The sequence below is a fragment of the Polyodon spathula genome, chromosome 1 (genome assembly GCF_017654505.1).
Source record: "Polyodon spathula isolate WHYD16114869_AA chromosome 1, ASM1765450v1, whole genome shotgun sequence".
Classification (NCBI taxonomy): domain Eukaryota; kingdom Metazoa; phylum Chordata; class Actinopteri; order Acipenseriformes; family Polyodontidae; genus Polyodon; species Polyodon spathula.
Window position 1 is genome coordinate 24,197,635 of NC_054534.1, and position 121,896 is coordinate 24,319,530.

Genomic DNA, 121,896 nt, shown 5'->3' on the forward strand with positions numbered 1-121,896 from the left:
AACTGTACATATAAGGCTTGAATTCAAGCATACGGTCTCGTAATTTATATGTCACCAGAAACCCTTGATAGAATTACAGTCTTATTGTGCACAGTTGGGTGTACATTATTATTATTATTATTATTATTATTATTATTATTATTATTATTATTATTATTATTATTATTATTATTTATGTATGTATTTAATTCAGTGCTCATGAAAGTTGCTAAATTGATGTCTAGTTTATTTATCAACACAGCAGGGGCAGCACAACCCTTGACATCTTGAGCTTTCCCAGTTGCCATGTGTCACTCCTCCAACAAGCTCCAGAGGGACCACCCTCTTTGAAAGCAGTTTTGTCTCCATGCTCACTAATTCTTTGGCCCTCTTTCCAGCCTGTAAATGTACCCAGTACTAGTTGTGCCAAATGTTGACTTAAACTGGGTTTGAATCCAGGCTTCCACATGTGAATGTACTGAATATACACATAAGTACTTTCCTACTGTTGTCACTAACAAAGTTAGTGTTGCCTGCTAATGAAAGCAATGGGCTTTTAGGTGAGGTATTGTTCCCTAAGGTTTCCCGTAGTAAAACCTGGTATGGGTAAACATTTATTTCCTAACACAGCCTATATCTTTAAACAATCCACCCTAAAGGATTCTAATCTTGTCTGCAATAGTTTTTAATCAAATCTTATCGATTGTCTTGTCTCTTTGATTGTATTTACTTAGTCTTTTTTGTTGTAAGATGTGTGAAGCTGCTGCTGACAGGATGACCCTGTAAGCACTGTTGCTTGAAATCACAGAGGGTCCACATGTATAAATACATGAAATACAATTGGAAATGCCTATAATCTCTATACAAAGAATTATAAACTTAACAGAAAGGTCGGCCTAAGTTTAACATGCGTTTTTCCATGTTTCACTTTCTTCCATATTATAATGTTTTTGTGTTTTTTTTTTTTTTTTTTTGTGATTAGAATCATTGCACTGTAAATTTTAAGAGATGCACTGTAAGTCAAACATGCGATACAGTGATACATTGTTTTCAATTAATGCATACTGATAAACTGACAGTATTGACCACAAACTATTATATGTCAGATTTATGAAGGCCCTTTACACCAAATGCAAAACGAATGCCCAGCTCGTAAGGTTAATTCAAGGACTAAAAGGTGTTTAAAAAAAAAGTTTCACTAAAAATGGAGCAAATTGTGTTTAGGTTTAAAGACCTTGTTAAACATATTCTTTTAGCTCTTTTTTGTCAATATAAACACTAACAGCAAAAAGCAAAAAAAAAATGCTGTAAAGTTATTTTTTTATTAACGATATTTATTATTTTATAAAGCAATTAAATGATAGTCTCTGATGCTATTGATGTAATAAACCATGTATATTAAAGTGTCACACATTCTGAAGACAAGTTGTGTACAAAAATACTGAAAGTGTTTTAACTAAACAACTTGCCTTCAGAATGTGTGACACTCTAATATACATGGTTTATTACATCAAGAGCATCAGAGACTATCATTTAATTGCTTTTTTAAAAGGCTGGATTTACATATATTTTCATATATAAAGATTGCACTGTCTTGAGCAGGAATCCATACATGGAGTTAAATTTAAATTTTAGATTTTTAAAATGCTTTAATTCTAGTGAGGCACTCACATATTTAAATCAAATACCAAAAAAATATGGTAATTAATGGTTTTCCATGGGTTAGTTAAAAAAAAAAAAGCATAAGTTGGATGAGCAAGCCTGCTATACACTGAATTAATTACAAGAGAATATAGTTAGAAGTAGCACAACATTGAATTATCAAAGGTACTTTAAGGCTTTGATATCACTGCCTTTATATTATTTCTTACAAATAATTACTCTTATACTTCAAGGTACAAGGTACTTCAAGGTTTTAGTTTTTAATGTACAATTGATAGTTCAGGAAGTGTAGGCTGTGATTCCTGTGTGAGCCAGTGTGTATTTCTTTATTTGCAGCCAGTACAGTACAACAATACTTTCCATCTGTCCATCCATCTGTACTTCACATTCTGTATCTTAAAAACTGCATAAGTGATAGAGGTCATCATGATATTGCTTGCTTAAGGCTTTGGCTGCAGATAACAGAATACATGATTCTAGTTCTGTGAGCTTAATGACCCTTTTTATCAAGTACAAGGATAAAGGTACACTTTCTGAAACAAATAAAACTATTTTAATGCTCTAAACTAGAAAGAAACTATACCTAACAATACAGTTTAACTTGTACTTGAAATTACCTTGTTTCTTGTGGTGCTCTACCATCAAAATGATTGTATTCTATTCAGAACACAGGCCTTTGCCCTTGCAGCAATGTCTAATGCAGCTCACAGTACAAGTTGGCATTGTCCAAAAGTTTATATTAGTCCATTCCCAATAATACCTGTAGCGACACAAACTGTAAAACTAGAAGACACTTAGGGGTTGATTTGATTAACCTATAGCCCTACAAGGGAATTCCTCTGGATAGCACAAACTACTTACCTTTCTTTAGTGGCAACCAAGGAGAGGATGTTGATGCAATCCATTGTGATTCCCCAGGGTTCTAAAATGATGTGGTTTAACCTGATAGCATCCATAATTGTATAATATTTTGTTAGTTTGTGTTGCTGTAATTGTTTTATTGTGCCCTGTTTTGTGATGACTCTCGTGACAGGCGACCGGGATATCGCTGCAAAGTGCAGCACCTTTTCTTTGTAGTTTTGTTACTGTTTTATTTTCCCTGTTTCTTTGTGCCTTCTGTTTTGAATTATTGTTTCGAAGCACCTGCAAGGGCGCCGGTATTGTGTACCATCGCTTGGTATGCCCGTGGTTCTGTTTACCATCGTTGGTAAATCAGACCACAGACCCACTGCGCCATTTGCGGGATTAAAGAAAAAATAGCACCCTGAAATAAAACTGGGCACCTGTGCGGTGTTGCCAAATTCACCTGTCGGTCTCCTGTGTCAGTGAATTACCCACCATCCTTCAACAGCCATATATACACATATCTAGTAATTTCATTTGTAAGCATGTTTTTTTGCCAGAGTAATGCATACCTGTTCTTATTCCAGATGTTAAAGGGACCTCTGCCTGGGAGGTTTGAAACCCTATTTGATCCACATAGCTCAGAGTATTAACACCACTCATATTTCACTCCAGCTTCATTGATTAGAGGCACTACAAAACACAAGTTCTGAAATACACAATAGCATTTGCTCCAAAGTATTTGCCTGACAATAAACTGACTGAAGCGATAAAAAAGTTGCAACTTTCAGAATCTCGAATAAAAAAATAAGGTACTCTATAAAATAAAATACAAATACTCCATTCTGTATACCATTCCCCATTCACCCACACCCAAAAAGGCAAGAAACCTACCAGATACTAAAATACCAGAGCACTGTTGAAAATGGTTTTGTTGAACATTTGTTTACCTAACTCATTTTCATGTGTGTTTGAATTTATGACATAGTTAGCACAGTTCAGTAGTTGTGGTTTTTATACCATCAAGTCCTTGGGTTGCTGAAGTGCAACATGAAATAATCATGTGAGTAAATATATGGGGGCATTTACAGGGGCAGCATTATAACAATAGCTTTATCTAGTGCCTTTCATAGTAGACCACCATCACAAAGTGCTTTACAGAGGTACTGAACTGTGCATTATATACAGAGTCACTCACACTAGGACATTGATTTAACATCTCATCCACAGGATGGAGCACAAGGTGGTTAAGTGACTTGCTTAGGGTCACATAGTGAGTCAGTCCAAGGTGGGATTTGAACTGGTGGCCTTGTTGTTACAAGCCCTGGACTTTAACCACTGGACTGCACTCCCTCCTATAAACTGTGGAGTAAAATATACTTAAAGATGCTCTTCGAGTGACATTCAACTTTTTTTTTTTTTTTTTTTTTTTAATATAAATGTTAATCTGATGAACCTAAACCACTCAAGATAATGGAAATGGAAAGTCCTGACCTTTTCCTCTGCTTTCAGCCCAAACATTGTGTAATTAAAACCCTTCTGCACATTTTCAAAACCAGATGTTTTTAACCCTTAGTTCATACTATTTTTCAATCCTCTTTTTTAACTGGAGCACAAAATGTGCTTTGTTCCCTTTGTAATTCTTTTTGTTTTCTAGCTAAGATTTTGTCTTCCTTCTCTTCCCAGATTTTTTTTTCTCCTGACACACAACACTGCCACCTAGTGTAATGCGACAGTGGTTTTTTAAAATTATTTTATGTATTATTTTTTAATAAAAAACTAAAAGGCAAAATGATTATTAAATACAGTACCGGTCCCAGTCACCATTACACAAACAGCTGTTCTGTGCTTATTCATCTTCTGTCCTAATACATGTTGGGGGTAGTGTGTGTTTGTGTAATATTACCAGATTTTTCAACACAAAATAGAAATCAAGGCATTTGTCTCAAACCCACAGGTCATACCTGGCAGGGGGACCATACAATTCTGGCCTGCATATCCCTATTAAACAAAAGGCTTTAATTTCCCAATCCCAGTAGGATGTTCTGAGCATGTTGCAAGCAATCCTATTAAAAACATCTTCTAAAAGTAATAATAGCATAGATAGAACAGAAACATGCACAATAAATATTCGATAGATATCATGAATAATGTTAAACAGGTGTGTTGATAATTTATACTATGTTCAGCCCCTTTGCAAGATTTTTCACTCCTTTGTTTATTGTGTGTTCACCATACTGCAGTACAATGTTAATCCTACTGTGCTAATGTTGCTAGTTGTCACCTCAAGGGTTTCATGTTTATTTTTATTAAGCAATAAAAAAATACATCAGACATTCTTCGCCTCCTGTGTTTTTATAGGCTAATATTTCTGTAATCTCTATATCCTGCTGTGTTTTCATTGCCATTCTGGCTCTTTTGTAATATTTATTTTGTTCTTTTTTCAAACATGTCCTTTTCCCCAGAGGTCTCTTTCCATCGCAGCATGTTTGCTACAATAGGCACTGGCAGTGATGCCCTGCGACCATCAATGGCATGACTCACAAGCCCTACAACAGTCAGTGGAGTACGCTCGGATAGGTCTCTGCTATGCAGGTAGGGAATGCCAATTTAGTTTCTCCTGCAAATTTGGTCGTTTTTAAAAAATAGTTTGAAGCCATTTGTGTTTATTATGTGACCCAAAGCAATGAAATGTTTCCTGAGAAAGAGTCTTCATTTCTGGTTGCTAACATTTACTGATGCAAATTTGCTGAGCCTGGGGTTCACAGTGAAATGCTCTGCTTACAAAGCTGTGGCCTTCACAAATCCAGTTGACATTGTATGCCCTAACAAAAATCTTACCATTGGTACTTTACAATTGTATTGCTTTTATAGAATATAGCTACCATTTTTCCTTATAATATATCTTATATGATCTATACAGTACTTTATAAAACACTATTATATGAATAGTACATTGTCATTGTCTTTATTCTCATATAATATCTCTTTGTTTGCAGGGAATATATGTTACCATTCCTGCTGAAGTCTATAAGAGACCTGGGACTTGGGAGAAGATTCATCTTCCAACAGGACAATGACCACAAACATACAGCCAAAGCCACATTGGAGTGGCTTAAAAACAATATCAATGTCCTGGAGTCGCCCAGTCAAAGCCCAGACCTCAATCCAGTTGAGAATATGTGTAAAGAGTTGAAAATTGCTGTTCACCAAAGGTCTCCATCCAACTTGACGAAGCTCGAGCAATTTTTCAAAGAAGAATGGGCAAAAATTGTAGTGTCCAGATGTGCAAAGCTGGTAGAGACTTATCCAAATAGATTCATGGCTGTAATTGCTGCCAAAGGTGCCTCTACCAAATATTTACTCAAGGGGGAGATTAATTATGCAATCAATTATTTTCTGTTTTGTATTTGTAATTAGTTTAGAACAATTTGTAGATTTTATTTTTCAATTTAACATTCTGGACTTTTTTTGTGTTGATCAGTGGCAATTAAATCCATTTTTATTCCATGTTGTAACACAATAAAACATGGAAAAATCCAAGGGGGTGAATACTTTTGAGAGCCACTGTAGCAAGTCATAACAGTTGTAGATATCTCTATGGGTGTTTAAATGATCTATGTATTAGCTAGTCTATTGTCAGTAAAACACATTACATACATTTGCTAGTGTTTTTATACTTTGCTGTCATCCAGTGACACAAATCCTTGTGGTAGTGATTGAATACAGTATAACTCCTTCATTCACTGTGCATTTCAATGGAAAGAAACTGAATGAATAATGTGACTACTTGAAAACATATCATTTTAAGACTAGACTGCTCTTCATCTCTGGTATTGTTCTCATATCTCAAAATATGCACTATGTGGAATAGAAGACACGTTACTTTGAAGGAGTTAGCTGGCTCTAGATTTGTGTGAATAGAATAAATAGCAAGACTAAATAAAATTTAAATCCACAAGCCATCTACAGTCTGTAATTGCCCAGTTTGATTGTTCAGCTTGAATGTAAATACAACAAATCCAGCTATCATTAACAGTGTATTCCATTATTAACATAACAATGGTCATATTACTAGTGAGACATTGTAGGTCAAGACTGCAGAATGGTGACCACATTGAAAGCCAAAGGGGTAAATACAATAGGGTTTAGCTTAGAAACTGAAACAAATTCTCATTAATTAAAATGGAGAGCATTAATATGTGAATTTGCAAAGATTATCATTCCAGTTTCGTGTAGCTAGAGTAACATATCCAATGTGTTTGAGGAGTAACCATAATCAAAGTTCTTGTGAGGATTTGCATCAGTACTAAATCTTTAGTTAATCGCTTGTCATCTTTAATGCATCTCAAAGTGTTTCAAGGAGAAACTTATTTTAACAACAAGTGCTATGTCAATCTCCAACTGTTTCTTTACTGTTCAAAATTTATAACTCTGTAAAAAACTAAAAGAATGATCATCAGATCCATCTAACAAATCATTCAGAACTTATAAGCCTTTACTAAAAACAAACACACATCAGATCAAGAAAAAGTATAAATTACTGTGCTTGCAGCTCATGCACAAAAAATAAGAGGTAGGTAAATAAACATAGTGGGCATTCAGCATCTTTTAGTTGTTAATGTAATTGCATTTCTCTATTGATTAAATGTGTTTCTACAGCATCCAACTAATTTAATGCTAGGTCCCCAACAACACTGCTCACTGAAGATAAACATACAAGCTTTGTGATGGAGGTCTGTTCTTTTGTATTGCTTATAACTATAGATACAGTGGTTTGCAGACATATTCACCCCATACCAATAATGTCACATTTTATTGAATTACAAATAATATATGCACAGTTTTTCAAACAAACTTTTTTTATTCAAAGCTGTAGTGGTTAAACTGAACAGTGTTATATGAGGACGAGGTTAAATGTCAGCAGAACTTGCAAAGAAAATGTACAAAATGACATTTATGGATTGCATAGGTATTCAGCCTCTTAAGTCAGTACTTGGTAGAAGCACCCTTTGCAGCAATTACTAGTAAGAGTCTTTTTGGATAGGTCTCTACTAGCTTTGCACAGTAGAATGGTGACATTTTTGCCCATTTTTCACGGGAAAATTGCTCCAGTTCTGATAAGTTTGTTGGGGATCGTCGATGGACTGCAATCATCAAGTCTCGCCATAAATTTTTGATTGGACAAGTCAGGACTTTGACTGGGCCACCCAAGAACATTAATTCTCTTCTTGTTCAACCACTCCAGTGTAGCTTTGGCTTTGTGCTTCAGGTCATTGTCCTGCTGAAATGTAAATTTTCTCCCCAGTTTCAGAGTCTTCGTTGATTCAAACAAGTTTTCCTCAAGGATTCTCCCCTCTATCCTGACAAACTTCCCAGTCCCTGCTGAAGAGAAACAACCCCATAACAGGATGCGTCACCACCATGATTGACTGTTGGGATGGTGTTGACTGGGTAATGTGCAGTGTTAGGCTTGCGCCAGACATAACGCTTGGAATTTAGACTGAAAAGTTCAATTTTTCTTTCATCTGACCACAAAAACTTTTTTGACATGTCTGCAGTATCATCTACATGCTTTTTTACAAACTTCATACGGGCTTTAAGATGAGGCTTTTTGAGTAATGGCTTCTTTCTTTCCACCCGTCCATACAGGCCAGCTTTGTGTAGGGACCGGCTTATTGTTGGTGTGAACACTAACTCCCATCTCAGACACAGAACTTTGCAGATCTTCCAAGGTCATTGTTGGCATCTTCCATTTCTTAATGATGGACTTTACTGTCCTGAAAGGTATAATCAGTACCTAAATTTCTTGGACCCTCCTGCTCTGTGCCTCTTTATCACTTTATCCCTGACGTTTCAAAAGCTCCTTGGTGTTCCTGGTTGCTTTGTTGGATCACTGTGTGAGTTGCAGCTTGAAAGTCTTTATATACCTGAGGAAAATTATCTACACGTTAAACCACTTTGAGTACACACAGGCTGAAACCATTTCACAAATTTTGTGACCTTTCAAACAAATCATTTGCACCTGAGCTGCAATAGCAAAGGGGTTGAATACTTATGCAACTGAGATTAATCTATTTTTCTCTGTAAATCTTACTTATTTATATTCTATATGCATTGTTTACTTTATCAATGTGGAGTAGTTTGTGTAGATTCTACATGTAACGTCTAATTTGAAAGTGTCGTGGAGTACGCTCAGGTGCCAACAAAATGTGAAAACTTTGCAGGAAGGTGATTTAAATAAATAATAATAATAATAATAATGTGATATGGGAAAAACTTTAATAAAATCACATGTACAGTTTAATCCATCATACCAAATTTAATTATTTCACATAAATGTCAAACGGTAAAACTTTATTTTCTGTGATATTGTAGTAAATGTAATGTTTTTTAACCCCTTAAAGTGCACTATACTCACAACAAGTTTGTCAAAGAAGACTTTTGTTCTGACTCACTGCGTTCCGTGAGAGTGACGCACTGGCAAAGCTACTCGCAAGGAAACTGACCATTTAGATCATGGGATAATCCAACCTGTGGAGGCATGTTTATTCTTATACCCTAGTAAAATAAACACCCGTGTTGTAAAAATTACCAATCTGAAAGTCTCAACGAAAAATATTTATATTTTGTCAAACTAACAGTCTTTTTGTAAGGAGACCAGATACTTTCAATTCAATGAATAAATGGTTTATGGTGTTTGGGTTTTGTAATGACACTCTCTGATGTTGATTTTCGATTGAAAAGTTGTTGATCGAGGTCTGGAGGACCACAACACCAAGGATTTACTTTCTTAGACGACGATACAAGTTAATGTTCATCTACTAATGAAGACCTCCTAAAACGTCCCCAAAAAAAAAAAAATTATTTCAAACAATCATATTTATTGATATAAAAACCAGTTTTTTTTTTTTTTTAATATAGTTTGTAGTATAATAATATAGTTTTTTTGGTCAAATGCTTTGAAAATCAACAAAAATCTACAAACTGTTTCTTATTTGGATAAAAGATGTGCAAACTGTAACAAATAACCTATTTTCTAACACGTTTTACCTATTGTTTATATTTATAACATCGTAAATAACAGAACTCCTTTATGACAACTCACGAATGTAATTTTTTTATTGTCTTGAGTCAAAATTATCGATTACTACGTTATCCGTGTAAAAATTTTACCACTCCGTCAGTCATAATAGTTCAATTCGTTAACTAGGGCTAATTTTCGATAATTGTCTAATAATGGATGTACTAGAGATTATGTGAATGTCGAAAGTAATTAAAGGGGTTTACGGATTAAAGGTTTCGTTGATCCTAATGTTTAGTAAAAAGAAGTATTAATTGTACTTTTTTTCAAGAATGAAACACTTAAATAACACTTAAATAAACATACAAAACAAGTAATTCCTGTTTGACAGATGTCAAATTAATAACTTATGTACACTAAGGTGCTCAACGTATTGATCCAGTAATAAATGAAACGACATAGTCATGACATGTCAAAGTTAAACAAGTGGCTAAAGATAATGTTTACCGATACCTGGAACAGAGAAATAAAAAACCCTATTCTGCCAACAACAGATGTCACGACAAGTGCACGTGGTTTTTTTTTTAAATCATTCAGTTACTTAGTTAGTTAAATAAATATAGCACCTTTCATAAGATCACTTTGTGGTAAAGCATGTTCTATCACTCCTACGGATTGCCTAAATTATGTCACTTTATGTTCCGTATCAAGTCAAATACATGTTGTCAATTATTATTAATTATATAATAAAATTATTTTGACCTCCAACTGGAGAATGGATTCATCAGTGCAAGGCTTTTTAATGTGATAGCCCTTGAACTGTGTGAACTCCACAGTCAAACATGTCTTTCAAGCACAGCAGATGGTTAGTCTGTATTTTTCTTTTGTATTTCAAGGTGACAAAGTCTCAAACTGACCAATTTATGAAGCCACGATTAACTATGATACCAGACCACCAGACCCTTCTTATTATCAAGGCAACACTACCACAGATTTACATTTAGCAAAAAATGTTCTGTGTTCCTACCAGCTGAGTTTTACATAGAACCCAAATTACCATGCAGGTACTGTAAGATAGGACCCTTCTTTACACATTATACTGTTGCAGCTTCACACATCCTTTATTCTGTAAGCAGCAAGAAATTGTACATTTGTTTGCACAGATGGCACCTCTGTAAGTAAAGCCTGCTATAGATCATATAAATGCATCAATACATCTGTAAGAAAAATGACTTTGGAATGTTTGTGTAAAAGATTGAAAGATCCGCTATGATTTATCTACTAAGTTGTTTGTTTATTATAAAACCTCTTGATAGTTTGTAGCCTACTGACAAGGCTTGCTGGAATAACCTATAACATCCAATTCAGACAAGTGTAATGAGCTCCCTGCTGTCAAATGAAGAGGAATTTATCTCAGATAAGAGGGCAAAATGTGATAAACACTTGCAAGGAAATTACCTTGAAGTAAGGACAAGATGATTCAGAAATTACCTAACTTAGCCCATGCATCAGTTCCTTGTTGTTAATTAATGTTGTTAAAGCAATGTTGCCTATGGTATTGAAAAGTTGCTGCCAAATATGTGTTGACAAAGCAAAGATGCCTACAATGGTTACCTAGCATCCAGGGAGACCTTGACTCTTCAATTTTTCCAATAATGAAGTACTTGAATCCAAAAAGATTTTTCCAAAGGTAAGAAAGTAATTTGAAATGTTTACAGTATTTATTAAAATAGAAAAAAAGGCTTTCCTCAGTGCACTCTGGTGGATAAAACTTTAGGCGTACTTTAAGCTTTTGTAAAATACAAATCAAGCAAAGCTCTACTATATAGGTCTCTGTCTAACCCTATTTTCAGCTAATGAAATTGTACTCCAGTGAGACTCCTCTCTTTTAAGAATTGTATTGCCAATCAGCAGTGTAGCTCCTGAGTGTCTGGCGAATGAAATGACGTGTTTACTTCTCATTTTAGATCCAAAGGGTTGCAAGCATGTTTCTAGTTGGCTGTGAAGTAGACATTAACCAGTTGCACCTAAAACTGTAATAATGTCAAATCGAGCTTGTGTCTGTTATTTAGCAAAATTCTAATATTTTCCTAAGCTTTTCAGTGCACCTTTAATTTACAGTGGCAGAGTTATATTCTGTTAAAGGTTTTTGGCTTAAGATATAATAATATAAACAATAAACTTGCCATCATAGACCTTCAGCTTCTAGTTGTTGTTAATCTATGACTGAGCATCTGTTCCGATAATTGGTTTCAACATCAGTATATCAAAATGTTTACATGTGAGTAGAAGTAGCAGAAAAATGGGTGATTAATAAACTAGTCACATCAAAGATACATGGAAAAATAAAACATTTTACATTGCATTAAGTGTGATGCTCATCTAATTGAACTTTGACCAGCTTCAATCATTCAACCCTCCCCAGATCCCATTAGCGTTGTTTGTATATCTGTACCACATATCAGTATTGCTAATTTTGCAGATACCAATATGCACAGCAAAGCAAGTTTGAGTAATAAAGTGAAGAACAACACACATTTAGATATTTGTCTCAATGCAAATCAATTTGGGGTTGTATCATCATCAAAACCGAGCCACTGTTTCAAATACTACAGTATCCCATACAAAATACCCTAAAAACAGCTCAAAGGACCTGCTGAAGGGCAAATGCACTGTAAGAATACAGAGATCTCCTGTTTGAAATCCCTGGCCAGCATATATTAAGTTAAAGCACGTATAGTGAGTTTGCTCAACAAAATGCTTACAACGGACAAGAGGGACAGTTTCAATGTTGAAGAGATGTAAGAATATTAATATTTTATCAATAGAAATTGAACAAAAGCACAGAGTAAAGAGTGGCAAGAGAAAGGATGAAAACATATTCTTGGGGATTGAAGTAAGCAAACCTGTCAGAGATTATGAGAATACGAGGGTAAAGGAAAATAAATGAAAGGCTTTGCTTTCTTTGCACAGTGTTGTTTTAATAAGAAGCATACAGCAGGGAAAAAAATGACGTCTTTACTGGAACAAACAGATGGCCAAAATTAAATCAGAGTGCAGAAATTTCACGTGACTGTCATTAAAAACAGTGCTTTAGAAAACGACAGGGTTATATACGATGCTTCAGGGCAGATTCTGATGCTTTTCATTTCAGTAACACCAGTGCCTCTGCCGAGAGTTTTCATTGACATTCCAACACCCCTGCTTTGGAGGACTCCACACTGGCTTATTGAGCCTGCAGTCATACCCCCTTGAATTCTCATCTTTTACAATCTCATTATCTGAGCAGGCGTAGAGTCTTGATGGATTACACATTGGTCCAGGAAGTAGTGGTAGAGTACTTTTCCTCTTTAAAAGGATCAGTTCCCCAGCGTGGATTAATGGGACAGTGAAGTGAAAGAGATGCCTTATTTTAACATTTTATTATATTTCTCAAATATTTTGAGAAGTTGTGCCTCAAATTTACTAAATACATTTAAATAGAGCAGAGATCTTAATCTAAGTCCTAATAATGGATAAAGATAACCTGATTAAACAAATGACACTTTTGTAGATCTACTTGTATGTTTAGGATCATTGTCTTGCTGCATGACCCACTTTCAGTTCAGCTTAAGCACACGGAGGGATGGCCCTACATTAGAATCTTCTGATACAATGCAGAATTCATGGTCGTGTGAATGATGGTAAGCTGTCCAGGCCCTGAGGCAGCAAAGCAGCCTCAAACCATCACACTCCCACCATCATGCTTGACGATTGGGATGAGGTTCTTTTGTTCGAACGCAGTGTTTGGTTTTCGCCAAACATAACGTTTATCACTGAGGCCAAAAAGTTCTACCTTTGACTCGTCTGTCCACTTCAGACAGGCAGCAATGTTCTTTTTAGGGAGCAGTGGTTTCCTCCTGGCTATCCTTCCATGAACACCATTCTTGTTCAGTCTGTTTCTAGACTGATGAGCATCAATAACTGTTTTTCTGAGGTCCTCAGAGATTTCTTTTGATCGTGGCATGACGTGTTTCCACAACCTGTATGGTGAACACCAGATTCTAATTATCCCCTTAATTGAGCTGATAAAACCAGAGGTTCGCTAACTTTTTCACATACCCTGAATCTTAATTACTCATTGTTTGTTTAATTCATACATCCTTTTGTTTCAAAAGATATGGAATTGGTTAATATAAACCCTACTGGATATTTAAGAAAAGACTGGTTTTGATTCACGAAGGCTATCATGGTAAAACTATGGAATTTCCATAATTATCATTGGGGTTCACTGCTGCATGTAGTAGCACCAGCTTACCTTTTTAGCAGTGTGGGGCAACTGAAATATAAACAAACTGGCATGCTAACATATTCTAGTTTCTGATGAAATAGCTAGAGCAGAAGAGTAAACTGTGGAAAATGTATAACAGTCACCCAGTAATAATACTTAACGTTAACTGCATCCATAACTCATATCTGAAACTTCAAATAAATAATGCCAAATAAGTATTTGTGTAATACCATGATACATGTTCATGTTTTAATATTGTTAAATAAAGTTAAATCAGTGCATACAATTAGTTACATATGACAGCATTTACAGTACTTGTGTGTGCTGCTTGATCAGTAAAGATATGCAACAGGGTTACAAATCTACTGAAACAGTAGAGCCATGGATACAGCAAGGCTAAGAAACAAAGCCATAACTCAGTTTTGAAGGAATCCGAGACATGTACAGTACAACATGCTTCCCTATTGAAGGCCTTTAAATCAATCAAATTCTGCCAAGACACTACTGCTGAACACAAAGTATTCCCTAACCTAATGGCTGTGATAAAAAAAGGACATAACCTCCAACCATTTTTAGTATGGTTGCTTTTTCAGAACCAAGCAACAGCAATAACGTTTCATTAATCTGCAAAACTTCAAGCACCACATTGTGCACGAGAACAACTGTGCACAGTAGTTACTGTTTATTGCTTTACAGAAAACAGCCCTGCAAAAGTATTTGGGTCTCAAAGGATGAAAACCAATCAAAGGAAACAACTTCTTTTGAAGTACCTGATGAACAGAAAACCACTAGCTTTAAATTAAGTAATAATGAAGTACAAAATTATTTGGACTTGGAAATTTCGCAATTAAAAAAAAAAAAATTAAAAAAAGACTATAAAAATATGTATCATGTGTCCAAAGATTGAATACCTCTGTCAAGACAATAGAGGATTACCCAACATTAGCAAACTATAATCTACAGATATCCTCTCTGTCGACAAATAATTCATAACGTCAGCTCTGTTTCCAGAACATAATACTGTCTAAAGCTAAAAAAAACATTCCAACTGCAACCCATCCGAATGTCACCCCCACCCCCCCAAATGAGAACATTTACGATAAGCAGGGAGTAGATTACTCAAATGCTATCCATATTACACAAGCATTAACATTTCAAAAGCCACAAATAGCGACAACGCTTTTAAATCAGTTGTATGCTGTTGATTATATAGCCTTTTCTGGCAGAAAGAAATAGCAGGGTAATTGCCAGTTCACTTTATACATACCATGGTTATGGTTAAACATGCTGAACCTTGTTTATCCAATGCGCAATTTGCAAGATTTTTTTTCTTAGGCACCAATTTTTGAGAATCCAAACCCGGGGATAGTAAGAGGTCTCATGGTGATCTACTTTTATGATACTGAAAGCTATTTGCAATCGTACAGTGGGTGTGTGTGTATATATGTATGTATGTATGTATGTGTGTGTATATATATATATATATATATATATATATATATATATATATATATATATATATATATATATATATATACAGTGCCTTGCAAAAGTATTCAGACCCCTGACCAATTCTCTCATATTACTGAATTACAAATGGTACATTGAAATTTCGTTCTGTTCGATATTTTATTTTAAAACACTTCAACTCAAAATCAATTATTGTAAGGTGACATTGGTTTTATGTTGGGAAATATTTTTAAGAAAAATAGAAAACTGAAATATCTTGCTTGCATAAGTATTCAACCCCCACACATTAATATTTGGTAGAGCCACCTTTCGCTGCAATAACAGCTTTAAGTCTTTTGGGGTAAGTATGTACCAGCTTTGCACACAGTGTCGGAGTGATTTTGGCCCATTCTTCTTGGCAGATTTGCTCCAGGTTGTTCAGGTTGGTTGGACGACGCTTGTGGACCGCAATTTTCAAATAGTGCCACAGATTCTCAATGGGATTGAGATCAGGACTTTGACTGGGCCACTGTAGGACATTCACCTTTTTGTTCTTGTGCCACTCCAGTGTTGCTTTGGCCTTGTGCTTTGGATCATTGTCCTGCTGAAAGGTGAATTTCCTCCCAAGCTTCAGTTTTTTAGTGAACTGAAGCAGATTCTCTTGCAGTATTTTCCTGTATTTTGCTCCATCCATTCTTCCTTCAATCGTAACAAGATGCCCAGTCCCTGCTGATGAGAAGCATCCCCACAGCATGATGCTCCCACCACCATACTTCACTGTAGGGATGGTGTGTCTTGAGGCATGGGCAGTGTTAGATTTGCGCCACACATAGCACTTTGAGTTTTGGCCACAAAGCTCTATCTTGGTCTCATCTGACCATAAAATCTTTTACCACATCACAGCTGGGTCACTCTCATGCTTTCTGGCAAACTCCAGACGTGCTTTCAGATGGTACTTTTTGAGTAACGGCTTCTTTCTTGCCACCCTCCCATACAGGCCAGTGTTATGCAGAGCTCTTGATATGGTTGACTGGTGCACCATTACTCCACTCCCAGCCACTGAACTCTGTAGCTCCTTCAAAGTGATTGTTGGCCTCTCTGTGGCTTCTCTCACAAGTCTCTTTCTTGTTTGAGCACTGAGTTTTGAGGGACAGACTTTTCTTGGCAGTGCCTGGGTGGTATGGTGCAGCTTCCACTTCCGAATTATTGATCCAAATGTGCTCACTGGGATATCCAAACACATATTATTTTGTACCCTTTCCCTAATCTATGCATTTGTATTACTTTATCTCTAGCTTCTGTAGAATGCTCTTTGGTCTTCATTTTCCTTCAGATTCACAGCCTTACCAATGATCCTTCAACAGTGGGGGTTTTTATCCAGAAAATGTGACAGCAACTTTAATGGTTTATTTTTCTTAAAAATATTTCCCAACTTAAAACCAATGTCACTTTACAATAATTGATTCTGAGTTTCAGTGTTTAAAAATAAAATATCAAACAGAACGAAATTTCAATGTACCATTTGTAATTCGATAATATGAGAGAATTGGTCAGGGGTCTGAATACTTTTGCAAGGCACTGTATATATACAGTGTAACGTCAAAAAGTGATAATTCCTCTAGAGGAAAATATACTTGAACCCATTCGACTCCTCGAGACCTTCACACTCAATTCAAACACAAAATGTCAAGTTTTCAATCACTCAACAACACCCACAGTACAGAAATGTTCATTAATGATCAACAAAATGAGAACATGTTAAAAAATAAAAAATAAAAAATGATGTAAAGCTGCTACATGCGTATCTTCGAGAAACTGGAGAGGAACAGGAAATTAAAACAAGGTAAAGGCAATCATCGAAATAAAGCTGAAGTACAAAGGAATAACGACATAAAAAGTCTGTACAACCCTGAAACACTACATAAAAACCAAACTGTACTGCTGAACCTCATCTTCTTTAATGTTAGCATCACAAGGGTATCTATGTAGTATACAAAAATATATATATATATATATATATATATATATATATATATATATATATATATATATATATATATATATATATATATATATGATTGCTTTGTGAAAATAGCATGTGATTGCAAATGAAGTGAACTACAATCCCATTATTATTTAGTGAATAAGGTATAAATCTTACCCTAACTGAGGCCAACCATTTCAATATTTTTGTAGGGGAAGGGAAAGTATTACTATTTATTCTTTTATTTTAAAACCTTAATTTGTAAATGACATGTAAAAATCTGTCGATCGATTGTGTGCTAGCATGTCATTGGTTATATAGGTCGCAACAAGAATGCATGTAAAGGAAGAAAGAAGTGCTGGAAGCAGTAAGACAGAGTGACCCAGAATAGGAATAAAGGGCTTAGCAAAGACTCATGTAGGCTACATGGTCAGTTTTATGTTACATTTCTTACTGAGGCACATGCATTGTTGTACATAATACCAACTATAAGCTCAACTTAAAGAGTGCAGCTTTTGTGATCCTATTTTGTGGATGCATGGCAGCAGATGCTATCAACTGGTCATCACTGTTCATTCTAAGAGCCAGAAGAATTTAAAGAGTGATCAGAGCAAAAGTGTTACGAATTTTTGAAGAAGAGCCCAGTTTAATTATTGGATTCTAAGATCCTGGAACTGAGCCTACAATGCAATTTCAGAAGAAAAAAAAATGCTTGTCGTTCATTCCAGCTTTTGTTCATTCAGTACAGCCTTGACCTACCATAGCACAGCACATCAATTACATAGATGTTTGATGTGACCATTCCTTAACAATTACTACCTCTATTCCATCAGTGAAGCAGAGGGTGGATATCAGCTGTAAACTATGTTCTCTGGAATTGCTCGTGAAGTCACTTTTTCATGAAGCAGCAGTAATTTGTACAATCATGCATGTTGAATCAAAAATTCTGCCAATCTTGTCTTACCTATCAGGGCTGAAAGTGACTTTCAGAAGGGTGACGGAGATGTGCGTATGAGAGGATATATTTGTCAAACACATGAATCGGTCATGTGAGGGACAGTCCATTTATAATAACTTCTCCAAAGTGTTTACATTCCTGAAAGGCCATTTTAATTGGAGGTATACGTACAAGCACGTCCCCCTTTGAAACCTTTATACCACTACTGCATGTCACTTTTTGAAAACATATACCAATAACCTTTGAACAGCGTGTTCAGATATTGAATATGTTTAATTAAAGTGATGGATAATGATTTTGTATTGCCAGCACACCACCTGTTGTGTTTGGGGACTTGAAATGAACCTTATGAAGTATGGATTATGTTCTAAACAACTTGTGGTTTTCAGGTTGTTTGAAGGAGACTGGGTTGTGGACGGTATGCACCCAATACAGTGTTTTTGCACCTCCAGGAAAATTGCCCTAAAATAAACCACTCATTTGTGGAGGATCTATATCTTTCATGCAAGACCTTTTCAAACTGGCTCCCGCCACAGCTATATTGCTCAAAGGCGCATGCATTATTGTGAATTGCTCTGCACAAAGTAGCAGGTTGCAAAAATGTTGCTGTGAAAATTACTGTTGGATTGGAGGAAATACTGTAGTTTCTATTATTCTTTTTTTCCAGCTTGCTCACTGGCATTCCACTGCAGTTTGGTCTAAAAATCTATATATCTTAAAATGGCCAGTGGTGAAAAGAGATCAATCCTGAAAAGATACACATCACTGCCTTGGATATCCACACATTTCAAAAAGTAAGGAATGAGATTTTGAAAAAAAAGGTAAGCTGAACTAACCCAGGGCAAATTCCCTGTACCGTACTCTGGGTAGTTTGCCTGCATTTTTACCAGTGGAAAATCAAGATGCCACGCTTTGCTAGAATACTGATAACAATCAAAGCAGTTGATAAACAATAGTATGCAAAATAAACTAATGCATAAAAAAACTGAAAAACACATGTAATCCTTGCTTGAATCTCAACGTGAAGTCCATTGTCTATTTGGTAGGTCTACCATACACTGAAAAATACTTGAAGCCAAATTTAACAATACATTTAGTGCTATGACTATCTAAAGACTACGTTTAATTGAATTGAATCATTAGTGTGTTTTATAGCAGGCATCTGGGGCCATGGGAACATAATAAATACCCAAGAGAAGTATACATTCCACAGTTACTACAACACATGCAAGTTTATAACAAAAGCCATAAGCACCTTACTGTAGCAATAATCCCTGTAACATTTGGTCTGCAGGTCCAAGGTTATCCTTAGATTTAGTATCTCAGAAAAAAAAAAAAAAACTGATACATACATCAGTTGTTTTGTACAGTAACCTGATCCAGAACTATTAGCTGAGGCTTGGCTCAGCCTTGCTTTTAATTCCTTCTCTGGAATCAACTCTGAGTTTCAGGAAGACCCGTGCAAATCAGAATTAAAACGGCTGTTCTGTGCTTATGGAAGCCATGCAGAAAGAGCTGTGCCAAGTTCTTATTGGTTAGAAATAAAAGCCCTTCTGCCACCTGCCGACAGATATTATAGCATACTTGTGTGGCTTCCTGAGCTTACTGCCTTTAATGTAACCATACATAGTACACTTCAAAATTAATGGAATGATATTGGTTCTCTGCTTCTCTTTAACAAAGGCTGGATGAGGTGGAGACCCTATGTCACCAGATCACAAATAAGCAGCACCAATCAGCGCTCATACTCATCGCTCATGTGCAACGCTGCTGTACCCGAGGACTATAAATCAAAACACATCACAACTTTTAAAGAAAATCCTGCTTTCACAGAAAGATGATTGGTCTTCTAACCAGAATAAAGACATTCAGTGCTTTTATTTATATATATATATATATATATATATATATATATATATATATATATATAATATATATATATATATATATATATATATTATATATATATATATATATATATATATATATATATAATCATTGCTGTATGACTAGAGTTTTATATGTTTTATAGTCTCATTAAACAGCCCAAAGACCACTTGCCAACAGAACAATGATCATTCATTAGCAATGATCTGCTCTTTTAGTATCTCTAGAGTTGATTAGCAGTTACTGTTTATGAATGGGTTTTATGTCTATTGCATTACTTTTTACACAACAAAGTTATGTGCTTTCCAAGCAGAAACTGAACCTTAATTGCAATTTCTAATATGGAAAATAATATTGTTCTCAAGGTCTGAACAATTGTAATACCATTTGTGCCTTTTTTATTATTGGTAGGTTTTGCCATACTCAATTTACTCAGTTAAATATTCAGGAGTCAATGTGTTTCTTCATTGGAAATCTATTTCAATGGAAAATGTGCTTCAAGGTCAAATTATAATAAATATTGACTACTGTAACTTTTTAGAAAATCCAACAAGTAAAATAGGGAAATTGGTAGGTTTTCTAAAGTGCCAAATACATGCAAAACATGTAGTAGGTTACTTTAATTGCAAGAATGACAAATAAATATTTTGCACATTTGTGTTGAACACAAATTAAAACAGAATGTGTTCCATTGTTGGACAACTGAGCTCATAATCAGTAATAAAACACAAATCTTTATTTTTCTTCTTAGAAAATGAATATAAATATGTATCGTCGTGAGGTGCTGGTTCACGATAAAAATTTAATAAAAAACTTCTGGGAACAAAAAATTGACAGTCAGTACCAACTGACTGAGAGTGAAGATGTAAGAATGAAGAAGAGTGCCTTAAAAAAGTAAGTCCTCATGCATTCAGATGCCTAATGTTACGACAATATGCTCCAAATTACTTTTTTTATTATTATTTGGGTTATAGTAGTTAATTTGGTACCTACTGCCTGCTTGTATTTAATCCCAGGACCTCCTTACTTTGAGTGATAGCTCAGAGAACTAATTCAGTTACACAACCCTTTAAACTAACAGATTTGTTATTTGTTGCAGATTTGTTAGACTAACTCAGCTGAAAGTGCCTGGATATTGACTTATATGTAAAGAAAAATTACTTTGTAAAATAAAAAAGGGGGTTACAAATATTTGGAAGGGGGGGCCAATATATTCCATGAAATTGTGACTGAATAGGCTTCCTCATTCCATTTAAATTATGTGACAATGTCTAGATTTACAATGATGTCACCTTTGGCATCCAAAATGGAATGTTATCATGCCATCACCATGCTGGGTTTAGAAATGCACGTTTAAAGTGTGGTACGCCAGGGGGAGTAGGCCGTGACATTTGGCTCAGCTAAACATTGTATCATAAAAATGCATCAATTTTCAGAGCCAAAAATAATAATAATCTATATAATAAATGCTAAAGACAATACTCTGCTTTATATTGCTGTAGCAAAGAGATCAATAAGGAATACAATGTTATCGTTTCTTTATTTGCATTAGTGCAGTATCACATTTATTAGTTTTAAATTTTTTAGGGAGCGAGTCAGTCGACTTGAAAAGGGAGAACGCAAGAGTCTGAGAAAGGAACATTTACAGAAAACAAAGAAAACGCAACAGCCTAGTAGTGAGAGGAGAGTCAGGTAGTAGCCAACTACATCGAGAGTAGCAACTTCCCAAACTATAATATTATTCATGTTTTTTAAGACTGCGAAAAAGATATTGTTGGATTTTGTTCAGGTGGAAAATAAAGAAAGCCATATGTACAGACATACAGCATTTATTTCAAGTACTCATGGCCTCAAGGTAACTTTGCATTTTACTCACTCAAAATACATTTTACTCACATGGTGTCTAAATTGGAGAGTACATTACTCAGTGACCCAAAACCTGATCTGGAGAGCTGGCTACAGTTACATCATTAGTAAACCTAGTCACGATTAATATCATTCTAAAATCTGTTTATAAAGTTGTTGTAAACACTCCTTTTAAAGCAATGTACATTGCATTAATAGTATGTTTCTTATTATGCATGATATAGGTGCATTCGTTGCACAGAATATGTCATGCAGAATATTATTTAAACCAAATAACAGACCACACACCACATTTTAGTGCGGTCTGCTTTTTTTTTAAAAGAAATATGTAATTATGTTCAAACTAACACCCTTCCCTTGGCATGTTAAAAAATGCTTTTAAAGGCCACTTGAATAGCATCATAATAAAGTCCATTAACATTATAGTTTAAAAAAAAATCAATTTCTGTTAATAATTGCTTACACTGTAATTGTCTTACAAACAGGATCATTAATGCTGTATATTATTTGTTTTTAAATGCAATACATATTTTAACACAACTTTTGTTACTGACAGAAGGACCAAATGAAATGAAAGTATACTGTAACAATACATGTGTCAAACAGTGTGGGGGTGGGGGGTGGGGCGCTTCACATTGGGCATGACACTACTACTAAAAACACTATGTGCAGTGAGGACAAGCAACATTCTCCTCCCATCTAGGAATGATTCTAGAACTGAATGGCAACAGACTTGTCACATTTAGAACATCATTACTAGCAGGTTAAAACTTCCAGTTTAAAAATCCCAGTACTTTGGAAGGAACAGCTGAGGCTGGGAGGTGTCCTTTAAGGAAATCTAGATCAATGTGTATTTAATTAACAGCTGCTCTTATTTGTATGTGTTTAGAAAGTCTAGCTACCAGGACAACTGATTCGGGGCCAACCAATTAACGTTTTTTTTTTTGTTTTTTTTTTAATTAAACTTGTGCTGTCACTGCATATTAAGATGAATGTGTCTCCTGCGTGCACTAATGCTGAACACTTTTATTTTATAAAAAGGTCAGAGGTTATCAGATACTTCTGTAAATAATACCAACTTGGAACAAGCCTTCTCATGGCTGTGGGCTTAAAGGTCAACTGAAAGCTTTGAAGCAGTACGAAACAATAAACAGCATGGGCTTGTTCTGTAACCAATGAATATATATTTACAGTGAAGGCTTATTTACAGAAGTAATATATATATATATATATATATATATATATATATATATATATATATATATATATATATATATATATATATATATATATATATGGAATTGTTTTCCTGTAACTCACTGAAGAGGCCCATCTATTTTTTTTTTTATAATACATGGATACCCTTGTGATGCTAATATTAAAGAAGACGAGGTTCAGCAGTACAGTTGGGTTTTTAAACGTAGTGTTTCAGTGCTGTACAGACGTTCTATGTCGTTATCCTTTAGTGCTTCAGCTTTATTTGGATGATTGCCTTTACCTTGTTTTAATTATATATATAGTATATATATATATATATATATATATATATATATATATATATATATATATATATATATATATATATATATATATATATAGTGTAATCACTGCAGGCTAACACAGTGGACTGGGTTCACAAGTGTTCTTAGGGCAAGTACACGATGTTGTTTTTCATATCTAGGAAATACATTTGTTGAGAGAGTAGCATCATAAAATAAATTAGAAAAAGCATGAGAATGATTCTAATCATTGTTACCTTTTGCAAATGTATTTTCTTGTTACAGGCTACGGAACGGGTGGCTGGAACAACTGGAAAGCAGAACAAAGCATCTTCAGAAATTTAATGAGGCTCGTCACAAACAGATGCAAGCATCCCTGCTGGCAACTGAGCCAACGCTCTGTAAAGCAGAATCAGTTGCCTAAAGTAATTGGTAGTTTGATGTTTTGAATTCCAATCAGAACTACTATCCTATTCCATGATGCTCTGTGTTACCCTCAGTTAAACTATATCGCTTTCTTCTCTGTGCACATTATTTTATAAATGCATCATTCTTTTCTTAGAGGATAGATTATTAATGTGTACATTCAGAAGTTTTGTCTACATCAGTCCATGTTACCATCAACTAACTTGTAACATATATACGCAAACTGTAAAGAATGAGTTACCTTTTGATTTTTAAATTGCAAAACCCATGCCAGCAAAGTGCTGGCCGGGAGCTCTTGTGATGAATGTGTCTGTAATGTATTTGTGCAATCTGATTACCCCTCATGATTCCATTACAGGCACTGCTGGTGGTACAAATGATGTAGCCCATGTGGCTTATATTGCTGTATACTGTAATGTATCTAAAAAGAAACATATTATTTATAATCATTGATAAAGATCATTACTAATATACTGAATGTTTGAATTACTTCATAGTGCTGTAAAAAATGACACTTTATCACACTTTAAGTAAATACACCTGATTAAAATTGTAGTTTTACTGTTAAACTAGTTGTTATAATATATGCCCCTCACTGGGGTAGATAACTTAAATGAAATAATACTTATCAACACAGCTTAAAACAGGAAAGTGGAAAATTAAGGCTGTTAAGAGGATGAGTTAAGAGTTGTTAGAAGCTATAGTAGGTTTATGAACTGAAATTCTGTCAAAAGTTAATTTTCAGATTTTCAAGGGCTGGTTTGGTAAGGTTTTGAGGCTTTGGTCTGTAAAAGTATGAAGCTGAACTCAACTGGCTTGAGGTGTTGTAGGAGGATTGGGTTCGCTAGTGAATATGTTAAGAATGAAATTGGGAATGGACCATATTGTGTTTCCAGCTGTACATTCATTTGTAGCAGACTAACTGTTTTTATCACTGCTGTTACTTTGGTTCTTTTAATGGACTGTTTCATGCATTTATTTGATTGACTTGATTGACAAACATTAATAGATTTGGAGTGACAGTAACAGTGAGGTTGTCACAAAGATTCAAAATACTATATTTGATAGACATGAGCATCCAAGCACCTTGTGTGAGGATGTGCATTTCATCCTTGACAGTGAGCTGGTTGGGTCTCATCTATAATTATAAATATAATATATTCTTTATTGCATTACAGTTTTTCTTCTGTAATGTGTAAGTTAGCTATCTGTTGTAATAAGGGAACTGCTAATGTGGGATTAACAACTGTATTACTTCAATTTGGCGCCGCCCTCGTATTAAAGACGCCCTCGTTTTGACACCGCAGTCATATATCAGCTTTATAATAGAGGCCGCCCTCGAATAAACGCCGCTATCAATAAAGAAACATTAAGGTATTTTTTTTCTCCCCCCACTAAAAAAACACACACAGTAAAGAAATAAGCATGCAACTGACTATGTACATGTAACACCCCCGAAGAGACAGGAGCCTCAATCTAGCATGTAAATTACAAACTAATGTACACACACATAGTAAGCACATTTTTTTTTTTATGGTAGTACAGTTCTGAAAGAAAATACACGACAAACTATGTGCAGAACAGCAGTCCTTCTGAAGTTCTTATAGGTGGTTTTGTTGTTTTTTTTTTAGTTCAATCATAATTCCTGTACTCAATCGCATACAAATAAAAACAATGTGCTTACTATCTATGAGAAGATTTAGTTTCGGTTTCTCTTTCAGAGAAATTACAAACATGCAAGTTACAGTGAGAAAAAAATAACTGAGTAGGATATATTACAGAAATCAAGCTGACATTGGTGCAGAAAAACATTAGGGTAACACTCTTGTACTTAACTGCCTCACCAGCATTGTCCCGCCCCTTAACAACCAATACACACTCCTGATTCGCTGGTACAGTACTCCCCTTACCTTCCAACTCCCACTTAATAGGCTCTCAGTAACTGTCACCCATAAATGTACTGTAATCAAAGTAGGTTAACCACACACGCTGCTACATAGAGGTAGGCTACCGTATTGTAGAAAATAAACAACTGCGATACATTTAAAATTTCATAAATCATGTAATAAAATATTGCAGTGTTTGAAAATCATAGTATTATTAAAAAAGGTCGCCCTTGTATAAAGGCCGCCCTCTTTTAAGCACTGCGGTCATTTTGATCAATTTAAAATAAACGCCGCGGCGCCAAATTGAAGTAATACGGTATTTTACGAAGCGCAGTGACATTAGAGAAATTATTCGGAAACAGAAGATACAAATGTTTGTTCTTTTAATTGGCTACAAATGTTAATATCAGTACCCACAAGAAGAATTACTATAATTTGTCTACCTGTGCTACTGCGGCAGTTAAGTAGTACACACATGTAAACATTTTTTATATTTCTTATTGTTAAGGAATTTTCCACAAAACAAATATTGTGCTGGAATGAGTTTAAATATATGAAATAATAACTACTATTTGGTATACCATAAATACCACTAAAGCTTCTCCAAAGTATTTTATTGAAATGTGTTATTAGAAATATAAAAACCTGGTGGTGAAACAGCTAGTTCTGTTTTCATGAGACAAGATTCAGAAACTGATGTCTAGCTAAAGTATACTTGAATGACCTTTAGTACATTTTAGCATATTTCTTTAAATGAATACTCAGGTGTAATTTACTCGAAATATTTGATGTATTTAGAAGGTTTGTATTTGTTTTATTTGCATTCAGTAACTGTATTGACTGAAGCTGTTGCTTAGTTTCATTGACATGTTTGTGACAAACCATTTTTTGTTTATCAGGATTTATAACTCACAATAATTTCCTGCAGCATCCCGCAAATGAAGTTATCTAGCAGGCAATAAACACCACAGATTGCAGTGGGGACAGGCTGGAAGAAAGTACCAGCAGACCAGCTTTAAGGCTGTCCTTGTTTCAATTTCTTTGTTGTCTGACCAACTCCACCCACTGAAAAACTCGGTAACACTTTACATTTACATAGTAGTTAAATAGTAAATACATGTGTAATTACACATAATTACAATTTTATTATGCAGTGTACTTTACATGTAAATGTTGTTGCAATATATATGTAAGTACAAATTGTATCAGAAAGTTAAGGTTAGGGTTAGAGTAAGGGTTAGTGGGGTTTAAATTAGGGTTAGCGAAGGGGTTAAGGTTAGGATTATGTAAAAATGTACACATTAAGTACATTGTAACTTTACATAATAACATTCTAATCATGTATAAGTACACATGTCTTTACTAAGTAACTATGTAAATACATAGCAATTAGAGACACTTAACGTAAAGTGTTACCAAAAACTCAAGTATACAGTAAGTAATACCCACCCACCAATATCATGATATGACAATACCACAAGATGTTTAATTGGCTTCTAAACACACAGAAGTTTAGTGAAAAATATTACTGGTGTCAGGTGCCTTCATTAGTCCAGTAAAGAGGTAGCCAAGCTCATGAATGGATTTTCTTACTATAATAATATCTTTATATAGCGCCTTTCATAGTGGACCACCATCACAAAACACTTTAGAGAGGTAAGCTGTGAACTGTGCATTAAATGCAGAGTCACTTACAATAGGACATTGATTTAACATCTTGTCCACAGGATGGAGCACTAGGAGGTCAAATGATTTGCTTAGGGTCACACAATGAGTCAGTCAGTGGTAGAGGTGGGATTTGAACCAGTGACCTTCTGCTTAAAAGCTCTAGACTGTAACCACTGGAGCACACTGCCTCCTGTAAAATTTAAGAAGCATTTTAGACAAATGTTTATTATTGAATCAATTAGGTTTAGTATTTCTAACTGCATATGTACGGGTGTCTTCACATCGACTAATGTCCCTTTTGCTTCTTAAATGTCCTTTATTTCCAAAGTGAAGCATTGTTAGCCTGCTTGATCCAACAGGGTTAAAAAGTGACTTCAAGTACTATACCTGTTGATTTTCATTGGCCTTTAGTATTTCTAACTGTGTATATGTACGGGTGTCTTCACATCGGCTAATGTCCCTTTAGCTTCTTGAAAGTCCTTTATTTCCAAAGTGAAGCATTGTTAGCCTGCTTGATCCAACAGGGTTAAAAAGTGATTTCAAGTACTATACCTGTTGATTTTCATTGGCCTACAGCGCAACTTTACAAAATAAATTTCTCACTAATAGGATTCTGAATGATCAACATTATGAGTCCTTCCATGCAATGACATGCTTAAAGTCAAGGGATTGGAGGCCGGTGGATGCTTCATGGCATCCAGTTAAACAGAAGTTAAATGCAAAACAAAAACGTCTTATAGACCTGTTGAAATATGTATTATTATTATTATTATTATTATTATTATTAAATAACACAGATGATTTTTCAGTCTCTAGTGCATTTTCATTTTAAACATTCAAAATTAGTTATCTGAAATGGTGAAATAAAACAAAACACAACACACACACACACATTAGAAACTTATTGTAAAAAGCAATTAATAAGTGAAAATTAGACTCGGGATTATCTCTTTTGATATTATACGCAAAGTATAAAAAAGAACAATATTTATTCTGAAATACTGAAAGGAAACAATGAAGAAAATAACTCCAGTGAATGCAAGTGAATGATAAAGGAGTATAGGTCAAATTTGTCAGCAGTGTGACAGTGTCCCTTGTGACCATATTTGGAAAGCTTCACACATAAACAATCTGGTGTGGGGGGGAGGGGGTCGCATGGCTTCACAATATGTATTCCTATACAATATTACAGGGCTATATCTCTACAACGGTGTAGTAAAACATAGTAGAAGCATTGTAAAAGCACAAAGAAGCATGGTAAATCACAGATAAGTGAGATCCTGCTAGGAAGAGCTAAAGAAACATCTTCGAATACATTTGTACATCAAGGTTCTGTATTATATCATCAGTACCGATATGTTCATATTGAAATTTCTGCATATTAACAAGTCAGTATGACAGGCCAAAGGCTGCGTGCAAACCGGCGACCACACACACTGTAAACGAGCATCTTAACCACTGTGCAAAACAGCTGGGCTCATCTGCATTCATGGTTTTAGGCTTTTCACCTCTTCTCATCTCGTCTCACACAACGTTGCCTGTCACATAAGCAAGTGTCTTGAGCAAACTTCTTTAAAATCCTGTGCCACAAGGTGAGAAAGCCTCCTGTTTAAAACTTTGTTGCAGGTAGTTTTGGAGTTGAATAACCTTCCTGTATCTGATTTAATAATAACGTAATACATTACCAACACCTGACAGAAGAATTTCTGGGGCTTAATTCTAATTTACTCTCAGCCCTATATTAGCAGCTGAATGATTTACTGTGTGACAAATACTGTTGTAGGGAGCGTTGACTTTGCTGAGTTGTTATTTTTCTCTTTTTTCTTTTTGTTATAAAAATCACAAAGGCAATCCATCACAAAAAAAATGTTTCACTTTCTTATGAGGTAAGAAAAGAAGCAAACAATTCTTTAATGAACTCCAACATTAAATCAATGGTGACACGGGCCACTACAGCACATGCATAGCTACAAGCACACAATATTCTCTTCTCTATTTCAAATTGGTCTTTCTTTATTAAGTAGCATATTTATTATTAATCTGCCTCTTCAATGTTTTTATTACTATTATTATTAAAATGTAAAGCTTTCACATCTGCTTGTGCACTGGTTAACAAGTTTCAAACCAAAACCTTGTTCCAAACAGGCCTGCAATTACTTAATTGAACCCAATTAAACAATGAAAAACGTGGGTTGGAACACAGCTCCAGACTGCTCAATTTAATAATTAAGGACCTAGTTGGAATAAAGTCATGGACTGGAATAAACTGAAAGAGCCACAAGTGAGTATCAAGGCTCTAACCCATGGGTGGCCAAAGTTGGTCCTTCCACTCCTGGTCTTCGTTCCAACCCTGTTCTAAATTGTTTAATAGAGCCAATTAAACCTCCATACAGACCCTGAAGTATGTCAGTTATATCATGTTACCTGTTAAACCTGGAGGAGAATGACCCTTCAGGACCATGATTGGACACCCCTGCTCTAACCACTCACTCCACAATGGAATCTGTTTTATAGCCTCTTTGAGAGCAGAGGGATGAGAAGACCCCAGTCTGACATAATGCACATGTCGTTCTTCTAAGAATGTCAGGTGCTAACAAATAGTACAGTGTACGTTCTTTAATCCTGAATTCATGCAGGTACTGCAGACAAAAGACAGATGTTTGGCATCATGAAGGTGTACTATGGGTGTACTACATTATTCCTTTCTACATTTAGGTATTTGCATTAGTGTCTTTAAATTGTAAAAAAGTAAAAATTTAAATCACGCAGAAAACTAGCAATATGTTTGCAACATTTTTTTGCTTTTGTCAGTTAGAATCTCTAATGGGATAGCACCCCTACCAAAAAAAATAAAAAATAGAAACTTCAGCAACAAATGACCATTGCAGACCACTGATAATTCGCCTGATTGAACACTTTGATATGAAATATGTTTGAAAAGACATTTCTTCCCTGTGACATGACAGTTTCAAGTCAAAAGAGTTCATTTCCACTAAACATTACAAAGTATTATTATGTTTGAGGCTGGAAGCTGTGGATACAAAAAAATAATTACAAATCATTAATTTGAATTGAAAATGCATTTATAAAATGCCAACCATCATCTGAAGTAAGCCTAACAAAACTTTTGTTCAGAGGTTTCCATGACTACACCTGAACAAGTCAATCTCATTAGTTTTGACAGTTCCATTGTTTTAAATTGAAAATCCATAGATAATTAAAAAAAAAATAAGAAGCGAGAGTTCAAAACCATGAAGCTGAGTTTTCTATTAATCTGATGTAATATTTTAATATATTCAGTACTGGTTTATCGACATGCTGTGGCTTATGTAGCAGACTTTTTGAGAGAATGATAATACTAGCACAGAACAAGCCATGTGGAACATAGTGACACAGACAGATTGTAGCCTACACTATATGTCAATTTACCATAGTATGTGCATACATGGGATTCAACAACACTCTACTGTGTGAGTATTTTATATTGCATCATTGTGTTCCCCTTGGCTCCTTCTGTGCCAGTAGAAAAATCAACACTTTACAGCTAGGTAAGCCACAGCATGGGTGGATATACAACAAACCAAGTGACTTGATACCAGCCCTGTGTATTTCAAAAGAAGGCTTATTTCAGACAGCTAGAGTAGCTCTAAATGTGTGGTTCACATAACCAACATAGAGGGCTGGGGAATACAGGGGTCTAAATGGTGTTCAATCTGTATAGTCAGAGAGACTTAAAAAAAACACCAACTGAGTGGCGCTTCGTGGAACATGGCACCCATCGTAGCTAACCAAAATCAAATATATCTTTGGCCTTTGGAATCATGGTGAGCTTTTTTCAAAAGACACTCTCTGAGTTTTCATTGTTGCTACAGTATCTAAGTTACCAGTCAAGGTGGTGTTATAGGTATTCACCAGCTCATCTACTGATGAGGACTCAGAGAGCAGTAATGAGCTCAAGACATCAGAAAGCTTAACAGCAGTTGAATTAATTACTCAGGATTTAAATGTATGGTCCGCAGTCTTTGTAGATACTGGCAGATTCACCTCAGAATGGATGTCTCGAGGGGACGCCAGCCACCTCGCTCCCCTTCTCCACGCAGCTGCAGGCCACAGTCACCTCAAAGGCGCCCCTCGGCTGAGTGGCCCTTGCCTGGCAGAGACTGTAAGGGCTCAGCAGACAATGCCCCATCTCCTTTGCCTAGACCCCCGAGCCCAGGTGAGCTGTCCTTGTCGGCGTCCAGATTGGATGTCTCGGACCCAGCCACCTCCATCTGGCAGGCCACAGTGGGAGGCTCCTTACCACCCTTGCCACGTGTGTGACAGAGGGAAGAGTTCCAGGCCTTAATGTAGTGTGCAGCTGCAGCCACGGACATTCCCTAGCCAGCAGAACAAGAGGGAAAAGGGAACCACTTCCTCCAACAGAAAGGGCACCAACAGCATGCCCTCCCTTTATGCCAGGACTTCCTGGAATTGGTGCGCTCCTTCTGGAGCAAGTCACCGTCTGCACCCTCAGCCTCCAGAACAGCAAAGTCTTTGCTACATACAGCAGGAGCCCAAGAAGCGGGTCTAGGCACATTCCCCACTATCAGGGACATGGTCACAGTTTTGGTGCAAGGTTCCACCTTCACCAAGGGGAATAAGGACCCAACCTCTCCATCCAAGCCTTGCAGGACAACGGATGCAATGCTCAAAAAAGCTTTATCGGCAGCATCCGAGAGGCAAATGCCATGGCCATACTGGTGCTCTACCAGGACCAGTTGACAGAGACGCTGCAGGAAAGAGCTACAGAAGTGGACACGGGGGAGCTCCTGGTGGTAGCTAAGGCGATGACTGACCTAATAGGGGAGTTAGGTCAGGCATCAGGGAGGTAGCTGGCGGCGATGGTGGCCGCCTGCTGGCATTTATGGCTGACACAAGCCAAGGTCGTGGAGACCGAGAAGGTGGCGCTACTGGATGCCCATTACATTGGGGTAGACTTTTGGAGCGACCATTGATGTGAGCCTTGAGAGGTCCCACAAGGCCGTGGAGGTAGATTCCAAGTTTTCACACCTTCTGGCTTACCGTCAGCACCCAAGGTGGCATGCGTAGCCTGCTAGGCTGAAAGGGTCTGAACATCGCCCTCCACCCCAGAGTAGACAAGCAGGCGGAGGCAGAGGCAGAGCCAGCGGCAGGGGACCACCGTAGGTCAGGGGTAACTGGTTCTCTGGCTGGAGACCAAGGCCGGAACCTAAAAAAGACCCGCCCTGCTACATGGACAGGTAGTCAGACATTTGTGCGTGGTTTTACCGCCTTGATGTTACAAATCGAACAAGACCCTTTGTGGTCTCTAGAATTTTGCAGGCAGCATGCCCTTAGGCGTCATGTGGGCGCTGATGCTATCACCATGGGGCTGTACTGTCTGGAATCTGGACCCACGACAGCTTTGGTACAACTTTCCCATTCGATAATGGTTGTCATTCGAATTGAAAGGGAACGTTAGGTTATTAGCATAACCCTGGTTCCCTGAAAGAGAATGACAACCATTACCCTTCGAGGTCGTGTCCCCAGCTGACCTCTGTTTTCGAAAGAAAATGATGATGTGCTACTGTGAGGACCTCCCTCTTTAACAGGAGGTGGGAGGGACTTCTCCCTCACAGCAGGGCCCTGATAGGGCAGCTTTTTTATATATGCTCAGTGATTGATGGTCAGAGAGGCTCTTCCCATTCTGTAATGGTTGTCATTCTTTTTCAGGGAACCAGGGTTATGGTAATAACCTAACGTTATCCTGTCTCCATTACTCATCTACAATATGTGGCTTTGAACTGGAATATCTATATTTCATGCAGGAAGTTTGAGGCCAATTTCCCAGAGTTTTAGGCATTCATCATTACAGGTCAAAGTAAAGGGTGCAGCTAGGATTTTGCCACAGCAGTTCCCATAACTGTAAAAATGAAGTCTTAAATGGTTCATGAGAACCAAGCAATTGACTGGAATCATAATCACTAAAGCATATCTATGCCCATTTATATAACTTTTATACGGTGATAGAATGTACAGATAACCTCACTGGTGTAATTTCTGGAGAGTCCTGAAAGGACACAATAGTCATGGCCACAAATAAAAATAAAAATTATAATCTTAGCTGTCTGTTCAGTCTTCAGTGGCTCAGTGAAGGGTTTCTGCTGCTTGTCAAATGGCACCAAACAAACAAGGACAAATCAAGGCAGAAAGAGAGAAGGTCAGCAGGAAATGACACCTGACTGAGAGGACCACTATATTGTAGTAACCAGCGTGCAATTTGTCAAAGCTCTAGGTATTCGTGACACTCAATTGACAGCCACCATAGCGGTACAGCTGAATGCCTCAGAGAACATTGGTGTCCATAAACATTGAAAAAAGAGAGGCCACTTTGTGTAGCTGGGCTAAATGAAAGACTGACAGCCAACAAGACATGTAGTACCATGTGACACAGAGCGGACACCTATTAATACAACACCACAGGGGACAGGAAAAAATGAGTGTGAGTGATGACATAGTTTTAAACATTGGGTTGAATATGAAGGGTCAACATGTGCCAACATGTTGGATAACAAATGCTTCAGCAGTGTGCTGTCATTACAGATGAGTGTGAAGGGGGCAAGGTTTGGGGTTGTATTTGTGACTTATCAAGCAAGTGATTGGCTCATAGTGACTATAAACTAAGCAAGCTGTCACTGTATGCCGTCATGACAAGCTTTGCTTGTTGATTATGCTGCAGTATAGTGATCCAAAGCACATATTCACACTTGAAAAATACATAACCACAAATTGTGTTGTAATCACAAAATGGCCACACCAGATATTTCAGTGAAATTGTTTGAGGTGAGCAGGACAGATCCAAATGACTGTGAATAGCAGAATCCCTGTGTTCCAGTTATGCATGTGGTTCAAATGACTATTTTAGAAGTTCTGCTAAATACTTTTGTTCATGAAGGAATCAATTTGTTTTAAAGGAAAATACAATTAGAAACTAGTAACTCAATTGTGCCTACATTTTGTTTTACTGGTTTTAAAGTCATTAAACATTTCTAAATTTCATATAAATGTCTCTTCAAGAGAAAAAAGTTACCTGAAAGTTGATGTGTGCTTTATAGCTCATACATTTTCCATTCTAAACTGTTGCAAACTGCACAGGAGACCTTGAATATCACAATGGTTTAGATACAGTTTAAACATTGTCATATTGGGACAGATTTTTTTTTTGTAAAAGTTAAATAACAATGCTAATATTACGAAATTTGCTCCAAACATTCCAGACAGCAACTTTTTAATTTAATTATGCATTTTTTGTGTAAAAGCCTTGATATGTCTCACCCTTGTTCTCTAAAACAATTTTTTCTGATAAAGGACAGAAAATAACATGTTGAGTCTGACAGTGATTTCTGCAAATATGCCAATCATTGCTTATTCATGTAATTGTATTATTCCTGTAATTAGTTATTTCAGACCAAGGATTTAGATTTTACTTCAGATCAAAGTGTTAGATTTACAAAGAACATGTCTGGGTTCTTTGTTGCTACTGAAAATTACAGTGCTGTTTTTACAACAGCCAATTTAGAGAAGACAAATCGATTCTTAAGAGTTAGCATTTTGTTTCAATGCATTTTGATTCGGCTCAAATTATGGGCATAAAACAAACCAATCAATAACACACAGTCCTTGAGTCCAAATTGAATCAAAATTGAATTGAATCCAAAGTTTCAAAGCAAGTTTGTTAAATTTCATGTTCAAGAAATTAGACTGATTGACCATACGTTTTTGGAAGCATATTAAATACATTTCTGATAAGTTAGTTATAAGACTGAGTATTTTATGTGCTTGAGAGAAATACATTATTTTGACAGAAACGGTTAGACTTTTAGACTTTGTAGAATTGATACATATACATAAAAAGAATTGGGAATGCATGAATTATCCAGCTAATATTAAGATTAACAATGCATATCAAAAACTGTGGACTTTCATCTGCTAGATTAAGGCTGAAACCATGAGAATGAGGTCTGTCTCACAGGAGGTGATGCGTATCAAATTTACAACTAAACACTCTTGACTCAGCTTTTCTGTTCTGACACACTATAGCTTTTATTAATCAAGGGATCTTATTTATCTTCAATTGAGAGTTGTAACCTCCATTCTTGAAACTTACAGTGTTATTACGGTCAGGTAAGTGTGTGTAATAAGACTGCGACGTCAGGCCACAGCAGTGACGTCATCACCCTGTCAGAATTCTAAACAAACTCAGAAAAAATGAATATCAGTGAGGTGGATAGTTTTATTCAGGAACAAGAAAACAAAAGCACACAAAGGAAAACTTTATGTGACCTAAACTTGTTCAGAATCTATCTAAGAAGAGTTTCTGAGGAAAAAGATTTGCTGCATCTCCCAAGTGGACAAACTCGACAGCCACTTGTCAAAATGAATCTTGGCTGTCAGAAGGAAAGACAGGGGTGAGTTCAAACCCCACACGCTAAGAGGCCTACTCGGCAGCATAGATAGATATCTAAACAAAAAAAAACTATGGCCACACAATCTACTTTGGAATGAAATGGAAATAAATCTGCTGTTTACATCAGGAACAGTCTGAATGGCAGCGCTCCTGAACATCGTATTTTTTCTGAATGGTCTCCATTTTCGGACCAAGCAGCAGCACAACCTCATGTGAGGACTTGCTTGGAAATGAGTTTCTACAATATTCAGACAGACAAACCAAGACGCGGTCAGGAGACAACACAGGGGACCAAAAACCCGGCCCGGGACCCAATCAATGCCTACAAGCTCTACAGAGAGAACCAGCCGCAGGAAATTACAACTTCGGCTTCCCCTACTACCTTGAAACAAACGTGAAAGCGGAAGGACGTTCGCTATGGTTCAAAATATAAGAGTGAGCATCAACAAAATAAAGCACATGATGATGCTCTCTGTAGCAAGCCTTACCCAGTAATTTAGGAAATGTGTTTGGGGGACACTGCGCTTTCAACAATTCATCAGTTAACATTAATATTTATCACAATCCTCAGTAAAATTCATTTTTCAACTTTACAATAATTGTTTAAAATTTTTTTTTTTAAATCTTCAGCTTTACAATATTTGTGTTTGTCTATTCAGTCGATTGCAACTCTCCGTATATAATAAAGAATGAAGCTTAGTTAATGTGAGAAATCAAGCCTGTTAAAGGCTTCTCTGGACTCTGGGACCCATAACCCCTCTAAGCCCTTAACAGGCTTATTACACACACTTACCTATAGTTAATACTCTATATTATTTTGGTGGTGTTTACATTCCTTTAATGTTTTAGCAACACCCAGTGGCCATCCTTCTAAAAGCAGTTGTATCCAGAATTAAATCAAATGTACAGAAAGTTTACTTTTTTTCAAGCAGTGTAGTTAATTATTTATAACAGACCATCAGTGTGTTTGGCTGCCATTCTTTTGATAGTTGGTGTACAACCCTTTCCTTGACAAAGGTCTTATCTTGTTTTGTCTCTGCAGGAGAATGCTATCCTTCTATAATTATTAAAGTCCACTGTACCTGCTGCCTCCAGTCCTTATAATATCAAATACTATTTTTTTTTTTCATTGCAATGCACCCCATCACCTTGTTTCACAGTTGCTCTGAAGCTATGGACGATAATGTTAACAATATGTATACACAAATTCTCCTGAATGTCTTTCCTGCTGAGTTGAATCTTGATGCTGAAATGTCTAATGCTAGTACTGCTCTCTAGTGGATATGTATCATGACTGCATTCCCTGTCTGTATTGGAGGTGGCAATCGAGCTAGTGTGCATGTCACAGTGCCATCTTATAGCAGCGTTTACACAAAGGACATCATGCAATACAAAGAAAAAAACACAGTATCTTTTGTCGGCCATTTATAATTGAAGATCTTTGTGTTAGTGAAAGCTTATTCAAAGACAGAAAGACAGGAGAGCGAGTCTTTATCCTAAATCTTATATGTCTAGCACTTAACGGACAACATCATTTGTTTAATAGAAATCCGAATAGCCCTTTGACATATTTGAAAATTATTGGAAGCATCATCTCATTTCACTGAAAGACCATTTTTCAATGTTGTTTTGTCATAAGGTTTTGTTTTATATGACAGTGAACAGGATCACATGTTTACCTGTAGACTTAATATGCAGTAAAGGCAAAATGCATTGCCTCACAATGAACAAACCAAGGCAGTGTGTAGCTATTGACATGGAACAAAGCCTTTTATTATTCAGTTCAATGATGTAAGCTTTGTGTGTAACGCAGTAGTCAGAAGTACAAATGTTTATATATATATATATATATATATATATATATATATATATATATATATATATATATATATATATATATAGCAGCCAAAAGTGTGCAACAGTGTGGTGTGTATTCAAAATATATACCATTTTTGTTATCCTTATCCTAGAAGTCAGTTTTTTTTTTTTTTTTTTATTTTCTGTGTGTCCTCTGAAATGTTAGCATTTTTAAGACTTCTGAAAAGAAAAAACTACCAGTTAATCCACAGACAATCGGTGGATAGCAGCAACAAATTCTTGTGAGATTGCTAAATTTGTTTTTTTTTTAAAGCCTTGTTTATAAAAGCCAAACATTTGCAGTCCCCTCTTACTGTTCCAAAATAATAATGGTTGTACTATATTCCACAGATTTTAATCAGTTGGTTTATGGGCAGATTCACGCTATGCATTTTAAATAGAAACTTGCGGTTTTGACTAAGAAAGGGTAAATTATCAGTGAGAAACCTTTTTAATATATTTTTGTTGAATTATACAATTTTGAAACAGTATTCCAATACAAGTATCTCAACAATTTACAATTTACTTTAAATTTAAACAAGACATTTATTGTGGCTCTTCCTTTGATTTTGAATCATCCTCTGATCCTATGCAACACTGTCGGTTGTTATCATAGATAGACTGCATGCTTAACTAACGGCCTGCATAAAACACTGGTATATGCACTGCCTTCAATTGTAACCATTGTTTGGGCTATTAATTGTTTCATTCTTGGGAATACCAAATTCTATTTTTCAAAAATGTCTTCTTCAATTACTATATACTTAAATGTGTATTTTTGACTAATGCTCTGATTACATTTACTAGTTTCAAAACGCCTGACATGAGTTCTGAAATGGTCATTTTTTAAAAGGGAAATAAAACAAAACTGTCAAAGTGTGAGTATTGTGATTGTTATTTATGTTTACCAGAGTATTTATACTTCTAAATAATGCAGGAAGATTGTTCTTCACTGATTTTAGTATTCCATTGTACGACGAGTTAAAAACTGTAAATTTCATGAGCAGCACCGAGCAGCACTATCTAGAGCAATGGTCCTCAAAGTGGTGCCCGCGAAGCCAGGCCATCGTGCCCTTGGCAGCTATTATTAAATTATCGGTCGTGAACACATTATAAATTAGTAAAGCTACACATTTTCCAACAAAAGCGTCACAGCAGCCTGTTGACCGTGGTGCTTGCTTCTGCTGTGCTTGTAGGTACTCAACATATATATTTTTTTTTTTCTTGAAGGGCCAGTTGGTGATTACATGTTAATAACAATATATAGTAAATAACCCTTTATGATGCTGAACAGCAAATAATTAGAATTAGAAAGCATAAATAAATATATTAAGCCGATGTTCATAATATGTAATTTCTTACTTGTCTCGCATCACCCTTTGCATGTTCTATATTGCCAAAAGGTTCTCTTCAGAAAAAAATTGACATATTACTGAAAGTTTAAAAAACTTCCAGGTTAGAATTTAGAGATAAAATAAAAACAGTTGCAAAGTACAAGTACATTTTGTCCTTAAAAAAAACACTTTTTCAGCTTCTAAGAATGTTACCTATGTTTGGGGTTGTCATAATAATAATACCCTAACTTGCCAACAGTAATTTCAATTCTGTATTCCACTCTGGTTCCCGAAACCTAAAGAATGACATATTCTGACATTTGTCCTTCAATTAGTCATTGCACTTTTCCGGAACATGATGCAAGTTCCCTAATCTAATATTTCAGATTTACACAATCTAAACATAGTGCTGAATTTCATTTTCTATATTTAACACACATGATCACATTGATCTCTCTTTTTATTCATTGCCATTTCTTATTCTGTACATTGATATACATCATGTCAACAACATTTTTTTGCGAGTCGTAGCAGGGGATATAAGTTACTGACATACTAGTTCAATCGGTCCTTCTGTTTATTTCAGTGACCACTTCTAATTTAAGGAATAACGTAGATCCAACTGTACATAATTCCATTAAGGGGGTCCTGGTTATGCAATTTCTGGACTTTATTATTTTTCACCTCAGATTAATTTTGATCTGTCTTCTCCTAAGGCTGATGTTGTTTTGTTTTTGTTTTGTTTTGTTTTTTTCCTGGTGGTGTCTTCATCTAATCTTGAGTGTATTTTTAAAGGATGAGAATGAAACAGTCTTAATAGCTAGGCACTGAAAGATAATTGGTATGTTTAACTTCACAAAAAGGTTCACTGTTAATTACAATTTGAATGCAGCAATCTCCTTTTGTCATGCAGTTGGCATTGGCAACCAAAAAGTCCAGGTTTTATCAAGTAAGCTTCAAGTGGCTGTTTCACATGAATTTCCATCTCTTGAAGACCTTGCTTTGGAATGCAAAGTTGAGCGAGTTATGTCTTCACTGAAGGCACTTTCCAGTATATTTCTGAGTGATGTCCTAATTTTGTCCTTGAAATCTTGTCCCATGAACACATAGAGAAGAGGGTTAAGGCAACTGTTGATGTAGGCAAGACAAATGACCAGTGGGTCAAGAATATGAACAGTGTTTGCCAGGTCAGACATTGGAGCTGCAAATGAATGTAAAACTCCAATGACATGATAAGGTATCCAGCAAATAAAAAAAGAAACTATAACTGCTAGAATGATTTTTAACGTCTTACTGGATTTGGAAAACTGACTGCGTCTTACTTTCACTGTTATCAGAGTGTAACATGTTGTGATGGTGATAAAAGGAATTAAGAATCCAAATATGAACCTGGTGCTGTGTAATACCCTTTCAATTCCCACAGTGTCTTCATGCTCACCATAACTGCATATGGTTATGTTGTTCTCCATCCAAATTTCTCTGTAGATTAAAGTAGGTAAACACATAATCACTGCCAACAGCCAAACAATGCCACAAAGTAAATTAGCCAGCCAGACAGTTCTGTTGTTTTGGGACCACACTGGTTTAGTGACTAGAATGCACCTATCAACACTGACCAGTGTAAGTATGAAGACACTTGCAAACATATTCAAAACAATCGCTGAAGGAATAACTTTACAGAGAGCATTGCCATATGGCCATCGATAATTCAGTGCAATGTTGACTACAGAGAAGGGTAAAGACAAGCAACAGATGAAGTCAGCAATGGCCAAATTCAAAAACCAGGTTGTGTTGACTGTCCTTTTCATCTTCAACCCAGTTATCCAGATAACAATGCCATTGCCTGGGACCCCGAGGACAAAGGTTATGCTGTAAAGGACCATAGATAAAACTTCCACAGGGTAACTGACGCTTGTATCCAGTTCATAATCATTGAAATTTGTGTGATTGTAGTCGTAATCATCCAGCTCATTCATTGTGGTTCTGCCTTCAGTGGAATTCTACAAGCGGTAGCCCTGAGGAAACATCATCAAATATATGTTACATTTCTAGAGATTACATTAAGAAGATTACAACTGTGCATATCTAATTAGGCACAATTGCAAGCACACTCTAGGATGCAGATTCTAAATAGAATATTATCATTGTATAATGCAGTCAGCCCTTTTCAAAACTATTTTAGAATTACAAATATTTTTAGGCACAAAATATTTTCCACGATCAAACAAGAAATTCTAAAGGTTCTACTGTTGATTTCAATGGGGTGGAAGGGATCCCTAGGGGAAATGTATCCAAACCAAAGTAACAATATTAAACAAAAATAACTATTGATAACCTTATTGAAAGCTGGTGGTTTACTGGTTTTCAGTAAACCACTATCAACAGCATACTGTAAATATATATATACACTGGATTTGTAATACAATATTTAACAAGAGATATTAATGAATATTTCTTGCCAGCAAATATGTCATTTTTACAATATGTTTTAAATATATAACAATTATGTATAAGTATGTAAAATGTTTAACTCAGTTAAAATATGTTCTTATCTGGGTCTGTGAAACCAGCAATTAAAACAAACTTCACACTCTAAGGATCTATAGCTTCTATTTTTATATCATTCATAAATACTGAAAACGCACTTAAAAATACTTTTTAAAGCATGAGCATTATGCAACTTGAACCAAATGCTGCTGAATACACTTCTTTGAGAAGACAAACTCACTGCAAGTAAAAAAAAAGGATTAAATCAATAAAACCAGACAAGAATTAAACTCCATGTGAATTCAACAGCAAATCGAGTGCACTGTTGTACCACAAAACTATTTACTATCTAGACTAAACCAAAATACACAGTTCATAAATCCAAACATACAGTAACTGCATAAGACCAAATCGATGTGAGTTTAAAAGATTTACCAATGTACTTTTCATAAAAAAGCATCAGGATATTTCACTTTATTTAAGTGTGTAAAAAGTTCAGAATCATTTTTTCTTCACATCCTGTAATCCTCTAACCAACAACATTGTTCTTTTTATCAGTAAACTGCAGTACATAAAAAATGCGCATTACTGGAAATCTTCCCATTGACTTACTTTATTAACCAGCATAATACTAAATATTATTTTTTCATATATAGTTCCACATACAGTACCTTACGTGGTTCTTCTTAAATAGTTGTTAATGAGTGCAGCTAACGTGTTAAAAAAAATGAAAAGGATCTAAGCAATGACTCCAGGAAAGCTCTGGTAAGCTGTTTTAATAAAAGGAAGGTCAAACTGTTTTGACAGCAGTCTCAAACATGCACACTAAGAGAAGTCGAAACTAAGAGAAGTTGAAACATGCAGCATAATAACCACAAAAATGGGAACGGAAAAAACAACTTCAAAACAGGCCAGATTGATAGCTGTGGCATTTAATAAAAAATTAAAAAAGGTTAGGTGGCCACTTAAACTATCCTTACCAATGTGGAGGTCTCTGGTTAGGGAGCATTGGCCAACGGACAGGGGCCCCAACGAAACGCATCAGCTTTTGAAAGGAGGCCTGTCACCCTGGAGTTACAAAAGAGCAGAGGAAACTAGGCATTACTGTATCCTCAGAGACAATTCAAACCCACACATTCCATTCCACTCCACTCCACTCTCAGTGACTGTACCGGATAGATTCCGGCGCTGGAACGGTTCCATGGAATAAGGTGTCGCCTGTCAGAAAAAAAAATATATTTAAAAAAGAAAAATACTCTGGGCCTTACCACAAAGTTTAACACCCAGGTTATTTGAAGATTGTTGCTTTATTTAAAAGTCTAGACAAGTTTAATTAATACAAAATTGCACAGAATAAATACTTTTTAGTTTGGCAGTTGCAAACAAAATCTACTTCAGATTTTATACATGGGAACTAAGACTGAAGATTACACCAAGGGCAATTTGAACAAAACAAAATTAACTTTTTCATGTAGTGGAAAAAAAAAAAAAAAAGATCTGTCTAGAAGGCAGTGACTTTTCAGTGGGTTATGAGGTTGATGTATAGTAATCCGCAAAGTTTTTTCTAAATCTGTCCTATGTGGTTTATTGACAGGAGCTTCAAAGGAACAGCAAATCGATGGACACCAGTGAAGCAGTAGCAGACCCCAGTGAATGATCTCTGTAACTGGGAGGCTTCTACACTGTAAGTGCCTGGCTAGCTGTCTGTGCAATGACAACAGATTCAAATGCTGTATTGATTTTTTTTTTTTTTTTTTTTACTGTTCTGTTATGGAAACTTGTCCTTAAATTATGATCACATAAGGCTGTTAAATTCTAAAAGGCTACAGTTCTCCATTTAGCTTGTGGTCTTAGAATTGTGCAGATTGTGTTTTTATGCCTTCAGTGGGCATGTTGTATAACCCGTTAGAGTAGCGTTAATCAATTCAAACAGAAAGTACACTTTGAGGAGACTTCTTTTTTTTTACTGATCCAACACACACTGCTGGTATAAAAGGATCAAACAAATCTTTCAGACAGTAAAACAAAAAATAAACATCTACTTGTAGTTTCTTACAGCATTTAAGTCTCCTCAGATTAACTTTTCAGCTTAAAAAAGGCTTAATTTTTAAAAATAAACAGCTATTTTGAATTCAAACCTTACTTAACTAAGTCATGTCATTATTAGCACACTGTACAAAAGAAAGTTTACAAATGAGCGGCAGCCATTCGGCCCATCTTGCTTGTTTGGTTGTTAGTAGCTTATTGATCCCAAAATCTCATCAAGCAACTTCTTGAAGGATCCCAGGGTGTCAACTTCAACATTACATAAGAAGGTTTACAAACGAGAGGAGGCCATTCAGCCCATCTTGCACGTTTGGTTGTTAGTAGCTTATTGATCCCAGAATCTCATCAAGCAGCTTCTTGAAGGATCCCAGGGTGTCAGCTTCAACAGCATTACTGGGGAGTTGATTCCAGACCCTCATGATTGTGTAAAAAAGTGCCTCCTATTTTCTATTATGAATGCCCCTTTGTCTAATCTCCATTTGTGACCCCTGGTCCTTGTTTCTTTTTTCAGGTCGAAAAAGTCCTTTGGGTCGACATTGTCAATACCTTTTAGAATTTTGAATGCTTGAATCAGGTCATCGCGTAGTCGTCTTTGTTCAAGACTGAATAGATTCAATTCTTTTAGCCAGTTTGCATATGATGTGCCTTTTAAACCCGAAATAATTCTGGTCGCTCTTCTTTGCACTCTTTCTTGAGCAGTGTCGCAAATAACACTGAATCAGGTCAGTGACTGGTCGGTAAAACATTGAACCCTTTTGTATGGAGAATCTCAATAGCTAAGGCTCATGGTTCATCAGCTGATTCAGATTCAGTTGTATTGAGTTTGCCCACTAATGATGATAAACAAACTACAAGTTAGGTGCCTGCTGATATGAAAAACAGTAAGTTTTGGCCCCCTACTGTATTCTGGATGAATGGCATCCCTTCTAAAGTGTCTCCATGTGAGCAGAAAGAAGTGTATAGTAACAATGTGTACAGATCCAGAACTATTGTACATGGTGCAGAAGTAACCCTGACACATAAATTAAAACATAATCCTCTTGTTAATTGTGCATGTAATATGTGCCAAAGCAAGTCATCAGTGACTGGGCTCAGACTTTGTCCGGCATGCAGTCATTTGGCTAAGCACTGTAGAATCTTGTTTGAATGCAATGATTCTGTAGGTGTTTCTTTTTCTCATTTAAATGTAAACCCAAAAAGATATTAAGAGGATTGAATGCATGAGTTGTGAAAGGGTCACTTAGTAAAATGGGAGCATCTGGGAAAATTAGAATGTGAGGAAGGTGTCCCTACTAAGCGTGTACAAGTGTCTTGTAGGTACGAAGTCAAGGCCATGGCGACTCACACCTGTGATGCGAGACGACGGATTCGAGAGCCTATTGTCGTGTTCACTGAGCCTACCCGAGTGGAACCTGAGACCGAAGTGGAGTCTTGCTGGGAGTGAGCTGAAACCCCGGACATGGATTGGAGAATTTAAAATGAAATGTATTAATGCAATAATATGTGTTATAATCCTTTATATTGTTTGTATAATCTTTAGTTTGGAAAATTGTGTAAGTGTGTAATCAAAAGTAACTCGTAATGCTGTTTTAATTCTTAATTGTGAAACTTATATATTTTCTTTATATAAAATCATGCAGTAGAAGCTGGTATAGTTTGACACAAGTGGCCAGTTTTTAGGCAGTTTCTTATCAAGATGCGCTTGATTCCCAGAATTGAATGCAAGTTTCTGTAGCACCCTTTTTAGCCTAAGAAAATGTTGTTAAATGTTGAAATAAGGTTTAATATGCTTGCTTTTTACTATAAACTATTTGTGCGTGTAAGACCATATGCTTAACACTGCCTGTTATAATAATATACATGAAATTGTTTCTCATCAAGATAGGTTCGCATTTAAAATAGTTAGTAATCGTGTTCTATAGGGAGTAAACTGTCTAGTTTGAGTTAAAAGATGAAATAATTTGAAATAAAAAATAAGAAGCTTAAAAAGTAATTTTAAGAAAAAGAATAGAAGATGGGTTTTAAGAAAGTAAAAACTTTATAACTTGCTGTGAGCCTGTCTTGAAGTCGTGCCAGAAAGTGAAGGGATAGTTGGCATGAAGAGCGGAGTTCTCTTATCTAACAGCGTCAAGGTTAGAGTGTCTTCTTGCCATAGAAAAATTGGAAAAAACCTTGATTATCGCTGGAAATTGGAAAGCTAAGCGCACAACTAGAAAAGTGCAGCTGAAAAAAATAGGAGGTCGTCCGCAGTTCAGCTGAATTCGTGCTGTTAGGAAACTCACAGGACAGAGACATTACAATCTCACACATAAATAAAAAACAAATAGATTATCCATGAAGAGAAACTCTATATTGGGAAAAACATAAGATGGAAGTTCCCTATAATATCTGTTAAGCACATGCCTGTAAGGAGAGAAGGAAAACTAATTTGAAGAATAGAATGGCATGAGGGAATATATTATTAGACATTAATACATATAATCAATATAATCATAACTAATAGTGTTGTATATATTTCAGACAACACTCATATATTCAAAATAATATTATTTTCTTTGTTTCACCTAGCTTTTTAGATAGAGGAGGGGTCGAGAAATGAGAGGGTCAGATCATGATTGGATGTGTAGACCAGGTGTTATATTTTTATTAATTGTTGGCACAAGGCTCTAAATTTTTAGGCTGTTGTGTGCCAAACAGATAAGAATTGGACTTGATAAAGATTCTCCATGTATTCCTATGGAGGCAAATCCTATAAAAACTCACACTTTTCGCAAAAGCATACCACATTCAAGACCTTTGCTTGACAGGGTGAAGTGGTCCATCACTTGCAGATCTCCACCAGACTGATTCCTTTGTTCACGCTACTTTTCCTTATAATAGGAGGTAAGCATATTACTAACATTATTATATCTTACATGTATTGGTTGCATTGCTATAAGGTTTTGAAACTATGTTTTGGTTTTAAGAGTGTTATATTGAATGAAACTGAAATATAGAAGTGGGTGGTTGTAGACTGCATGTGTTGGAATTTGGAGGTCTGATCAACCTACCTTTTTCCAAATATTAAAAGCATTTTAATAAACCGAAGGAGCATTGCTCTGATTCGTAAAACTTAAAATGAATGAGTCTTGAGTGTCTTTCTTTCCGATTAAATAAAGGTTATATGGACTTACTTACAGCTCGTCCAGTGCTCGAACATAAACCACTAGGAGTTTATAACATCTCTGTCCTCCTAACGTCTCCCCTGAGTTAAGAGTGTGTGCAGAGTAAACAGAAAATAAATAAGACCGAATAAAAAGAGTACGTGAAAATCTGTGAAACACAGCAGACGTGACAGCAGCAATATCCTTTTTGTAGCGAAGTGACCAGAACTGAAAACAATATTCAAGATGAGGTCTTACTAAAGCATTGTAAATGTTTAACATGACTTCCCTTGATTTAAATTCAACATATACAATGTCCCTATATATCCAAGCATCTTGTTGGCCTTTTTTCTCTTTCCCACATTGTCTAGATGAAGACATTTCTGAGTCAACATAAACCCTAGATCTTTTTCACTCCTCCAGTTTCAGTTGTACAGATTGTCACCCATCATTTTAGATAACAGCACAACATTATATTGCAAAATTGTTCAAGTGAAAATGAAAACAAATAGTAAGTTCCCCCGTCACACACAACAGCAGCCTTGGAACAGTTTCATACAAAACGTGTCACCCCTTGAGGTACTGCGTCATCCGTGTCTCATTTTACAGAGTTTCATACAAGATTATTGTACTGTGTGTAATGAAATAAGGTTAAAATTAATAATTTAGGAAGGAGGACCAGTTACAAACCTTAGAATCACAATTCCATATGAAAGAATGGTAGAAATTAATGGGTCAGCGTGCTAAATGAGTTTTTTTTATTTTTATTGGTCAATAACAACAAAAAGTTATTTAACATGCATGTAATAATGCATCAAATAAGCAGCAAAAGAACACACAAACACTGATATATCTAACAAGTTATATAAATACAACAAACCAGTTTGTATAATAAGGAATAGCATTGCTCCTGCTATCCGGTTAATGTCAGAAAACCTCATTGAAGTGTGACTTTCTTTTGTGTTTATTCATTGCCATATGTATGGTGCAAGTATTGTCATCCCAAGTGTTTAGACAAACATATTCTTTTCACCGTTTGGCATATTTATTAGGGAATGTTTACTACACTTCTGATTAAAACTCTTCAAAAATACAAGGCAATATCCCCCACCAAAACCTAACATGAATTCCCAATTGTGGGTCTCCATATTAATATATTAACCATAAATTGTATTTATTTTCTTCCCTTGTTCATGATTTTTTTTGTTAATCTGCACAATTGCATGCAGTATCTTATAGAAGGAAAGCACAACCCAATCATGATAAAACAAAACCTAGACTTCTCTTTATAAGGAAGTTGCATTGAGCTAATCTCCAGCATTAGGAGTCAAAGTGGTCAGTGGTAACTACTTCTTCTTTTTCTTGCCCTTCTTGCCACCTTCTCCCTGCTGTGCATTCTGGTCTCCTCCCCCTGTCTTTTGGGTCCTAGTCTTCAGTTTTGGAATCGTCTCCGCCACATAAAGCATAATATCTTTACCTACAGCAGAAAAGAATAAAATAAGTTGTGCTAGGAAAACTGCCTTTTCTTAACCTTAAATACCTAAAATCAGACAATTTCCTCACTGCCCTTCAATTCTTCCTTTGGATTAGTCTCTGGTCTCAATTCTTCTGCTTTAATCATTTATTTTTCAATAAAGCACCCTGTATTTAAACAACACCATCAGACAAGGCTTTTGAGCCATTTTAAGATCAATGTAACACAGGTCATACGTTTTTAACAGTTATTTGACTTTGCCACAATTAAAGTTATACAGAAAACTCCAAGAATGGGAACTTTACTTTTTTTTTGTTGGACTTTATTTTTATTAATGACCAATAATGTATGTTGAACTTTAGGTCACAGAACCACACATATATCCATGGGATATATTTTATATTAAAGTGACTATATTAAAACAGCTATAAAACTGGGCAGGTTTGAAAGAAATACATGTATTTCACTTTAAAACACCTGGTCCTGCAGACAAAATTTAAAAATGTACTTTAATATATATTTATTATGACCCTCAAACTGTTACTCACGTGATTTAAACTGTTCCAGATACAAACTCCCATCCTCCTTCTTGAGCTGCACCCGTATTCTTCCTCGGAACTGCACATCGCGGTTCCATTCTCTTGGGTAAAGTTTATTCTGCAAGAAATACAAAGTGTGTGAATACTGTATCATGTGCAAAATACATTTTAAAACTCTCCAACAGTCTTGAGTAAAACAAACTACAGTACCTCAACAACAACATTTGCTCCTGCTGCTGTTAAAACTCCCATCCTCCTTCTTGAGCTGCACCCGTATTCTTCCTCGGAACTGCACATCGCGGTTCCATTCTCTTGGGTAAAGTTTATTCTGCAAGAAATACAAAGTGTGTGAATACTGTATCATGTGCAAAATACATTTTAAAACTCTCCAACAGTCTTGAGTAAAACAAACTACAGTACCTCAACAACAACATTTGCTCCTGCTGCTGTTAAAACATCTCTTATTTCAACATATGTTGGATTCTCTACAGCCTGAAAAAGAAAAAAAGTAAATGCATGGGCCCAAACAAATTATTAGCTTTATTTATTTATTTATTATTTCTTCCTGCCTTGTCAACTGGTATTCTCCTGCCTTCTGCTATGGTCTTCTTACTGTTTATGAATGCCGGGTATATGCAAATAAACCTGAAAAACAATAACGAGTCAGGTTATATAACACATGTTACTAGATGTATCTTAGATGTTTTGACAAAAACACCAATCTCTACGTTTTTAAATCAAGTTTCTTGAATTTCTAACTGTTAAAAGAAACTATACAAACAGTAAAGCTTGTATAGTAAACCAAGCATCTCCAATCTGACACAGGAAAACAAACCTTATACACCTCGTTATATGACAACATTCAACCGACGTTCAGCAAAACTGGTTTACAAATTGATTTATAATGTTTATACACTGCATGGCTCAGTCATTCGTATGGTTTAGCTAGATACACCGCGTTTAGGTAGTATACGCAAATCCATCCATTTGGTATGTTGCGTTTTATAAGTATCATCTCTTCGATCCGTAGGCGCGTCCGTAAAATAAATTATATATATATTATATATATATATATAATATATCGCCCTATTTAACTTACCTTTCTTTATCTGCAGGACTTTTATTTAAATGAGCCATTTTCACAGGCAGATTCCACAGCACTGTGCGCGTGTTATCCACAAATACACTCACAGAAGAGCTGAAAATACTGCTGATTGGCTCTTCTCTCATTGGTCAGGATCGCGTACCGGAAATCATATCAAGCCTTATCCCTCGCAACAATCCTGAATCTGAACGATTTTACTGGAGGAAACAGTTGTCAGTCAATTCTTTGTTCACGTCGATCAACTTTCAGGGTAACATTAAATATGTCCCTTGAAAACACGTTTTGTATACTATTGTTCCATAGCCATATCAATTAAAACATAGACAATAAAAAACGAAATTAAAATCAAAACGCAGCATGTTGTGATTGTATTAATGAAATCGGTTCCCTGTTTTTATTTTGGGGTCTGTGTTGTCACGGATATATAAATCATTGACAAAAAGTTACACACATCCCTGCAGCTGGGGCCTGTGTTGTCACGGATATATAAATCATTGACAAAAAGTTACACACATCCCTGCAGCTGGGGCCTGTGTTGTCACGGATATATAAATCATTGACAAAAAGTTACACACATCCCTGCAGCTGAAATCAGTTGGCGCAATGAGTAGTCCACGCGGTGCTGCTGCTGTGGCTTGCGGGAGTTTTTAAACTAACTAGAAAAAAACGACAGTTTTACTGAAGTAAGATAGCGTACTGTCCTAATAACTACAATATCTAATAACTATACAAAGCTCATGTCAGCTTTGCCGATGACACACTTGCACTTTGACAGAATCGCGCACCCAGTCATTATTTTTACTTTTTGCATGCATATTTGCCAACATCGAACGCATCATACACATGGGAGGAGTCAGGCGCAGAAAAACACTTCTTAATCCCATCCCGCAAATGTAACACAAATTGAATAAATTACTTGGGTATTTCAGGGGTTAAATCGTTTTGGGCCACTTATTTCAAAGCTGATTCTCACACAGGGAGAATCACTCTACCTCATCCATGTGTACTTATCACAGCCTAAAATGGATTTTGACAGAAAAACAGCAAAAATTATACAATAATCCCGGACGTCATCATTTGCAAAGACTATAGAGTTTCCGAGCACATCCAGTCTGCATTAACTAGCTGTGAACTCAAATGCTAATTTGAATTTTTTTCTCCAGTCGTCACATTGACGACTGGAGGTGACGATGGCCTATTAGGCATTTAAATAGGACTACTACGAATAATAATAATAATAATAATAATAATAATAATAATAATAATAATAATAATAATAATCATCATCATCATCATCATCATCATCACAAATGTCTTCTCAGTTCATGACAATTAGTAATGTTTTATAATTAAATTGCAAGTCATATTTTCATATGGTAATATAGATATGTTTGAGTATGTTTTGAGTTCACGCCTAGTTACTGCAGACTGCACGAGCTCGGAAACTCTTACTGAGTTACAGTCTTTGCAAATGATGACGTCCTGCATTATTGTATGATTTTTGCTGCTTTTGAATCAAAATCAATTTTGAGCCAGGATAAATACACATGGGTGAGGTAGAGGCATTCCCCCTGTGTGAGAATCAGCTTTGAGATAAGTGGCCCAAAATGATTTAACCTCTGAAATACCCAAGTAACTTATTTAATTTGTATTACATTTGCGGGATGGGATTAAGAAGCTGGAATCCGAATAGGAAGCTAGAATGTGAATAAGAAGCTGGTGAATAAGAAGCCAACTTTAGCATCATACTTTGGACTCCATTTATCAACAAGTAAGAGCAGGATTCCTATGCATTTTTACTGGTTACACTTTGCAGTGCTGCTGCTCGTGGGGTACGACTTGTTCACTAAAATCTTTAGTGTTTTTGCAAAGAGAAGACGATAACCCATCATAAGACACCAAAATATTTAGTGAGCAAGGTGTTTAAGGTGGGTACATGGGACATCCAAAGACGTGCCCCTATGTATACTGCATTGGTTATAAAGGGCTACATTTTGGGGTGCTGCTGCTCGTGGGGTAAGGCTTGCTCACTAAACTATTTAGTGTTTTTGCAAAGATGGGGTGAAAACCTATCTAGGGATACCTCGATATTTGTGAGCAAGGCGTCTAAGGAGGGGGGTAAATTGGGCATCAAAAAAGTGCCCTCATGCATTCTGTATGGGTTATAATGAGATACATTTTTGGAGTGCTGCTGCTCCTGGGGTAAGGCTTGCTCATTCAAATCTTTAGTATTTTTGCAAAGTAGAGACAATACCCTACACCAGAATAGTTAGTGAGCATGGCATCTAAGGGGGTAAATGGGTCATTAAATGACGTATCGCGTTCTGTATTGATTATAAAGTGCAGACGATAACCTATGTAGGGATACCTTAATATTTAGTGAGCAAATCATCTAAGGGGGTAAATGGGGCAAAATTCACGGGTAATATGTGTGGTATCATTATGCTGCTGATAAAGACTTTTTGATTAATATTTTCATTTTTCTTGAAAGAGGGAGTGATTATCCATTAAATGGTAGCAATATAATTGAGCAAGATGTGTAAAGTGAGTTCAAACACACAAGAAAGGACACCGCTTTGTCAACTACACCGCAGATAAGGAACCGGGAATAAGTAACCAACTTCCAGGTGGTCACGAAGAGCACCAAGTGTGATTTTCACTAACTCTACTGTGCAGAATAATTTTTTTTTCTATGGGTAAATATCAGGATTTTCTTCCTCTGCATTGGGATGCGGGACATTTGCTAGGAAATTGGGACTGTGCCAACCATATAGGGACTGTTGGCATGTATGTGTATGTCATAAAATGTTTCAGATACAAGTGTACATGCTTATTAAAGTAATTTGAATAGTGGTGTGACCATTCTGACACACCAAGTTTGTATTTATTTATTATTAATTAAAGATTGCACCATTATTATTCTGTCCTAAATCTTGTTGTAGGTTATTGTAGACTACTATTGTAGATTTCTGAATATTAAATATACTATTTTCCTATCATAGGTCTAACATAATGGATTTTCCGTTTCAGACACAGTAAGGTAATATGGTAATACCTCAAAAATTACTCAGTACAGCAATGTTTTAGTTCCTGGGAACATAAACTGTATCTTGTTTATCAATATATCAGGCATTTTTGATACCACCTTCCCTTACCTTTTAATGATTTTTACAATTATTCTCAGTTCTGTTGCTCCAATATTGAATTTTAATTCAATTCATAGTTTCAGAATTCAGCAGTATAATTACCCCATGTGTCTTCTGGTTTTCATTCTAACTAAGCTCTCAATTACTTAACTAAATCCTTTAATTAAAATAATAATTTGCTTAATTAGACTTTTTCTTTTTACTTGTTTTCAGCTCTAAAACAGTTGCAGGTTTCAAGTTACTGGTAGCTATAGCATTTTATAAGTAACTTGAACACTGCAACTTTTTAGGAGCTGAGAACAATTAAAAAGGTTGCAAATTATTAGTTGAATCAAGGGTTTAGTTAAGTAATTGAGAGCTTGGTTGGAATGAAAACCAGAAGACTCATGGGGTCTCCAAGACCAGGGTTGGGAAGCCCTGGCCTAGCGAGTTCAACTTTTGGATTTATCTGTAGCATTTTAGTTCCCTCCCGAGTAAGATGCACTGGTTGGCTTTCACTGCAGTCTACAGGATGCCACCTGCAGCAGTGATCAGAACGCCAACACCTTGTTACAGTGGCTTGCGAAAGTATTGACCCCCCTTGGCATTTTTCCTATTTTGTTTCCTTACAACCTGGAATTAAAATGGATTTCTGGGGGGTTTGTATCATTTGATTTACACAACATGCCTACCACTTTGAAGATGCAAAATATTTTTTATTGTGAAACAAAAAAGAAATAAGACAAAAAAACAGAAAACTTGAGCGTGCATAAGTATTCACCCCCCCAAAGTCAATACTTTGTAGAGCCACCTTTTGCAGCAATTACAGCTGCAAGTCTCTTGGGGTATGTATCTATAAGCTTGACACATCTAGCCACTGGGATTTTTGCCCATTCTTCAAGGTAAAACTGCTCCAGCTCCTTCAAGTTGGATGGTTCCGCTGGTGTACAGCAATCTTTAAGTCATACCACAGATTCTCAATTGGATTGAGGTCTGGGCTTTGACTAGGCCATTCCAAGACATTTAAATGTTTCCCCTTAAACCACTCGAGTGTTGCTTTAGCAGTATGCTTAGGATCATTGTCCTGCTGGAAGGTGAACCTCCATCCCAGTCTCAAATCTCTGGAAGACTGAAACAGGTTTTCCTCAAGAATTTCCTTGTATTTAGCGCCATCCATCATTCCTTCAATTCTGACTAGTTTCCCAGTCCCTGCCGATGAAAAACTTTCCCACAGCATGATGCTGCCACCACCATGCTTCACTGTGGGGATGGTGTTCTCGGGCTGATGAGAGGTGTTGGGTTTGCGCCAGACATAGCGTTTTCCTTGATGGCCAAAAAGCTCAATTTTAGTCTCATCTGACCAGAGTACCTTCTTCCATATGTTTGGGGAGTCTCCCACATGCCTTTTGGCGAACACCAAACATGTTTGTTTATTTTTTTCTTTAAGCAATGTTTTTTTTCTAGCCACTCTTCTGTAAAGCCCAGCTCTGTGGAGCGTACGGCTTAAAGTGGTCCTATGGACAGATACTCCAATCTCCGCTATGGAGCTTTGCAGCTCCTTCAGGGTTATCTTTGGTCTCTTTGTTGCCTTTCTGATTAATGCCCTCCTTGCCTGGTCTGTGAGTTTTGGTGGGCGGCCCTTTCTTGCCAGGTTTGTTGTGGTACCATATTCTTTCCATTTTTTAATAATGGCTTTAATGGTGCTCCATGGGATGTTCAAAGTTTCGGATATTTTTTTATAACCCAACCCTGATCTGTACTCCACAACTTTGTCCCTGACCTGTTTGGAGAGCTCCTTGGTCTTCATGGTGCCGCTTGCTTGGTGGTGCCCCTTGCTTAGTGGTGTTGCAGACTCTGGGGCCTTTCAGAACAGGTGTATATATACTGAGATCATGTGACAGATCATGTGACACTTAGATTGCACACAGGTGGACTTTATTTAATAATTATGTGACTTCTGAAGGTAATTGGTTGCACCAGATCTTATTTAGAGGCTTAATAGCAAAGGGGGTGAATACATATGCACGCACCACTTTTCTGTTATTTATTTTTTAGAATTTTTTTTAAACAAGTTATTTTTTTCATTTCACTTCACCAATTTGGACTATTTTGTGTATGACCATTACGTGAAATCCAAATAAAAATCAATTTTAATTCCAGGTTGTAAGGCAACAAAATAGGAAAAATGCCAAGGGAGGGTCAATACTTTCACAAGCCACTGTACACCCCTTGTATTGGTGATGTTTGTGCCATGGTAGTAAACATCAACCAAGTTGCTTTTCTACTTGCAAAAAAGACAAATGTTGTTAATACCCCTTTAGCTAATGTTTGCCAAGTCTATTCCAATTTAAGACAGCTAGCTTCACAAACATGAGCCAATGTACCTAGATCTGCATAGGCTGGGCTACAATAGACAAGTGGCCCAATGGAACCTCCTGCTCACCCATGAAAAAATGTACAGCGCAGAAAGCATCGAGTCTGACATGTTTGACAGACTACAATTTTGGAGGACCATTCTGTTCTCAGATGAATTCCACTTCCAACAATCGAAATAGGCACAGACGGAGGGCTGGAGATGAATTGTGGAACAATTGCTTTAAGATGACATAAAATATGATGGCTACAGCGTCATGGTCTGGGGTGCGATTTGGTTCAGTAGAAAGACAGAGTAGGTGTTCATAAAGGGGCATCTTAATTTGGCACATCACACTGCTGTCTTTTAAAACCATCTTATACGAAGGAAGACCACATGCCATATGTCCAGAATCACCACTACCTGAGAGAGACAAGAGAGGCTGAATGCTTCTTCCCTGGACTTCTAGAGTCCTGACATAAACCCTATCGCACATGTCTGGAAACACCTCAATAAACAATGGGGGAAACTTGAGAATGAACTACAGAATAGCAAAATTTGAGCCACAGTGCAATGGAGAATCTCATGGATTTCATGCCTGCACTGGTTCAGGCCTGCATGATGCAAAAAGCCAAGCTATAAGAAACTGATGTGTTTGTTTCTGCTAATGTTGTGTTGCACTGTGGTATAATAAATGTCACCTCTATTTCAAGTCTGCTCATTTTAACATAGCAGGGCACGAATATATAGTACTTTTTATAAAATAACATTTAGTTTGATCACACCAAATTGATTTGTTTTATTGGATACATTTACAAAACAAATCAAATAAATTAAATGCAAGGCAACATTTATATAAATAACTTGCACGTGTTTATTAGTCATTCAAAGAAAAAGTTAAAAAGAACCATCATTCATTATCATACGAAATAGCGAAACAGAGTGCTGTTCTCCTCCAGCGTCAAGGTAGCAGTATTTGGGTTGCAGGTTGCTTTCATTGAGATCAGCAGGTAAATCTGTTTTTAAACATACCTTAATAGAGCATCACTGCAATATAAATACAGTGGCTTGTATACTTCTGCAGTGTTTGGTTGCTAGCCCCATCAGAGTGTAGCAGAGCCAAAATTCCTTTGAAAAAGTTATACACCTCCCAGGGTTAGAAACTAACAAAACGGGGGTAACTAGTCCTTATGTAAAGTTCCTGAGTCGGAATCAACAACAGCTGTCGGAGTTCTTAAAATACTAGGCTTCAATTTTATTTTCCTAAAAAATTAACAAACAGATACAATAAACACTAATGCTCACTCCCAGATACTTTGATTGGGTCTCTGCATCTGCCTTCACCACATTCCAAACCCCAATAAAGTCTGTGCAGACAACACCGTTGACAGCATACTTCACATACCAAAATCACTGCCTCAGTAATGCAACTATTTGTAGAACCATCCAAAATAACCAACAAATATTTAGCAGTTGCCACTCTGATTAACTGGGCTGAACGCTGGGTCCTCACAACAGTGTGTTTAGATTTTCTCCACATTTAATCCATTAGTCTCCTCCAGGTCACATGTCCATTCAAAATCAGAACACATTCGTGCATGCTTTGCAAGGGTGTGAGCTGTTCTAAAAAGCACTTCACTTTAAAACTTCCAAAGGTGTTTACGGTGTTTAGTAATTGTTACGCTTTTGATGTGCTTTGTATGATAGCATTTGCCTTCACCAGTTGCAGTTATGACTACTGAATTTTTCATGCTCTTTACAATCGACTCTCTTAAAGGTAGATGACCAGTCACAATTTACCATTGGCTTTTGTCACACTTTTTTACTTCAGAAGATGCAATACACTATTAATTTTATTTGTTACCATCGTTTAAACATATGCTTTCCATATTATAAGCTAAATCTACTTTCTAAACATCAAAACAGCATAAAAACATCAAAACACAAAATAGCTCAAGTGACTAGCCATTTCCTCACATTATGTTTCTTTGAAACTGACCATATGAAAGTGTTCTAATGTTTTACACTAAATCTTGTAATATAAATGTTAGTATTAAGACATTTAAGCAATCATCCCTTAAATCTATATAGTTTAAAATACCTTAATATTTTACATAAATTAAAGCTCGACCTACCATAAGTGTGTTGTGTTCAAGCAATTGGGCTTTTTCAAAAAAAATTCATAATTGGAAAATGAAGCAATGTGAGAAAATTGCCATATTTTTATAGTTTTGATGTCTAAAAAATTTGTTTATACCTTAAGTTCAGTTATACCACAACAATGAATACATGAATAGCATAAGCAAGTACATGGACAAAATTCAATGAAACTCTGATGCATTTGCATAATGCAAAATTCAGCATGACAAGGGTAGATGGATGTTTGAGTTCTGTGTGGCTGTTTTGTAAGAATTATGAATGTTTGTTCACCACTGCTACACCCGGTTAGAAAATTGGCTTTTCCTGCATTTTTTAAACGCAAGCCTGTGAACGTGAGAGTATATCTGTACACTTTTTTTAGGCACTCGACCACAGAACTACTGAGACAGACATCAACTAGTCCTTACAGTTATAATTCACCTTGGGCAATGGACGAGCATTAGTTTTTAATCCTGACCTCCCCTATATCTTCTGCCCTGCAACTGTAATTTCAGCAAACAATTTCTTATGATGAACTGTATAAATGAAGCATCCAGAAAGTTCCATAGGAGAATAATAAAAGATGGATACAAGTTTGGAACATTTGGGATATATCAAAGCAGTTACCTTGTTCACCATGTAGAGAACAGTACAAGCGACAGATAGATACAATCAGTGCATAGTAATCAACAGTTTGAATGAGGACCCTAAACAGGCCATATTCCATATATTATATTTTATCTTCTGTTTTGTTGTTCACAATTAATACTTTCCATTGTACAATCTTGTACATTACAAGTCTTATAAATGTGTTTCACCTTTAATGAAACTACTATAGGGTATATTGCTGAAATGAACTTGTCAATTTCCACATTCTGTTTTATTTTGATTTTATAGTAATTAAAAAAAAAAAAAAAAAAAAAAAAAAAATGTAAAAAATAAGCAAACAATATCATATTCTAATATTTATCACACCTCAAAGCTCAACATATTGAAGACTGGAGTTGTTTAAAGATAGTGCTCAAATTAAAAAAGAAAAATTGACATAAGAATGTGACAGTAGAGAAGTTCATGATGGTGCAGTAAAAGGTGAAGCGACTTAGTAAATATATATTAAAATGTTAGGGTTTTGGGCATCACCTGCTAGCAAAATTATCCTTATAGACTTGTGCTTTATTATTGGAAAACAAATCTTATGATAAAAGCAATTATAAAATTAAGCAGTCTGAAAGGGTTTTGAATGAACAAGGATTAAAAAAAAAAAAAATAGTTGCTACAGCCTCTCTTTTATAAACCATGGCTGCAAAACTAATATTCTGCGTGTTGAAAATAGCTGTACCCTGTTATTGGTTGAGGACAGACTGTCACTGAAGACTAAGCCTCAGTGTCACATTAAATGAAAGGATACAGTGAATGACTGAGCTGCGCTATGTCACAGATAACCCTCTGAAGCACAGCAAACAATTACATTTTGGTTAAGGGAAACTTTCACTTTACTGAGTTAGCTGACAATGTGTGATACAGTATACAAGTGTAAACAATATTACAAATGCTCACCATCTAAAAATAAACACATTAAAGCTTAAGAAATAACTGTACATTATAGTATGCCTTTCTTTCCTTTCATGAGAAAATTATGTTAGCACTTTGCATTGTAGAAGGCAGGGTTTATTTCTTACAGATTAAGTGATATTTATGTGCCATACACTAAATATGGAACAATTATGATATATAATTCATATAAATATGAATCTTGAACACTGACTGCTTGAGAAAAAACTACACAAAAACACCAATACATACAGTAATAATTTATTTTGAAATTTTCATTAGTCCTTTTGAGACATTACCAAATGCCTCATTATTAAAAGAGCAGCCATCACACCTCAAATAACAGAATATACAACAAGTTAACAGCATAGCAAAGGATCTACCTACTTTCTGGTAAAATCTATTTCAGATAAAATAATCTCATCCAAGGTTTTAAGGTTACAGATAACTCCTTACTTATTCTCATAGCACACACAAATTAGTGTAATTTGTTACACCACAGCTACCTATACACATCATGTGACCACAGAAACTGTTACTTCAGGAAACAAACCATCAGATCAAGTCATGCAGAAGAGCAGGATGGGGAAGGATTTTTTTTTTTTTTTTGCAACAGGATCTCTTTTAATGTTGTTTGCATGATAGACAGACCTACTGCCGAATTCTCGCCTTGCTTTTAAAAAATCAAGTTATAATATTAGTACAACACAGTACTTCTGAAATAGTGTTTTACTGGCTCCAAATTGTGTATTTTTTTTCTTTCTTTATTCAAGCCAAGCAAGACATAAGTTTATGGCAAGGATTAATTTTAAATACATGAAAAACAATCTGTACAGTACAAATATGCTTGCTTTACCAACTAAATTAATCTCATTCTGTTAACCAAGTGTACCAGCCACATCTACCAGCAAAGATAGTTTCTTTATCAAATATGACTTCCAGAACAGTTACCCTCTAGAAAAGAATCAATTTATTTACACTTCTTTCTTTTTTTTTTTTAAAACCAACAGTCTACATAGCAATTGTACCAAATTATACATTAATAGTGATCAGTTCCTAGTTAAAATCACAATAAAGTTTTTTTCACACAGACGTCACAAGGTATGACCCAGAAAGGCGTCTGGGGCTCTGATTTCCACTAGACTCAGCACTATCACCTTTGGAGTCTCGTTTCTTTGTGCTGCTGTTTATGGGTGTTGGAATCTGTGATGGCCGCGCAGAGCCGTTATCAGTGCTGCTCTTCCTGGGGTTGGGATTATAATTAAAAGGTGTTACTCTTGCAGCAACAGCACCACTGGGTGAGCTGTGCTTACTTGAGTTTGTAGAACTAAAAGGAGTGCGCTCGGTAACAGGGTTTTCAGAAGTCTCTGGTGTAGCAGCAGGATAACTTGCTACTGACTTGGTCTCTGCTGCCTTTTTTTCAGGGCTTTCATTCATAATAAATGAATTCACATGATGCTCTAGTCCCGTTGTGCAAACAGCCACAATGTCATTTACTGCAGCTTGTTTGGACTGTGTGTCTTTAGGGTCTGGATCATCAATAGTCAATTTTTCTGGCACACTGTCAATTATTGGGGGAGTATTTCCAGTTGGCGATTTCCCAGACCTGGGGTTATTGATAGGACAGTCCTCAATTCTCACCCACACATCCTCTGTCTTGGACACAGCAGGAGCCATTTGATGAACCACTGAATCAGCATCACTTCCATCACCAGACGGATTTTGGGGATTTTCACTTTCTTTGATCTTCCTCCATGTTCCTTTCAAAGGGGTATGGATTTCTTTGCTCTGCTTGCTTCCTTGAGCAAAACTTGCATGTTGCCTTTCATCTTCACTTTTTCCCTTTTCACTTGACTCAGAAGATGCAGAAAGGATGGAGGAGGAGCTCCCAGTTCTTTTCCAAGTGCTAACTCTTGGGAGAGATGAAGAGTGCTTGCTATGCTCACGCTTCCAAGTGCCGGACCTGTTAATTGGGAGTCTGGATGGGCTCTCAGAATGTGAACGGGCAATGTCATGCCTTCTCAGAGACCTATCATCCCCATTTTCAGAAGAGTTTTGGCTTTGGGGGGATTTCCTCCAACAACTACCTTGATATGGCAAGGTTAATGACATATCTGGAAGTGATGGACTTAAAACTGGTGTGTGGGACTGGGATCTGTTGGGGGAGACTGGTCTTGATGTAGGTGACAATGATTCAAATGAGGCAGACTCTTCTAGTTTTCTCTTCAGTGTTGGACTAGGAGCTTCTTTGATAAAGGTTGACTGACGGACCAGTACCGGTCTTTCTGATCTATCAGACTCACTTCCACTTGATTTTGTTGAAGACATCCTTGACAATTCTACTTTTTTAGAAGAACCTGCAGCTGCACTCTGGTTCAAGCCTTTTGAAGCAGACTCACTTCTCGGAATCCCACTAGTACTTCTTGGTAAACAACTTTGCTTGGTTGGAGTTTGCTGGCCTAAATGCCTTCCGGGGGATGTATAAGACATTCTTCCTGAGCCTGATGACTTAGTTGATGCTGTACTTGGAGATGATGTGCGAGGCAATTGTGATAACTTGTTGGGAGGACTGATTCTATTTCTTCCAGGTGATACAGAAGTACGACCAGGTGACTGCACAGGTCTTGATAAAGTCTGCTGTGCAGGTCTAGAGGGAGTTGTATCTCTTGATCCCGACCTGGATGAGCCTTTGCTTGATCCTCCTTGAGCCCCCTGTTGTCTGTTTGCAGAGCTGGGGTCAGATTTTGCAGGAGTTTTAACACCTCTTGGCGAGTTACTGGAAATCTGCCCTGTGGTTGGAGCTTTTAGAGGGGTGTTTTTTGGTGGAGTCTTCTTGGGAATTGGGCTGGTGCTGGGGGAGCTGTTTCTTATACCAGGAATATGGATCATAGTCCTTCCACGAGAGATCAAGGGAACAGGAGCCTGATGTTTTGGTATAGAAGAAATGTCAACACTGGATCGTGCTTTACCGGTTATCAGACTTTTATAAACCTTCTTTCCTCCTTTTAAAGCTTTTGCTTGTTCCTCTTCTTTCTTTTTGGATTCCGAGGTGCTCTTCTCTCCAGGCTTTAAGATCCTTGGACCTTTATTTGAGGCAACAGGCTTCTCTTCTTGATCAGATGCAAGGTGGAAGGGAGATCCTAGAGAGATGCCCGATTTAAGAGACAGTATTGAATCAGAGTCCGAAGAGGCCTGTCTGGAAAGGCTAGCAGCAGCAGCCTGATGTAAGCTACTTACAATAGAATTAGCACCTTCTTGAATAGCCTTCCAGTCAAAAGTTTCAGAATCAGGAGAGTGTGCCTGCTCTGAAATAGGACTTTGTATATCTCTTAGATCCAATGTTAAATCTGGCTCTTCTGTTAAAATCCCCCCAATATGTTTGTCATCATTTGTTGCATTGTCACCTCCATGGCTTTTGGCAGGCTGTTTTTTCTTCTTGGGCATAGCAGAACTAATACATTCTTGTAGAAGATCATCTTCTGAGTCAATGCTAAGAGAGCTAAGAGAACTGTTTCTGGAAAAGCACACAGGAGTGTCTTCAACGTTAAATGCCTTTGGAGCATAACCTGAAGCCTGGGGCCTCGATCCTTCCACCTGGACACTTGAATTTTCTTTCTGACGATCAAGACTACTTTCTTTGTTATTGTTTTCTTGGTCAATATCACTTAATGAACTGAGAGATGAATTTCTTGAAAAACACACTGGGGTGTCTTCAATAGAAAAGTTCTGCATTTTTTCATCTGTAACAGAGCCTATGTTATCTTTGGATGCCTGTGGAAATGTTGCTTGTTTTTGCAACAGTTTTGCAGGGCCTCTATTAGGACCTGGCCTCTGGTACACTTGCGTTCTACTTACAGGTGGGTGGTTGGACGTTTGCTCATTAACATTTCTTGTGGATGCTTTTTTATGTTCTTTTTCTTTTTTAAGTTCAGCTTTCTCTTTAGAAAAATCTAGTTCATCATCATCAAAGTCTAATGAACTCAGGGAATCATTGCGTGAGAAACAATAAGGGGTGCCCTCTACTGGACTATAGTGATGCGGGGAATCAAAAGCAAAACTTCCACGTACACGTTCTTCGCTATTTGGAGGCTTATTACTACATTCCCTGGAATTTTTGGGATCTCGTTTTTTGGCATCCTTATTTTTATCAGGGTAAGTGCCTGAGGAAAAACTGTTAGGAGGCTTCATCACTCGAGCTCGGTATTCACTGCTTTGCGGCATTGGTTTTACTGGAGAAGTAGGTTTCTTTTTCTCAGTATCTTGTTGCCTTGGGTTACCTGGAGATGTAGATGTCTGCTGTACCTGATCTATAATTTTCTTTACCCTGAAAGGCTTATGACTTTTACCCTTTGGCATTGCTGAACTAATACACTCATATAGTATGTCATCGCCTTCTGCTTTTTCATCATCCAGAGGTAAACAGGGAGCAGCGGAGCCTTTTACTGTATCTTTGCCATCTATGCTTCTTCCCTCCATTGGAATAGTGTCTCGTCTTTCCATGGCAGATGACCCAGTACCCTGGGTTTCAATATTAGAACTTTCAGTGTTAGCAAGCTCATTTGGAGGTGACTCTATGGTTAGGTCGCTTAGAGATGTGGCTGTAGAAAAGTTAATTGGAGTTCCCTCAACACAGTATACTCTAGGCATGTCTTCTCCATGTGTGAAATTAGCATTTTTTTGCTGCTGTCCTCGGTTTTGAGAAGGGAGGAGTTTATATACAGGAAGCTGGCTTGGTTTTCTGGCGACAGGAGGCGGCTTTTTGTTTTTTCTTGAAGACTTGGTTGGCATGGCTGAATTTATACATTCTTCCAATATATCAATGTCATCATCGTCAGAATCATTAAGTATATCTTTTTCAGGTTCACTGGAATTAGGTGGTTTATCCTGACTCTCATGTTCTTTTGTGTCTTCCTCCTTTTCAGGTTCTCCATTTCCATGATCATCTTCATGTACAGGAGGCATTATTTGCAGTGTTACATCTTTCTGAATAAAGGGCTCATCAAGACTCAGAGCACTTAAGCTTGATGAACAAGAGAAGCCATCTGGAGTGCTTTCTATTGCAAAATGTAACATAGTATCATTATCTGGAAGAACCTGGACTCTCTGAATAGCAGCATTTACAGCAACATGCCTTGGAGCCAACTCTCTCTCATCAGCATTATTAGGCACTTTCACTTTGTTTTTCATTTGACCTGCATGTGGTGGAGGAGGGGTCTTGCTTCTGCTTGGGGGCATTGTCTGACCCGGACTATCTGGCAGATCACTTGGACTGATAATTCCACTGACCATTCCACTGCAAGGTTCACTCTGTACAGAGCTGGCAATCGAGTGACTCTCAAAGCTGTCCAAAGAACTTACAGAAGTACACCTGCTAAACATTAGAGGAGTTTCTTGTACGTAATGTTCTGGAGGGCTTTTTGGAGTCTGTGCCCCACTTTTGAATGGAGATTTGGCACCGGACGAGAACTCAACAGCTTTATGTCTTGATCCATCAGAACTTGCCACATTAGAGGACTGATGTCTTTGGGCTTTCATTCTTGTATACTGAGAAGAGGTCTGGTCTTCAGCCATGGGCGTGTCAGCACATAAAGAACCATTAGAATCTTTGTCAGCAATAGGCAAAGTTGGGTAGTTATTTGCAACATTCCTGTGCTGCTCACGCCCTTCCATCTCATCCTCTGCAGACGACAAAGACGACAGGGAACTGCCCCTGGAAAAACAGATTGGTGTGTCTTCAACACAGTACGTCTGTATAGTTTCTTGATTGATGGAAGGTGCCTTGCCTGTGGTAGACTTTTGGAGTACCCGAGTTGGACCTGATCTTGTCTGGGCTGAGGATGGGTGAAGTTGGTTTTGTCGGACAGAATTTTTGGTTGATGGACCAGAGCTGCTTCCACTGTTTTGTGTTATATGATCCTTCGTTGAGTTCTGAACAGAAGTAGCCTTTGAATGTCCATACTTTTGAGATGACGGGACTTCAGAGGAGTACTTTATACTGTAGTCAATGGGTTCAACATGGTGGTGTTCGTCACTATACTTTATTCCATAATTTGTTGGCTGATCCTCTTCATCATGTTGCTCTTCTTCTGAATACCGCTCGCTATAATTGGTTGGCTTATCATCATCATAGTCATCTACCGGGCAGTGTGATGGATTCATCTTTTGTTTAATTCCATGATTAGAACCAGATCCAGTTTGCTCTGAGCCGTTACAGCCTCTTTGTCTGAAAGGACCAGGACACAGCGCCTGTCCAAATCGTGGGGGGAATTTCATATGCTTATCAGCGGCCTCACTACTGTTTTCTGTGTAAATTGAATACCCCTGGTTTTGAGTCCTTGATGTTTTTTGTTCGTTCCTCTTCATCTCATCTTCCACAAGATGTTTAGGTCTTGGCCACCTTTCATTTTGGCTAGGGCTTTGCCTTCCTGAATTTAACTGTTCATCTGAATATTTAAGACTGTAATTTATTGGGGTGTCCATCTCTCCATCATTATCTTCCATATGGTTGGCACTGTGTATCTTGTGGGCTAGGTCAGCAGGATACTTTCCATAACTGCAAAACTTCCCTTCCTCATCCTCTGAATAGGATTCCACTGACTGCTTCACCTGACCCCTTTTACCATATCCATCATCATCCTCTGAATAGGATTCCACAGATGGCTTCATCTGACCCCTTTTACCATACCCATCACTGCTGCTAACACTGTTTAGGCTGTCATTTGATGCTCTACATTCAATTTTTCCATATGGCATAGGGCATGTCCTACTGGGATGCTCTTGTTTGTTAAAGTGATACGCATTAGAGTGCGTGTGAGAAGCGGATGTTCGTCTCGGGCCACTCCTTTCCTCTTGTCGACAATGCAGATCTGCTGAAGACCCTGTACTTCCATCATCTTGGGATATATGTATGCTCTGCACTTCTTCCATGACCTTGGCAATCTGTGCAGCTGTCGTAGATATCTGCATTCCAATTCTTTTTGAAGAATTTTCTGAAGGATGGAACCCACCAGGTCCTGGTCCTCGCCTTTCTCTTTCAGTGCTTCTGTCTTTTTCAGTCCTAGAACTTTCTGTATTTCCCCTAGTTTCACTAGAGGTTGAGCCGGGCAGTACAGTAGTGTTCATATAAGGAGAGAGAACAGTCAAATTGGTAGCATTAAAACTCTCAGACCTACACATCCCATCTTCATTGTGCCGTCCAGAGTCCAAAACGTATTCACTGTACACATTTTGCTTGTGTCTTTGTTTGTTTCGATGGGATGCTTTGGGGCTCAAATTGTCGATGTTATCAAAAGTTTCTGATAAATGTTGTGCATCCAGTTCTTCTATCAAAGCTTTCTGTTTTCTGACATGCAAGGAAGGTAAGCTAGATCCAGGGGACATAATGTTTGCATCCTTATATTTAGCAGGTCGGTTGGCCATTAGGTTTCGTAAAGCAGCAGCGCTGCCCATTGCAATCATTTTGTGCTTTGAATGAATAAGGTTCTTAAGCATGCTCACAGCTCCCAAGTCCCATAAGGCCTCTTGGTCCTTTACATTGCGAGCTGAAAGGTTCCATAGAGTTCCACATGCATTACTAACTATTGTTAGGCTGTGAGATTTCAAGTGTTGTAACAGCGTCTGTAGGCAGTTATTTTCTCGCAGTATCTGCCTAAAAAAAAAAAAAAAGACAACACACACCCTGTTTAGTGCCTTTTATAATAATAACTACAAGTCATTTCAACCCAACATGTATTTCCTACATAAAACTATAGGACTTAAGAACATAACAAACAACATAATAAGATCCTTGCAATTCAGTTAGGGAATAGCTAGTTTTATTAGTCATTTTTTATATTTTCTGTAATCAATCAGGTAAAGGCTGTACCACTGAAAAACCATTCTAGTAGTTAAGGCAGAGAACATCCTATTTTATTTTGGTTTACTGGAATAAAGATACTGGTGCATACCTATGATCTTCATTTGTAGCAATGAGACTGGACACATTTCGCAAGATGCCTCCCCCACTTTCGATGATGGCTAAAGTGTTGGTTTGACTTCTGTAGGTTAAAGTGCTAACTAAAAAGGCCAATGCACCATCCACAGCGCAGATGTCTGCCTTGTTCTCGGTGCAGTGTGCCGACAAGTTCCAGAGGGCGCTGAGTACACTTTTAAGGGTAGATTCCTTGAAAAGAAAATAAAGAAAATAAGTACGCAGAACAACATAACGCTTTCGGTCCTATGTCGGACCTTTTCTGACATTACAATTTTCCCTTTCCAGTACGATGTTGGACCCTGTCTGACATCATCAAAAAAGCACAGGTACCTAGTCGTTTTTTCTCCAGAAAAAGCAGAGGAAACCTTTCAATGGCTGAGTGAGACCAATAGGAGCCAAATGAAGCCGAAAAAAAAAGGGGCGTATCTGAGCAATAGAGCTAATAGCTGCACCATAGAGATAAGACTGACACAAACAAAGGCGATAGCTGCTTCCGCATCTAGCGCTCAGAAAATATCACAGACATTTGCAGAGCTTTTTGAGATATTACAGTAATAAAATAATGACTTGGATCACATTATTGAGGAGTTTGGTGATAAAACGAGTGATCAGGAGAGGATTTATCAGTATGCACGACTATGAAGAGGTATGTGAAAAATACAGAGAACAAGGGGTGGGTCTTGGCTGGAGATGCAGTACTGAGTGTACTTTTTGAGATTCAATACATTTTAAACCCGTTTTACTGTGGGAAAAAAAATTAAACCATGCGTGTGAAATAAACAACATATGTGAAAATAAATTGGATCTGACACGAGCTGAATAAATGGACCGCTAAGGGTTAAAATGTGTACATTTGCAAAATGACCACAGAAGTTAAATGGGGTTAATAAAAGCAGCACAGCCGTTACCAATACCAACACCATCAAAAGGAGCCAGAAGAGGGCCTACTGCAGGGTTACTAGGGATCTGATGTGGCCATATAAAATCACTCTGAAGAACACTGGCATGGACTCTCAACTACTAAAATGCACAATACTCACCTTCTTCACTTCCAGAGCACATTCCATTAGTGCTTTCACACTTCCTACTTCACGTAGAGTCTTTTTACTATTAACATCAGCACGCCAAGACAAATTCCTCAAGACACTTGCAATTACCTGCAAATGTATACAACATAGATAAAAACACACTTTGAGATTATCACATCAGCCAGTTTATACATAGAATATGGAAGCACTTCATTTGACTTAAAATATACGAAAAAGGTGCACTACATTTTCAAGTGCAGATAGTGAAAGCACATACATAACTTGATGGGAAAATGATGCATTCCACTATTACTTGACAAAGTGAATCAAGTCAACACAATACCTGCTGTAAATCTTCACTTTCGGATTTCAGTTGTGCCACCATTGCCCTCATACAGCCTTTCATCGAACACAAAGTTGCCTGTTTAATTGAACCAAATATTGTAGTGAATATTTTACTGAACATGAGAAAAAAAAAGGAAAGATTAAAAACTGCCAATCGTATTTGTCTACCTACCTTATTTGCAACATCGCCAAATGTTAAGTTTGTAAGAGCCATTCCTGCATAACGCCTCAGAGTAACACTGTAGTGGTCATTGGTAAGTCCATACATTTCACAGTCTACCTGCAACAACTCTCCTATAGCCTGCAATCCTCCTGAAATGTAAAAACAACCAATCAAACAGGAAAAAGTAGTAAAAATGTCATGTTGTATTTCTTTCCTAATATAACTTGCTGCTTGTGTACTTATCAGTGTGGAACAATATGAAGCGTTATCCCCCCACTACCCCCCAATTTGTTTTTTAGCATACACTAAACATTAAGATTCACTGTGGTTGTGTAACAATTAATACATTTACATAGAATAACCGGCTGAGTAAAACACAAACAATGTAATAGTATCTCAACAGTTTAACAACATTTAGGGAATAAATGGTGCTTTTAGCTAGCTATACTACAGCAATTAACAAGAAAGTCAAAAAAAAAGACAGCATGTACACATTAAAAAATGCAAGCAAAGTTTTTGTAAAGACAAGGTCCTCCATTTTCCATCAGGTTGTTATGTTCTCAATATCACATTGTATTTACAGTTATATAGGCATAGTCCACATAGTACATGGACAGACACCTCCTTATATCCCAAAATTCTGATACTCTCAAACATGTGCAAAAAAACATCCTAACCAAGTTTTATCACAATCTGCAAGATGTACACACAAGCCCCTACACTACATCGACTGCCAAGGGGTATTGCATCTTCAGCAGGGGATGATAAATAGGGTTCTTACCAAGTTCATTCATAGCATGCCTGTGTTCTTCCTCAAAAGACAGTTTCATAAGCACACATACAGCAGGGCAGATCTGATGCTCCACTGGTGATGGCACTGAAATACATATAAAAAGACAAATACAAAATTAATAAATAAACTGATGGTAAGTCTATTGAGAAAAATGCTTAAGTAGCAAAATTGTTTCACGTGTGCAATTTCTGTTGTTCATTATTGAAGATGCCGAAAACTCACTGTTTTAAAGTAAGTGTTCTGTTGGTGGAATAATGACATCTAAAACTGGGACCCAATTGTAGGGGGCCCGCATTTATATGGATTTTTGGCAAAACTGTTAGTTAAACCACAGTTTCCATGAACAACTTTATGTTTTGCAAGTGCTTATAATATTTCAGCAGTGAGTGCAGCACAAGTTACAAAGGGATTAAAATGTCATCGTCATGATGTTTAACATAACATTGCAGCACAGATGAAAGCATTTTATACCAATACAGGTTCACAGGGTGAGCGCTATTACAACTGCAAGTTTTTCCACTGTGTAATTCCTTCAACCAGGATTCAATAACTGCCTAAGCAGGAACCATCTAAAACACATACTTCTAGTCTAGTTCTGCCACGATTCGAAAATACTTACTTGGGTTTTTGTCCTGATCTACACCTTGTTCATGTGCCTCTTGCCATTCCCAGCATGTTTCACAATAAGCACGAATCTGTTCCAACAGGTGAAGCACACGTATTTCTCTCCTTCCACGTTTGTCGTCTGGTTGCGAGTGGATGATATTGTGTAGCGCTGCACTTGCCCTTGCACGGGCCTCCTTGCTTCCACGGGAATTTCCCAGCAGCACAGATTCTTTATCATTTCCATGCAACAGCTGGATCAGCAGAGGAAGGCACCCTGACTGCCGCATTGCTATACAACTGTCCTGGGAGCTAGACATCGCTAGCAAAGTGCGGGACATATCGTCCTTATCGTGGGTACCAAGCATTGACAGCAGCGAATACACCATTTCCACCTATGGTCAGAATAAAAGGGCATACATAAGTAAACACAATTGCAAATTATGGCTCAAATTAAAAAATTTACGATTCACATTCATAAACATTTGAGTCAGTTAGTTTGTCTATTCAGCTTGAGCCATGTAAACTGTACATCAGTGCTTAACTTAATTTTAATTTAACAAGGGAGATTTCTAAAAAAAATACATATATTTTTTATTTTTTTACAGTAATGAAGCTCGTACCAGAAAATTGGTCTTCGAGGTCTTCTAAGTGAACTGGTGATTTTTATTTATTGACCAGATCAAAGATTTTGAAACTATTTAAAATCTAAATTACGGTCAAGAAATGGTACGTTTTTAACTTAAATGTATCATGTTTATTTTTAGTTTTGGAGGTTTGTGTATATTTTAAACATAGTTGTATTTTAAAATATTTAAGCATGCAGTTGTGGTTGTTTGTTAGTAAGTCTATGTATAAGAAAACAGCCAAAGCACTGTTATAATTAATTTATTAGTAAAAATGCAGTGTAGCAACCTGGGGCTTGGAATCTTCGGTTACCTTGGTACCCAGGTGACTTGTCAGTCTTCGAGGGACAGAATAACTACTACTACAGCTCATATCACTGGCTGTCTCATGATCCATGCGGACACCTGAACCCTATATAGACAAAAGCGGAACACAAAAAGAATGTTACAAATATTTAATAAAGTGTGGATTAAAAACAAATAAGCTATTGTGTCATTTATTTGCAAGCTAGCCTCTAGCCTACAGGTTGCACGTGTTACATTTTGTGAATCTGTTATTATGTTTTTTTTTGTACCAAGATTAGCGTCTAGTTACTTAACTAGCCGAGTTCATCAAAACTAGGTACAGCCTTATCACCTTCTGTGAAAAAATAACAGACATTTACACACCATTAAGTCTTAAATATGTGTACAAGGAAGATTATCTGATGGAGCAACAGTGTTCTATTAAATTTAAGCAAACGGGAGTGAGAAAGACATGCTCTAAATGCTGTGCGTGACAGAATAAGCTTGGAGGGGGAGAAACAGATGAACATTTTCAGTAATCGATATCCTGCAAGAGTTCTGATTTGATTTTATGCAGCATTTACAGCACTTAAGTGATGCTTCACAGGACAAAGCTGTGTTAGAGTAATCTTAGAACAGAACACTAATACCAAGGAAACTGGTTTAATGGGATGACAGTCTATTGCTGAATCACATTTACTGGTCAACTTAATATATTACAACTACAATATATTGTAGTTTGCTGAAGAGTATGATCTATAAAACATATCTTGTTATGCTGTAATTAAAAGTAGACCCACAAAGGATTCTGCCAAGTCAAAACCCGGGTCTGAACAATCTCCACCACCCCTACCTTTTATCTGAAAGTAACATTTTACATCTCTTGAACAGAAAATACTGCCTAGAAGTAGTTGCCCTGTGCATTAATGAGTCAGACAACTGCTTACATCATCAATGATGTAGCTTCAGATGACAGAGTTTGGTGGTTTCTGCTCAGAAGATACAGACTCCCCAGTCTGATTGACTATACTTTCCTGTTAAGCTACAATCCATATTTTAGGATTTTTTTTATTTATTATTATTACTATAATTTATACACTGCAAGCGCTTCTAACTCAGGCATTGTTTTGTATTGAGCATTTTAATGCTATAGTTCTACTTTAGATGCTACATTTAATTTATTATTTCAAGTTGTGTTTTCAAACTGGACACTCCAATTTCTTGGAGATTATGTAAAGCCATTTATTTTGGTGGACCAAAAATATCACGTGTTTATATACTGTTTAAATGTAGCCACTTTTATTTTTGTGCGTTTGTGTGAAAATCTGAAATGACAAAACAGTGAACATACTGCAGCAACTTTCAATCGTATTTCACCAGTCAATAAATCCATTAACTGCACTTCTTCATTCTTTATCGTGGCTGTTTGCGTGCTCTGCACTACCTTTAAATTTTAAGCATGCCTAATTGTAAATGTAATCTGTCCACCTAACATTAATGTCTGTAATTTCTCCCCTCATCCCCACCCACTTTTGCCTTAATGCCAACTTTATTGCCCTGGGTGTTGACTCTGCAGAATCCGGTGTGTTTCTGTGTGTGTGTGTGTGTGTATGTACGTATGTATGTATGTATGTATGTATTCATGCAATATTCAGGGGATAAATTTAAATAATCTGTGTTGGTTTTCAAGACAATTTTACTCCAGCTACAAAGCCTATTTAATATGCTTAGCTATGTGGCCTTGATGATGCCAAACACTGTACGACAAATCTGTGCCACTAAAAGAATTCACATCAGTTACAATCAGATAAATCACCTCATTCAGGGTTTATTTCTTGTGCTCAAATTTCTATACATTTTTACAGAAATAGGGCTAATTCCACAGCAATTGTTTTTGTGCTAAATGCTTGATTAATATAAAATAATATAAAACAGCATATTAAATATTAACTGTACAATAGCCCTTAACTTGCCAATTAAAAAAAAAATTAAAAAATTCCTGAATACAAACAGGTTTCTGATCACTTCAAAGGTGTCATTTCGAAACAGCCTAAATAGCAATGTCTAAAACGTCACCAGTGTTATGGCAGTGGAGGGGAATGTAATATTGATCGCAGGCAAGTTCATTCCAGGTCTTAAAATGTAAGCCACATTAAATACATAAAATTATATTTTTTAAAAAATTACCATTTTTTAAAACCTTAAATCGATATTAATAATCAAGTGCAAAATAAATTCTACAGAACCTCAGCATGCTTGAGGTTTACCATGCCAGGATTCAGACTGAGGAAACGAAACAATTATCAACTTGCTGCTTAGCATTTGTCATTTAGAGAACTCAAAGCTAATATTAGTCAGTTTACAAAAAAAAAGCAAATAAAAAAAAAAACAGTGAACAAAGGAATGAAGGACTGTAGGAATAAATCGGATCATCCTGGCTTGTTGCTAAGCAGCCAAGTTACCCTGCAGCATTCACATGTATCTATTAACCTACCAGTGTACCATTAACCATGTAAAAAATATATTAAAAAAAACACAAAACAAAAAGGCAGATTGTAAATATTCCTACCTGACCACACACTGTGGTACCCATGCCCAATTCTACAGCTGCATGTCCTCCCTCACCCTGTCTTTCTGCATCACGTGAAGGTGGATCATGCTTGCTCTGCGATGTCTTCTGTTAAAACAATAACTTCAGCATTCAGTAAGGAGCTCTGCATGGCATCAGCATCAGCGGGTTCTGCCAGTCATGAGAGTGCTACTGGGATGGTAATTTGCGAAAGCATCTGTTCTCTTTGTGCCTTATTCCCTATCCCTTGACCTAAATAATCAGCTGCTCAAGCTGATACATCACAGAAAGGGAAAAACACAGTACATGTTGCAGGGATGTTTTGCTATCACTGCAACGGTAAGCTTCGTTTTGGAGAGAGAAAAAAAAATGTCCTCCCCTTTCTCTGTGTGCCCTTTTAAAAGAAAGGGTTTTAATTATAATGCAAGAGAAGGGAGGCACAAAGCTGCTGCCTGTGCACTCGGTCACATGATGCAGCAACATCTCTTCAGGCACATGTACAGCACTCGAGCTGTTATTTATAGAAGATAAAGCTACTCACACAGCATATGGTTGCATGGAAATAAAACTCTAATATGCCGGTAAAAACAATCAGAAGCGAACAAATACATACAGTATATTCTTCAATAACAAACAGTACAATTTAAAGTGGATGCATCTGTATGAAACCATGAATTTTGATTTAGTAAAAAGCATCTAGACTTGGACAGGATGCTCTTGAGTCAATTAGCCTGTTCAAGTAGAAGACACAGACACGCCTTAATGCGTCCTTTATAGAGTTTATTTTTATTTTTTGTACTTTATTTTTGAACAGATGAACCATTCATGCTGGGAACACTGCTTTACTGAAACAAACCCTGCACGGATTAACAGAAGTGGGGCCAAATAATTGAGATGCAAAAGAAATTAAAAAAAATAAAAAAATAAGAATAAAAAAAAATTAAGCAGGCATCAATCATTTATTGCCAGTTGGAATCAAAGTAGTTAACACTCTGATGTAAACATACTGAAGTACATTTATTTACCCTGCATTATACAGCACATACAAAAAAGGGACCCATTTACAAAATCGCCATAATTCCCAGGACACATGTTTAAATAAGATGGCATTATCCTGGTAAAACATTTTGAACAAATAAAGTGTGAACACTTAACATTAAAATCCGGTACCAAGACGACAGGGTTTTTTTTTTTTCATTCTAAAATCCTGTGTGGACGCTTTAACTGTGTCCAAACCAACCAGTTGAATCTATTTTAGTTTTCATCTCGTGAAGTCAAGCCCTAAATGTTCTTGTTCAACTGGTGATCCCACATTTTCTAAGGGGCCCAATGTCCACTAAGGGGTGAACTACTATTTCACAACCAAATTCAAAATGGTCCAATTCACCTAGCTTAGCAGCCCTGTGTCAAATTCATCCATGGTCAGTCTCGGTTTGGGGTACTAAATGTATTATGCACATAAGGTGATAAACTCTCCACTACGCTGTTGTATTCCAGCAGGATTTTGGGTAGAACTGGTTTAGTGTACAATCAAGTTTCCAATATCAGTAATACAGCATTAACACCTATCAATTCTATGCAATTATAAAATATTATGTTAAGTCAATGGGAATATTGGGTTTTGAATTGCTTAACTTCCAATAGTTTACAGTTGATTAATTACACATTCTATATATTACATATGTATTTATAAATGCACAAAGAGAGTTTATTAGAAAACAGATGACCTTTCCATAACACAATGAATATAATGTCTAGGTCCCACAAAAATGATTAGTTTGTATTGCAGCATCCTGTTTTTACCAAAACAGATCTCAGACGGCTCATTCTGCCACTGACATGTAAACACTTTATACCCACCTCTGATTCTGCTGTCTGAGCCTGTAAGTGCTGTCGAATGCGAAGCATGTCTTTCTCTATTTGCTGAATTCTAGCTACTCTTGCCTGAAAGAGATAAATACAAAAATGCAAATTAAAAAACAAGACATTCTATTGACCTTTCATTAAAATATTCTACACAGTAATTTAGAATACAAATTACGGGAAATTCTAACAGAATGCAGAGGCATGTTAAGTTACCTGTGCCCGTTTCTCCATGTCCTGGCATGTCCCAAGCTGCTGCTCCATTGCAGCTCTGATCTGCCTCGCTTCATATTCCAATTGCCTTCTTGTCATGTCCGTTTGCAGAGAAAACTGTAGACACAAAGTGTTTTAGTATTTTAGAAATAATTAGAATTTACTTTGAATTAAAAACATGACTGATCAATGTTACTGTCCTATGTACGGTATGCTTTCTCGTTTCGTCTCTGGTTTCAAAGTTTCTAGAAACGTATGAGAGTACATTCTATGTCTAGTTCATTCAACAATTAAAAAAAAAACATGGTACACGGAAAGTACATCAAAGCAATTGCAGCACAATGCCACATCAGATGTTTAATGTTACAAATATTTTATGTTGTTTAACGGAACTTTAACACGTTCGACGGTTTTAAATCTACAAATGTAATAGTACACAAGTTTTAATAGAAACTCCCTTTAATAGAAACAGCTCTCAAGGGCTATCCATATGTTGCTTGCTGGCACAACTATGAAGTCATTCTTGTACTGCGATGAAAATCACTACAGACAGCCATCACACTACTAAAAAAACACTATGTCTTGCTGTTTGTCAACTGGGCTGAGATTCAGAACATTCAGACCAAAAGCAAACCAAATTAGGCTTTTCATTTTCACCATGCAAAAATGCTCAGAAGCAAACCAGTGGACTCTGTTTAAGACATATCTGTAGAAATACATCTATGTGACAACACAGAACCTGAAAAAAAAACTGGTCACAGCTACTTACATTCTCAGTGAGCGGAAAGCTGTCAATCCTCTTTGTGAGATTCTGAAGTTGTGCATAATACCAATCTTTTTCCTTCTCTTCCTTCTCCAGTTCAGCAATTAATAAAGATCTAAACAAAAAAACAGAATGGGCATTCATGATAAGTAACACAACATTACCCTCACAGCTACACAAACAGTCTTTGCAATACTGTAACAATTTTCTAAAAAAAACAGCAAAAATTGTCCTGTGAATGCTTCCTTAACGTTTCGGTTTTGATAAAGCTCACATAAACACTGTTCACAAAACAATCTGAAAAATAAAATCCCTCATATGGTGGCGTCATTAAAAACAGAAGTGCAAATGACTCGTTAAAAAATGGTTACTGCTTGGAAAATGTTTAAACTCAGTAATATTAAACATCTCTGCTGCAGAGTACAAGGTTAAAGGAACGTGGCTGCTTATTATCCACCTCTCCCTGATTTAATGCTTGTGGTACAATTCAACAAAGACACAAGTTTAAAATGCTTAAGGATACATTAAGAGGCTATTATAATTTTAGCAATTTATTTTAACATTATTACCTGTGTATTCTCTTTGATCCTTTAATAATTACAAACGAATGCCCTGGGATATAGGCCTCCTTATTTCTAGTGGGGTTCTGTGCGTATAGCTACTGTAAGTGGGACTCAGGTAGGTGAAGGGCCATGACAGCAATACTCTAGTACACAGTAAATCAGCAGCTCTGCCAACAAGTGAACCTCAGGCCCTTTTATCGCTAACTCATAAAATGAGGACGTGCAAGCTGCAAGCATAGAAATGTATTCCTTGACACATGCAAGTGAAATCTACACTTACATAAATTTGCACATATACTGAACATCAAAAGAAACTTACTTATATATGAGCATCAAAAAAGCCATATCACTTACATTTGAGCATCAAAAGAAATGTATCACTTATACTTGGATAAAATTCACTGGATGTATTTGAAAAATTACAAACTCTGTTTTAGAGCAGGTGCATTGACTTTTTGTTGTGCTGATTAACAACTGACATCACAAAGATGCTGCAAAATGATCTGTCAATCTTGGGAAGGTGTTGTGACTCTTAGTCTCCCAGTTTGTGGCCTGTCATTGACAGTGTGTGTCAATGACACCCACAAAATTGCTGGCTGTGAGTACCCAAGACTGTGAGCCACAGTACACTGCCCTAGTCCAGCCTCTAACATGCCGATTGCACAAAGGTGCTGCTCTCTTGACAGACAAGGCATATTGTTTTTTTTCTGTGATTCTTTATTTCTTTTATTCAGGCTTGCAATTCAACAGCTATCACTCCATATTCAGTGTCCAATCAACGGGATCACTAATTAGATGATTAAGTGCACATGCTTCAGTCATAACCACTCAAGCATGTCATGGTCAAGGGTGAATGAATGATCGAGTAATTAAAAAGAAACAAAAAACATTTCGTCAACGTCCATAATTTATATACCTTATTTTTTTCTAAAATATATTCTTTTGATGCTCAGTATACTTGAGGCAGTCTATAATTAAAAAGCCATACAGAAATTAAGAGACAAACAGAAGAGCAATTTCCTTCAAACCGAGGAATCGTGTGGCTGGTCTTGTTGTACTTTACATTTTTATATTTAACATCATTCATTTTCTATACATTTGTAATGTACACATGACCAGCTGAAAAAAATGATGGCAGTTACAAAAACATAAAAATATCCATCTACATAACTCCCAACCTCTGTTATATTTATTAAAAGGAACCTATTCACTATATTCCAGACACTTTACTCTAGCTGCACTGAATACTGATCAGGCAATGATGACATTACCTTAGATACAGCATTAGAATCAATTACCCATTATAACACAGTGCCGCAGAGGAAACGGACCACTCTGACGTTGCACAACATCAAACGCTCCTCTGATGTGCAGCCAATTTACATTAATTCTGTGTCTGCTGAATAGGCAACTGTTTATATTGGATTAACTTTAGCATAGAAAAAAAATTCCCTGTCGAAACTCATACCAACATGTTATTTTAATAAAGAATCTGAAGAGGTTAATTAGGGAATAGACACAAAGCTTATTTTAAGATTACAACATTACATCACTGATTTAAATATAAAAATAGAACCTAATCCTAATTTGTATTATTGTCTCATTACAATGTTGTATTCTGCCACTTGGTTTCTCCATTTTATCATAGCTTCTCTAGAGCTCAAATCAATAAAAACAACTATGCGCACAAACTAACTAGAGTTGTGCTTCCACTCATGATTTAAAACTACCTGGCATACTGGGCTCTGAATTTGGTGTACTTCCACAAGAAAACAGAAGGAAAATGAGCCCCACAAACAGATACAGATGAAGGAGATTATAAAGTGGGGAAAAACAGAAAACTATCAAATACAGCTAAATATCAGCTGCAGGGTTGCATGAGATTTAGGAGTAGACCCCCAGTGGATGGTTTCTTTCACTGCATAGCAACCCCTAAGCTCTAACCTAAACCTCAGCTTGAGCAAGCATTGGTGGTAGAGTCCCTAACCGCCACATAGCTTCAGCAGTGGTCAATATGGAGATCAATGATGACAGCTGAACATAGGATAGTGAAAGAAATAAAAAGCTTACCTTTCTTTCTCTAACTCCTCCAGATACCCAGTGCTTTCCCGGCTGCTACTGACCAATCCCCTTCGTGGATGGGAGCCCATGGGTACAGGGCTGCTTTCTCCTGACCGCCCAGATACTGAGCCCTCTCGACTGCCGTATGAGCGTAATGAAACCTTCGGCCTTAGTTTGACCCCAGGGAAATTACTTGGATCCAAGTTCATCTCTGAAGAGAAATGCAGAATTTACCAATGTATCTTCCTTTATTAATGTTGAACTGAGACAGAACCTGTAGATTGAATCTTGATAAATCAAACCAATATCAGACAAAACTTCACACGACAGAACCTGGTAAAATCAAAAGCTGATACTCTACCACTCAAGAATGAGGAGAATAATAACATGGATTCACAGACCCTTTAGCACTACTCATGCTCAAACAAGACTTGGGTACTATATGTTAAAATGCATGGTTGAGGCCAATTCCTGCTTTTCATTTCCAATTCCTTTTTTAAATATGTTCACAATTCCAATTCCCATTCCCTTTTAATCAATTCCAACACATCAATGATCAAAACTGCAATGAGCAGTATGCTGTTAAAACGAGCTTCTCACAGTGGCAACAAAATTACTTCAGTTGAAGTCACTGTTAATCAATTAAACTGGCTTCAAATTAAAAGCAGCTGAACTATCACAACCATTATTATGGTCGCTAAAATATCCTTCGAAGGAATTGGAAATTGAAAAACAGGAATTGAATCCAACCCTGTTTAAGTGACAAATAGAGAAGAAAACTATTTCCAATTGGGGTCCTGCTTTTTTACAACAAAGAAACAAAACTCTGGATCAAACCAATTATGGAATTGCCTCAATTGATAAATGTATTGATTTCCATAATTAAAATATAAATAAATAAATACACGCATACATTCATATAAAGCTAGTAAAACATAAAATATGTACTTTAAAACCCAAAAGAAGAATTGATACAAAAAAGTAATACAGAGATGTAAGCAGTCATGGAATAGTAGAATATGTTTTTACTCATTATAAACTGATTATTGGACTTAATGTGTAACCTAGAAATTATGCTTCTTCATTATAAACTCCACATTTAGAAGTATTAGCTGCAAGGTACTTCCATTAAAACCCTAATATCAGCATCCACAAGGATAACATTTGGGGACGGGGGGGGACGGGGGAATAACTGTAAGAAACCTTGTTTTTCTCTCCAGAGTTCCTACTGTATTAGATTCGTTATACTACATTCCTCATAGCTGTAGAAATATTTGCATACATTTATGTTATTGTACTTCAGTCAAGCCCATAATAGCCATATGTTTTGCTGTTTGAAAAAAGAAAATAAATGTAGTACAGTCTTGCAGTATAATTGAACTCAAATAGGGGTTAACGTTAACCATTACCAAAGCTGCAAATGATAATGTGTGTACAGTAGGAAGATACAGAACACAGCACACCGAAGAAATGTGTAGGTTTGTATGTGAAAATGCTATAGTATCCTTTCAAACAGAGACGGATAGATACTAAAATGTGAGATTTAAACTCAAATTAATCAACAATATATTATTAACCCATCCTGTACAATATAAAATAGTCTTCTAGCTTACTGCATGTCCTGAACTATGTATTCCATATAGCTTGAAATGTACAGAAACAATAAAATTAGACACTGGCAACATACTGTAGTTTTGCATCAAACTGGGGATACAGCTGGATTAAACCTGACAAAGCAAGAAAATGTCTTTCCCCGATATTAGTTAAGAATCTCTAAGAAAAAGGTTAAAATCACAAGCTCAAAGCCCTACCTTTCAGCCGCTCCAACAGGTCAATTTGCCCAGAAGACCCCATGGACTCTTCTTCAATGCTTCCTTGTAACTCTTTAAGCACCTCCTGAAGCAGGGAATGGAGCACAATCAGTATCCCTATGACCATTCTGTATCCTGCTGTATAGAGACAGAGCTGCATGCTTCTCTGCAGCCCTCATTCACACAGCTACTGTACACCAGCCGCACTGCTAATGGCCAGAACAGCTCCCCTTTGTTCTCTCGCTCTGCAAGTTATCCCAGCTCTGTGGCTGCATTACAGATATAAGTATTGGCACTACCCCACAAGAACCATTTATTCTGCATACCGACAACAAAATCTTATCAGATGGCATCCTTATTGATATCCCATGATTGTTTGCCCAGGCGGTGATGCACTCTAATTCCATGATGCATCTGTGCTTGTGAACAAAAACAAAGCAACCCGGGGCATAACCAAAGGCAACATCATATCAAACCACATGGTTTGTAAAGTGGATATGCGGAAATGGATGGGGGGGGAGGGAAATCTGCATCATCAGTATGTCCAGAGGTTGAAACAATGTGCAGTGAAATGGTTCATTACTATGGACCACCTGCTCATAGAACATTGACAGAACGATTTGGACGATAGTTGTCAATCTGTCTCACTGCATTGACAAAAGTTATTGTTTGTACTCTATGGCCAGAGGTAAAACAATCGAGCAGGAAACAGGTAATTAAACGTAAAGTAGGCTAAATTAAAACAACCCTGCTGTGTACCAAACGTTAAGACAATAACTCAGTGTATTGTTATTATACAGTAGAAATTGCATTCATATTTGGGAGCCATATTAAGAATTGTTGTGACTTTGCTTTTTGGATGACAGACATAAGAACCCAACATTGCAGCCTCTCAGCTGGATGGTGCTTTTACATTTTGCCCCAGAAGTTTCCAGAACAATGAAAATATGAAGTTTCTAGCTGAAATGGGTTACGACATGATCAGTTGAAGGGAAGCAGGGGAGGCTTAAGAAAAGAAACACACTCAGTAACATACTGTAGGACCATGGAGACATGGAGCAATAAACTAGACAGAAATGCCATCCAACTGTCCAATTAATAGAATGGCGATTAAATGAGTTTCACCAGTCACCATGGTAAAAGCAGACTACACCAGGCTTTCTGCTAAACAGCCAGCATTAAATAAGCGGAAGAAGAAAGAAAAAAAAGAGCACTGCCTCTGGCTGATCAGTCAAAACAGCCTTACTAACCTTTTCAGATATGCATTCTCTTTTATTGACTATATTCATTTTCATTTAATGCTTCAACTTGCTACAAGGTGAACACAGCAATAACTTATGACTACTCCACTTGCAGTAAAGTACGCCGAAATGGAAAATGTACCCTTATTAAGAGAGGCTGGGATACTGCAAAGGTCGGGATACACAGTGGCACCCAAGGAATGACAGACACTCTTTCACATTGCATTACAGTTACAAAACTGAAATACATTTCCAGTCTGCCCTTGTCTCAGCTTCCATGCATGTGCTATAAACCCAAGAGTTCTTCCCCCGCAGACTGGCACTGAACTATCATTGACAGTTGACAAACAAGGATCTACTGGTGCATAATGTAATGCAAACTGAAGTGGTAAAGCTCAACAAGTTAACAGTACATACTCTAATATACTATCCATATACCAAAAGATTGCAATTTGCCTAATGGAAGACTCGTGGGAGGGGGGAATGGATAAACACATCCAGTAACATCACAGAAAGTACAGTAATATACCACCAATCGAATCGGGTCATTTAATCCAGCCACTGGTTACTAATCATGAAGTTATGGCCGTTGTGTATGATAACAATGATCAGCCGCCGAGTGGTGCTGTATCACTAGAAACAGTATCTACCAGTTTCTGTTATGGGCTGAATATGTAACATCATACAGTAACACTTTATAGAATAAGAATAAAAAACACCTTATGCGAAAGCTAGTTTTGTAAAAATCTGCAGCAAAGATAATGTTCCATATCCTGACACTCTTCAAGGAATCTGTACAGTTTGCTGTATATGCTTCACAATTCTGTGGTTGTGAAGTGGTTACGATCTGCCACTTTTTAGCTAATAAACAGACCTCAATCTATTGATGTAAAAAAAAAAAAAAAAAAAAAACACAGTTCATTTCCCAGAAAGTATTCCGATTAGACTTCACATTCAAAGATGAAAAGGATACTGAATTTGAAGAGAGGCCAAAAGTACTAAGAAATGTATTCAAAATACTTAAGGCATAAGTTAAACATTCAAAAGAAGAAGAAAAAAAAATACTCCAGAAGTGTTATTTAAAGGAAGTGCCCCAAAACAGAAAGGAGGTTTTGCCTTTAGGTGAGAGCAAAAAAAAAAAGCTTTGCTAGATCAAATAGTTCCCCCAACTGACAGAATCACAAATCAGAGCTATGAATCCTACAGATGTACTGCTAATTCTTCAATCTTGTGTTTTTGCATTTGATCTCCTGCAGTCTTAGAAGACATTCAAATACGCTAATCTATCTCTTTAAAGTTATTTTTGTCCATCATAAGATGTTGATCACTAAACACAGATCTACAGTGCCTCCAAGGCAGTGCCAGAATTCCTTCGTTTTAATATTTTTATTTGGGGGAAAAGAAAAAAAAAAAAGACACAGGGATAGCAGAAGATTTTCTCCCCCTCAGATTTAACCAAAGCAGCAGTTCCATTTCCAAAATAAATAGAAAATGAAACCCAAATGAATGGGTACATTGTAGCACATCTCCTCTTCCACCTAATGTATTGCTTATTTCATATTTTTGGTCTCTGCGGACAGCTGTAATGCAGTACATTACTGCTAATAATCTGGTTGTATCCCTCCATTGACACAGTGAACAAGTTCAGCCAATCAAAAGCATAAAGTATTTTCAATGGGCACAACTTTCTATGTGTATAGATCAAACTGCAGCACTGTTGGAAGGATTTGTGAATTTAGACCTTCTGTCTTGACATCTTCACAAAAAGGTTATTGGTCGCAATATGCTTGGAGCAGTGTTTGATGTGGTTGTGACTGCTATTACATTTCCCACAGAAGGTTACCCTGCTCTTTAATCTGCGATTCTTCTTTCCAAGTTCTTTTTCAGATTCGATGATGAAATCACCCAGAGTTCTTTCTTTTAAAAGAAATCCAATTACTTGGAGACCATGGTGTATTTCAGATCCTTCTTACTGAACCCACACACACAAAAGACATCAAAGCTTAATACATTTTATTTGGTTTTATCCATAACAGTTCAAAGGCTTTGTATAGATGTCAGTTTTAGTGCTAAAGTGAAATAAATTGCTTGCGCCTGTAACAGACAACTGCTACTTTAGTAATGGAAATCTTCGAAGGGCCTGCACATTTTACAGTAAAGTACATTACTTGAACCTTCATAGGCACTACAAACTAGGGATGCACCGAATCCAGGATTCGGTTTCGGATTCAGCTGAATCCGAATCCTGTATCCGCCCAAACAGACATCCATTTTAATAAAGCTCGCAGATTAAGACAAAAAATGCAACACACATTTCAGTTAGCCTACAGTACATGCTAATCTGCATTACAGTACACAGTATTACGTTACAGGAAATACTGACAGAGTAAGGTCCCACCTATCTGACGTCACTAACTTAATCGGACGACAAAAAACGCACTGTAACAAAAATAAAATACATTACTACCCAATACAGCACAGTCCTACAATTATACCAAAGCAGACAATTATCTTGTAAAGAGGGATAAACAAGTGACACAGTAAATTTCTGAATGTACAGTTTTCATTTTATCATCCAATTACTTTACAATCTAATTCCACACTAAATATTTTAATAAACAAATGAAAATAAAATTGTAGCTTCCAAATTTTCAATCCAGCCTCATTAAGAGTAACATAATCATTCTTACCATAATTAAGCTTTTGCCATCACAAAAGCCCCTGTTCATCAGAAATGTCATCATTTTCAATTGTTTTAGGTAATGTGTATTCCAATATTAAATGATGTAGATACCAGATATTTTGGTGTTTAAAAAACAAAATAGCACACAGCACCCCCCAACAGAAGGCAAAAACATGCTTCTCAAATGGTGTCCGACACAATCTGCTTGCAGGAAGCTGCTTGTCATCCCACCCAAATCAATAAAAACCTGCCTAATGGGAGGGAGAGACAATGGGGTTGCAGCTGTTTTCCATTAAACTAATATGCCCCGATATCCCCCTGGGCACTCCAGCTCTCACTCATGGCAAGACGACCTCTGCAACGCTGTTTGAACCCTTTATAGTAACAGGACAGCCTTAAAACAGTGCCCATTTTCACCGGATTATCAGAAACAAACCCTTACTTCAGAAACCACATAAAACCTTAGACGTGTGTGTGTTCATACTCCAGCACAACGGTCAAAGTTGTTAGGCGATATGCATTTACTAGGGCTAAAACTACACGTTTTCTCCAAAGCTCACTCTTCACACACTTACAGTATTTTAGTGATATTTTTGGATTCACAATACCACCTCACCCCAAGAAACTTTTTTTCACAATTATAATAGCTTAACAAAAAGTCATAATTAAAGACACAAAGCATGTTGATACAATAAACACAAAAAAAAAAAAAAAAAAAAACATAAGAGCTCAAAATAAAAATAAAAAAATTAATTCAAAAATTGAATCCTCATTTGAGGTATTTAAACAATTTACTTATCTTAAAAGGTTTTAAACATATAGGGAAGATGCCACATTATACAGTACATTAAAATAAGCCTTTGACTTACTGAGCATGGTTAAACTACTACTTAAACTGCAAAATAAGCTGTAATGCAAGCACCAACATTTTCACAATCTTTCTAAAGGAAATCAATGCTCCATCTGCCATGGACCTATTCTTGTCGACAGTATCAAGTGTTGACTCTTAATGCCCCTGCCTGCAGTATGCAGAATAAATTAGGCTTTTAGTGGTGAATTATGTTATTCCACACTACAGTAGCCACAAGCCAATAATGTACATTTTATATACACACACATATATATGAGGAAACCACTTGCCAGAGTTTAAATTAATCTCTCAGAGATTTGTTTTTGCAACCGTCGAAAGTAAAGAGGGACAACAGTACAGTATATCGAGTTATAATTCTTTGATAGTTGGGATACACAGGATATTTAACAAGCCCTCCGTACTGCAAACAAATAAATATAATACAAAATCACGTCTTTAACTCGATAATAAAACAGCTCAGGAGAGAGTGTAAGGATGAGAGCATACATCACCCAACCATTACTGAATCAGATCTGACAAAAGCAAAGCTCTTCTTAAGGTCACGGTGCTTCTGCTGTCTAATTACAAGGCAGCTTTCCCGGAAGCATTTTAATAACTGCTCGATATCTGGAAATACTCAACTCAATTACCAAGGAAAATACCAATTATGATGATTATTATTACAACTGCACAATCTATTTTTTTCCCAAACTTTGTCCTCAGTTTATTTTCACAGAAGCATGTTTAATACCTGTGCACTAATAATAATAATAAAAATAATAATTTTTTTCACAATCTTTTGTTGTCTTTATTCAAATAAAAGTATACAGTTTTAAAAATGCTTTTTTGTACACTAAATTTATAGAGAAGATCGCTGTTATGGAGGACTACATTTGTAGAACATTCATTTTAGAGTGCTTATGGGGAAGGACATGTAAAATAAATAAATAAATTCAGTTAAAATCAATAAAAATTATAGATAATTGTGCTGTAACATTGAAGTATATAAGCAATAAGACCCTCCACATCGGGCATTACACGACCGCTTGGTTGTATAATGCCCTTTGTGTCAGGTCTTATTGCTTACATATACTCTATTTTGTGTTACAGTTTATTTCCATACATGTGCTTGCCCCTTGATTGTGCTTCTTTGTGAACTTGACACAGTAATTTCAGTGTTTAACGTGTACGTGTAGAGTACAGTGTTCACTATATAATACTTTTTGTACACACACGGATAAAATGTAGAAGCCCAAATTGCAAGGCCAAGAATTGTGGCGATGGGTTTCAAAACCAAGATTAAAGATGGACCCTTTACGCTGCCCTGACCTACACTCAAAGTGAAAAGGTTTCACCAAATCTGGGCAAGCTGTTCTGAAGATATACTACACCGCTAGCTTTCATTTCATCAAAAGTAAATCACCATACCTTAGATTATGATTAGGACCAGATAAGGAATGCCCATACCAACAATATAAACCTCAGAAAAACTTCTGAAGATACAACTGGTACATCTAGTACTAAGATTTTTACAAAATACTGAACAGGAGTTCACCAAGCATTACAATACAGAAATGGCCAAAAGTTTTGCATCACCTCTAATTTTAGGATTGAGACAAAAAAACCACTATATTTTTCAATTTGTCAGATTTTTGTTAAGTATATGGAAAGAGCAGTATGTAACTAAATATGTTAACGTAACATTATTCAGCAGGTTTTATTCGACTTTATGAAGCAAAATGTGTTCATTCTTCAGGGCAGGGACACGCAACCCGCGGCCAGTGGGTCGCATGCGGCCCGTTTATCATCTGACAGCGGCCCAACAGTGTATTAATTCCATTTCACTTATGAAGATATCGGAAATATTTTTTAAAAACTTTGTTGACTTTCTTTTTCTAAATTTTTCACATCAAAAGCAGCACACAATTTTAATTTGTACTGCGGAGGGTAATTGCTTCTCATCAGCTTGTCTCCAACTAATTTTACGAGTTAAAACTAGTTTTCTGGATATGCGCCCCTGATAACTTTGGTGGCACACCTTTGCTTTAGGGTGATGCAAAACTTTTGGCCATAGCTGTACAGTACAGATTGTGTGCTTTATAAAGGCTACTGTACATTGCATTTTGCGGTATTAATTCTTGTCCACAAACTTAGTCAGGATTAGTTTTGCAGCTGGGCTTTATTTTATTAAAATGTTTAGCCACCAGATGGAGTGGAAACGAACCAGTTAAACAGAAATATTGATTTACATAATTAAGGGAAAAACTGGCTAATTAAACCTGCCACCTTGGGAGTCAAAAGTTGACTTGCTTCATTGTGTTAATGGCATATAATACTTTGAATAGGGATGGCAGGATCTGCAAGACCTATTCAATCCATTCCCTGACTGGGTTAACAGGTCTGCCGCAATTAAGCGCACTAGCAAGATTCCCATATTTTTTCAGTAGCTACAGTATGACGAACAGTTAAGCCTTATGTGCCCTTTTCGATTACAAAGCCTCCTTAAATTTGATTTAACATTCCAGAGTACAGTACACTCTGTACATAAAAAAAAATAAATAAATAAATAATGATGAAATGGCTTAAGCCTGCCAGAGACTCTTACCAAACACAGACACAGCCAATACTGTGTATGCTTGTATCACAGCCACAGACACACAGTTCTTGGCAGAAAGAGAAAAACACAGCAGAAAAGAATTGAAACCACTGCATTTAGAGCTATCTAATTAACACACATTTTGCTTATTTATTTTATATAAATGCAGCAGAGGGCAGTAGATTACCCCTGAAATACAGCACCACAATTTTGTCAAACATACGGAAATGCGGCATGTGGTTTAATAACATTGATTACAAAGCTTCAACTGTATTTTGTCTCCAGATAATGTTTCCCTCCCTATCACTTATTTTTCTCTAACTTTCAAAAGCATAATGTCCAGATAAAGAATACTAAAGAATTAAGGGCATATGTTAGAAGTGTGATTCTACCCCAGCTACAATGGGTAACAAACCAAGTGTTTTAGCCATAAGGTTCTGTGTACTACAGTATACAGCATGGGCCATGGCAACCTCATTAAAAACATAATCAATATACATGATATGCGTGTGAACATCAAGTGATCAATTATTTTTATATCTTAATGCTGATGAGAACTGAAGCTCATACAATACCGAACTGTGCCTAATCCACATACTTGGGATGCATACTGTAGTTGCCAGTTTATGCCAATAAAAAAGAATAAACAAACAAAATACAACTACCACTGTCTACAAAAATGCACCTGACCTTGTGAGAATCCCTAAAAGCTGCTGTGACACACATACTAAAGAACAGCCAAAGGAATTAACATGGCTGCACACGTGTGCGCAAACCAGCAACAAATGCATTTAATTAGAACATAACCAACAGGATCGATATAACTCGATAATGGAAAAAGTCTCTCCTCTTTCCAGTCCCATAATACACTACCACCCTCTCGACAGTAATCTGCTCTACACTGTGATCTGTCAAGGTCATTCCAAATCAGCCTGGATATGCAGTGGTGTAATTACACAGTGCATTTAAGAAGTTAAAAGTAAATCTGGTTTACAAACACTGTAGCTTAAAAGGGAAAACAGACCACTTTAATCCGGTGCACTGCTTACCAGTCTGACCAAAGTCAGCCTAAACATTTGCTAAACAAATAAACATTAAGACAAAAAAGGGTTCAGTAACTAGATATCTTTATACTGTGCCTATCTCTTATTAAATAAACTGCTGTCGCCTGCAAACACAAATATACTTGTATCTCAAGGTTTCATGACAAATTGTTGACTGCAGATAGATAACCTAACCTGTAATAATCATACAATTTATCTATGTGTGTAGTATTAAATAGAACAAAATTGTGGAATATCCCAGCATAGCACCAGGATTAAAGAACCTAGGCATCACAAGAAAATGTTGTCAAAAATAAAAGTCTCCATATAAGGCAAAAAAAAAAAAAAAAATAAATCATCTTTCACACAAGCAGGGCTAGTAATTCAAACAGACAACCATTGAGCATTTTCTAGTGCACCTTAGTATATTTGCAATCGACATTAGTAATATTTTCAGAACAATACAAATAGCCTCCGGTGTTCAACATTGTCTTTCTTCCAGCATGACTAATAACCAGCAATCAATAACTACCGCAGTTGAATCAAGCTTAGCCCTAGACAAAGGGTGTTGGAGGGGGAAAACCTTGTCTTTAGTGGTTGCTACTGGACACCATGATCTGACCCTGCTTCTCAAGATGGGTGTACACGGTCGACTCTTCTAGAATATCTAGCAGGACATTATAATGCAACGATGGATTGCTCGATCTGGTAGCCAAGGAACTGTCTTCATAAAATCGCCTGGATCATTGCAATGACTTTCACGGCACCAAGTGATTTGAGGAGAGCATTTGGCTGGCATTCAGTTATTCTTTGTAATTTCAAGGCCACTGGAAAGAAAATGTTACATGACATCAGTCTGATGTAACGTTCCAAAATAACAAATTAGAGGCCATTACATATTCTGAACTAAGGGTAAAAATGGAAGAATGAGAGACACTTCACTGCAAAATAAATAAGGAAAGACATTTGATGTACAGCATTACTGCAAGTGTTTACAGGCAGAAATAATTTGTAATTTGATATTATTTTAGCCCAATTTACTCTGAGTACTGTCCTAGAATGGGGGCTATAACACCAATTTAAGTTGCTATTAAGCTTTGTTATAATGCTTTACAAAATTAAATGTACTGCATAAAACAGTGTAGGTACTAAATGCATGAACAGTATTGTTTAATTTTTGTGTATATATTTTCAAAGGGCTTCATTACACATCAGGGAGGAGCAAGTGGCTCACCAACTGTTCACAGGTTAAATTTTTACTTTTTATTGATAATTATACTCCAAGTCTAGTGTCTTTTCAATGCGGAAGATGGACTGCTATGGTGAGTGGGCTTGTGCACTTGTTTGGGAAGCGTGTATGTTATGAAAGGAAACTGGAGAGGAGATGGGAAATGCAGCATTGGCAAATCATTCTGTGATTCTTCTGCCTTTTATCAAAAAAGAAAGAGAAAAACAGGTCTTCCATGCACAGTGAATTTGTACTTTATTTGTTATAATTTATTAAGCCCCTACTCTTCTGCATACTGAAAAAAAAGATTTGTTTAAAACATGTATAGTATGTTTTTTTTTTTTTATGAAACAGTTATTTGGTAGTTAACAGTTAAGGGGCACATATAGTTTTGCACTTAATATATGGTAAATATATTTTAACATACTGTACTGTATTCATTATTTCCGAAATGCATTATGTAGCCTACTTAAATGAATGGTTTGTTACAATAGCATTCACATTTGCAAACACTGGGAATGTTCTGCAGGGACATAGGCCTACTTGGTTTCACCATAACACATCACCCTCCCCCTGTACCATGTCACTGCTGCCACAATAGTAAAGAAACACAAGATCAGCCAGGTCAGGGGATGCCTTCAGTCCCACAAACCTGATTTCTTTGAACAGTACTCTGAGTAGACCCTAATACTGATTTCATCCAATCATTTGAAATCAATAGTTTGCATCAAATGATACAGCATCCTATACTATATTTTTATAATATATAAAACAGAAATAAAACGATACATTCTACATATACGTATATCTTAAAATACTCTTTTGAAAAAACTGACCGACGGTAATTAAGCTGTTCGATGAATCGTTTAAGGATTCAGAAACTAAAAAGAACCCAAAATTAACACATTTACTAAAGAAAGTGATTGAACCGCTGGTAAAAACAAAAATGCACTGTCATAACAATCTGTAGAAATAAACCATACCCATTGGCTGTTGCCTGATTTGCCAGAGTGAAAGGCAGGGAAATGCTGCACTCCTGTACCACCGACTAACTTTTAATTTGGTGTCATTTGAAGTGTTTACATGCTGGTTTGTAGAATGACACATATTAACCTGCATCTCCATGCCTACAGTAAGCTATGCAGCGTGGCATGCCCTATTAATAGGTATATAAAAAGATTAAATAGTGGTATCCAAATAATTGATTTAATTACTTAGAAAATGTGATGACTTATTTTCTACAATATGAACATCTTCACTACATTTCCAGTAACTTGCAGAGCCCCCCTAATTATACAGCTGCAGCAGTCATTATACAGTGATTTTTAAATAGTACAGACCATTTCAGACTTTGAAAGTGTCTATTTTAATGTCAGTGAATGATAAAGTACACTTCGCAACATGACACTAAGCCACCAGATTGTTATTTTTTTCATTTTTGGAACTACATGTTACTTTTAGATAATTTCTGGTACTGTTGATGAGTCAACAAAGTGTACCTGAACAGAAGCATTTTGCACAAAAACGAAACCATCTGTGAATAACCCAGAGATGTATCCGAGTGTTGGATTTGGGCACAATATAATACAGGAAAACAAAGATACATGAGACAGAGACAGGCATCACCTCCTTTGCTAAGAATACTTGTCAAGGTCTATTTTACAAATATACACTTAAATCGCAAATGTTTTTTGCTTTTACAACTAGAAATAAATCATTCAATTAAATGCCATGAGATTTTGGGATAGCATTTATTTTTATCCCTCAGGCTTTTCTGCACCAGTTCCCCAGCTCTGATAACAAAAGCCGTCACTTAGGCAATGCCTGTCCAACAAATTCAGGCCTGTGAAGCAGCTCCTCTCAATGCAGTGTGCTTTCCCTATTCCCCATCGGTTGCCGTAACAACTGTAGTCAAGTCTGCACAACCTTTTGTTGTAGGAGCTGCACTAAATACAGTAGAATTTCTTATTTTTTCAATGTGATCCCCCAGATATTGAAATGTAATTTAAAAAGGGAGCTTTGAGGTATTGTATCTAGTTGTTTTCTCCAATTCTGATGAAATGTGAGAGGAGAGTGCAGCCTGAAAGAACACATATGCTGAAAAGAAAATTCTTTTAAATATCCGGTCAACCAGCTTAATATAACACCATCACACCATTTTCATTCCCCTCCTACTAAGAGTATTTTAGGTATGCCCTTAAGTCAGTCTGGAAATCCTACACACTATATCAAGACATAAAATGGCTGTTGAAAAACTGTTACATATATAAGCGTCACAATTGATTCGATATTTAAATTCTAAAGCAGGGAAAAAGACGAGTCTGAACTAAATTACATCACATATGATTGAGCAGCATCGCCTTGTTGTAATTTACAGAACAGTACAATTCCAAGAATTGCGTGGGACAAATTTCACTGTCCTCCAAGCAAACAGATACAGAAATTCCCAGTTTATATTTTTCACACAGACATGGTTGTCCCTGATGCACCCTGAATACCGTGTTAATACTTTTACTATCCATTTTCAATCTATCAGGAGAAACTCCCACAAAAAACACCAGCTAATTAAAAAAAGTCATTAAGGCTAGTTTCCTGGCGCTTGTAGGGTATCCAGTTTAAGTATAATATTTCATAAACCTAAATACATGGTTACATTGACTGGTGCCATTGGTTCAATGACAATCAAGTTATGTTCTAATACACTATAAAAGATATGTAAAACAGTGTGTTGAATGTGCAGTACGTCTTACAAAAATAATAATAAAACTAAAAGCACATCTGTCCCGTTGTTGACAAAACAGGTGTGAAATAATGAGGATGCTGAGGAAATTGTCAAATTTAACTATTCATGTTGTATACAGGTTTCAAGAACAACAAGACTACTTCTGCAGTATATACAGACATGCAGCCTTTCCACAAACAAAGATGCCACATTGTGCCAAAGTGGTTTGCAGTGCGCAGGTGTAGAGGTGATGCAGTGCTCAGTAACAACAATCCAACAACAGTTCAATGGTGAAAAAATAAAGCTTTATTATTTGCTGACTATACACAGTGATGTGTAAAATCAGTAAAACCACAGGGTTCAATCCCAAAATAATTATAACACACACTATACATAGACATGGTCACTAATCCCAACAGTGAGTGCTCCTTGTGTAAGTGGTGATTTATACAGCAACTGTGAAACAGTAATGCAGTGTGGTCCAGGATTGATGCAGGCTGATTAGTGACAGCTCCTGGACAGTTTAGCCATCTAACAATGACAAATACAATTATTAATAGACCTACAAAAACAACATGGAAAAAAAACTCACAGTTTAAATTACAATACGTCCTTTACAGGTCTATTCCGTAACTGTAACAAAGGAACAGATCAATCGGTCACATCCCCTGATATACCTTCAGTCCCGCCCCCTTCGGTAGCGAGTGCAATCATGTCTCCTCCAATCCATGACTGACACATTGCCTACCGCAGTAAGGCGCCGACTTCTAGCATTGTGGCTTCGCCTCCTTTTTGGATGGCAGACTTCTGACTGACCCTGGAATGAACTGTCAAACCATCCAGTCCAGGGCACACTGTTCCTGTTATAGCGTGCCCTCACAGGTCAGGAGGGAGATTGTTGACTAGGATTCATTCGCTCTGTCACACACATCTATGCACAAGATTATAAAGAAGCTGCTTGTTTAAAATTTGTTTATTTAAAATTGTGAACAATAGGAAACATGTTTTTGATTGTCTTTTTAAACAGTGCAATAGACAAAATATTCACTGATGACCTGTTAACAGATGAAAAGAAAAACGTTGCTATAAGCACAATTTCAGCATTCAAAAAATATATTCAATCATGTTCCCTCACTGCAGCAATTCCCCACACAGCTCTGGAGAACTGAAGATTCAGTGGGCACCCTCCATGCCCACCACCAAGCCAATTTCCTTGTTTACACCCAGAAATTAGTGTCTTCTGCAAGCCAACCAAAAGTTGCTTGACTTGAAAAATGAAAGTGTAATAAATTAAGTGGTCTTGTCTGGAGTTAAATGAATGGTTAAATCACTGAAAATATCATCACAAACCATTTAGTATCCATATCCTTTTAAGTCAGGCTAAAAACATAGCAGCCACCAAAATTCCAGTCGTGAAAGAAATGAAAAACTAAATTTACAGCGATCCAAGTTTGCGGTGCAACAAAGAAAAGAAAAAATCATGTTACTAAACAATATCATTCTGTGGTTAGGAAAGGACACTGGATTCGCAGAGGCACTTGGTAGCAGTTATGGAAAAGTTTGTCTGCTCTAACTGCAATGGGTGACCTGTTTGGGGACAGTTAGAGACATACCTGTCAACACTGAGTTTTCAAAAAAAGGGTGCTTTCATGAAATCTTACACCATTTTCACACAGAAATGCTGCCACTGTGCCGTCTCAAACGTTTTAACCAGTGTGGAAAATACCCTTTCACACAGCATGAAATTGCGCAATCTATGCCACTGTAACACCATCATAACCCTTTCACACAGGCAAAGAGATTGCGCAAGTACAACTTTCAAACCTGTCAATCAACAGATTGTTCTCATGGCAACAACAGACTGTTCTCGTGCAATCTGAAACACTCAAGACCTAACACATGCACATAGTGCTTAACTTGTAAAGAAAGAGGTGCCGGGGTGCAAGGAATGTCAATAATACCAACCCTAAGAAGCGTATATTCAAAATCATAACACGTTTATTTGAAAGTATTGTACGTACTTGTGTTAGATGTTTACAATCACGTATTCCATATCATATACAAAGTAGTAGTGCGTGCAGAGAAATTAATTAAAGGTAACCGAAGGACAAATAATTAAATATCGAAAGCCTGTATTTATGGTTTTGCATTTAAAAAACAAAAAACGCACCCCAACAACATTGGTTTGACCCATGGTCTGCTCGATTATCAGTGACGTGTATGCAACAGAAGCTGCTGGTAGATTACAAAAACGATTAATTAAACTTATCTAGCTAGGTAGGTAGCTGTTAACTTAGTATGTTTTTATTCTCTATTAAGTAAATTATTTGTATTGTTTAGGTTTACTATAATATAACAGGCTAATGTTCCTATTGAAGTAGGCTACAATATTTTTTTTCATTAAAAAGTTGCTGTTGTCTGTTGAAATTGATGTTCAACTTTCATATTTTGTTGTGTACTAATTGAATCAAACCAAGTAGTGTAAGAATTTACTTGTATCATTCTTGAAGTTTTTCAAATCAAGTAAGCTTATTTGTTGGTAAAAAAAAAAACGACAGAGTTGCAGCCAGTGTCATCCTACTTAAACGCATAAGCTGAAATCGCAAAGTAATTTATAGTAGGCTACAGTAACCATTTAACAGTAACCACTTTGCGGTAACCACAGACCATACATGCCTTTAGCAGAAATTAAAGGTCTGCTGACAAAGGGGGTTAACAGTAGAGTTTTGAATAAAATTCACGAGAAGGTCTGTCCCGGGAGTTGTCCAGAAGACGTGTCCAAAAGTTGTGAGAGTCCCGGCAAAAAAGGGAGAGTTGACAGGTCTGTTAACACAGGAGCTAGGCAAAAAACAGAAAACTATGACGCACAAATGATCAAGGATAGGATGTGCCATAACAAGGAGACACTGCCCATAGCAATCCACTTAACTGGGGGGGGGAATCAAGCTTCAAATATCTACACCTTGCTCAGCTGGCCACAAAATACGTGAGTGTGCCAGGTACTGTACATCTGTTCGCTCTGTACGGGTCTTTTCAACAGCTGGAAACATTGCATATAAAAAAAAGTGTGCTGCCTTGGATCCAGAGCAGGTCAACGGGCTTGTATTCCTAGCAAACAACATGTAAATTGTGCATACTGAAGAACACTGACTGTATATTGATTCTGCTTTTTTGCAGTTTCAAAATTTACTATTAAAGCCAGGAATAATACTTTGTGGGTTTTTCACTACGCATTTTTCAAACTGGACTGCATGCTGTCTGAGTTACCCGATTGATGACCACATCTAGTCAAAGCAAATACAAATATCAATATTTTTTTTTAAACGATTATATTGTGTGCGCCCAATTAATCAATTGCTATTTAGAGGCTTAACTGACAGCCCTACCACACACCCATGCTTTACCAGGTGAGCCACTCGGGGACCAGTCACGGCAGTATTACTTAAAAAAACAAAACTCGTCTGTCACAGGTATCAATTTATTCATAAATGATAGGTCTGCAATATCAGGCTTTCTGATTAAATGTGCTGCTGAAGGAGTCCATGATTTATCATTGCTGTTGATCATCCAGATTCAATCTTTACTTGATAAATAACCTGTTGACGTAAGAATATCTAACAGCCACCATAAATTTCTCTTAGGAAACATTTATTGTCCAGAAGAATCTACTACAGCAGGGGTGTCCAATCCTGGTCCTGGAGTGCCGGTGTCCAATTTAGGGTATTGAATAAAAACCAAGGGACATCTGCCCTCTAGGACCAGGATTGGACACCCCTGTACTACAGCATAATTACAGCAAGCCACTCTGAAAAAAGCCTGTTTTTTTTTTTGTTTTTTTTTGACAAACATTTGTGCAGTCCCTAACTAGCCTTGTTTTCGCTGCCATGACAAAACACTTGTTTCACATAATTCTACTTTTAATATGCTACTGTTAAGATTGGGGAATTTTGATAAGATGTCATGGCATATAAACGAGTTACTTTCTTTTAAACTGAATCTCTGCACTCAATGTGATAGAATAAATGCACTGGATTCACTTCTTAAATAAAACAAAGGGAGTGAGCTTTAAGGTATTGCAGTTTCAGGATTAAATAAGTCGACAGTATGTAACTTCTGTTAAGTAAAATATTCTATAAAATAATAATACATAGTTGTTTAACCCAAATCTGTTTTAATGAGAATTGACTGTAGTACTTTATACTTGATGTACAGGTGTGTATGACGCAATAAAGACTATTTGCATAATTAGCTATGAAAAGGCAAAACAAAAAGACCAGTTTAAATTTAAATTTTGCACCCCAGGTGTGTTTTTTTTTTTTTTTAAGACTTACTTTATTAGGTTTCTTACAGTTATACCACAAGGAACACATCATTTTAAAGCTCTGCTGCACCAGCAAATAAAATATGATGTTGAAAATACAGCATCATAACTTATTTTATGGATCAATCAATGTTATTTATAAAAATCATCAAAACCTTCTGAATTTCAATGTTTTAACAGCATTACACTTTTGTGTAAGTCTACCTTCATGTTTGATGCCTCTCTTTCAAGTTTGGTAAGGTGATTTGAGTTGTCCTCAAGATCTTGTCGAAGATTCGAGTTTTCCATTTTAAGTGCCTCCACTTGCTTTAGCAGCTGGTCATAAGAAGCTGCAGCCATCTTGGACTACTACTTGACCTGATCAAGAGAAAACAGCATTGTAATTTCAGTTCATTTCTCTAGACACAAACAATTTATTTTGTATTAGATGTACCTGAAGACAGATAAAATAAATCTAAATTATCTTATGATTTTTTTTTTTTTTTTTTTTTAAATAAGTCTGTGTGCTACAAATCTCAGGAGTTAGATTTTTTGTCTAGCCCCTTTATGTATCATAATTAGAACATCTTGTTGTAAAGCACGTGTAACTCAATATTATCTCAAGTAGTTCTTAAGGATTTAGGTAAATGCTTTCTACTTAACTACACTGATCACTAAAGTAATAAATGACCTTTACCGAACAGTGTAGTGAAACAGTGCACAAAGACAGTTTGCATACATGACAAAAATAAAGGTAAGCTCCATCCCTTCCAGAATTAAATATTTTTTTCAGTACTGTACTGTAGAAATAAATATAAAGGGTGCTGGGACAGATATTTATTCAAATATTTCAATACACATTAACCTACTCAAATATGCTTCTATTTTTTTTTTTTTTTTTTTTAATTACTTTCCAAAACAAAGACAAATGTTCTTACACAGGTAAATGAGTTTTATTCAAAAACAGGTGTCAAGGAATTGGAGAACAGTTACTTGGGCCAAAAGCATCACAACTTTAATTAACCACACAACCCAAGGCATTAGCAATACATTTTGCCAAGTTGATTAATTACACAGATGCCGAGCACCAAGACGTCTTCCCACTTGCATCCTAATCCAGACTCCTGGATCACCCTTTACAAATGAGTCAGTGTTGTCAGCTCTAACACTCACGATGTTTACCAAACGTTTCAGAAAACTGATTTGGATAAAGAATCATCAAGTGAATGTTAGGCTCAATATGACTGCCATTTCCTCCGACATCAATTCAGATACAGAAAGATTCAATGTAAGCGTCTATTTGGATGCTGAACTCCTTTCCACAATCCTACAGAAATACTCTAGGTGCAAATAATGGGTACTGAGTGCTAAAAGAAAGATTTACCCCCTTTTCCCAGTAGTTATCTATTACTTGATTAAAACTTAATTTTAATATGTTAGCATAAATCAAATGTTATGACAAGACCCATCTGCTAGATTGTGACAGCCCTCAGTATGTAGTGTTGATGAAAGGTACTGGTGGTACTAGCACTGCAGGCATTCGCAAGCACTCAGCCTGTGTACCCTAACATTTTCAAACATTCAAGAAGGTCAAATTGTAACTAGTTCCGTTTTAGGGTAGTCTGTGGCTTTTCATAGAGGTGGAATTGCTGTGCGTATCAGAAAAGTTGGAACAAAAACCAGAAGGGACACCGGCACCTCCCAGACTAGGATTGGAGAACCCTGCAATAGATTAACCTTAAAATGTCCTCTGGACACCATGCCGAATCAAGGCTCCCTACACTGAGTTTGTTGTTTTTCTGCATCCGCAGTGCTCTCATCAATAAACCCATTACCATTACCTCTAAATAAATTAATGTATAGTTCAAATTAACTACTGAAAAGAGCAGTCAATCATAAAATTACATTTCAGGCAGGGTGTTTCTGATGAACCACACAACTGCAGTGGCCCCTGCATGCTTGGATACACAATCCTATAATACATTTTACCAACATCTGAGCTGGTGGTTAACTAAAATTCCATAACTGCACTAAAAGGCAGCTGAGCCCCCACTCAGAAATGCTTCCCCTAGGGTTTTCTAAAATATATGCAAGAACACCACATATATATATATATATATATATATATATATATATATAACGCGAAGGTCTCCCAATGATTTTAATAGTTCTAGTGGTCTATTCTATGATATATATATACAATATATATATATATATATATATATAGATATATATATATATAAAGAATCTAAATCTAAACAATGTATTTTCTGATTACAGTTACTGAGAGGATTGTGTGGTACAAACACAAGATGTGACTCCTGTTCCAATTAAAGTGTCAGACAAGTTTAACAATTACTGTAATGAATGTACTGCACTTATTATCACTGTATGTCACTAGAACAGCATACAGATCACAGAAAAATCTGTATAACACTATTTGAGTTCCAATAATTTATTACTGTAAAAAGGTCAGACCAAACAGATAATAATCTGGTTGGAATTACAGTTCCTAAACCAGCTATAAGAAATCGGTATACTGATAAAGCCTAAAAATAAACACAGTACAATGTAATACACATTCATTATTAAACTGATTTAATGTTGTAGTATGGGTAAAATAGCATGCACATAAATAGACAATTACCCTCCAAGTAAAATAAGTTCCAAGTGCAATATTAACTAGACCAGTGGCTCTCAAACTGTCCACCGACTACTTTCAGGTAGACCGTAGAAAGGTTACACAAACCTCCTCCATGGCCAGCACGCCGCTTACATAACAGCGCCTATCAGGCTGCCCTGCACACATGATTGAGTGATTGTATACATCCGGCTGAAAGTGGGGGTACAGTAGACCGGTCAGTTCGTAACTTTGGTGTTCGTAACTCTGGGGTTCTATTGTATACAGAAAAAGACAATGTTCACTATCCACGCATTACAAAAATACATTATTGGCACTTTTAAATGCTTGTACTAAAGCCCTGGACACACTGCCCGATGCGATCAATAGCAACGCGATTCTTCAGTTGCACAGGGCAGCATGTTATGCTTTGCGATGAGATTTTACAGGATCAGCACAGGATTTTACAGAATTTAAACACTGTTACATTTTGCAATGCGATTCACTCGCATTGGGCAGTGTGTTACATTCACTCGCAAGGCTCAGTCAGCAACCAATGAGTTCACCGTGTTCAGTCATATGACTGGAGACAGACATGCATGCATTCTCTCTCTATGCACTTCTTATTGTGACGTCACATCCAGTTACCGTTGCTAGGTGGGTCTAAACAAACAAGTCTATAGTAAAAAATAATTGAGCGTTTTAAAACGTGTAAAATTGTTTAGTAAGAGGTTGTTTAATATAAATCTAATTAAAAAGGTAGTAAACAGCATGGTGCAGTCTTTTGCAGCAGACTGCAATACCATTCAGAAACAGGACACTGAAAAATGTAGTCCGAACACAGTTGTCATCTGTCAGGCATATTTGTAAAACAATTCAAGGAGGAAGATAAGACGCCCATTTCATAGCAATCTGAGCCATTCCAGATTTTATGCTGACCTTAATCATTCAGACACAATTAAGCTTGTTACTAATTAATGTATCTATTACACTGTGTAACACAATTTTTGTTCATGGGTAGTAAGTGTTATTTCCTAATTGCTTATGCCTCAAAAGTATAGAAAATGGCTATTATTCCCCACAAACTTTGCTTTTGTGACCAGGACAGGTAAATTTCAAAATATCACTATTTCCAATGAGAAAACGGGCAAATGTGTCTTCGTTCACATAAAGTCAGAAAAAAGTAATACAAAAATGACTACAAAAGATTTAGAAGCGAGTAGTTTTTCGAGATTTACGATTATACTGTAAATTAATAGTATAATCGTAAATCGCGAAAAACTACTCACTTTAAATCTTTTGTAGTCATTTTTGTATTACTTTAGTATAAATACATGTTAATTTGGATTCATATGTTGTTTTTTTCTGACTTTATGTGAACGAAAAGACACAAATTCACCCGTTTTCTCATTGGAAATAGTGATATTTTGAAAAGTACCTGTCCTGGTCACAAAAGCAAAGTTTGTGGGGAATAATAGCCATTTTCTATACTTTTGAGGCATAAGCAATTAGGAAATAACACTTACTACCCAGGAACAAAAAAATAAATAAATAAATTTGTTACACGGTGTTATTCAGGTCTCTTCTTTGCAATAGATATTGTACTTTTAGCTTTTAGACAAAACATTTACAGAATACAGTACTTAAACTGGTTCTAGAACCATGATTAATTTATTATTAATAGCTTTAATGATACCAAATAATATTTTTTATTTACAATGAAGGGAAAACATAATACTGTACATGTTTTCATAATAAGCATTTGGGAGCCATTACATATTGAAGCATATAATCAATTTTTTACCCCCTTTAAATTTATTATGAAAAGTAAACTAGAAACGTTCTTTGAAACTCCAATTTAAAAATAAACTTACAGAAACAGGCCATCGGATTAAAACAAAGAAAGGTAAGTCTACAGTTATTCTTAATATTATAGTGATTTATTTAAATTTTTTATATGCTTATTTTTCAGTAAGCTATACTGTTGATTGTGTGGTCCACCGAGATGATTTAAAAAAAAAAAAAAAAAAAAAAAAAAAAAAAAAAATCAGGTTGTCCATGAACAAAAAAGTTTGAGAACCACTGAAGAAGACAAATAACTTTTGCACAACAAAGTAACATCCATTATATTGGCAAGGAATGACAGTGCACACATCCCCAAGCACAGGCACATACTGACTTGCCACAAAATCTCTGCCCTGAGGGCACAGTGAGGGTCATGAGGTGACACCATTAAAGCATATCTGCACCAAAGACAGCCTCTGTAAAAAAAAGACAGCTATTGCCCAGAGGGGTAGTTGGTCTGCAGTCTTCACTACCAAACATTGGGTTTTCGTGGCCAATTTATCATACTTTGGTGACAAGAGGAGAAATAAAGCACCAACACTGCTTCTGGTTATTCACCTAAAGTTTAGCTACTGTCCTTCAGGTTCAACAGCAGGTCACCCCAAATCAGTACATGTTAGTACTGTTACATGGCAAGTATATGAAATGTAGATGTACTGTAAGAATGTGCTGTAGGCATCACAACTGCATGCCTGCAACAATGTATTGCCAATTCTAAATTGGCTTGTTTTCAGGACGTGATGCCCTGATTAAATATTCCAGTGCACAGGGCTATTGGTTATTTTTATTTTATGTTTATTGGAACTTCAGCTGAGGCACAGGGTTAAAAGCACACAGCACATTACTGTATTGTTCTACAGCATGCAGGGGCACTGGCTGAGTTTTTTTATTAGTTGGCTAGTAAATGTCAAACAAAGAAAAACGAATAATGTATAACAATAAAATGGACCCGGACAAGATTCTTTGTGGAAACAGATCTTAGGAAGAAACACAAAATGCCTTATATATTAAAATCTTATGGGGATTAATTCACATTTTGATCTTGAGAGAATGTTGGTGTACTGTTTCTATATTAGGATATGTCAAGAAATAATAATGGTAATAAACTGCCGCTGCCTTTTTGTTAGTCACCAGACGCCTCCGAACCAAGTTGAGAAACATATCAAAGCCACTGTAAAAAGACTGGAGTCATACATTTACTGTAATGTATAAATGAAAAGCATTTTTTTTTAAACAGGATTGAAACACACTACAGTTTTAAAGCCAAAGTCCTTATCTAATTGATCATGCATAAGAACAGTTGAGGCCATGTATAACTCATTTGAGTCACTGCAAGGACCTAGGCTTTATTTTTACATTAATAGGAACAGTTTCCACCTCACTGGTTACAAAACAAGTAAAACCCAAGTGTCATGCATTAAATAAAACATGTCACAAAACATGTATTGTACTTAATACAAGAGGAAGAAAAACAAACCATTTTGGGGAAACCTTTTTTGCAAATATCTGTTTTGCAAATAGACAAACTGCAGATAGCACTGTGCTACTGTACAATATACTGTTCTTTCGTACATGCATCTCTAGCTTTACATGGGAGAGCCAGATCAGACATATATTTAAATAAAAACTCGCCAACTCAAAGCTATGGTAATTTATCCAGCTACAAGGGTCAGAATGCACAGAGTGAAAACACTGTTCTTGAGTGTTCTTGTGGAGATGTAGATTCAAACTGGGCTGGGTTTCAGGTACAGTATACCGACAGAGCGAAGGGACAAAGGTACTAAGGAACTGGTCATTCTTATCAAATTATGGTTCTTTTCAAGTACAGTTAACTGCCTTATATTATGTCAAAGGTTGCTGGACCAAAATAGATTAAAATCACTGCAAATTTGTTTTTCATTTCAGTGATTAGAGAATAGACAGTACTAGCAAAAATACAGCTGCCTATTTATATATATATATATAATTGCAAGCAATTTAAGGAGCAAAAATTGTTAAAGGTGTTTTAAATACAAGCCCAGTAAATTGAATTGTTATATTGTATATAAAAGAAATGAGAACTGCTGAAGAAAAAAGACCAAAATGTCCTATATTAATTTAATAAATTTAAATCAACACTGAACGAATGTGTGTGTACATACACTATAATACGACTGCATCAGCAAACAGACAAATACATCAAATTCTATCTGAGAAAAAGGTTTAACACATGGTTATTAGACTCTAGACAAAATTCTGTTTTTTTTTTTTGTACAAAGCAAAGAGCTCTCTTATTATATGGCCTAATTAACGCAGTCAACACTGCTGCCAACAAAGGGTTGGGGGGGGGGAGAAAAAAAATCAGCCTGCTTCATAAATTATTTATTAAGATTTTCCTCAGCCTTCAGTTTAAGCGCAGATTGGAGCTCAGCTATTGTCATGTTAATAATTAAAAGAAAAACATTACACCCATTCCTTTTTAAACTGTTCACTTTCATAATTTGCTAACCCTGAATATAATACTTTTAATTGGCAATGTTCTCCTCCTTGTAAGAGGATTCCATCTTGTACCATCAAACTCATTTTTAAATCAATTTCAGTAGCCAGCAATGCAGCACACTGGCTCATTCCTCTGCAGCTACGAGACCAAAAAACTGCAGTCAACTGCAAATGAGGGACACCACTCTGACACTACAAAAGATACGGCATGCAACTATTCAATAAGATACATTTGGCAGTCAATCAATATGTATATCTTGTCAATATTTCCAAGATTTTTATCTTTTTACAAAGGCTTGTCACATTCTTCACAGATTCCACTGTGAAAGCATAAAACACAATGAATCTGGTTTCTTCCAGCCTTTACACTATAGAAACCAAAACCATGGCAGTCTACATTTTAGTACTACGCTGGTTACCTTAAACACATTTTATTTCATATTCAGTCTCTACAGCAGTTCATTTTTCCAAAAGCACAAAGCATGTCTCTTCTGCCTTCCCTGCTACTGGATAAAAAGGAGAGATACATGGAACCCTACCTCTTCTTTATAGATCCAGCGTACACAAAAAGAAAAGGCTTAGTCTTTAAGATATTCTAAACAAACCTAATTTCTTAACAGTATACAATTAATCATTCAAAAACAAATCAAAGCGCCAAGTAAAAAAAAAAACAAAACAAAAACCTACCCCATTTCTGTACCACTGTCAACCTCCATTCCATCTCCTCTCAATGTCCTGTTCGTTTAAGCACGGCAAAATACAGCCATTCTAGTCACATGTCCCCACATGGTGCCATCAGCTGGCAAGTCGAATCTGACCTACACTACTGGGTGAAGGTCCTGCTTCCCGGCAGATTACACAGCTGCTTTCCATAGTCCCAATTAAATACCCGTCTGGAAGTGTTATAAGCCGCTTGCTCCGGCAGATGAGTCAGCATGAGCGGGCTTCCAGTCAGGTCGACAGTGGTCCCGAGCCTTTCACTCAGCCGGACAAAAAAGTAAAAAAAAAAAAAAAAAAAAAATATATATATATATATATATATATATATATATATATATATATATATATATATATATATATATATATATATATTACTATGATTTTGGAGTACAGACGTACTATGCATATAAGCACTCAAATCATCTACCAATCACAAAGACCCCTTAATCTGCTTTTATACTGGTCAAACTGTTCTCTAAACAGTTGGATTTCATGTAACAAAAGCAAGCCTATTTTATTAATACAGTTTTTACAAAGCCTCTGGAAACTGATAACATTAAAAAAATCTGATAGACAGCTACTCATGTACTTCATTTGTTTTCGTCAATACCACGCAATGTAAGATATTACAAATAAAGTTCCAATCACTGGGTTACCGTGAAAATATGCCCATAGACTCAATAAGTAAGTTGTTTTTATCTCATGGAGAATGCCAAGTTAAACCATAGTTGGTGGCCTTACATGAATACTGAATAGTATCTCACCAAATACTTGGATGTTTGGACGTCTCAGTAAAGAAAAAAAAATAAACATTGTGCTTTTTACATGCAAATAAGGCTGCCTTCAAAAAAAAATTTAAAAAACTGCTTCAGAGGAAGCAAAAACACTTCCTGGTTGCAATACATACCATTCTGTCCTTCCCTTTGATTTCATACACATTTCTGAATTTATGTGGGAAAAAGTTTTTTCATGGCTCTGAACCAGGTCAAGCCCTTGGCAATCAGAAAACAAGCATTTTTTTTGCAACATACTTTCAGATGGGAATCCTTTTTAAATGCTCCCTTCTTTAGTGCGATTTAAATGTATTTATTTATTTATTTTAAATAAGAAAACACCTACTACTATAAAATACCAATGTTAGGACTCAAAATGTTGCCTTTCAAAGGAAGCACAGTACCTCCAAAAAAAGAGCACAAAAATCTATCAAAGGAACCTACCCTGAAAGTGCCCCTTCTGCTTTTGATAAAGCGCTGCAATTTCTAATTTAATCTTGCCTGGTAATTTTTCAAGAAGTACCAAGATAAATTAGGTTACCCCTGGTTTGCTACCAAGTTATCACCTTCTAATTAACTAGCAATACAATTTAGCTATCAATCTTAATATCTGATAACAAATGCTTTTATATGTCAACTTATATAAAGGGCTCTTATCGACCAAGGGCACAGAGGAATGACTTCCAAAGCCCTGAAATAGATCAAGCTGCGTTAAGGCAGCACCAGTAAAAAACACTACCTCACAACTAAAGGTGTTTTTTTTTTGTTTTTTTTTTTTAAATCAGTCCTGGTGTGTTTCTATTTACATCAATGTAAAGTCACCTCTTTTCAGCAGTAAGAACAACTAAATAAACTGGCTAAAAAAAAAGTTTTAAAATAATCATCATGGCAGTTACACACAAATCTATATTCCTTCAGTATTTTGTTGCATGAAGTACGTCCCTAATAGAGATCTCACTGTACAGTGCAGTCTGTGGTTACTGTAACTATCACCTTATGTGCATTGGTCTGAGTAATCCTGTAACATTTGATTCCCATGAATATAAGACAAGTACTCATGTTGTATACATGTGTTGTGGTGTGGTGACGCCAAGCGGAGGCAAGGGGTGGCGGGCACCACCCCTGAAATGTGTCTGCTTCCCCTTCCGCCACCCCTATTTATTTCATGACAGTGTTTATGCAAATGTAATTTTCCTTACGTGCATGTGTGTTTATTTTTTTTTTATTTTAATTACAGAGTAGTAGAGAGGAGAAACATGTGATGTGTAACTCAGGAGAGAGAGGCAGTGTGAGCAGAGGTAGAAAGACAGAATAACGTATGAGACTGCATACAACACAGCCCCCGAAATTAGATTCTGAACAAGGTGCTGCTGTTGCCACAACATCAAATGCACCAACTACACAAAATGACCAAGATGTAAGTATTGAAGATGATGATGTAGACATAAGTGATTCAAATCCACAAGTCCCTTCCTCACAGGAAAGAGAGACAATCTCAAGTTTCTAATTGAAAAGAAACATGGCAGAGAGAACTACCTGGACCTTCTGATATTTACCAGGCAATATGTATAATTTATTTGCACTAAAAACAATATAACATTGGTCAAAAACATTTTAGTTCACAGAAAACCAAAAAATAATGAAAAAATAAATAATCATACTTAGAGCTTCTTAATTCATCTCCCATTCTCTTTCACTTACACTTTTCATATACAGATAATCTTTAAAGAATCTAAATTGATGCTTTTGCAGATTATTCTATATGGGAGGCTTTGATTTACAGCCGTCCCCCACAAATAGATTAAAGTAATGCTGGATGAGTTTTTTTCTCTTTCCAATCATTTCATAAATAACACTTTCACAAAAATCTTTATGCAACATAAGCCCGATTGGCACAAGACTAAAAATCACCCAGGGTTTTCAATTAGTTTGACGGTGTGTGGGACTTACAAGGTAGTAGGGGGCACCGAGGTGCATAGGGCTGACCAGGGAAGAGTGTGTATGTGTATGTGTGTGTGTGTGTGTGCGTCTAACAATGTACTCTATTAGTGCAATGAAGGAGTTGTATTTCAGCACTGCTCACAGCAGGCCAAGATCAACAATAAAAAAATTATACTTTGAGCATCAAGGCCACTGCAGTACAATACCGCACCTTTAATTGTGTATAGTTGTAATATGGGAAACAGTATGCTGCAGCTCCCACGCTCAGCAATAGTCAAGTCCTGATCTGATAGCATGTACTGTAACACAGACATCTCTTACTATTACATGTTACCGTTTATTTTTCAGTAAAAACAAGTTTAAAAATTAGTGTGTTCGCTCCGTTATTTTTGATATTAAATACACAGCAAGCACACTGTCATATATTTTAGATTTTTTCATTAGCACAATCTTAACCCTTTCACTAAGACGGGGTATGATGACTCAGAACTGGCACTGATGCTGCATTTTGGTCTGTGCAAACTGCCTACCGTCACAGAGCCATCATATTTATGGCAGTCTCTGAACCACCTCACCAGCTCACTGAACTGCCTGTGTGAAATGGTTTGCCAGTACTGAAGCGCTATGGTGGGCATGGACTGAAAGCCAACACCCCATGTGACTGTATACCAGACGAAGTTGTTCAGCCAGGTACTCAAATGTTTCTTTTCCAATGCGGAAAGGTTTTTTTCCCCACTCACTATCCGAAAATCTTGTGAGTATGTGGTTCCAAAATACATCACCATGTTGGTGTTCCATTACCCACGGTACTTGCACACGTTTGGTTACCATCATAACTGTTGTATGAAACTGGGGTTACTGTATTCTGCTGGTGTTAACATACAGCACCTCTCTGCGCTTAAGCATTTGTCAGCGGACACGGTTTCACCTAAAATCCCATCATGCCTTTCTTCTTAAAGGCGTATAGCCTCTATACATGAACCCCCAATATCCTTGATATTTGGTGGTGGTGGTGGGGGGGGGGTGTCTATGTATAGCATTATGTACTACATAACACATTACAGTACGATAATACGACAAAATGAATTGAATGATAATATCTGAAAGTAATATTAATATAGCCGACGCAAATATAGTATCAGGTGGTGGCTAGCACTGGTATTACGGGTGAACAGTATGTTACCGTTTCCAAATTCTCTGCTTTAACACTACAAAACCCAGATCACACTTTTCTGGTAAATTCTTTTGGTATAACTATAGCTACTATCATCTTATTACAATATGCCTCTTCGACTGATAAAGGTTTCTGCTTTTTTTCAATTAGATGACACATACTGATTTATACTCAAAACCCAGAGTTTCCCTTTTGCAGTAAAAGGAGTAATTGTATTAAGTCACAGGAACCAAAATGCTTGTTGGGCAGAGTCAAGTCTTGCATATAACCCTCAATCGGGAGCTTAATGTAGTTTGTTGTTTACATATTTTTTATATTGTATTCCCACACCTTGGCTTACTAATAAAAAACAACAACGCTTGGCCAACTATATGCCATTACTTGTAATGACTTATGTAAATTAGAGTGGGGTCAGTACAACAGTAATCAATACATTTAAATGTTACCAATTAGTCACAATTGTGACATTCTACAATGCTTGAAATGCCAACTTGTCAAAACCCTGTATTTGTGTGTGAATAAATATATTTATGTATGTATGTATTAGGGTGTTAATCATTTAGAGTTTAAACGTCAGTAAAGTGTTAAGCATTTATGATCTTGCATAATCATTTAAATTGTCAAAAACGTGCAGGTCAAATATTAAGAACAAGAGGGTGTCTGCAAATAATGGCTACTCAGAGTTTTTGTTTGTTGTCTACTTCCTATCTTTGTCTCGTGGTATCATTGTCATTGGACATCCACCTCCCAATGGCCAGCATGCTTTTGGTCAAGTGACTAGCAATGTCCTCTTCTGAAGCTCGGAATAAGCAAAGCCTGGTCTGAGCATAAAGGGAGACCAAAAAGTAAAATGTAGACTGTGCTCTGCAGAACTTAGTTACAGCGAGAGTACAGGAACAATGTTAAAGCACATGAAAATAAAGTATCTTGTACATACGATGTCATCTTCTACTACTGGATCTAGCGAGGAGGTGGTGTGGCCCAGACACACAACAATACAAGCGTATGATAGTGCTAGGAAATGCGATAAAACCCGGGCTGAAAACATAACATGATTGATTAGCGAGATGATTGCAACTGACATGCAATCAATTTCAAATGTGGAGGATACCGGATTCAACAAGTTAATGTTTTTTGTTGAGCCAGATTACAGAATACCATGTTTTTTTTTGCAGCCTATACAGAAGGAGATGCAGGTTTTTCTGGGAGTGAGACTTGAGAGATGTTTAAACATTTTTATTTTTTTGTTTTGTTTTGTTTTTAACAAGAGGAAGATTGCTTCCACTGTTTATTTTTCTGATCTTTTTTTTTTCCTACTGCCAGTCAGACAAGCAGAAAACCTACTGATATCAGTTCAGAACATTGATCCTACAAGGGCTCTAGATGACATGGTCCGCACCCAACAGTGGCTAAAACACACACTACCGAAACTAGTGGTGTGGTGCCTCCCCGGAACAATACAAAAAATGTGAAGGCACAGGACCAGACGAAACCAGACGAACAAAGGAGACAAAACAAAAGTCTTGCCGACCTGAACTGACCGGGTCGCTACAATATATTGAACTTACATTCACAAAGAGATATTTACATTTTTTTAAGTACTCGAGTAATAATTCACGAAGAGATATTTACACTTTTCCAAATACTCGAGTAATAAATTAGTGCTCAAGTAATTATAATTATTTAGAGTACTCGAATATGCTCGGTGTCTGGCCAGTAAGGTTCGCTGTTGCGCGATAAGGAGAAACAATCCCTGCCAGTTTCCCATCCCTCACCTCGGGAGCGTCAGAACCAATGTGACGCCCCCCTCGGGATCCCCAGCAAAGTTCAGCCTCTTTGTACATCCTGGACGCAAACTGGCGCAGTCCAAGCAATGCAAGTCATCCTGCGCTCCCAATGGAAGCGCTTTAACTAGATGAGCTATTCGGGGACCCCCAGAAGTAGTATTTTAATTCAGAACAATATGATTCTGAAAATATCACTTGCCAAGAGACGACAAGTTGACTGTAACACAGTACATACTTTTAAATTAGGTGCGTATTGTAGCAGTATGTCAAATTCTCCATTAATGACCCAACAGCAAAATTAAATCAAAACGTTACCCATGCAAAGAGCTGCATAAAAAGCAATGCAACTTAGTAAAGAATTTAATTTTTTTAAAAAAAAACAAGTTTCCAGAATTAATCAAAGATTTAGAAAAAAAAAATACATCACAGTATCCAAAACTGTTTAATGACTAACTCTTCTACATTACTGTAGTTTGCAAGAGAAAGAAAAAAAACGCAGACTGTGATGGTTCCTATTCTAAAAACTATACAATATAATGTAACAGGAAAAGTACCTGATACAGTAGTTTGTAAATATGCAGCATTATATGGACTGTGGTTTAAACAATAAAAAAGGTTTTCACTACACACTGGAAACACAACCTGCCTGAAAGAACAATAGAAAATGTCTGTGTATCTACCTACCAACTGTAAAGAAATTCAAAAATCTTAATTGCAGATAACTACTCAACAAATTGGTAAACCAAAAGTGCTTTAAAATGTTACAATATCTCTCATAAAAGAATGAAAAAAGGTATTACCTTTTATATCCTACTGCATGTCAAAAATGCATTTTGACCCTGATGATGGTGGGTGCTGTCTGCAGCTGATCCACGAACACGTCTACTGCAACATTAGGGCTAGGATAAAGGAGTAATTGGTACACTATTATCTCCTCAGCTTGTCTTCTAATTAAAGTGAGACCACAGTAAATTAGTTAGCAAGCATTTGTAAAAAAAAACAAAAGGGACACAAATGGAGAAATGTAAAAATACATTTAACAGCCAGCAAGGAATGCCAATTACTGTAACTACTTCACAATCAAACCTTAAGACTCAGGGATCTGCCACGGCATCTAGAACCAAAATTGACAAATATATATAATGTAAAGTATTTCACTTTTTTTTTTTAGTGAAAATCTAACATCACTTAGCTATGATGTCAAAATACAGCAGTGGTTTCTTTTTAGTTTCAGATTCCCTATTTGGAGTTTGGATCGACAATCTTATTTTAACATACAGTATTGGAAGATGTCGTCAGGATCCACTTTTTTTTACATGTCTGGAGGTAACTGCATTCTAAATAAATAAAGGTGTAATAGGCCACATTAAATAAAGCAGGACTCCAAACAATGATTCCTAGCCAAAGAAATGTGTTGCGAAATCCAATTGCTGGGTACCACTTCAGAAGCAAGTTGGGTGCTATCATATTTAACTGCTTGAAATACAACAACTTGCTAAGACACTACAGTAATACTAAAACAGTAACTTTGTTTGTACTCAGGGCTCTCCAAAACATTTTCCTTAAAAAGACAGTTCTCACTTGCAACCATTTTAGTCGCAGTCTGGAGCACTGTAAAGGTTCCTCCTGTTGCCTCCTTTGGCCCTGGGCTGTACTGCACACATCTCTTTAACAGACATTCATGTTAACAAACGAATGTGTTTTGTCATAACACACTTAATTTTAAGTTAACTTGTTACTGTATATCAAAATGCTTTATTACAGTGTGTACGTATATATATATATAGATATATATATATATATATATATATATATATATATATATATTATATATATATATATATATATATATATATATATATATACACACACACACACACACATTTTGCTTGTTTGTACTACCTGCGTCCCTGTCCACTTACAGTGTAGAAGTTAACAAAAGAACATGCACCATTCAATACTGCAAAAAAATACTGCTGAATCACTGTCTCCTCCAGCGATATGACTGAATATTAGGATGTTATTGGGGAGCTGTCTTTGGTTTCCAGAGGAGGCTAGTGGGTCTGAATTCTATCAGCATACTATCCTACAGAACATTGTATTGGTCATCTGTATGTTACTGTAAATGCAAACTTCTGCCATCACTGTGCCCCCACAGAAATGCTTGTCAAGCAAAATACATTTCTTCATCACCCTGGAGAATCATTTCAGCAAAGCTACCGTAATATTAAGGTAAAAATATCAAGAAAACCTTAGTTTCATATTGGAATAGTTTTTCTTCATTTATTATTGAGGTATGGGATAAGACCTTTTTAATAATGAATACATGTGTTATTATTATAGAATACAGTTTAATCATCCAGTTATACAGTACTAGCAATAATTTAACTTTGACTTGAATTCAAGAGAAGCTCTGCACATATATGAAATGGGAGAGGTGCTTTGTTGGACGGGTGATTTAGGGAACTTGAAGCAGAGGTTGAATTAGAAAATAACAAGCACAATTGTGGAAATCAGTTTGGGTATCAAAGTGTTTCCAAAGCATTTGAATAACATGTTTCCGTCCACATAATGCCTGTCAAAACAAAAGCCTTTCCGTAACTAAGGCAACTAGCAGCTGAATGGCTAGCTGCATACTGCTGGTGTGTGTGAGAGGCAAGCGAGTGTGTGAAAGCAGGCCGACAGGAGGCTAAAATTACTGAGATGGGAGAAAGGGGCACAGAATAAAAAGTAGGGTAAAGAACTTGAATGAAGAAAAGAATAGATGCCAGAAATAAATTAGGAGGAATCAAAAAAGGAGTTTCACTGAGCCATCAGCAAAATGAGAAAAAAAAATCATTATGACCTATATCCACCACATGTAAATGTAACATTAGTTTTACTGTACATATATACAACCATACAAGACATACACTTCTGTTAAACTATTTGATGTATGTGTTACACTCATAGTCAACGACTATGTGTAACATATACACTATATGCACATCACCGGAATTGCATAACAGATTCTGTATCTAGTTCCTGATTTACAGGTCAGTAAACTAAATCTTAATTCTGTTTAAGCACAGAACTCTATTTTTTATGCTGTTTGCGTCTGTGTTTAAACTGACATTGTTTAAGCTGTTGGTGCCTAAAATTATATTTAAAAAAAAAAATGCCCCAAGTACTCTTGCAGGTAATCAACTGCATTTAAAGATTGAAAACTGTCAGTGGATTGCATTTTAACAATAAATTAATAGCTGCTATATGGTGAAATAAAAAAAATAAAAGGCATGCATGATATCCCACAGTAACACCCACTTCCTAAATACCACACATGACCCATGAGTTATCCACAAGATTAAAAGAAAGGCTCAAATTGACGCTGACTAATTCAGGTTCTGATATGAATCTAACACTGCAGCATAATATCACTGATGTAATAAACAAAACACTTAAAGAGCTCAATTTCTCTCTCAGTTTTTTTTCTCCCTATAGTGTGCTTGTAGTACAATACAGTGTACTTGAAGTCAAATCAGTCTGTAAGCTTTGACATTTTTAGTAAGTTTGAATACTTGAAATTAAATCATTCTTTAGGTACTTTGATAAAGATTCACTAGTTGAAAAAAAACAAAACTTTACATTACTTAATTTCTAAAGAATTTGCCAGTATGAGCTGGCTACATCCAGAAAACACTTAAGAGACAGTGGTGGCAAGGACCAACAGCGAGGTGGGCATCATGACAGCACAACTGCAAACCCACAAGTTTTGCTCTCCCTTTCATTAGACCACAGACACTGTATTCTAAATTCCCACCCCTACTAATTACACTATGACAAGCCCAATACAGTACACTGGACAAATTAAATCATTTGAATGCTTCCTTGAAAGATGAAAGGACAAGGCCTTTACTGACTCACATCCATAACACACACACAGTTCCCCATAAATGGTGATACTTGTTTGCCTAGGAAAATTACATTATCAAATAAGATTAGTATCATCTGACCAACTTCAGACCATGCTGGAAGCCTTTAAAAAATGATAAAAGAATTAACTGTGTTTATACCTCCAAGCCTTACTTGTTGTCACTTGCAACAGAATACTAGATAACATCTTTAAAATAAGTCTACTGTACCTCCAAACCAATCAGTCAGAGTCAAACAACAACACTTATACCCAGCAGTGCGTAGAAATAGTTCTGAAACCTGAATATATAGAATGCTTGATGCATCAGCACATGTGATGAAGGAATAATAAAAAAGCCACAAATACCTGAATGCTTCTATTATCAGTTTAAAAATCTGGGGTAATACATCACAAAAGATTTCTGTCCTATGCTTTAACATAAAATTAAAAGTTGTTGCTTTAAAGTAGTAAGAGTTTAGCTTTCAAAATCCTGTATCCACTTTCTCCAGCTGGTTGAGGTGCAGATCCCACCAGGAATTATCAGGGACAGAAGAACAATGCAGGAGGGATAATGCACCCCCTCTGTGAAGGTACTATTGACAGGGTACTACTTCATTTTAATAGTGGAGCACTTCTCTGTCTAATAGATTAGGTCTCTCTTACTATCATTTTTACAATTTATTATCTGGGTTATTATACTTCTTGTGATTAGTAAAATAATAACCAGCTCAGTGACCACCATTAAAATAATTCCCAACCTAACTGGAGACATGCCCACTTTCAAACGCAGCATATCAAACAATCCTAAGCAAACTTCTTGCAAATGTACATAATCTCCCTTCTTCTCTTAAGGGCTGATTCTTAACAATGGTACCCTTTACCACTTTACCAATTCACACCATGACTCGCTTGCATGATTTTACCCTTATTTCACCTATCTGCACCATGCATTGTTTTTGTAACCTGTGTGGTAGAGAGATATTGTGCAGGATCATGTGCATGTGCAGTATACACATCTCTGGCATCTATCTTAATTATGTTCCAAAGTGTTACAAATCTGATCTATAAATATATCGTTATTTTCTAAAACTGCCTATTATTTACACCTAGCCAATATACAATGTGTTTCTATAAACATCGGTTTACTTTTGTACATCACTATCTTAATGTCCAGAGTTACAATAATTGTCGAGATTAAAGTAGCAAGCAGCCATCTATACTAGCATTTAGTAAATTGAACCAACACCTGACAGCAAATACAATATGGTACTGCGAATGCTTCATAGATCACTGGATAATACCTTAGTGATATTTTGATATTAACATATACCTACTCGGGGGGGGGGGGGGGGGGGGGTAATCATTGCTAAATTGATGTGTGTGTTTGACAGTACACTGTAAAAAAAGTATATCTTTCTCTTTAAGAGCATATTCAATGAGAGAAATATCCATAAACCAGGACAAAAAACTGTTAAACTATTCATATGATGCATCCAGGTCCTTTTGTCAAATGGGAACGCGCAGTGACACCAAGTTCGTCAAATATTACGAACAAAAAAGAAATTGCAATTAATAACATAGCAGAATGCTACTTATTGAAATCTACAAATTAGCGTTTCACAATACATTTTCCACTATACACAATGGTTTTTAAAAATGTAAAACTACTGTTTGAATATGTTGGCCTTATATGCCACATAAACACAGAAAGGTTTGAACCGGCGTACAGTACACTGGTATAACGCAAATTCTGTGTTTCTATAATGCATTCCTTGACGTCGATAGCCGAATCTGGGCATTGCTATACAGACTGCGTGCTTAGTCCTGTAACACAGATATACTGACCCTAATCTATTAATACCTTTCCTCTTGGTGGCAAAGTGTGTGTAAAACAACCCAAATTATCACCTACAATAGCTGATAATTTTCAGGTTTTCCCTTGTTGTTGATGTGCGGTCTGCATTGTATCGTAATACTTTTTGCGATGTTTAGCGTTTTTCTTTTAAAACAGTTAACACTTTCTACAATAAAGCATGTTTTGTCCTTTTTTTTGTTTTTGTTGTTGTAGTTTTGTTTTTTAAACCACTAAATCATTCACAGTGACTGTAACGTTCCTAAGGGTTATTTATTGCCAACTTTCCGTACACTTCACAACAGTTGAAAGTTGTTTAGCCAATCATAGGTAAGCAAGCAAAATAGTATTAGGAGCCATTGCTGTTTTAAGTAAATCAACACTTCCAAATAGCCTGAAAAGGTACATTTTGTTCAATAACAAAACTAGCGGGAGTAACTTGCGAGTCTGCTACCGAGTTTCACACTGGGCTGTACAGTACTGTAACAAACAAACAAACATTTGTACTCACTTACCTGAAACAACATTCAGCCCTTCCCCGTAGTCTAACTTTCCTTCTCGCTCCTGAAAAGTACGTTAAACAAAAGTTATGTGTCTTAATTTGTGGCGCACATCTCGTTCCCAATTTTCTCTTTTTCTCAACGTTTTTCAATGTTTCCCTTTGTGTCTCACACCGTTTCTTTCTTTTCAGTCACTGCAATCCTACCCTACGCTACGCCATATTGTCTCGTCCTGCAGCCCCGGGGCGCGCAGGCGCAAAACAAGCTGTTGCAGTTGCAGCTGCGGAGAGGGCAGTTCCACTTCCAAATTCCAATCTGCTCTATGTTGAGTCCTTGCAGCGGCTGCCCTGGAGCTGCGCAAGTAACCGTGAACTCACAGGCACACTATCTATGTCCGACAGTGTGGTACACTGCTAATCCAGAAGCAATGCGTCCACAAAAAAGTTTCTGGTCTGTTTTAAACTTACCTAACACGCATCTAAGGTGTTGAAAGATAATAAAAGGTCAGTGTCCCTTCATACTCACTTTACACTTTATTATATATATATATATATATATATATATATATATATATATATATATATATATATATATATATATATATGTGTGTGTGTGTGTATATATACATACACATATCATGATTCTTTGATCATTTTCTGTGATTTTGTTTGATATCTGTGTTTAAAATACTTGATAGTATGAAACATCACACACTGTCAAAATGAAAACATTACAAAGTATCATGTATGACCTCCCTGAGCATTAACAAAATCCTGGCAGCGTTGACGCATAGACCTGATGATCCTCTGGATAGACCGCTGTGGGATGTTCCGCCACTCTTCCTGTGCAGCTGCAGCCAGCTGGCGAAGGTTGGTTGGTCGCGGTTGTCTCCTTGGATGGCACTGGCGATTTGGTCCCACAGATGTTCTATTGGACTAGGTCAAGACCGCGACATTGTTTTCTTGAAGTCGTGCAATTGTAATCCTAGCACTGTGCGGTATTGCATTGTCCCCCATTGTCGACACTTCCGGATTAGCCTGCAGGAACGGAAAAACTGTTGCCTCAAGGACTTTGTCAATGTATCACTGAGCAGTAAGGCTTTCTTGTGTTAAGGGAGATTCCTCCCCACATCATCACACTTCCTCCACTTCTGGTTGACTTGTGTCAATGCAACAATCAGCATATCATTGACCATGACATGGTGGGCCGGTGTGGTGTCCCTTTGCCTTCCAGGATGAGTCCTGTCCCTCACAGAGCTGATTTCCTGGTCTCTCTAGTTGAAGCAGAACATCTCATTCTCCAGGCAACTTCTCTCACAGACCGGCTCCCTTCAATCATGCTGGTAGCAACCAGGCATTCTTCATTGCTGTTATTGTGTTAATTAAAATCATGTCTTTTTGAATGGCTATTTATACAGATTCTTAATAAATAACAAGATCTTCAGCATGTGACCTTATCATCAGGAAGAAGATATGTGAAAACACCAGCAGGCACGTCAAAGCAGTTTTTCACATCTTTTTTAAAGCTAACCTGTTTGGAGTGCGTAGGATACTTTATTAGTGTCAACCATGTTACATGAAGTAAATCTGAAAACTTAGCTTTTTCCAAAATTAAGCCCTTTACCAGAAGCACAACATGAACTCCCATTCTGTTTACCACATGGGACATAAGGGCCAAATTCTGTTATCTATATCAATAATGTTACTGGTCAACTGTTCAGAGTAACATAGTTGACTGAACGTAACATTGTTAACTTTTTAAATACAAATTAACCCGTTGTTGCTAATTATTTTATTACATATAAAATGTTCTACATTTTCTAAATTCAATTTTAAAGTAGGTAACAACTCTAGTGAGCTCAGACGAGGTCCCCCAGCCAGGACCTTCAAGGTTATGCTTCATTACGAAAAAATGCATATAGCATGCATTTATTGAATTTTAATATAATTTATTATAATAAGAAGTTAATTTAAATGACTATGCACACTATAATATATATACACACACACACAGATATATATACAATTCATGGGGTAATGTGTGATATGAGAATTTAATGCCCACCTCGGGGTGGGGTGCTTGGATAAACCATCCCACCCCTCAGGTGAGCACTAAATTCTCATATCACACACTAACCCATGCATTAGTCTATCTACATTACATGGGCAGTAGCTATATTTAAAAACCATATACATTTCCTCACTTTTGGTGAAAAATCCTTGATCTTTGCTGCAAATACATCTTAAAAATTGGGAACAGGGAATCGAGTCATGACAAGCCTTTGGGTGTGAGAAGTCATACTGCAGATATGAATTATATATATATATATATATATATATATATATATATATATATACACACACACACACACACAGTGCCTATAGAAAGTCTACACCCCCTTTCAAAATTTTCACCTTTTGTTGTCTTATAGCCTGGAATTAAAATGCATTAAAATAGTTTTTTTTTTTTCATTTATCTACACATCCTACACCACAACTTCCAAGTGAAAAAAATATTCTAGAAATTTGTAGAAAATTAATTCAAAATAAAAACTGAAATAGCTTAGTTGGATAAGTGTCCACCCCCCTTGTAATAGCAATCCTAAATTAGCTCAGGTGTAACCAATCACCTTCAAAATCACACGTCAAGTTAAGTGGCCTCCACCTGTGTTAAATTGTAGTTATTCACATGATTTCAGGATAAATTCAACAGTTCCTGTAGGTTCCCTCTGCTGTGTAGTGCATTTCAAAGCAAAGAATCAACCATGAGTACCAAGGCACTTTCAAAAGAACTCCTGGACAAAGTTGTTGAAAGGCACAGATCAGGGCATGGGTATAAAAAAAATATCAAAGGCCTTGAATATCCCTTGGAGCATGGTTAAGATGATTATTAAGAAGTGGAAGGTGTACGGCACCACCAAGACCCTGCCTAGATCAGGCCGTCCCTCCAAACTGGATAATCGAGCAAGAAGGAGACTGATCAGAGAGACTACCAAGAGGCCAATGGCAACTTTGCAAGAGCTACAGGCTTTTATGGCCAAGACTGGTCAAAGTGTGCATGTGACAACAATATCCCAAGCACTCCCCAAAGCTGGCCTATATGGTAGGGATGGCAAGAAGGAAGCCATTACTCAAGAAAGCCCACCTTGAATCCCGTTTGAAGTATGCAAAAAAAAAAAAAAAACACTCAGGAGATTCTGTAGCCATGTGGCAAAAAGTTTTGTGCTCTGACGAAACTAAAATGGAAGTTTTTGGCCTAAATGCAAATCGTTCTGTTTGGCGCAAACTCAACATAGCGCATCACACAAAGAACACCATCCCTACTGTGAAGCATGGTGGTGGCAGTATCATGTTATGGGGATTTTTCTCATTGGCAGGGACTGGGGCAATTGTCAGGATAGAAGGGAAAATGAATGGAGCAAAGTGCAGAGAAGTCCTTGAAGAAAACCTGCTGCCCTCTGCAAGAAATCTGAAACTGGAACAGAAGTTCACCTTTCAGCATGACAATGACCCAAAGCACACAGCCAAAGCTACATTGAAGTGGCTAAGGAACAAAAAGGTAAATGTCCTTGAGTGGCCCAGTCAGAGCCCCAACCTAAATCCAATCGAAAATTTGTGGCATGACTTGAAGATTGCTGTCCATCAATGCTCCCCAAGGAACTTGACAGAGTTTGAACAGTTTTTTTTAAGAAGAATAGTCAATATTGCCAAATCTAGGTGTGCAAAGTTGGTAGAGACCTATCCCAACAGACTCACAACTGTAATTGCTGCCAAAAGTGCTTCCACCAAGTATTAACTCAGGGGGGTGATATATTTATTTATTTATTTTTATTTTTTTCACAGTAAAACTTTTTGCCCCTTAAGTGTGGAGTATGGTGTGTAGATAAGTGGGCAAAAAACCCTCATTTAAATGCATGAAACTCTAAGTCACTGACACAACATAATGTGAAAAAAGTTCAAGGGGGTGTAGACGTTCTATAAACACTGTGCACTGTATAGATATATATATCTATGTATATATATATGTCTAACCCCGAAGAGGTTCTCAGATAATTTGATATATATATATATATATATATATATATATATATATATATATATATATATATATATATATATATATATATATGTATACATATTGCTGAAGTCACATGGGCCAAACAGGCATTTTAAATTTTATTGGTGAATGGCAATAATGGCAACGGCAATTGCATAATTCTAAAATAAAATGACACAAGGTTAATCGTTTTGTGGGAAACACACAGGAGAAGGAATCAAGAAGGAAAGTTGGCCAATTTACTATTAAACCCACTTTTACCAGGAAGTCACAAATACTTTAACAACAAAAGTCACATGATCTGTGGTGTTCATCTTCTATTTTTAGCAGGAAAGGTGGTGTCCCAAATGAGAAGCTGTGTCCTGTCTACAAGTCCAGCATATATCCAGTATGTGACGTGGAAATGAGGCAGAAGGGGGAAGTTGTCTCAAAAGTCACGCTCCTAGAAAGTCAGTGAGTTGGAAATTTAAAGCAGGAACTTGTAGCATCCAGTTTTGTTTTCAGCTACCATATATTGCTTCATAAAATACGAAGTCCCACATACACGCTTTCAACATATATCTTTTTAGTTTTTTTGTATTTTGAAAATGAGTATTTCCTGTAAATGTAACAGTATAACTGTTGCTGCCATTCTTGATCACAATGGGTGACTACATATCCTTATTTTCTTTTCTTTGTATAATGTTTACAATGTCATGACAGAAAAATCTGAAATAAAGCTATTGCTGTCATTTGTTCATAGCCCCATAAATGCTTCTGATTCTTACATTAAATAATTCTGCCAGTTTTTTTCTGAAACCCTTTTTTTTTTTACTCAAGCAAGTCATGGGAGATTTTATCTGCACAACTGACTTTATATTTGAAATCCTGTTTTCTGTTATTAACAGTTCAATCCAGCAATCTCCTTTCAATCCAATCA

The 121,896-nt window shown here is 36.6% G+C and overlaps 4 protein-coding genes across 8 annotated transcripts; 1 reads left to right on the forward strand and 3 right to left on the reverse strand.

Moving 5' to 3' along the window:
* The first annotated feature begins 20,806 nt into the window (after window positions 1–20,806).
* On the forward strand, window positions 20,807–25,147 carry LOC121294490 (protein FAM240C). The gene is made up of 2 exons (XM_041218281.1): window positions 20,807–20,950; window positions 23,707–25,147. Exons 1-2 carry the CDS (start codon window positions 20,811–20,813, stop codon window positions 23,843–23,845), a joined length of 279 nt encoding a protein of 92 aa, XP_041074215.1. The 5' UTR covers window positions 20,807–20,810; the 3' UTR covers window positions 23,846–25,147.
* A 14,364-nt stretch (window positions 25,148–39,511) lies between these two features.
* LOC121294565 (C3a anaphylatoxin chemotactic receptor-like) lies at window positions 39,512–42,333 on the reverse strand. Its single transcript, XM_041218400.1, has 2 exons — window positions 42,215–42,333; window positions 39,512–41,071 (listed from the first exon to the last, which is right to left on the reverse strand). The coding sequence occupies exon 2, from the start codon at window positions 41,030–41,032 to the stop codon at window positions 40,013–40,015; it is 1,020 nt and encodes a 339-aa protein (XP_041074334.1). The 5' UTR covers window positions 41,033–41,071; window positions 42,215–42,333; the 3' UTR covers window positions 39,512–40,012.
* Window positions 42,334–47,480: 5,147 nt separating this feature from the next.
* On the reverse strand, window positions 47,481–50,009 carry srp19 (signal recognition particle 19). Its single transcript, XM_041250441.1, has 5 exons — window positions 49,845–50,009; window positions 49,315–49,390; window positions 49,166–49,237; window positions 48,755–48,863; window positions 47,481–48,209 (listed from the first exon to the last, which is right to left on the reverse strand). Exons 1-5 carry the CDS (start codon window positions 49,973–49,975, stop codon window positions 48,079–48,081), a joined length of 519 nt encoding a protein of 172 aa, XP_041106375.1. The 5' UTR covers window positions 49,976–50,009; the 3' UTR covers window positions 47,481–48,078.
* A 9,602-nt stretch (window positions 50,010–59,611) lies between these two features.
* On the reverse strand, window positions 59,612–117,169 carry LOC121315888 (adenomatous polyposis coli protein-like). 5 transcript variants are annotated; one of them, XM_041250465.1, is made up of 17 exons: window positions 116,937–117,169; window positions 111,478–111,576; window positions 97,565–97,717; window positions 80,677–80,761; window positions 78,875–79,076; window positions 76,248–76,356; window positions 75,482–75,595; window positions 75,263–75,346; window positions 73,403–73,510; window positions 70,838–70,960; window positions 69,939–70,317; window positions 69,308–69,403; window positions 68,536–68,675; window positions 68,362–68,439; window positions 68,031–68,147; window positions 66,965–67,179; window positions 59,612–66,666 (listed from the first exon to the last, which is right to left on the reverse strand). In XM_041250465.1, the coding sequence occupies exons 3-17, from the start codon at window positions 97,697–97,699 to the stop codon at window positions 60,102–60,104; spliced, it is 8,550 nt and encodes a 2,849-aa protein (XP_041106399.1). In that variant the 5' UTR covers window positions 97,700–97,717; window positions 111,478–111,576; window positions 116,937–117,169; the 3' UTR covers window positions 59,612–60,101. The 5 variants fall into 5 exon arrangements, with proteins under 5 accessions (XP_041106399.1, XP_041106418.1, XP_041106389.1 ...); XM_041250484.1 differs by lacking the exon at window positions 111,478–111,576 and having other exon boundaries at window positions 70,862–70,960; XM_041250455.1 differs by lacking the exon at window positions 111,478–111,576.
* Between the last annotated feature and the right edge of the window lie 4,727 nt (window positions 117,170–121,896).

Bases quoted from the DNA above. Each gene is read 5' to 3' on its own strand.
- LOC121294490 (XM_041218281.1), top strand. From the start codon at position 20,811: ATGAATATAAATATGTATCGTCGTGAGGTGCTGGTTCACGATAAAAAT. The intron at 20,951-23,706 runs GTAAGTCCTCAT...TTCTTGTTACAG, and splicing joins AAGAAGAGTGCCTTAAAAAA to GCTACGGAACGGGTGGCTGG.
- LOC121315888 (XM_041250455.1), bottom strand. From the start codon at position 97,699: ATGGCTGCAGCTTCTTATGACCAGCTGCTAAAGCAAGTGGAGGCACTT. The intron at 80,762-97,564 runs GTAGACTTACAC...TCCCTGCTTCAG, and splicing joins GAGAGGCATCAAACATGAAG to GAGGTGCTTAAAGAGTTACA. The intron at 76,357-78,874 runs GTAAGCTTTTTA...TTTTTTGTTTAG, and splicing joins GAGGAGTTAGAGAAAGAAAG to ATCTTTATTAATTGCTGAAC.
- srp19 (XM_041250441.1), bottom strand. From the start codon at position 49,975: ATGAGAGAAGAGCCAATCAGCAGTATTTTCAGCTCTTCTGTGAGTGTA. The intron at 49,238-49,314 runs GCAGGAAGAAAT...TTTCTTTTTCAG, and splicing joins GGAGAATACCAGTTGACAAG to GCTGTAGAGAATCCAACATA. The intron at 48,864-49,165 runs GTACTGTAGTTT...TATTTCTTGCAG, and splicing joins GAGCAAATGTTGTTGTTGAG to AATAAACTTTACCCAAGAGA.
- LOC121294565 (XM_041218400.1), bottom strand. From the start codon at position 41,032: ATGAATGAGCTGGATGATTACGACTACAATCACACAAATTTCAATGAT.